This window comes from Lipophrys pholis (genome assembly GCF_963383615.2).
Source record: "Lipophrys pholis genome assembly, chromosome: 19".
Taxonomy (NCBI): Eukaryota; Metazoa; Chordata; class Actinopteri; order Blenniiformes; family Blenniidae; genus Lipophrys; species Lipophrys pholis.
The window spans coordinates 6338195-6482373 of record NC_137647.1 but is presented as its reverse complement, the minus strand read 5'-3'; the positions used below and the strand labels follow the sequence as shown (position 1 = coordinate 6482373).

At 42.9% G+C, this 144179-nt stretch overlaps 5 protein-coding genes across 5 annotated transcripts in view; 4 read left to right on the top strand and 1 right to left on the bottom strand.

Moving 5' to 3' along the window:
• The window catches only part of usp43b (ubiquitin specific peptidase 43b), a 72093-nt gene extending 25096 nt beyond the window's left edge, over positions 1–46997 (top strand). Inside the window, exons 3-16 of the mRNA XM_080488738.1 lie at positions 5727–5833; positions 13001–13093; positions 19411–19546; positions 19748–19892; positions 27103–27265; positions 30910–31021; positions 35854–35957; positions 38116–38193; positions 38270–38399; positions 42566–42896; positions 43522–43680; positions 44065–44238; positions 44406–45521; positions 46869–46997. Coding sequence (XP_080344864.1) covers positions 5727–5833; positions 13001–13093; positions 19411–19546; positions 19748–19892; positions 27103–27265; positions 30910–31021; positions 35854–35957; positions 38116–38193; positions 38270–38399; positions 42566–42896; positions 43522–43680; positions 44065–44238; positions 44406–45521; positions 46869–46879 — 2859 coding nt within the window. The 3' untranslated portion in view covers positions 46880–46997. The remainder of the gene's footprint in view (positions 1–5726; positions 5834–13000; positions 13094–19410; positions 19547–19747; positions 19893–27102; positions 27266–30909; positions 31022–35853; positions 35958–38115; positions 38194–38269; positions 38400–42565; positions 42897–43521; positions 43681–44064; positions 44239–44405; positions 45522–46868) is intronic.
• A 13293-nt stretch (positions 46998–60290) lies between these two features.
• On the bottom strand, positions 60291–61999 carry mchr1b (melanin-concentrating hormone receptor 1b). The gene is made up of 2 exons (XM_080488663.1): positions 61845–61999; positions 60291–61723 (listed from the first exon to the last, which is right to left on the bottom strand). The coding sequence occupies exons 1-2, from the start codon at positions 61897–61899 to the stop codon at positions 60654–60656; spliced, it is 1125 nt and encodes a 374-aa protein (XP_080344789.1). The 5' UTR covers positions 61900–61999; the 3' UTR covers positions 60291–60653.
• A 1908-nt stretch (positions 62000–63907) lies between these two features.
• On the top strand, positions 63908–98998 carry grb2b (growth factor receptor-bound protein 2b). The gene is made up of 6 exons (XM_080487589.1): positions 63908–64202; positions 67000–67263; positions 91180–91277; positions 95960–96082; positions 97018–97186; positions 98255–98998. The coding sequence occupies exons 2-6, from the start codon at positions 67186–67188 to the stop codon at positions 98438–98440; spliced, it is 654 nt and encodes a 217-aa protein (XP_080343715.1). The 5' UTR covers positions 63908–64202; positions 67000–67185; the 3' UTR covers positions 98441–98998.
• A 7785-nt stretch (positions 98999–106783) lies between these two features.
• On the top strand, positions 106784–136233 carry bptf (bromodomain PHD finger transcription factor). Its single transcript, XM_080487219.1, has 31 exons — positions 106784–107504; positions 108817–109639; positions 113472–113692; positions 116679–116891; positions 117037–117219; positions 118845–119042; positions 119144–119199; positions 119721–120073; positions 120163–120294; positions 121323–121452; positions 122461–122596; positions 122690–122974; positions 123062–124565; positions 124644–124768; positions 124914–125042; positions 125132–125282; positions 125374–125497; positions 126035–126275; positions 127521–127657; positions 127752–127863; positions 127956–128167; positions 128282–129395; positions 129484–130826; positions 130922–131004; positions 131315–131540; positions 131634–132184; positions 132252–132428; positions 132525–132717; positions 132841–132925; positions 133311–133497; positions 136162–136233. Exons 1-31 carry the CDS (start codon positions 107000–107002, stop codon positions 136199–136201), a joined length of 9969 nt encoding a protein of 3322 aa, XP_080343345.1. The 5' UTR covers positions 106784–106999; the 3' UTR covers positions 136202–136233.
• A 1871-nt stretch (positions 136234–138104) lies between these two features.
• Positions 138105–142122, top strand: kpna2 (karyopherin alpha 2 (RAG cohort 1, importin alpha 1)). The gene is made up of 11 exons (XM_080488867.1): positions 138105–138163; positions 138295–138412; positions 138496–138636; positions 139843–139931; positions 140031–140299; positions 140394–140488; positions 140578–140841; positions 140939–141172; positions 141251–141433; positions 141513–141662; positions 141749–142122. Exons 2-11 carry the CDS (start codon positions 138356–138358, stop codon positions 141836–141838), a joined length of 1572 nt encoding a protein of 523 aa, XP_080344993.1. The 5' UTR covers positions 138105–138163; positions 138295–138355; the 3' UTR covers positions 141839–142122.
• The last annotated feature ends 2057 nt before the right edge of the window (positions 142123–144179 follow it).

Sequence of the window (144179 nt, the reverse complement as noted above, 5' to 3'; positions counted from 1 at the left end):
CTGTGCTTTCGCTTCATCTGCATCTGAATACGTCGATAAATGCACGCGGGTTTTCGGCATCTCTGCGGCCGCCGCACTGCTTCGCGTCTCTTCCCCTCTCTAAGCCGCCCCGTTACCGTCACCCCAGGGATTCCGGTGTCGGTGGAGCTTGTTCTCAATCACTTCACTGTAGTGCCCTCTCAAACAGCAGCCCATGTCCATCCCTGTGTGTTTCCACGGCTTGTTTAAATTATTCACATCAGGGCCATTACTGAGAACAGCCACCCCCCCCCTTTCTCCCCCTCCCCTCCTCCCCTTTACGATCTACCTTCCCTCAACGTCCCTGAAAACCCATCAGGACGAGACAGGTGGTCTGTGAGGATGGCGACGGTGGGGAGTTGGGTGTGTATGTGTGTGTGTGTGCACGCACATTTCCTGGATTTTAACCACACTGGACTGCCTGAGTTCCTATATAGTGGATCTCGCCACAGAAATCACTCCCAGCAACATTTTTTGGGGTGAATAATTGAAAGCCTCCCCGATGGGACGGAGTGCACCGTTAATCTGTGCGATTTCAGACTTTCATGCTGAAGTACAGATGTCCAGGAGTCAACAGTCTTGGATTTGACGGCGGCTCGGTACTGCGCTAGTCGTCTGTGTGGCTACATCCCCACTGCTGAAAATGAATAACGAGCAAATGTCGTGCTGTTTCCAGGGCTGCCAAGATTCTTTTTTTTTTAATAAGACTGTGGAAAAGCCGCCAGCAAAGTAAATGTCTTGCTGTGTAATAGCATCAGCGTTTGTTGTCATCACTCTTATTGAGTCAATTTATTGTGCTTTTATTCAAGATAATGTGGATTTAATTACATTAAGAGTTGCATCCAAGTCTTTGGGTTGTCATCGTAAATATAACGGCGCTCCCCATTAGGAGACCAGTCAGCCCCAACATTAAAACCACCTGCATCACACAGTGTCGGCTCATCTGTTGCTGCCAAAACTGACTTAACATTTAGTGAAAGGGCACAATTCCTCTGACGGTGACACCAAGATGGGAGCAGCAGATCTTGGGCCTTCATGGATCCGTTTGTATCACACGAAGGTTTGATGGATCAATAGGAGGCCGTGTCAGCAATTCAAATTCATTCGTGTTTCCCTCAGAGATGACAAAGCCATCGAGAACATTTTCCTGATCATCCCTTGTCTTTGCACATCCACATCCTCATTGATGGCAGAACCCAAAGTTACCCAGGAGAACATTGGTAAAAATATCTCTTCCTCCTTTGCGTCCTTGAGTCGTATAAGTTGCGCACAGGGGAACCTGTGATTTCAAAGAATCCTTCAGACCGCTTTTACTGTGTATTCAGACACCTGTCGATCAGAATCGGTATTAACTTGTGCAGTTTGAGCGACGGTAGCTCTTCAGTAGGATTGCACCACACAAATCAACCTTCACTCCCAGCATGCATCAGTGAGCCTCGATCGCCCATGATCCTGTCGTTGATTCACCACTTTTCTGTCGTGGACCACTTTTGAACAACAAGAAAAAAAAAGAAAACGTCTGCATCCCACAGGAGTTGCAGGTTTTGAGAAGTTTTTCACCTGAAGTTGTGTCCAATATTGTTTCCAACTTTGAAAGAAACTCACATTTTATGTCCAATATTAAAGAATAGATAATCAGTCTGTTTCACAACCTGGCTGATGGGTGTCATTTAAAACAGTGTCCTCATTACTAACTCACCTGCAATGAAATCAGTTATTCTTGGTTGTTTGAGGAAAATGAACCTTTTAAGGAAACTGTCTGACTTGGAGAAGCCTCTCGACAACCTGATTATCACATCACACTCTCTCCATCACTCTGCCTGCTCTCTGTTCTGCTTTCAATCTGCTTGGGGAAAAAAAATAAAATAAAAAATCACACTTTGTGAACTCTGGCCTCCTGCTGATGCTGCTGAAGCAAGCAGTCGGCCTCCAGCCCACCGCTCAGCGGCATGCTGTATCTTTGTCATTTATCTAAATCCCAGAAATCAATTATGGCACTCTAAGGTGCCAGGGTGGGGGATTTTAAGTTTTAATTTTCTTCTTGCTCCTCGGTCGCTGGCATATTCGCCTCTGTTGGCATTGAGGCTTACAGATTAAGCCGAGGAAGACAATTCTCAGGCTTTACATGCCTTGTTGCACATTTTTTGTTTATATTTCTTTTTGTAGCCTTTGTAGATACGAGTGGGTTTGGATTTAAGTCTCTTGCTGTGGTATCGGCCCATCAGATGGCCAGTGTCGGCTCTTATCATCACCACCCCAAAGATATGTGGTGGTAGAGACCGTTTCCACCTCTTAACTGACATATTTAAACCCTGGAGACGACTGGTGCTGCTGATAGCCTTTATGTGAGCAGTGTTTTGTTATCGCTGTGGACTAAGCTAGTTGTTCATCAGTACATTTTAGGAAAACACATATCGTATAATGGTGACAATAATGAATCTGTTGGTGTGTTGCATGCATTATGTTACTTTATCTGTGGACATACGTCAAAACAACTTATTCACTTTTTGTTTTAGCGATAACGTGCTGATGCCTGAGGTGAAGGACCGGTCTTTAGTCACTTTGTGACAGCACGTGGACTGTCTGTATCTCTTTGTCTGACTTTGTTGCATGGTGGTTTTAAAAAGGAAATTAATGAGAAGTCTTGACAAGTCTCACAGCTACAGAGGTGCTCCAAGTTGTAAGTTGGCTCACAATAACTGACTACTTCTACCATTAGATCTGCGCTAAAACATTACCCCCACATTTGGACCCACTGGCAAAACAAACCCAACTACACTGAAAGGACAAAACTTTACAAAATGAACTTGTCAACTTTTCCCTTTCAAATGCTCCAGATCAGGCCATAAACAACAATTCATTCCACATGCTTCCAAGACGAGCCAAATCACAAGCCAGGTTGCCTGGACAAGAGGTAACAGCAATTAAGCCTCGCAGCCAGTGAAGAACTATCAAAACGACTGAATTCGGCCAGCAGACGTTCACGCCTGCAGAAGTGTTTTCAGCCACAACGAGCCCGTACTTGTTAGACATGGGCTCAAAGTATGTGATAATGACAGAGAAGACAAATTGAATTGCTTTATTTCAAAAAGTCATGAGTAACGTATACGCAGTTACTCAGCAATTACCGTGTGGTTAAATTTCACACTCTGTGCTTTTCTTTTTCTTACCGTCGGCCCTTCACTCTAAAAATAGTTCCCTCTCTCTGTTGCCTGCCTGTTTAGTAACATTTTTATCAGGTTGACGTTGGCATATTTTTCTGACAAGCAATTTCAAAGATAGCATCTCAATTTCAGACCAGCTCATGGCATCTGTTGAGAACCCCCCCCATCCCCCACCCCTTTCTTTCTTCTTCTGTTGTGCACCAGGGTCAGTTCAAAACCTGCGAAACAATTTCAGTCTCGGCTCACTCCGTAGAAACTGATATCTGGTCGCGATCACTCAGATAGCTCAAGTCTTCTTATCGGCGCCGTACGTCAGGGGCTGTGTGAGCTGCCCCACTTTCCCAGCGTGCGTAAAATGTCCACATGGTCTGCGGTGCCTGTTGACACACAGCTGACACCTTGCAGACTATTGACATGGCGTCGCTGGGCAGGGATTTGTGGGGAGCGATAAGGCGGACTGTGTCTGCACTCGGTGGCCTTAGTGTTGCTTCCTTATCTTCGTGTTGACATTGCAAGAGAACATGGGGAAGGAAAAAGGAGATGGTGAAAGGCTGTTTCTGTTCAGTTTGCTTGATTTCAAAGTTTAAAAAAAAAAAAAAAAAAGACATATGACTTGTGACCGCCATGACCTCTCGCGTAGTTCAGATCAGCTGAGTGGGAGCTGTTAGAACTGTTAGGTCGGAGGAGGGGAACGTGATGAAAAGCAGATCCTTCCTACCTCCGTGCAGACGGGGAAGGAGTGCGGGAGGAGATGGAGGTTTGTCATTGTGTGTGCCCGTCGGAGCAGAGTGCAGCACGGCGGTCAGGTTTCAGTCTCGAGACTCGTCTTTGCAAAGCTCAAATGCTTCCAGAAGAATAGAAAATGGTGGGGAAACTTGCAAAGGGCTCTCCCGTGTCTCTCTCTGCCTGTGTGCACTGATTTCTTATCCACACACACACACACACTCACACACACACACACACACCCCTCCTCTCCCTCCCCTTCGCCACTTTAGCAGCTCTAAACCTCTTTTCAGCTCGGTTTGTGAGCGGAGGTCATGCTCGAGCTGCCAGCCTGGGAACAGTGGCAGCCAGTACGGGACCGAACGGCTGGAAAAGCGAGGAACAGTAAACAGAACAAGGGCGAGTGTCAACACGGGAGGCTTGGAGAGTGCATTTCCGTTTGCCAGTGCCAGCCTGGCATGAAAGCACAGCTGAATTGATACGATGACTTAATGCGTTCTCAAGTACCTGACTTTCACACCGGGCTATTGTGGGATTGATAGCGGGCAAGCCGAGAAATACTAACAAGGTGCTTGTATTCCACCTTTTAAACAAAACCACCAGAAGGATTTTTTTTTGCTTGAAAAGCTGTGGAATGGTGTCGGGAAGGGAAAGCGAGAGACAGCTGAGTGCGTATATAGTGCCATTGCTGCAAACAACTTTTTGCGCCTTTTGATTTTAGTCTCCTGGGTTTTACAGATGAGAAGACTAAAAACTTTGGCAAAATACTGTAGCCAAATACAGGGTGGACCCTGAATATGGTGCCTGCTCATTGCAGGTCATGTCCCATGTTTTACAGAAAAGAGCCATAAGAGTAAAGATCCAACTTACCCATTATTCATTCGGTTAAAAGTGTTGGAAATTATTACAACAAGCATATTATTTAAATCCAAAGTGAAGTAGGAGTATTATAGTGTTGCCACGATAGAAAAGTGCAGGTTTCTCTGACTTTATAGTCACTTTGTTTGAAGGTGTTTGTAAACTGATTGTGGGATATAAAGGGGCAGATTACATTAATTCATTCTTCCTGCTGCTCTCTTCCATGCATAAGTTTGAAAACTTTTCCTTTGTATTGTATTGACTTGTTTGCCTCCTCTTTGTCAATGAATGAAAGAAAACTAACCTATTGAAGACGAGCTGTAGTGACTCGCCTTGACTTTGAATCATTAGTTTTATGTGAGATGGTTTACAGACGGTTGTTAGTGTCTGAAATGGAGCGCACGCTGTACTATTTTACACATTTTATATTATTTCTCTGAACAACAGCAACAGAGAAAACAGTATGACTAATCTAATTGTGTGTTAAGTAGACCCTAATCTCTTTGTGTCGTGTTGTTCATTGTTTCACACAGTTTTAGAATGTTTAAGTTGTGTGACGTTCCCCTTAAAGGAGCTCATTAGTCTGTGAAATGTGTTTATGGCTGCTGTGTCATTGCCTCGCTGCAGTGCTCAGGAGACACTCCCAGCGTGAGACATCCCACGCATTAGTGTTGTGTCCTTGCAAGTACTTCAGTGATTAGGATTTTTTATTTTTTATTTTTTATCTCCCTCTTTTATCTCCATCCAAGGCCATCGTCCCCTCTGTTGTGAGGTGAGTCGATAAAAGAATAAAGACGCGGGCTCTCTCAGGGAGTTACGTTTAGGTCAGTGCTTCCCCGCCAGTTTTCAATGAAGAAACACGTGCAGGAAGAAAATGAATTAAAAAAAAAAAAAAAAAAAGCACAAACTTTGTGACTGATAATCAGAACGCTGCGCTCACGGTCGGCCTTCTCTGTGCCCCAGGCCGCCGTCGGAGGAGCTGACGAGGCGCCGCCTCCCGACCCGGTGCCGTCCCAGCAGCCCAGAGTCCAGCACAGCTTCGTCCAGGAACACTTCCAGGCGCAGTACAAGTGAGTTCTCCAAACGCACCTCACACGCATCTGCTGGGAAATCAAATCCCCTGCTTAAGCAGCACACTAACAGCTCTCCACTCCCGGTGGCCTGTAAAGCCACAGTGATTTACTAGTACATGTATTTCCTTCATTCATTGTAAATATTTTATGCTTCTGTTCACTAAACCCACGATTTCGCCTAAAGATTTAATCGACATTATGAGGGGTTGCTTCTTTTTTTTTTTTTTTTGGGTCACCATTTGTCTGCATAATGTGAGAAGCATAAACAGTTTTAAAGTCTCCACAACATCAGCAATGCCGAACCACACACACACACACTCTCCCACACACAAACTAGTAATTACCAACCTGACAGGAGCAGTAATTCTGAAAAAAGCCTGATGAAAAACTGCACTGGCTCCCTACCCTCTGTGCCTGCGAGAGGAAGAGAAATCCCTTTAGTACAAGCACTTATTCAGAGTGTTTACCTATTGTACTGAAATAATTAGGGTTGTTAGCAGTGCCAACGGTCAAGTATTTTCTCCCTTCAGTTGTAATACCTTTATTTCCAATCATTGCGCGGGATTTTTTTCCCCTCCCAAACGGTTCGCGCTTGCTTCTTGATGAACCACTGGGAAGCCTCCGCCCTCTTTCACGTGCAGCTGGATGTCCTCATGACTCCCATCAGTCACTCATCCCAGAGATAAAGAGGCAGTTAATTTTCTTCATTATGTATACATCTGTCAGCTGTACCCGGCTGAGGAGCGAGCGTCGCTCAGAAGTCGAATTTGTCTGGCAGATACACTTCTGGTCTCGTCTAAGGAGATTTTAGTAGGTTTGGTAGCTTTAAAAAAGAAAATTTAAAAAAAGAAAATATCTAATGAGATGCGTCTTTCCCCTAATATACAAAATACTTTGCCACAAACAAAGTTTCTTTTTACAGTTTTCTGTGATGATGATGTTTTGTAGATGCCCTCAAGCTTAACTAAAGGTGGAAACATTGAAGTTGCCCTACTTACTACAGAGTAGAAAGAAATATCAAGAGGTTACGGTGTCACATTGGGCTGTGTCATGAATGAAGTGCTCACTGCTGTTACACACATATCAGGCACATTTGCTTGAAACTGGCATGAAGTAACCACAGATTAGAAGAAACTACCTTCTGCTGCTGGTTTTACTCTACTTAATCACCTGGTTTACTAAGATCCTGCATAAAGTGTGCTAGACTGCACACTACGTCATATGGCATATTGCTGTGTCGACCTCTTTGCAGGTGTTGAACTCCCCACATCATGAAAACATGCGTGTGTTTACAAGTGATCACTGAATGATGACAGTCAGATATTCACCAAACATATTATCCATCCCGTGCATCTCCTTAAAGCAGGAACACTTCTAATCTATACCCCCAAATCTTTGTGGGAAAAAAAACTGGAGTTCTTCGATCTCACATTTCTCCTGAGCTGCCGATATCTCCGTCGTCTGCACCTTCCCCCATCTGCTAATTCCTCGGAGAAACTGGCGGCTCGGTGTGACTTGCCAGTAATACATCTGTCAGAGCGCGTCTCCTAATTGCTAGCCTCTCTGTCAAATGTTTCAGCTGTGACACCCTGGGTGTGTCTACGAGGAAGCAGCCGCCTGCCAGGCCGTCTCCCACTCAAACACTGTCCCAGCCAGCCAGAGTGGCTGAGACTCTCTTTGCAGAGTACGTATATATATATATATATATATATATATATATATGTGTGTACTGGGTGGGCTTCACTCAAACCTTCACAGAGGAGCGGAAGCAAGAAGAAGAGTCTGGTTCACCAGTGGAGGAAAGGCAGCAAAGCTCAGACGCTTCAAATGGGAGCGATTGCTGAAGTTGGTTGGACAAACATTTCTTGACTGCCGTCTCTGAATCCCGAGGCCGAGGCCGCGTTTCCATGACGACGTTTTTAAGTCAAAACGATAAACTTTCGTCGTTGGAGAGTCTGTTTACACGACGACGCTCCGAGACACTGAAAACTGTTAGGAAACGGATCCCAACGTGTGTTAGTGGTGGTAGTAGTAGTAGCTGTAATGAGAGTAATACTACTAGTAGAAGTAGAAGTAGTAGAAGCAGTAGATAGCAGTAGTAGTAGCAGGAGTAGTGGTAGTGGTAGTAGTGGTAATAGTAGTAGTACTGTAGTAGTGGTAGTAATACGAGCAGTAGTCGGATGGTACTAGTAGTGATGGTAGCAGGAGTAGTATTAAAAGTAGTGGTAGAAACAGTAGATAGCAGTAGTAATAGCAGGAGTAGTGGTAATAGTAGTAGTGGTGGTAGCAGGAGAAGTAGTAAAAGTAGAAGTAATAGTAGAAGTAGTGGTCGTGGTTGCAGGAGTAGGAGTAAAAGTAGAATACTAGTAGTCGTCGCATAGTAGTAGTAGTAGTAGTAGCAGCAGAGGTGGTTCTATAGTAGTACTGGTAGCAGGAGTAGTGGTGGTAGTAGTAGTAGGATCAGCACACCTTAGAGAGGCTGTGAAAAAGATTGATTGATATTATGACAAAAAAGACAAAAATAGATATTGGTTGTTTGTTGCCAAAATCACCAGACGGTTCGGAGACGATCAAGTTCTTGAAAATCCAAATATGTGTACAAAGTTTAAACGGCGGGATTTTCTTTAGTTTTTTTTGCACGTGACCACGATGGCGTCACAGCGGTTGCAGGAGGCTGCAGTGAAAACGTCTGCGTTCGCTGCAGAGAAGTGACGGGCAGCCGAGCGTTTCAGATTACAAACACGGAGCAGTTTTGTGCCGGAGCGGCGAGCTCGTCTTACCACCTCTTTCTCTGGAACAACCTCTCCTGTCCTCTCCTCTCTGGATCAGCTGGACTGTGTGACTGTTGTTTTCATCTCGGCTCCTCATTTGCTGTGATTTGCAGAATAAAGATCGGCCACCCTGTTTACGACCCCTGTTTTTAACTGCTATTATATCCGCATCATAATCTCAATTAGAGATTATGAGATGCACATTAAGGTTTATGCCTTTTCAATTCCAGAACATTAACGGGGTTTTATAAAGTCCCCTTTATCCCCCCGCGGAGGACGGCTGCCAGGCCTTGTGAGGAGAGTTAGCCGCGGCTGATTTAATTTTAACCTGAGACATTTAGTTTTTTTTTTTTTTAATAGCTTCTGGAAAGGAAATGAATCAGATCAAGCTGCCTGACTGATGTGTTGTAGTGCAAAGCCTCAAGCCCAGACTCTTCAGCATGGCTGCGTCCCAGACGGAGAGGTGAATGGGTGGGGGGGGGGGATACAGAGCTCTCAACCTCTGCACGCTTCCTCCATTAGAGCATCACCAGAAAATCACCTCTTCCTCCTTTTTTTCTTTTTTTTTTTAAGTGTTTTAAAGCAACCCAGCGCTCCCGCATCTATGTTTTAGTGGAGGGCTGAGTGTGATTTGTATGCACGGAGTGCAGCTCCCCTCACTGTTTCCTGGCGAGAATAAGACATCCGTAGGGCAGCCATTCTACTCTGCCAAGAGGGAGAGAGCCACTAAGAGCCCGTGTCAGCTGGGTTTGCTTGAATAGAGCTTTATTCGCCCCCTCCTCCCCGCCCCCTCCTCCCTGCTCCCTCCTCCCCGCTCTCTGCTCCCCTGCTGAGTCTGTCAGGTGCCCTTCTGTAAGGAAAGCACATTGGAACGGCTCATCCACGCCCTCCTTTCCCATGGTCCCATGTCAAGGTCACAAAGTTTCCGTGATTTCGGGTGAAGAATCGGAAGATAGGTTTGAGTTTTGTTTCATTTTCTTATGTGTGAAAGTGCACAAATTGCTTCATAATGGAGGATTTTATCCATGAAGGAACAACCGATTTGTGATAATATAGAGGCCCCGTTATACACGGCAAGGTTTCATGTGGAAAATGCATCATTCTTGCGTTTTTGTTTCAGGAAGGTTTCATGTTTATACTGCAACATTTTGAAAACGACGTCCGTTTTCAGGGAAACGGCTGAAATTTTTAACAGTGTAGTTTTCAAGTTGGGCCACAAGTGGGCTCTGCTGTTCTTCCTTTGGTAATGAAACCACACACACAGGCTGCAGAGAACAATATGCGATAGAAATTAACAATGGCGGATCCACGGGCATTCATATGGACAGACGATGAAGTTGGATTGTAATTACGGTAAACGCTCAACTATAAAACTACCAAGTCACCAGGAGAATATGAACTGGGAGTCGTGACACTCTGGAAGCCGCCAAGATAGTAGTTAAATAACAAAGTTAAAAGATTGAAACGAAGAAAACAGATTGATGAAAAAAGACCGTTTCATTCGATTCAGTTTCATATGATGGAGTCTGCAGAACTCATAGAAAGATTCTGAAAGGTCCATTGCTTCATGGCATATTCAGGTTGTGCATCATGTTTTTGAAAAGTAACTAAAAAAGTAAACTAAATATTTACCTTTGAAAATAAGGCATCAGTAAAGTTACTGGATTACTTTCTCATAGAAGTAATGAAATTACTATTTCCAAGTGACTCGACCAGCAGTGGGTCTTTAAGTGGCTCTGAGCTCCATCGTCGTGTGAACGGACACTCAAAACACAACAAAGGTTTTGCGAAGTGTCGCGATAAATACAAGCGCTTAAGAAAATTACAGGATATTACTTCCTTTGTGCTTTGAGATTTTTTTTTCCCAAGTAACAGTGCTCTTTCGCTTGCCCCCTAATTTACACCAACTGTGACTGGACCCTGTCTTTCTCACTTGATGTATTCATTTTTTTGTCCCTGCAGGTCTATAAGTTCAGTATTTTTGTCACTTTTCCTTGTTTTTTTTTTTTGTTTTTTTTTTTGAGCTTTCAACTTCTGCACTGTGGCCACCAGGTTTTAACTTATTTAAGCTGTCAATCGATTCCTCTTTTTCTTATTCGTCAATTGCACAATTTTCATGAATTTATCAAATTTTACCTCATTTTTCTTTCTTATGGAAACAGAATTTATTGCAGTCAAGCCAGTGTCTTGTGATCTGTATACTGAACATTGTTCATATGATAAATTAATATTTATTTAATGAATATTGTGAAGCCTAATTTACATCACTGCTCTTTGGTTATGTTCGTGCAACAAATCATGTGGCTCCAATCATGAAAACATTATTTTTTGGTATAATTAATCCTGGCCTCCTTTGTAACTTTGTCATTGACATAAAACTTTTTCGTTTCATTTGTAATCTTTTTTTTGTTTTTTTCCCCAGTTATACTCAACCTTTCCACATTTCTTAGTCTGATTAAAAAAAACAAACACTAAGAAAAATTCATTCTGTTGGCCTGACTGCATTGTGCAGAAATGTAGCCTGAAATGTTTATTATGATGTACCACCCTGCACTTTATTGCTCCTGGGTTATGCTTCCCATAAGTCCATTATCAATTTATGTGCAGCGCGCTGCGTTTCTTACTGTTGCGGTCGAGGAGGTGAATCAAAGTGTCACTGGTAAAAAATGATTTCCTCTCACTTCGTTTCAGATTTATATCTGCCATGATGATAGTAAAAGAAATGAAGAGTTAAATCAGAGTAATGACTGTAACACCTCCGCCCTGGAGTTTTCCCCGGTGGATCTTCTGCCGTGTCACTGTATCCGGGGCGGTTGAAAGCAGAGACGCAGAATCGGTGGGAATATAGTCGTACCTGGATACGCTTTCCAGTCGCACATCCTTCACTTACTGGGGTCTCGCAAAGTCATGCCAGAGATCAGCAAAGTGAAACCACCGCGTTATAATGTGGACGCTCCGAAACTGCGCCCTAGACAATGGTTTTATTCCCTTTTTTCCCCACCCACTAGATAAATTTCCATCTGGCTTGGAAAATTAAACTTCAGAGTTTCCACTGTTGCCTACCTAAACCTCTTGCCTCGAGCTCGGCTCCCAGAATGCAAATTAAAAAGTGGTTATAGCTTCTAGATATACAGTAAATGTATGTATCTAGTGAAAATATCCGTTGAGGTTTTGGGATTGAGCCCGCCAGCGCAGCTCAGACGATTAACTGCTGGCATGTTCGGGATCGGAGCACGTCGGGTAGAACTTATCAGACCGTCCCCAGAAGAACGCTTTAGGTTCTTACACTTGCTTACTTGCTCATTTTCAGTGTTTATCCGAAAACTCTCGGCTGTTGATCGCATTTGTGCGTGCGTGTTGATGTTGATTTGGCGAATACATTTCAAGCATCACTTAATTCAATGGTAATTGAGGTTAAAAACAATGTGAAGTACGTCGTGGTCAGTTTGAGTCAATTAATGTCAAACTGAACTTTACACGGGTTAAAATACAGCTGGACTTCTTTGGTTGTGGTTTCTTTATGACGCACTCTGGCTCCCTGTTCTCCACGGCTGAAGAACTTTCTAGTTTTTTTTATAGAAATGAATAAGCACGAGATGAGGGAGGCAAACTTGCTACCACAACAACTGACACTAATTGAATGGACGTAGGCTGTGCTTTATTTTAATTTTAAACAAATACTTATTAAATTAGGCCCAGAAGTCTTATCTAGGAATTCTGCACATATTAACACAGTATACCGAACAAAAGATTTATTTGAGAGGCTAAACATTTCACAAAGTACCTTTCAGCAATCTGCCCATTTACCCCAGCTGGCGCTCAGCCAGCTCACTGCATTGACTTGTTTCTTCCAGTGGAATTGAGGAGGATTAATGGAAAGAATCGTGAACAAAAGGTGCTTATTGGAAAACAGTTGGAATATAAATCCCCTTCAGTTCACTCCTCCGCATTCACAAAGATCATCAGTCGGGAGCGTTCGCTAATTTTCGTCTGTTCGGGATCCTATAATGACGTCCCATGAGCATCGAAAGTGATGCAACAAGATGGAAACGGCTTCATCTGGTTAGAAAGGAGGGGAGGGGGGGGTGCTTCAGCTACCACCCCACCCCCATCCCGTGCCCCTCTCATTCACACCGGTTACATCATTCATCTCTTTTACTTTTTTTTCCCCCTCTCACAATCAGATCAAAACACCTGAACTGAACACGGTGTTCAGCTTTCACCCTGCTGTTCGCTTGTGTAACTAGATTAAACTTTCTCCTTCCCTGCCAGGATTAATCAGGAGGACTGTGAGATTAATTTGTGTCGAGTCAGCATAGCTGAGCGGTTCCGTCTCCTCCACAAATTTCACTTTTTCTCTCTCTTTGTTTTTTTTCTTTCTTTCTTTCCTCAGGTCTTCACTGACGTGCCCACACTGCCTGAAGCAGAGCAACACCTTCGACCCTTTCCTCTGCATCTCGCTCCCCATCCCGCTCCGCCAGACCAGGTGAGCGCCGCCGCGCCGCGTAACGGCGTCCGTGTGTCATCTGAGATCCGCTTCTGCAGCCTCAAGGCCCGTCGCACACACCTTCACGCACCAGCCTCCCGCCCGATCCCAACGGTGCGGCTTGCTCCTTGTGTCTCGACCAAGGATAATTTGGCACCGTGGAGCTGGGAATTCAACCACCAACCTTGGGATTTAGGACAAGACGAGCCAAAACGCGCCTCATTAGGCTAAACCTGCTCAAATAAATCATCATTTTCTGCCTCAGACAGGAAACTTTCAAGGACAAAGTTATCAGATAAACTACATAGCTTTGGTGGGGTTGTAGTTTCATTTTTTTTTAAATCAAAAATATTGAATAATAGTGTCCAACTTCTTTCTATCGGGTCAAGATGGTGGAATTTATGGTGACGACTCGCCGTCATAGTAATTCCAATTGAATCAAGAGCGAGACGTTCAGTTTCCTTTTACTTGATTCAGATCGTTTTTGTTTTTTGGTTTTGTAATGTCCTACTGAACATGTTAATCACATCCGACACATGTATGGTTCCATTTAAAGTTAGTGACAATAAAATAGTACTACTTTTTATTTGGAAAAAATGAATGAAATTGGCCAGCCACTCTATGGAAACAACAAAGTAAATTAAAAAAATGATGATTTAAATACAAGGAAAAGGAAATTGTATTGATTCTTTAAGCTTGATTTAGTACATTCAAAATAAGATTAGGAGGCTGGAAAGAAAAAACTGAGCTTTATTCATACGCCACACACAGAATAGGAGCAGGAGTCATTGTTGAGCAGAATGAGCTGGGATCAGAGAGGAAAGCTGATGGAAAACCCTCTCAGCCTGGACCAACAATGTCTTATTCAACTGTACATCACAGCTCGCTCTCAGCCTGCACCTCAGGTCAACGAGGGCCCGGCTGTTCAGGAAGTCCTCACATTTTCCAGAAGGGACACCCCATTGACTCTTTTGTATTTCTTTTTTTTTTACCTCAATCCTTTTCCTGTGCTGTTTTACACATCAATATGCACACATCGGGCTTGTTTGGGGAAAACGCTGGCTTTTCACTTTAATCCTCACTGTCATAATGTTGTGGCAATTAAGTCCAACAGTTTGACTTGTTCTTATGAAGTTGCCGGTGACGCTTCTGCACAAACACAAACTTGGACATAATTGTATAACTTGAGCGTCGATATTCAACTTTTTTTGAGCTTCAGCACTTATTTTGGTGCAGTATTACACGCCGAGGCATCCAACTAAAGACATAAACTATCAGTACGACCATTCTCAAGCCACTTTTTTAATATATAGCTGCAGTGACAGATGGATTATTACCCAGCATCCTCTGCACAACAGCCTGGAGTTATGTAACACACCTAAAAGAAGAATGCAAGGAAAACCATCATTAGCCTTCTGCAAGAAGATGAAAAGATTTGATTAACGGCAACTCTGTTTTGTATCCATAAGCGTCCAGGAGATGGAAAGAAATACAGATTATAGAGAAAGCTTCATCTGGATCTGTATGAATCTAACATGGAGGATATATAGGATAGAACACGATGGTTTCTTGCTCAAACTTTAAGTTTCGAGAGGAAATCATGATTAAAAAAAAAAACAAGCAATCGAAGTGCTGAACTTTTCAGTTTATTTTAGTAGATTGAAATGATCAAATAAGCTTTACATGTAATAACCTGATAAATATCAGTTATTTGTTATTATTGGTTTGTATATAAGTTTAATTCTACAGTTTGATTTTTTGGGAATAACTAAATAGTTAAATAAGTTACTTTACAATGAGATATCTCTTTCACCATTGAGTTAATTGTGTTAATTTAAAGGGGGAGTTACTTTATCAATTTAGTCATAAAGTTTTCTGATTATTATGAGCCAAACCTGGTCCTGTCAACTAGGTGCCTTTAAGAGTTCTGCTTCATTTTGTCATAGATCTCAGCAGTTAACATTCACAGTCTCCAGCCGGTCCTCGCTGGTTCAATGAGAAATTCTAAAATCAAATGAAAACTGGTGTATGGAAAAAATCAAATGAAAACACAACAGCTCTAACTTAATGATAAAGATATTAGGTTGATACTTCGGTGTACCAAGTTCATGACGTTCAACCGTAAATCACTACTTGATGTGAGAAATCAGGGTTGTACAGCTAAACTAGCCTCAAGGGGAAAAGGTTGGTAAGTTTAGTTTATCTGATCTCATTATAAAATCAAAATATGTGCATTTACCTCCTAGTACAAATATTCAGTAAACAAAATAAAGGCTCTGATTGGCAGAGCTTTGTGGTTTGGGTTATATTATCTATACAACACATCGCCTCACAGTGAAGTTGAATTCATGATTGACACTCGGAGGTGTGTTGATTACTTCTTTAAGGATTTGTATGAGTTCTTCCTCTTTCAGGTCTTACTCTGTAATATAGTTCAGCCAACAACCTTTCTAATTTGGGAAATGGTTTTTAAGAGCTTGGTTCTGAGAGAGTACCAAGATGAGAGTATTTGTTACCATCCTTTAAAGTTTGTGGCAGATCAGGTGAAAGAAAATGCTTTTGAAGGGATAAACAGAGGAGGAAGCAGATGGATTGTCTTTGAAAATGTTTTTGTTTTGTTGTTTTGTTTTGTTTTTAAGTATAATTCCTTGTGTGAAAGAATTGCGGTGGATCTCATCTGGATGACGTCCATAAGCCATAAACAAAGTGTTTGTCACCAAAGCAGCATTTGCCCTGGTTGGCAGTCCAAACATTGGCCTCTGTCCCTTGGCATGTCGTGTTGTGCTCTTCTTGTTTTGGGGGACTTTTGTTTACAGTACACACCCAGTCCCATGAAAGCAGTGGTTTTTGTTTCACCCAGCAAGTGAAGTTTCCGATTCAAAATGTAAATACATGTGATATGACAAAGCATTTATTGTCATTATCATAAATGAAATAAAACACAGGAAGTACGCTTTAATATTTTAGATTTTAGACCTCATATCCAAGTACTAAAGGTACACGCTACCATTGAGTCCGTGTATTGTGACCCAATTCCACATTTCTGCTCTTATGTGGCACAGATCAGATACGATTTTGGGCAGTGTAAGTAGGAAAAATGATGCAAGCGTTCAGATATTTTGACATCAGATACGAGCCTAATTCATAGGCGGAAATAAATCAGATATTTCGAGAATAGAATGGGTCACTTGATAAGATATGTGTAACTGCACGGTCAAAAAAACACATTTTGACAGCAAATCTGATCTGGCCATCAAGACTTGCATTGTTTCGATATGAAGACAGTTTGTGGATATCTTCAGAGAAAAAATCTCAATTTATTCCTAACATGTCTGACAATAAGGCCCAACATTCATTGGTTTACACAATAAAAACACTGAGAGTCAATGAAAATGGCATTTTGTGGGGAAAAAAAACAGCTTTCATGCTTCAAGATTTTCAAAACATTCCGGTGTCCACAGGGGAAATGTAACTTTTCTGAAACATTGAGTACTGCACATGTGTAGTATCATCGCAGTCGGTAGTTTTTATGCTCATACAAATACTGTAGATCAGCAACAATAACAAAGCTCACTCCTGTGAATTTAACAGCGCCTTTCCCTTTACTACATAATCATCGGGATCACATGCAGGGATACATTTCTTTCATACAGCAGATTCTGATTTGAGCAAAAAAAAGACAAAAAAAAAAACAAAACCCAACTGATGTTTTCTGACGTTTCCATTTCCATTTTGATCGTCCTCTGAACGTGAAACTTCTCTGAATTTTCTTCCACTATCAAGCGTCACGTCCAGATACTGGAGAATGTTTACATATAAAGATTAAGTCAAAGCTCGAGAACCGACTTCCAATATTAATGAAAATGTGCCCGACTGCTGTATATTTTACCCTGTTATCTGTACACGTACCAACACATGCCATCAGCAGGAAGTCGTCGGTTTGATTCCCAGCCAGCACGTTTGTGCTCCCCCACCTTTTCTAATAAAAGTAATGAGACCAGTGAAACCTGTCTTATTTAAAGCTCCTGCTCAAGGGCCTTTGAAGAATTGAAGAATGTGTTCTCATCATGCCAAAATCTAAAGAGCTCTCCAAAGTCCTCTGTAAAAGGTTGTGGGTGCCTACGAGTCTGGTGGGGGATTTAAAAGGATCTCCAAATTATGTGAAATAAATTATTCCACTGCAGGGGAAATGATCTACAAGTGGTGCGGATTTGAAAAGGCTGCCAATTTGTCCGGCGCTGACCGCCTCAGCGAGCTCGGCCCGAGAGCAGATTGTTTGATGAAGGGAAAAGGGCCTGAACGAAGAGCAAAAACCTCATCCTGGGATTTGCAGGTAGCGCTGCAGCAGTTTATGTCGAAGCCTGCGATCAGATTCCCCGAATTTGACTCTGCACGAGAGCCGTGCCAGGAAAAACCCTTTGTTTTCCAAAAAGGAACGTTTGAGCAAAAAATTGCAGCGCAGCAACAAATCCACAGGGGATGGACTGAGATCGAAGGCATATACGGGGTAATGGAATGGACCTGTCAAGGCCGAGATCTCAATCCTCCGGAAATGTAATGGAGGAGGCTCGAAACTCAAAGTTTATACCAGAAACAGCCTTCAGGTTTCCTGTGATTCCATAAAAAACTGCAGTGAAAAGGCTTGAGGACAATATTGCTGAACTCGTACATGTAAGTTGCTTCTAAGGGGCAACAATAGCTTCTGACCGTAAACTGAATTTTAATGTAATCTATATGCTGATGACGTTTCTTTTTATATCAATGACTGACTTTAAACAGGTAGACTGTTTCTATTTTTAAAAAAACAAATGTTTTCATACAACCGAATATGCTTCAGATGTTGATTCATTCCTGTTTGCTATATTATTATGAGTCAAGGTTGATAAAGCTCCGGGGCTCTATTGTCATGCTGCTTCTAACATACTTTCACAGAGCATTTCTATTCCCATTACATACTGCACCTCAGATGTGCTAGTTATAAATATGAATATTAATGCTTGATTTGAATATGAACAGAACAAAGGGAACCCACCAAACGGCAGATCTCAGATGGAAACACGAAGCTCACGACGTGGCATGAAAACTGTAGATATATCCAGGTTGAGATTGTTGCTCGTAACTTTATCCAAATCAGTTTATACTTCATCAACTTGTCTTCCAGCTTTTGCCTAATTCAATGAAGTAATCTTTTTGTCATTAAATATTGTTTAATGCAGTGTCTAGAAAAGGCTAATCCAGCTATCGAGGATTATAAAGTATGTTTAGTTCAGTTGGACGGAGAGCTTTTTGTCATAAATATGATTAAAATAACTTCATTGTTGCATGAATACAATATAAAAGCAGCAAGAAAATTCAATCTCTCACACTAGTGAAGAGCAAACTTGTGCAGGATAATACAGTTAAATAATAACAAAACTGTTAGTATCAGATAATCTGCAGTTTTCTATTATGGCAATATTTTAAGTAAATATTCGGATTTACAGGCAATTCTCAGTCATCAAACTCCCTCACATATTTGTTTTTGGACATGTTCGACCCGGAGAAAACATGCAAACTCACACAGAACAGCTCAAACTCACAACATTTGCCTCATTATTTATTTAAAAAAAATTTTTATATGAGAATGATCATGGTCACTCCACTGCCGCATTCATAAGAAACATTCTGGGTAGATTTTAATGTTTAAAAGGAAAGATGGGAAAAGTTTATCTCAAGTTCCTGTTTGCAGAAATATGTTGAAAACGCTGCTCCTGCACGTGCTCACAACAGCCAAAGTAAATAGTTCTTTTGCACACGCATGAGCACAATAACAACAATGTTTGTCATGACTTCCCAGCCGTTACCCATCTACCATTATCAATCCCATCCTTCTTTCACATCGAAATATAGTCAAATAAAACTTCTATAGCTACGCCTCTCACCATCTTCATCGCTCTGCATCAAAGTCTGCAGGCAATCAACACCCACCGGTACCCGAGCGAGTTCATGCGTCTCCTCTGTGTGCTCTTATTCAAAGAAGCCATTACGTCCCAGCACCCTACTCATGTCAGCGTTCGCCGCCAGAGAGGTCACAGCCGAGCGCTCCTCGTTTTTTAAAAATGCAATAGAGATTCCATTATTTCACACACATAAAAACTAAGTCCTAATGATCTATTATTAATGTTAAAGTGTATTGATTTATTCATGAAAGTCTTCTTTTGTCCCTCCTTGGCGGCGGCGGAGGCTGTGGTGGAAATGCCGCAGAAATCAAAGTGAAAATTTGCTTGGTTGGGGGTTTGTCTTCCTGACACTGATTGCGCGTCTTTGTCCCCGGGCAGGCCGTTGTGTGTGACGCTGGTGTTCAGCACCAAAGGACAGAGGTACCTGCGGGTCGGGATGACGGTGCCTCTGTTCGGCTCCGTGGCCTACCTGAGGAGGATCGTGGCCGACGAGGGGAAAATCTCCCCGGACCAGGTAACGTGAAAGCAGCGGCAAATACTCGCTTAAAACTTCCACATAAAAGTGGACTCGCTGTGTCCACGATACATTAAGCTCAGATCAGAGAGGAGTGGGGGTCAAAGTTCACCCCCGCTGTGTTATATAAGACTTGTAGTGGAGCCTGCAGTGAGGGACTAACTCCCGGTTGTGTGTGTGTGTCTCTCTCTTGACTTGCAGGTGATCCTGACTGAGGTTTACTCCACAGGCTTCCAGCGCTCCTTCTTTGATGAAGACGACCTAACTAGCATAGCGGAGAACGACGTCATCTACGCCTTCCAGGCCCCGCCGCTCTACATCAGAGGGGGCTCTGCGCGGATCTCAGGTACGATTTGGAGGGTGCTATTTTTAGACGCGACAAAACTCTTATTGTCTTGGAGAGTTAGGACTCCTCACATGGATATGTGTTTCCCTGCTTTAATGTGGGCGAACGTGCACAAATCTGTAAGCAAACAAACCCATTTTGTTAATTTACTTTGCCTAATGAAACCCTTTGGGGATGCACCTTCCTGCGGGGGGTCCTGGGGGAGCACATTAAGAGCTATATAGCTTTCACAAAGAGCTTTGTGAATTACGTCCCCCCTCTGTGCAGATCAGATTTATGTCTTCATTTCATCTGTTTCCCAGCCAGCGATGTAAAATGCGTAATGTGCGGTGGGAAGTACCTCGGTGCGTCGCGTCCCCTTGTTTCTTTGCTTTATGTCGTAAACAAATAGGCTCGGCTCTGTCGTCGTCTCTCGGAGGGCTCCTGAGTCTCAGCCATGCGTCAACACCGGTGAGCCTCGTGAAGAATGGGACTTTTAGTGCCTTAATTCATGTTGGTCAACGGCCGCAGTGAGAGAACAGAGCTGCTCCTCCTCCTCCTCCTCCTCCTCCTCCTCCTCCTCCTCGGTGACAGTACGTCTGGTCTGCATGCTGACACAGACTCAAATCCTCCGTTCCCTCTGGCTCAGTCTGCAGCGGTTGACTCAGACGCTCCATGTCACCACTTAACACTCTTGCACGTACGGCAGAGATTGTACTGTCACTCAAGATGATATGTTCTCGCCCCACGAGAGAAGATTTAAGACGTGATCATATTTTATCAGGGGTGGGGGGAAATGTGGGATATGAGCTTGTTTGCTTCCCAACTTACACAATGTCTACACAGGCTGCGGAGGGAAGGCGTTGCGTTCGCCGAGCAGCCGCCGCAGCTTTGGCCTTCCGTCTGTGCCTACGCGTGATGAACCCAGAAACCTGCAACAACAAAAAAACTTTAACTTTAAATATGTACAGTATATAATTATACCGATTCTGTGAGTTGCTAACCAGTCGTTCATCACAGCCCAAGCAACGTGTACCGTGCCTGTCAACAACAAACCATTGGGAGTAATAATGTCTGCAGAGTCCCGTCCCGTTAATTCCAAAGAAACAATTTACAGATTTTATTTTGGGTTTTTTCAAAGAAACACAAACTCAAGATACATCATGGAGTCGTTTGTCTGAAGCCACAAAACAGATTAATTATCTGAAATAATGAATAAAAAATTTTTTTAAAAGAGTTTGCGTTCCTGAAGTGTCACAGCTGCAATTTAGATATACTTCATTATTGTATATTTTTTTAGTTTGGCAGCCATTTTTAGAGATTTTTTTTTTTTTTCCTCTTGCATTCATGTTTTTTGTCCACTTTAGCCATTTCATGGCTTTTGTCTATTTTTGCTGCTTTGTTTGTTTCGCTGTTTGTAGCCTTTGTGTGTTTGTTTTTTGGGTGTGGAGCAGTTGTAGCCATACCAGGATTTTAGTCAATTTTCCCTGTTCTTTTCCTTTTCCCCGCCTCTTTTATGTTTTCCATTTTGTTTTTTCTTTTCCCAAAAAAAAAATCAACCGAACCTGCAAATTTGTTCATTTTAATTTGATCGTTTTTTCCCGGTATTTTCAAGTAGTTTTCGGCTTTTATATATTTTTTAGCAGTTCCACCTATCTTGGCTCTCGTCGTTTCACCTCAGTTGTTTTTAACCTCGAGATCTGAAAATCAGTTTGGCATGCAAACGAAATAAACATGAAGGCTCCAGGGGAGCTGAAGAACCACATGTGGCTCCAGAGCCGCAGGTCGCAGAACCCTGGTTTATACATTTCTGTCACGGAAAGTAAATTTTAGCCTGAACCCAGTGAATAGGTTATTATTTCACCAAAGCAATTGATTTCTACCACGACTGTCTCGTGACTTGTGTGTGTTGGAGGTGGCAGAGATCTCTGCTGCTTTGCTCGCCACTCATAGGACAGAAACATTTTTTGGAATGTGAAACAATCGACAAACATCCTCTTTCTATGTGATTGACAAGTTCGGCGTTAAAATAAGATCTTCGGATCCAATATGCACACTTTTTAACTCCATTCAAACACATTCTGACTCTTGTTTGGTCGCAAAGTCATTGTGACCTCAAAGAGACTCATTAATTCAATATATTTGGAACAGCGTGAAGGAATTTCGGACACACAGTCCTGCTTAAATTATTAGCCTCGGTGGCGAAAGGTTGAGGTTGTTTTCACCTTATAGCAGCCAATTTGTGTTCTTGCTGTATTTGCAGAAAAGCGTACGCTTATTACCTTTTGTAATGCGATTGTATCACGAGGTACCGGGAGTAGCGCCACCCCTCGACCTCATCGTTTCTTTTGAATGAGAGACAAAACACCTTCACCTTTCTCATAAAATACTTCATATTATGAACTAGAAGAGCGAGATTCTCCCAGTCGGACTTCTCACTGCTGAACGCTTAAGTCTGCGCAGACATTACAGGAGATCACGTCAAAAAGGTTTGCATAAAGGCACTGAATCTAATGCAGTGAGGAAAAACATTAGTTAATAAGTAAAGACAAATAAAACGGCAAAAGCAAAAAAAAAAATGTAACCACGTCACCTGAAAAACAAGTCTATAAAAGGGGTTCGTGGAAGTCATTTAACTTGATTCATGAGCTCGACCTCCTCGGGTAGGGCTCCGGTGGCAGCCTCAACTTTAGATTTAGAACTTCAGTGTGGAGCAGCCAGAGGGGCCCGACACAAGAATCTCACCTCTGTTAATGCAGTTTGGAGGCGGATCCAGGCCGCCACATTCATCTAAATGAATTGTAAACCAAATAGTGGGGGGGGGCTGGATTAAAGCCAAGATGTGGCTCATGTGACGCCGTCTGTTGATGCTAAATGATCTGTTAATCTACTTGCAGTAGTTTGATTTTATATCGCCCCGACAAAGATGAGGCATCTGCAAAAGATAAACATCAACTGTTGGGTTGTTAATGCAACGAAACTACAATTCAGCAGTAAAGTGAAAATATTGTACAGAAGAACGGGGTCATAAAATAGGATACCACAAATACAGTGCTGCATAAATGCAACTTTATTGCATTTCTTTCTCCCCGGCAATGATCTGTTATGCTTTCTGGTGCCATAGAAATGTGATCCTCATGCCCCCGGTAGCAATTACTGAATCTAAAAGGTCTGCTCTTTGAGCAACACTTAATCAATTATCCATAAATACTTAAATTAAAATAAAAACCGCTTCAGATGCTGCACAGAATAAATAACTCTCACCGGGGCTTTCGTTTAAGATCAAATATAAACAGTTTTATGAGCTCTCCTGTGAGTGTGGACGACGTCCTCGGGCAGTGAATTAAGCCACATGTTCAGTTTGGGGTCGGTCCTCCCAAATGCAGATGCAATACATCTTGTCTGCAATTAAAGCAGAAAATGTGACCGCAACCCTGTTTTATTACGTCCCGCCACGCTAATGTGCGGTCGGTCTCCTCGCTCACGCGAACGCACCAAAACTGATTGATTGAATTTCACTGATTTATCCGGCAGATTTCAAGGTAACGGTTACTCACGGCCGTAAGTTTAGATTTGAAACGTCCGCGTGGGCCAGAGGCTGCGTGAGCGGGGCTCGGCACAGAGCCATGAATGAGGAAGCGAGAGAAGACATACCGTTGGATTTAAACCGAAAGGCAAACCAATGACGGCGTGACCTTCCTACTCGTAACTCTCAAACTCCCCGCTGCAACTCCTGGATTAATCTCTTATGTCATCCTCCCACCGCTGCATGTTTCACCTTCACTCCCGGCACCGGCTTCTTGTTCTGAGCTCTTCAACCTCATAAAATTGCTTGGGTGCAGGAAAATATTGAGCAGCCACTATTACTGCCGTCTCCAACCAACACTTCTTTTAAACGCGACCTTGCAGAAATAAACGAGGGACACGGTTGATTTTGACGACCGGGTTAACCTAATATCACCGAGACGATCGGCCCTCTTTAGGAAACACTGTGCATATATTCTGTCTAAAGTATAAAGATTATTTTTATTACCAATTCAAATGTAAAATATTCCCGCACAAGCTAAAAAACACTAATAAAAAACAAGTCACGTCTGTTATTTGGCTGCAGCTCTTTTTCGTCATTTTAATCAAAGACCTTGAGTATGACAGTGCGGAGGGCTGAAGGAAATGAGACGAGTCGATGCCTTTAGAAGAGGAGCTGTTTAATTACGGGCTTTCACAGAGTCTGATTGTGTTTGGTGTGGCTCAGCTTGTGTGTCTGTTCCACAAAGGGAGAGTGTGCGACGGAGGAGCGACGAGTTCATAGAATTGGAAAACAAGATCGGGATCATCAGGTGTACAAAGTAAACAAAATGAGCTTTTACAGTGCGTTTCAATATTTCTCTTGCTTCTACTGACGGTTAAAATTGGCTTTTTGTTGACGTAGTTGTCATTTTTAGGTCCTAATTGGTTTTTGTGGAGAATATAGACATTTTCATCACGTATACTCTGTGCCACGAAAAACTTTAAAGTTTAGATCTAAAGGTTGTTATGGCAGTATTCTCCTCTCAAGGTGAACAGGTTCGACTGCATGTGAGCAGAAATGAGTTTGACATCCCTTATACGAACCCACAAAATGTTGTGAATAAAATTGCATTTATTACTGCAGTTACACCAGGATACAGCCAGTGAAACAGGCTGAATAAAGACCACCTGACCAGATGGTTGGAACACAGTTTTGTCACTTTACTTGCAAGTTAATTATAGAGAACACATCAAAAGGTTTCAAATACAAGTGGATCTGGTGTGTTTCACTTACTCACTTTGTCATATTCTCTCCTCCAGTCAGTGGAGCTAATTGATGCCTTTCACGAAAAAATAACTCATTATATTGTTGGACAGTTTTCCCAGTAGCTTTATACGATGTTGTAAGTTTCTGTAAGTTTTATAGAATTCAAGCCAAGAACTTAACATTTATAGCAACTTCCTGTTTTGAAACTTTTTCTTTTTTTAAGTGTTATAGGTTATTTCTCTCACACAATTAAAATGTTTTTGTTTGCTTTAGATCCGCTTTACATGAAAACAACCTGGTGGGGAAATGTTTAATTTCCGTGTTTATTTGCCTGAATTCTCCACGGAGTGATTGAAAGGAGCGCTAGCAAAAATGAAATGTGATATGATGGAGTCGGATGTGTTGGAGGAAGTTATCAAACACACCGGAGCGTTACTGCAAATAAATCTGAATTTGGCAGGAATAAGAAAAGAAAAATGGGAGCTGATCTGTGACAAATTGAGAATCTGAGGCACAAGACGGGGAAAACATTCACCGAATAAAGTCTGCAAACAGAGATTCCAAAGACGTTACTATAACAGCAGCATATCTGGGAACTCCTGAGCCGATTGCCACCATCTTTTCAAATTAATTCAGTATTAACAATGCAAATGATTTCAGATGAAGGGAATTGTTTTACGAGTATAAAGCCGTCCTCCTTGAGACACAGCAGATATTCCATATTCATGAAAGTAAATGGACACAATGTCAATAAAAGCAAAGTTCCCGTCTTCACTTGAAGTTGGACTCCTATTTCTTCTGGATTGCTGGACTGCGGCACCAGGTTTATTCATATTGATCAGTTAACTGCTGGAGAAATACATGCTTCCTGTGGCTGACACCTTTAAGGAGAATTTATCTTCCTTTTCAGGTTCGAAGCCAGGGGTGTCAAACTCGTTTCAGTTCAGGGGCCAAATTCATCTTGAGGAGGTAAAATAGTGGCATAATAACCATTTAAATTTAAACTTCAAAGTTTTTCTTTGCTGTGGCGCTGAGTTTGCGTGGTGAAAGTGTCAATATATTTTCCAAAAATCAAATGATTACAGCCAGAATAAACGCTAAAAATGAAGATAAATCAATAAAACATGTACTTTGCAAATGCAAATATGGAATATAATAATATAATTTGATGTGAGAGGACAATTATAGTAGTGAAAGTTGGCTCAGATTTGGAAAAAAGAAACTTTTTCAAAAAAAAGAAACCAGGAGAGCAGTGACAGGTGCCTTGGAGAAAATATATCTACAAGTGGTTGTATTTTTTGACAGCTACCATAAAAAAAAAAAAACTAAAAAAAACCTCCAACTTTGATTTAATGAGCGACGAGATGTAAGAGTTCCTCCGTGGCCTCCTTGTGTAAATCTCCGAGGGACGGGGCCGAGAGGTGACCTCTGCATTTCACTGCCGTTTCACCAACACGCTTCACAGGGAATTTAAAAAGAGATTTTCTCGCCCATAAATCATTCCCACAACTGTCAGAGGTCACCGCTTGTGTAAATTAAAGCACATGATTAAGCAAGTTTTATCACTTGCTTGATTAGAGTGACATTAATAAATGAAAAGCCCGGCGTACTTAAATTCATTCTCCGGAGGGGTCAAGACACTGCAATCAGAAGTTTAATGTGGAAGCTTTTGCCAGGTTTTTTATGGAGTCTGTGACTAGTTTTGAATAGGTCCCGCCCCTCGTGCGGCGCACGTCTTAATGCACTCGCGGCTCCGCCTGGGCCGGACCCCCCGTCAGGATGCTCGGCTCTGGCATTTGCTTTGTCAGTGATGAATCATGCGTCAGGTGTAAACAGCGGCGTTTAATGAAACGTCAGGGTCCGGGGGAAGGAACGGCCCGCAGTGGTCAATCAATACCTCCGCGTCTGCGGGTCTAATTTACGACGTGATTTATCACCGTGAACTTCTCGGGCGAGCGGCCCGGGCCTGCACGCCGAGCCCAGAGGCCAAGAGAGAGAGTGAGAGAGAGAGAGAGAGAGAGAGAGAGAGAGTGAGACGTCGCCATCTTATAATATCGGCTTTTCGCTCAGTCAGTCACACTCTTCTGTGCTGGCAGAAAGAAAGAAAGAAAAAAAAAAAAGAGAGAGAAGAAGAGCGGAGTGGTGCTGCTTGGCACCCCACCAGGACAGGATGTGGAGCAGAAGCTGCATCAGATAATACCTCCTGCTGAGAGTGCAGGCAGCCATTGGTCCATCTGTTCTCCCCTCTGAATCACTGTTCCCCAAATAGAAAGCTGCTGTCTCACCACTTTGAGCGTCTCAATTCTCCCTCGCAGTCCTTGTTAGAGGTGTTAAGTTCACTCGTGGCATTCTCGGCACATGCGATCAGTTCGTCTCGTGCTTCAAGGAGAACACGAAATGCCGCGCGTCGCCGCGACGTTTGCCCTCACGTGCATTTTCCTTGTTTCTCCTTCCCAGGGTACCATCACAGCCTGCCGTCGTCTCCATACTCCACCGGTCCCGAAGGACAGCGGCTGCCCCCGTCCGGGACGCTGTCGTCAGAGTTCCTCCATCAGGGCGTCCCCGTCAAGATCCTGCTGCTGGTGTGTGACGCCGCGGGAGCCGGCCAGCAGGCGGTTCGGTAATTACATCAATTGACTGTTCGCTGAACCCTGCACTCGCACAACGTTTCTGCCATAATAGCTTAGGAATCACCAGTAAGCACTGCAGGGCCGTCAAGCTCCGGCTCCTCGTCACGTATTACCAGCGCCGTGGTGCTGGAAGAGCGACACGCAGTATGTAGAAGGGTTTGGAGGATTTATTTTTTTATTTTTAGTAGTTTCCTCAAGTTGCTAGTGTTTTGCCAGTGGAGCAGAAATGACACGAATCTCTAATACAGTATGAGAATCTTAGGAAAAGACAACTTCTCATGTCCAAATTGTCAGAAGGTGTTCTAACTTTCAATCAGTCAATCAATCAAACTTTATTTATATTGCATTTTTAGTGCAAAAAAATGTGGCACAAAATTCTTTACAGGTTAAAAACTAAATAAAAACCGAGTGAAACCCACCCACTTACCCACCCACTGCCATTATAAATACATAAATAAATGAATGAATATTGCAAATATGTGGCAAAAACTTATTCCATTTAAAAAAAAAAAAAAAGCTAAACTTTTCAATTTAGTTTAATTGAGTTAAATGATTTTGTGTTTCCATTGGCTGGTGCAAAACAGTAAATGTAGAATATATTTGAACTAAAAATCAACTAAAAATGCAATAGTGTCTGGATAAAATATAAACTGTGTACAGTGAAAAAGTGTGTGTGTGTGTGTGTGTGTGTGTGTGTGTGTGTGTGTGTGTGTGTGTGTGTGTGTGTGTGTGTACATAAATCTATGGATAAAATATTAATCTGAAATGCACATCTGACGTAAAGTGGCTCATAAATTGAGTTTACAGTTACGGTATCACCGCTTTTCTGACGCACACCTCTGATACAAGTTTATTTATCTGTGAAAGATAATTTTTTGCATCTACACTGACAAACATAACGTGACAGTAACTGCAGTTATGACGTGTGCGCTTGTGCTTGCATGCACGTGTACAGGATACCGACACCGGGAAAAGGGTTTTAGGATGTTTTAAAACTATTTTATTTATGATCGTTTTTGCTTTTGAAGTTGAGTAAATTTTAATTTTAAACTTAAGAAGTTGAGTTGTTCTGCTTTTTTTTATTGTAATATCAAATCAATGAATCAGATCACCCTCCTCTTCCTCTTCCTCTTCCTCTCGCTCACACGTCTATCACATTTCCGTAATGGCAAATTTAAACATTACATTAAAGATTTCCTCTTATACATGTGCAACTGAAGCCCCCTTTGAACCATGCATCTAATTTTAGACTCAGATAATCTATTAAATCAGCAGTCGTGGGTTTGGCTGAGCAGTACTTTAACTTGCACTTTGCTCTTCCATCAATTGCTGCTCGTCTTTATAGATTGAAGAAATTACTTCTCAGCTGCTTATATTGCATCGACCAAAAAAAAAACTACGGACAGGTTTGCGTGCTTCTGTGCTAATCTTTAATTTCTGCAGTCAATACCACCTATTTGCTTCATTTGAGATAAAAAAAAAAAAACCTTTTCACAGTCTCCCGTTTTAAAACTTCTTTTCAACACAAACCTCACTCTAATGTAGCACATCAAGGTCATGTTGACTCCGAAAAAAAATGGCACATCTCCCTCTAATGTGCCTCAGCGAGACGTGCTTTAAATCAAAACGACTCAGGACCCTGACATCTGGCGCGATAAAGACATCCATCAGTCCTCCGTCGCCCCGACAGAGTCCAAAGAGATCAATATAGGTGAGCTCGCCAGAAAGTCCAATACCGTCTCGGTTTCTCCTTCAAACGACTCTCCGCCGCGGCTCGAACCGCCCGGCAGGACGACAGCTGGAGGGCCGCGGCGTGCCAGGAAGATGACATTGGGCTCGTTCGCGGCTCGCGGCTCTGTGTGGTTTCGGTGGTGGTTTGCCAGTCACAGGTACACCGGAGCAAACGGGTGCGAAAACTCTGTTTTCCTCGGTTTGTCTGAAAACTGTGAAACCGCATTCCGCGTGCGGCAGCGTCACTTGTTTTTGCATCACTTCTCTCCGTTCTGTGACATGTCCCATCTGTCACACTGTTTTGAAGCAGGTGAGGAATAAATAAGTCATTTCAGTGCTGGGAGGCCTTTTGTGAGTGGCGTTTGCATGTTCTCCCTGCTGTCGCTGCTCGGCGGCGATGCAGAGAGTAAAGAAGAAAAACCTTTAACTGAGAGATTCGAGCTTGTAAAATGACAGATTTTCTTCTAAATGTCTTTTAGAACATTTTTCTTTTCTTTTCTTGTTTTATCTCGTTTCTGCAGTCGTGTGTTATTGGAATGGTTTGGCCCACATCATAGTGAAGCAAAAAATAAAAGCAAAATTCAATAAATCTCAGTCTCGTTTCAATTAAAATGCTTTTATTTTTTATTATTATTTCTCTGTCAGAAAATATATTGAGCTTGTATTGAACCAGGGGGTGTCGTACACATTTCACTTCAGCGGCCACAAATTTCATCTTGAGTGGACTGGACCAGTAAAATATTACCATAATAACCTCTAATTTTAAACTTTTAAAGATTTTCTTTGTTGTGGCGCAGAATATACGTGACGCATATGTCCATACTTTTACAAACGCAAACAATTACTACCAAACATTACTCCAATCTCAACGCGAAGCCAATGTTTATTATGTTTCTGGTGCAAGATACAGTGGAAATGTCCCAAATGTCCCAAACTCTGCCGATAGCATGGCTTTGAGGCTCGTTCGTTCGCTTTCAATACTTACAATTTCCTTAGTTGTTTATCGGGCCGGATTGGAGCCTCCTTTGGGACAGTGTTGGTCACAGGCCTTATGTTTGACATCCCTGAATTAAATAGAAAAACTTAAGTCAATACGTCTTTGGGTTAAAAAATGCGTGGTGTCATATTTAATACTATAGATTAACAGGAAAAGTTTGTTTGTCACGTTTAAAGACTTTGAGTTCCTACTGTATACACATCACATCACATGACTTTGATCAAATGAAATGAATGATGAATTAAATTTGAATGAATTTGCTTACTGCCTTAAAAAAAAAAAAGCAGTTATTAAAATTATTTCAGAATTTTTACATAGAATTTTATCCAAATTTATTTGGGAACTGTAAAACATTTGTTAGGTTATAAACTGTTGTGCAAATAAATTACATAGAATTAGTCAAATCATCTATCTGTATCAAGTTTTAGTTGCTGTAATTCCTCAAACAATGTTTATGGCTCATGTAACAGTGATTTGTTGTTGGCTCTTAAAACAAATGAAATATTAACTTTACACTTGCAGCTGGGCTCGTTTTTTTATTCATTATTTTTTGTGGGCATCGCCGGCCAGTTTTATGTTATTATGCACCCTCGCGTGGCCTCACACCAATGAATCTCATCATACAATGGCAGGCTGCCCTCAATTAGGCCTTATTATAATAAACGTGACACGTGATGTAATATTTCTTCCCCCTCGCCCTTCTTCACTTCTCATTATCTGCTTCTGTCCGCCCATAGAAATGCTGTAATGAGGATTCTGCTCTCACTGATAATGATAATAAATAATTATTGGACTCACAATAGGACGAGGAGATGAGTTTGAACCGACCGGCGCTCGTGTGATGTTGCGAGGTGTCGGTTTGAACTCTTCCTGCTCTGACGCTGATCTCCTCTGTTACTGTTGAAGGTTTGGCCCTCCGTTCCTCATGAGGGAGGATCGGTCTATTTCCTGGGACCAGCTGCAGCAGAGCATCCTCAGCAAGCTTTATTACCTGATGATCAACGGAGCTCAGGCACAGGTATCGCATACTTTCTTCCTTTTAAATGAAATATCACAAAACACAGAGCCGGGATCTGACTCACTTTGTACTTGGTGCAGATGCTTGAACCCGCATCCTCTGGTTAAAGCCGCTCTGCCAGCGAGCCGAAGCACATCCAGTCGAGGGACAGGAATTAATATTAGACACAGCTCGGAGCATCTGCCGAGTGAAGCGGTGGGATTTCTGCCATGAGGACAGAAGTGTGATCGCTTTCAATCCGACGTGGGCAGCGAAACTGTAAATTCCGCGACAATGTGGGCCAGAGTGGGTAAAATATTACATGATTTCTTTTGTTCGCCGCGGCTATAAACAGAAAATCCCGGAGCCGGGGGTTTGCATCTTTGCGCGATGAATCAAAACAACTGCCAATGGAAATACGGGAAAACAAATAGAATAGGCGGCGATAAAACATCCGCAACGCTCGTGAAACATGCATTTAATTGCAGAGCGAGTGTGGGCGGGCGTGGCTTGAGCACCGGCTGGAGAGTGGACACGGCTCCCTCCCGCTGCGCCGCCTGGCGCACCTGTTCCTGTTCAGGTTTATTGGCCGGATCCACACGGTGACACTTTGTTTTTACAGGAGCGAGGTGGCGGAGCTGCTGTCCTCGCTGTGCACACTAAAACCGCCGCCGGGGGAGCTGGTTCAGGCCGGGACGTCGGCACACTGCAAGGACACGGCCACACGCGGCCGTCCTCTCCTTCATCAAGGCCGATAGTGGAAAATAAATAGATTGCAGGGAAAACAGCTTAGTGAGCCCCGATTGAGGCGCTTGTGCAGTCAACGTCACTTTTGGCCTTTTCTTCCCCCCCGAGGAGTAAAATGTTATTGGCCTTATCGCGGTTATTGTTCCTGAACACTCTCATTAACCCTTCACCAGCTTTAGTGTCAGTGTTGAGTCATTATCAGATTTTCTCACTCTGGCTCACTATAGAGTGAGTTCCTCCTTAAAATGTGACACGGTTGAGCTCTGGATTCATTTCTTTCAGAGACACGTGAGCTGATTAGTAACTGTGGAGAGACGTTACCTAACGTGGCTTTAAATGCATCACTTCCATCGTCATTTACTTTCTTCATACAACACAGTGGTGCTTGGGCTGCACGATATATTAGAAATGTATTCTGCAAATATTGCAAAAGACTGACTGAGCTTCAATAAATTGTGTTTCCATACATGGCAACATAATCAGCTGAAGCATTATGTCAAGATTCCACCTCACCTGGTAGCACCAGAGCAGCAGTCAGAAGCACAACAATGATGAACATTGACTGCACACATAGTTAAAGTCCAAATAAACAAACAGAAAGCAATGCACCTGAATCCAGTTAAAATTAGGTCCAAACAGAGAAAGAACACTGTTATGTGGAAATATAATGCACAAAGACATAAACTTCATGTACCTAAGTGTTTATTAATTGATCATAAAGCAGATAGTTATTATATCTGACAGTAACACCTGCTTATTCAGGTCTCAAGCAGCATTTAGTGTCGCAAATATTTCACATTAATATGTTTTTACAATATTTGCAGCTTGAAATTATCTTCAGGGTGAATCTACGTCAAAACACTCCGGATCGTCTAACCAAAGAAACCACTTTAGTCTCTTTCAGTCACCAAAACCAGAGAAAGTTTCAGCTATAAAGCAAATGCAGCAGGTTGTAATCAGGTGGCCGACTGCGGGACCGTCTGGATTTGAATTTCTATCAGCTGCTTCTGAACGGAGGAGACGATCTGAACACACCATCTCTCAAACAAATGGGATTCAAGTCAGAGCACGAGAAGTAAACACCCCTCTGTGATGGTGAAAACAATCGAAAGCAGTTCAAAATATCACATCGGCAGTTTATGATTGATGCTCGGATTTAAATAATCGTGGCTTCAGCCATGTTTGAGGGACGGATCCTGAACAGCTTTTCGTTTGTCGTGGTGTCAGTTGACTCACTCTGCTGGAAAATAAGTATTGGAAAAAGTCAAACCACTCGTGTCATTATTTTAAACCGCTGACAAAACCCACAGGGAAAGCGGAGGGTGGGATTCCACTTCGGATGTTAATTAACTCCTAATTCCTGTGGTCAAGCAATCGGAGTTCTATAAATGTAGATACGACTGATTTCATTATGAAAATATTTGCATACATATTGCTGTGACGGGTCAATGATGAAGCCGAGCGGCCCCCCCGTTTCTCGCTTGTTTTTGCCCGAGCTATATACGCAGTCCTGTGTTTGTACGTGACGGTGCGGCGAGCAGGTTTTAAACCGGCGCCTCTCCCTCCGCCATGGAGCCAGGTGACGCACAGCTGCTGCAAACTGTCGACTCTCGCCGCACGCCGCCCCGCTAGAAGTGTCGGGAGGGCGAGAGGAGCAGACGAGTCGGGTGCAACACTTTTCAGCGGCACCGCTGGAGATCCGCAGCCTCCTGTGTGCCCCCACGCTGTCAGCCGTTTAATTAAAACCGAGCTCCGACAGTATAATCACTTTGCTGGAGCCCACCTCTGCCAGGGAAGGCAGCGGCGCTCAGAGCAGATGTTTGCTCCGAGTCTCTCGTCTCGGCAGGATCTGTATTTTCATTGCATCGATGGATCGCGCCACACAAGTGGATTTCTCCGCTGCCCCATCTAATTTTAGCTCTGGCAATGGCGCAATCCAAAAAGCACGTCACTTCAACAGACGAAGGCATGAAACGGAGCAGAGACGATCTTCCAGCGTGAAAATCGGCAGCACTTTGGTGAATGTGGAACGTTTTGAAATTGAATTTAGTCTGAGTGATGTGCGGTGATCTCACACTGGGCGAAGGGGCGTCCGGGTCCAATATGACACGACTTAACTATTGTGCACCAGCAAACATGATCGTGTGTGACAAAAACAAACAACAGCAATCACTAGTGGCCCGACATACTAACTACATCGTTTTTAGTGTTTCTGTCGTTTAAACACGAAACTTCTTCTGAACTCTGCTCCACTGGGAGAACAAGATGAGAAACCAAGCTCAGTGGTGTTTAGTGAACTAAAATAATACTAGTCGGTCCATTGACAAGTGTGCTTTAATAAGAAATTAGATGTGTTTCATAATTAGTTTTTAAAAGTTTTAAAGAAATAATGAAAAGCGAGAAGTGACCCTATCTGGTTGCTTCCCCTGTGAACCGTGAACATTTGATCCAGTCTTGTGCTAAATGTTCGCCCAGTGTTTCACGCCCACATTTCAGCCTCATCCCGACTCCCTCTTGTCCATTTTTATATTTTGATTCAAAAGATCAGTTTTCAGGTCACATTTTACCGCTCTTGTTTGGCGCATTGTCCAATTTCTGGCCTGTGGATCGCAGCGGTTTGTTCAGCACACGTCAAAATCTAATAAGATTCGATTTACATTTGGTCAGAAATGATTGTATTTTACATGCTGCATGTGGGATTTTGCTCTGTGTTAGACATGTCGGTATCATCCTCGATGGTCCCCCCCCCCCCCCCCCCACACACACACACACACACACACACACACACACACTTTGCATGGTTTGTAACTGAAGATCTTTGGCTTTGTCAGGCACAAACAGTCCCGTCTTCTCACGCCTCTCACTCGACACAAGAAGTCATTAACCTTGTTCAAAAGCAGGACCCCGCTCTTATTTGTCCTTTTTATTCTCCTCCCTTGTGTTCGTTTCTTAGTGTTACTTCATCTACGTCTGCTGAGGGGGACGTTTAACATAAACACACAGAAAGAAGCTCAAAATACACGTTGGGTTTTTTTTTTGCCGTTGAAAGAATTTTGTTCCGATTGTAAACAAGTGCGGGCCTGCGTGTACGGATGGTGCTCAAATGTGTGTCATCAGATGCCGACGCATCTGTAATCGCGTTGCGAAGGAAGTGATCGAAACGAGAAGTCGAGAGGACGCCTTGTGTGGTCTCCACATGTACAAACAAAGGCCTTCGCCGGAGCCCGAGCAAGTCTGTAATGAGAAGAAAAGTAATTTGAGGTTTATTCTCGCCGTGCAGCATTCCGCTCGAGCCCTGCAGGGAGATGTGATGCCTGCAGTGTCCACCAAGCGATAACGTGGTCGTGGCTGCAGACACTTCAGCGGCTTCTGTGAGGCACTAATTTAAACGTATTGTTTGCATTCCCGCGAATGCAACGCAGGAATATTTTCCAGAGATGTGCAACGCCGCCGGCCTTGAACTCTCGCCGCAGGAGTCGGTGGGCGTTCGAGCTCAGCCACGCACCAGAATTCACTAGAACAAGAGGAAATCAGTTTAATTTCTGCAGAAGCGCCCCCCTTCGCTCCCAGAGCACCTGCAATCCAAGCGAATCTCGTTGTAATAACATGTGCGCTTTAGAGCAAGAGAAAGACATTAGAACTTTATTACTTCTTTCATTTTTCTTCACAGAACTGCACTTTTTGAAAGGATTAAAGGGGGATTTGAGAGTGAACTTTGATTATGTTAAAGTTTATTGTTGTTTTTGTCTTAAAATTGTGCATTAAAAACAAAAGAATATTACAAACTGTGTACAACTACTAGAAACAGAGTCACATGGCTTCTGTCAATCGTTGTGAATCCTCTTTCTTTGGAGCCAGGCAAGGCTCTTATCTCTGTTTCTCAAACATTAAAATGAAGCCAATCACTGTTAATTTGTATATTTATGTTCCATATAGTGCGAGTAACAACATAGTTATGTCAGAGTAGAGAGAAATAGGCCTCCTGCAGAGCAAGTCCATAAAGGCACTAATATTAAACCGTGGATGGAGGAGTGTGGGTCATATGCAAAAGCTAAAAAAAAAAAAAAAAAAAGTTTATACTTGCAAATGCGTCTCTCCTCTTTCAGAATACCAGAGTGCTGTTTAACATCCGCGTGGTGGGAGGATCTGCGTTTTACAGCTACCTGTCCCCTCAGGATGGCCGGCCCCTCTACCACCCTGCTGTCGACAGGTGAGGCCGTCGGTTCACGTCGGTGGAGGACAGGAAGTCTCTGGCACAGTCAAACAAGCTGTCAGACTCTGGCTGTGTTAATTGCTTTGTCCGCCCGTCGCTGTTGGAGACTTTCTAATATAAAACTGTCTTTTTTCTTTCTTTTTTTTTTTTGTTGTTGTGGATGTTGGGTGATAGCTTGATGAAAGATGAAAGATGTTGTTTTTGAAGACTTTTAACTTAATTTGTGCACAAAACTCTTTTTTTTTTTAACCCAGAGGATTATTAGATTATCCTGAATGCAGTTTCTACTGTCCAATTCCTTGTACTGGTATAATGTTTGCAATTCCAAACGCTGAATGTTCCCGAGGTTTGGCTAATTTAATCGGTATTGGAAGTTGAATTAAATTGTTTCTCGTGAGAGACGTTGGCTACTTTAAACCAAAACGTGTGTGTGAGACTGTAAGTCTGACATTTGTTAGAGGATAGACACTGTCAGCAGATGTTCAGAAGTCTGATTGGTTTTTTTTTTGTTGTTTCTTTTAAATATATCCTCAAGTACAGCCTCATAACCGTGGACGTGATTTTACAGGAGAAGCTAAAAAGTGTTGACGTCTTTCTCCATTATTGTAGAACTGCCCGTCTGATGGCTTTCAGTTGCAGAAGTGAATTGCTGTCTCAAATGGACTCTTTTTTTTTTCTTTTTTTTTTGCGAGATCTTGAAAAGACTTCCATTTGTGTAGCTGCTAAGAACAGTTCATTCATTGGCTGAATGCGGCTGATTCGGGCAAATGCTTTTTTCAGATCTTTTGAAATGCAAATTGTGCGGCGCACTGTATCCTAGAAACTCGTGTAATGATAGTGTTTGAACTCTAATGATTCAGAAATATGCTCTGTCCCCGACTCAACCGGCAAGAATGTACCGCAGCCACCGTCTGACTTTCAGTTTGTTCACCTCTGTCAACTGTGTGTGAGTAATGTCACACGCGTGTTGATATGTACACACACAGAAAAGGTCCCGTCAGCAGCTTTCTGGATTTGGATCATTTTAATTTCAGAAAAGAAAATGAAACGTGAACAAGTGAAACTACAGGAAAAAAAAAAAAGTAATGGGGGTAAAAGTGAAAGTTGCACCACACAGAATTTGAACGGCTTTTAACAATATACACCTACAAAAAACTGCATCTGTTTATGTTGCCTAAAACTCAGCATCCAAAAGAAACATTCATTTCACCTTAGAACACATGGCATCTTTTACGTACGGTTGGGACAAATGGGTTGAATCAAAGACGCTGAGCATGGAAACTAACTTTTGTTTTGTGTTGTAAACCATCGAAACCCCTCAAACTTTTCCACACAACCAGTCCTTTCAATGGAGTTCAGGAGTTTTGGAGTAGTCAAGTTTTGATGTTCTGAATTAATGTAAAATCATTGTGACCTGAAAGGACAGACAAGTCTAAGTATATCGACCAGAATTAGTCTTAATCTTGCAGTACGCATTTCCACCACTAGGAGGTGTATTGAGTCACTCAAAGTAGCAGCAGGGGAATAGCTTAAGCAACAATGACTGAAGCCCACAGTGCAGCCATCTATGTTATACACATGTATACACTGTATATGCTGTTTCTGAAGGACAAAACTCTGGAATCGACTCAGCGCTGCCACCCAGTGTGCAATAGAGGCATGACTTTACACACTGCCACTTTAAGTCATAGTATCTCTGCAATGATGGCTGTCAAAAACCCTTGAAGTATTCTTCATATATGATTAAATTAATGTAGATCTGTTAAACAGGTATTTCCCAACATGTGGGTCAGTGTTATTAAGCAAATAACAGTGGATGAGATTGTGATGCCTCACAACACACTTTACACTTGGAAACCAACAAAAATCAGCTATGTTGCTGAATAAAGGGTTGAATGAATCTATACAGTACATATGAGTGTATCTGGGCTCCTGCTTCTCAGCACTGCAACAAGGCTGACATCTAGTGGTTATAAAGCCTTAATACACACGTCGATAGGAGATTCATCCATCCATCCCCCATGAAGCTTTGCCTAACATGGAAACCTGATTGTACAAAACGCCAACAAGACAAGAATAAAATGTACTGTGTGACTCGTAAATGTCTCATAACTTAAGAGTTTTTCAACCTGAACTTCAATGTCGTGTTTCCCAGAGCTCTGAAGCTCTGCGGCTCGGGAGGGCCTCCTCACGTGAAGCTCATCATCGAGTGGGAACACCGAGTCAAAGACTGGTAGGTACATTGCCACCTCCCGTCCCTCTGTTTGTTCATCTTTTCACTCGCAGCCTCACTATTTCTCCGTCCGCAGCCTCTTCGGAAACATCCAGGAGGAGGTGGTGAAGGACGCGGAGAGCGTGAGGAACCAGCAGCAGCAGCACGTCCAGCAGTACAGCTGCACCCTGGACGAATGCTTCCAGCTCTACACCAAAGAAGAGCAGGTGGGTTTTCCCTCGCCGTCCTCCATGTTGAGTCTCCTGGATCGACTTCTGTGAGCCGCAGCTAGAAAAAAAACTGCGCAAAACCTCCAGGCTGAATCTGATACCGTCAAATTAAATTTCAGGTTATTTTTTTTATTAAATCCATTAAATCTAAATAACGGCACCAGCTTCAAATAGTATCAGTCTAACGAATCAACCATTTCCATAGATTAGAGGTTCAAGGGCCTATCTCGACCGAATACATTGGAACTTGAATGTTGGAGCTTTGTCGCCATGGTAACAAGAAACAATTGCCGTCTGATTTGGTTCAGGCAATCTGGTTAAGTTTTGAAAACTCAGACAGACACTAAGTAAGATAATAGTTGCTGTTTGATCAGGTTAAGCCATCAAATATAATTAGTTTTATAATGAAAAGCGTCATATCTTTGGTTATGATAAGTGATTATTAAATATATTGCTTAAAGTACTTCATCTGGACATTAGTTCTCACAAATCCTTTTTTACAAAGTCCTGCTTTCATGCCAAATGCTGAATGGATCTCATTTCAATTGGCATTTTTCCATTTGTCTCCAGTAGCCACACTTAGACCCTGTCGCTCCATAACTCAACCAACACTGACAGCAATTTCATTTATCTCATTCTTCAATCTCTCTGCCAATTTGTTTGGTTTTTTTTGGTTTTGTTTTTTACATCCTACAGATGCTACACATATAATAAGGTGTGCAGAGTGTCAATTATTTTTAAACGTGTGTGATGCCAATACGCAGTTGCTGTTGGCAGCAGCAGCAGGTACAAACTCCTGGGGATCAATGGCTTTTCATATAAAGTTATTATGAGCTATTACAGATGCCTGCAACCTGCGCGTCTTCAGCCCCTCTGTAGTGGCTCTCGGAAACGTTCAGAAGATTCCATGTAAATAAGCACATTTTCATTTTATGTGCATGCCACAGCAATAGAAGGCAACATGGCTAAAACAGCAGGAATTGAAAAAAAAAATAATAATTAAAAATTAAATAAAATAGCTTAAACTCCTCAGAAATAATGCAGGTAAAATAGCTAGAAAGGTAGAATCACTAAAAACGGTCAAAATTGCTTCTATAGCTGAAACTAGGCAATAAACAAGATTGCAGAAAATCTCTAAAATGGAAAAAATCCATGAAAAAAAGGAAACATTTCTAAAATTGGCTACAAAAGCAAAAAAATTTAAATAAAATAAAAGTCTGTAAATTGTAGCTATGAAACATCACAAATGCAAAATAGTTTTTAGGAGTGTTTTGTTCTATACATGTGGGAGGAGAAGAGGAAATGGGACAACTGTGAAAATGAACTGTGCGTGTGTGTGTGTGGGTCAGGTTTTGAGTAGGTTTTACCATCATGTAGAGTTGTGGAGTGTTATTGATTCGACATGTTATAACATCAAAGGTCAGCATGGTGCAAAAATACAGACATTTTACTTCTTTCTGATCAGGACGTTCAAGATTTCTTTCTATTACTGCATCAGTAAGTTTAACTAAAAACACGTCACCTATTACTTTTTTGCATGTCTTTGTCACACAAGTTATCATTCATCTCACCAATTGTGTATTAATAGTTTATTTTTTTTCCATATTTAGCTCACATTCCCACAACATTTCACACTGTGCCTGAAGCCAAAATACTCAAGATGTCCTGAACATCCCAGAGTTTTCAAAATGTATTGCGGGCCTCCTCTGGGGGGCGCCAGATAAGATGAGATACGATATTATACTTTTCTTGTCCCCATGGGGAATACTGGAGAAATGATATGATTGCAACAACAAATTCCATCATCAGTTGAATAAAACTAACCTGTTGCATATCAATTTAAACCCAGCTCTGTATTTTTATGTGCACACAATGTTTTGATTATTTTCTGGTATTTCTTTAAAATAATACAACAGTTTAATTTGTCACTATCAGAAAAATGAAGGAACACAGACACATTTGCCTCTTTGGCTGTGTCTCATCCACTGCAGCCTTAACATCCAAATATATTTAAAGTTCTGTGTATAAAAGTGTTGGAGACGGCTGTTTGTTTTTACTGCAGTTGCCTTGTTTTACTGCTGACATGATGAAGCACTGCTGAAATGCTGCCTCACATGAGATAACTCGTTGATAATTCACTATGCATATACATACAGAATAATAGAATATCAATTTTGTTCACGTACTAGACAGTTTCAAGCTTTTTGAAGTAATATATCAAACATTGTTTAAAAAATATTGATTCACATTATGAGATGCATCTGTTTATACTCTATATTACAGAATAATGTGATTTAAGTCACACATTATTGTCAAATCTCAGCTCATCTGCATGTGTTGCTTAAAGATTCTAAAAATACACATAATAAAGACTTTAAATCATAAAAAGCTAAAGCCACCAAAAGCATAGATGTGTGAAATAATTACTAACGTTATTATTTGGTGTCCACATAGTTAGGATCATAGGAGTCATCCCAGTGAATATGACATTATAAATCTGTCTCTAATAATTCCCGTAATTGAATATTCTGCATTGTTGTGCTGACGTATTCTCCTTGATATAATTGTGGGTTAATGCAGGTCTCAACTCTTGCTTTTATTCGCAATCGACATGGAGAAAAAATGGGAATGAAAGCACACAAAGACTGAAAAAGCCGGATAACCTCACAATTAATGAAGTTCAGAAGCAGAATGTGATGCAACTGTACAAAAAAAAAAAAAAAGAACATGTCAATTTCATCATTGACTGTCTCTGTACACGAGGAACTTCAAGAATGGTTGGTCAGTATCGGGCCCTCGGGCATCTCCGTATGGAAAAAATAACTACATGATTGTGGAGTAAAAATCACAGCATGACTCGGAAACACGTCTACAGATTAGATTAGATTGGATATTACTTTATAAATCCCACTGCAAAGAATTTCTAAGTGTTGCAACATGCAGAAAAGAACAGAGGCAAAGAAAAAAAGGATATGTACACAATATCTGGTAATAAGTACACCACATAAAATAGTTGATATAAAATGCATTGAGATTCAATCAAGAAATTACGTGATGTCAGATGAGATCAACAAAATATATTAAATCCAACAATTCATAAATACAGTATATTGTATAAGCAGCACAGAGTCACTGTATTATTAAGCTCCTAAATGCAGACCACACCCATTTTAAATGATTTTATCTAGAGGACGTTATTTATTTCCTGTCGATTTGATGTTTCATTATATGATTTCTATCTTATCTGGTTTTATGTTGCTCTACGGCTTGTATACGTAGGCTACTTATATTCTCCTGTCATGCCTCTGTCCCGTGCATAAAATGTTTCCTTGGCAGATTGATTAATTATTTATTTATGTTGTGACTGACTGTACTAATCACTGTACACTGGAAATCGTGGGATAAATAAAGTGTGAACTGAATCCTAGAATTTGACAAGAAATATTGTGAAGCTCCCCCAGAGCAAAAACAAAAGCATTTATAAGTAACGTGTTGGCGGATTAAAGTCGAGAAGTGAAGAAATAAGTGTCAATAAATCAGAATTTCATCCCCTTCCAGTAAATCATGGAGGCCGTGCCCTTGCACAGTCCAAAACCCCAAATCTGTTTTGATGGGATCCAGGTGCGTCAGAGCTCCGGGCCTCAGTGACCTGCACATCTGTGGCAGCTTCATTAACGCCGATCGAGCTTTGAAGCCCTTTTCTTTCACATTTCAAGCAATGTTTGGCCGTTTCTTCACACTTTTTCCTCACTCTGACTGCATGTTTGCGGTTCCTCTGCAGGCCAGAACCAATTTGTACGGTATGTGTTCAGCGATGCATGATAATTGTAAAAGTCCTTGAATAACTCGGACGTTACCGAACTTCACAGCCTTCACTTTACTGACATTTGAATCAATGCCTAATGGAGAAAAATGGAAGAAGACATCACGTTACTTTGTTTGACTGAAGCGGGTAATCAGAACCAAACTCGTAGCCACGGCAACCGCTTCAAGATGTGCTTCCTGTTGCACATCCTGTCGTCTCTTTCAGAGATAATGGAGATGTGATTTTCAGGTGGACGATTTTTTCCCCCTGGATTTATTGAAGAAGAAATAAGAAACATGAAATGTGGGATGTCACTGGGTAAAAAGCATCACTCTGTTTGTTTCGCCGCCGCCGCCAGCTCGCCCCGGATGACGCCTGGAAGTGCCCCCACTGCAAGCAGCTGCAGCAGGGCATGGTGAAGATGAGCCTGTGGACGCTGCCGGACATCCTCATCCTCCACCTGAAGCGCTTCAGGCAGGTGGGCGAGCAGAGGAACAAGCTCACCACCTTCGTGCACTTCCCCCTGGCGGGCCTGGACATGGCGCCGCACATGGTGAACCGAAACCACGCCGCGCACCAGCCGGGCTGGAAGCACGCCAGACGACCCGACGTGCCTCCGCCCGACTTCCTGTACGACCTGTACGCCGTGTGCAACCACCACGGAGGAATGCATGGCGGGCATTACACAGGTCTGATCCGTTTCCGGGAGGTCACCTGCATCTTTCATTCAGCTCAGGTTCTGGGAATGATGAACATAAATCCATCCTGAACATCTTCGTCACAGAGCAAACACAGAAACATAACACAACCACAGTGGAAGTCAGCAATATTTACACATACATGCATATTCTTTCTAGAAATATTGCAGTTTCCTGCATGAAATGCTTCCAGGGTTGCAGCATGATTTTAATCTGCAAAACAAACATTTTATTAAAAAATGCCACAAACAAAACGGTAAATGAATGTTTTGCATGTTAAGTAAATATTTTTGTTGTCAAAAAGGAGGATGAAGTAATAGAGTAGCAGAATATATAGCAAAATGTTTGCTGTAAGCCATCAATAATACTATAATTATCTTTGCAGTATTATGTATGTACTTACACTGAATCCATAGTCTTACATGTTAATCATTCCCATTCAGATAGCAGATCAAACTGCTAATACTGGATTAAAAGATCACAGTTTATGGTGATATTACTGTTTCATACTTAGTAGTAGTAGTGGTAGTGGTAGTGTTCCCTGTAATCCAAAACACGCATGCAGCTGAAACACTTCTCACACTTCCGAGTTTTCTTTCCATTGTCCGCGGTGCAGCCTTCTGCAGGAACTCCGTGGACGGTCAGTGGTACAGTTACGACGACAGCAGCGCCGAGCCGGTTCCAGACGCCGAGGTGTGCACGCGTGGCGCCTACATCCTCTTCTACCAGAGAAGAAACACCATCCCCCTCTGGTCCGCCGGCTCCTCGGGCACAGGTCAGACCTCTCGCTTCTCCACCCACGTAGAAATGATTGAGGTTGCTTAAGAGATCCCTTACAGCTCAGACCACCAGCTTGGACGGTAAAATCTATAGTCAGCAGCTTTTTCTCAGTAACAATGATTGTGGATCGAAAGCGGGTGACTGGGAAGATCTCCTTTAGCTGCAGACACAGAAGCCCTCTCAGACATGGCTTCATCGAAATGATAGCGTTTACAGATAAATGGAAGGAATGAGAACACCCTGTAAATCACACTTTTCACTCCACAGAGTGATTGCAGACTTCCTGTGCTCCCACTGTGACACGGTGGTCGAACACATCTTTGACTCCACATGGGGCCTTTAAATGAAACACAATAACTCCACTGACGGCTCTTCACAGGTTCCACCAGCTCGTCCACGTCCGACCACTGGCTGGTCCGGCTGGCGGGGGGCAGTGAGCGGGGCAGCGTGGTTTCCGGTGGACCCGTGCCTGGACATCTGGAGTCGTCGCCGGCCCCAGAGTCTCCTGAGCTGCCCGTGTTTAGAGACGAACTCCCCAAAACTGTGGAAACAAGTAGGTATTTAGAGTAGCGGTGGTTGGTTATGATGAAACACAGAAGATATTTCCTGGTTACAGATTTTTGTCTTAAGTTGTTATTGTATTCAAAATGGGAAGATCCATTCGCCTGTAGATCCTCTTTATCCAAACTGTTCCCAGCTAACCTTCTCTTTCCTCAATAGATGGGTCTGAAACCAATCAGTTTTTTCGTGGGAACCAAGGCCGGAGTGTCAGCATGAGATCACCAACCAAGTCCAAGGACAGTCTGAACAAAGTTCTCCCTCTGCGGTGGTCCTTTGCGTCCAGAGACCGCAGCAAGCACTCTGCTCAGGCCCAGTCGGGAGAGCTGGTGGAGTACCTGGAGTCTGGGCGCCGGCCGCGATGTACCAAAGATCCCATCATCACTCTGGTGGCCACCCCGCCGCTAAGGAGCGCCCACGGACGGGTGCTGGATGTGGGACAGGAGTGCAGTTCACCGAGCGGCAGCAGCCTCAGCTGCACGGACCGACTCAGCAACGACATGTGCTACTCCCCCAAAATACCCGAGGGACAGAGCCGGGCGTGCATGGAGAGAAACATCAGCCACGACGCCGGCAACGCTGTCAAAGCAAGAGACGACGAATGTCTCAGGCACCGGTCGTCCAAAAGGGCAAAGCCAGACCTGGGCAGGACCCTGGACCTGCAGAGAGGAGGCATTCTGGGAGGACACATCAGCCACAGTGCCCCTCCGAGCAGAGACTCCACACTGAGGAGGACCAAGGTGGCGGCAGGGCTTCCCTCCAGAGCACAGAAAGACTTTCTGCAGACGACAGAGGACAGGAGAGGTCAGAGTGGACATGAAGCTCGCAGCCAGGACAGCCTCTTGTCTTTCTTTAAGCCCGGTTTCATGAAGAAAGACATTCCTCGCTCTCCCAACAGGGGACCAGACAGACGGATGAATGGCTGTGGCCACCTGGGAAAGCTGGCCAGCAGCAACTTGGCCAAGCTTTCCCTCTCCAACGGCACGCTCACCGCGGTGGCGCTGGAGGAGAGGCGAGCCAGCGTCGCGCCCGGCTGCAACAGCCACAACTGCAAAGCGCAGCTGCTCAATGGACGAGCCGGACGCCACGAGCCCGTCGACATCAAGCGCGCCCACAGCTCCAGCAACATCCAGGCCAAGCTGGACCTGACGTTCCGCAGGTGTGCCTCGCTGCAGAGGAACGGAGAGGTCATGGTCCCTCCGGCCCACCGCGTCCTGGTGTCGGACAAACCCGGATACTCCACCCTGCAGCGGACGCGATACAGTACCACCTCCCTGGGTAGGTAGAGAGCGGACTGGGTCCTGAGCCGACACGTAGAGGGCGTCTGATCTGAAGCTTTGGAATTAAAGAGAAAACCAGTTTCTAAATCTGCTGTAAATCAGAGTGAGGCAATACTCCACAGTAACAAATACTTCGAGTAATTTCTCAGCGTGGATCAACATGTTACTGATTTTAGAGACACTGCGAGTTTAATGAGGGAGTCGAACAATAACTTCATTCTTATGACATCATTTAAGAGCTCCTAATTCAATCAGATGACCCGCACAGTTTCATTAGTCCCCAGGTCATGAGAACGAGACGTACTCTCCAGTCTTCTGATGAGATGATGTGAATATCAAAGGCTATTGTTCCACCAAACCCACATTACCGCAACGATCATGAACATTTTGAATCAGACGGCACACTGAGGTCAGCAGGCTCATAAAAATAACACAATCCATTTGGAAATCAATATTACTTTTTTCTTTTTCCAGTGACTATAACCATGTTGCTGTTTTGTTTGATAAACACCAACCAACTTAATCCCAATTAAAAATAGATTTATCTCCTAACATATACTTTATGTCAAACATTAAGGGCCGTGATCCAAACCCGGCCTGCTGTAGGATTCAATCCTTCACGCCAAACAAATTTTAAAGAAAATTCAAAGAAAACATTGTTTTGTTTAGTTTTGTCTTTCGTGTTTTGTTTTTTTTACAAATATCTTACGAGTCGCAGACACAACACTGAGACCCGGGCTGAGCTAGCAATAGCTTCAAAAAGTCATGCTGTTATGGTGAGTTGGTAAAAACACCCATAATGCAACAGTTTTATGGACATTTCACAGTATTTTGCACAGTGAGAATGAAATCGGGCCCTGAACTGAAATGTGTTTGACACCCCTGGTCTGATTTTTGAACATTCAACAAAAAGTGAACAAAACAAAAAGGTTGAGAAGCTTTTTGACCCAAAATATAAAATATCAAGGTCCAATAAAAGAAAATATCTATAGAAAAAAAACGTTTAGTTTCTGCCTATTTCATAACTTTTGATTAAATTGCGTTTTTTTTCAGTAAGATGTAAAACTGCTGCATGTGTCATGACTGTCACATGTGGTTGTGTCATGCCTCCTCCTCATGAGGCCACGCTGAAGCCGGGTCTCTTACGTGAACGAACGTGAAATATTTGCCTTCTTTTCATTCATTCTGGCCTCCTTTCCTGTCGGGTATAAATACACCCTGGCTTCTTCTCATGTCTTCCTGCGTTTGTTTAATCACTGTGATGGATGTGAATTGCCGTGCGGTTTTCCTCGCCAGGTTACCATTGAGCTAATGAGTTTATTCTTTTTGTTTTCCTTGTCACAAGTGCCTCTGTGACAGCTCCGAGTACCCGCTGAACACATGGACGTCTCATCCCGCCGGCCGCCGGGCGAAGCTCGCCGACCGCAGGAGGCGTCGCCTCAAACGACATCCCCCTTCTCTCTGCCCTCCCGTCATAGTACTGCTATAAGTTCCTACCTGTGTGTGTCTTAAACTGAATCTATGCAGAGTTTAATTACCGAGGGAAAAATACTGCTGTACTCCGTTTTGTTGTCACCCACGTTTTGTTTGTGTTTTTTTTCACACTGGTGTCTCTTTTTATATTTGAGCTTGACCGTTTATGAGGCGGAAGGTGTTGGGTGACGCTAGTTCAATTACGCATAGGTTTTTATGAAGCCAATATTTGTTTTGAAAAGGTTAAAACTTGGTGGTTTATATTCAGAAAGTGCGTGTGCGGTTTACATATATCGGGCTAAGACGTGTAAGATTGTTCTGAAACGCTGCAAAAAAGCACTAACGCCACTCTGTAAACGGGCTGCCGCAGACCAACAAGCATTTTTATTCACGTATCAGTTTCTTATTGTTTCACATCACAAGTGATTCTACAGAAACGCCCCCCCCCCCACCCCCCCACCCACCCCCAGTGATAGATTTAGAAGCATTGTTCTCCACTATTCACTCTGCAATGAGATGTAGATGCACCTGCACCTCAGAAACAAGAGGAACTCCAGCCAGTGGAACATCAAGGGTACATCCAAATAGTCCCTACTATCTCCTTTCCTATCTACTTTTCCTTCACTTAAAGGTGTTAGGAGGTTTCCTAAACGCGTTAGGGAAAGGCGGCGCAGGTTGGTTGACGTCAGCCGTGGTGAAAAAAACTACAAATTTCCGAAAATGGACCAAAGAAAGCGCATTTATAACACTTTCCACCGTGCCTCTAACGACTGATATAATCTCAAATATCACAAAGTTTGATTTGAAATCAAGGAAAAAGAGGCTTCCAGCTGAATAAATAACCAATCAAACTGATAATAGGCTGCACGACCAGTTTACTTCACGGTGTTCCTTTTACAACATCCGCCAACCATTCTCAGTTTGGATCTGGCCTTTAGATTATTTAAAGTTGTCCAAGCCAGATTATTGCTTTGGTAACTTAACATGATCTGCTTTGAGTCATCGTGAGTTTCCCTGAACGCTCGGATGAGCGGGTCCCTTTAAATGTTGTCGCCGCAAGGAATTGTGGGGCAGCATGAGCTCATCCCCTTTGATAAAGGGAAGTTCTAAAGGAAGCATTGAGAAAGGAGATAAGAGGGACTATTGGGACGCACCCCCGGTGTCAGCTACAGGAAAATGCTGCATCTCAAAGTGTTTGGAAGAAGATGGGAGGAGCAACAATAGCTCAAGTTTGACATGATTTTTATGAGCCACTATTCCTCTGAGGCACTTTTTCTTTCTCAATCCTTGTCTGGAAATCTTGATTACATTTTTCTAAATTTCTAATTCAGTAAATTAATGAATAAAACCTTATTTGTTTTCATTAACCATCTGTTTTTTCTACTGTGGAAAAAAAAAAATAGTGACGTAACAATTCATAGACACAACCACTAATGTAATAACAGCCAATAATGTGAAAACGGGACAATTGTAGACAATAATAACAGTAATTTTCATTCAATTTAGGATTTCCCAGAGACACCCTGAGAGTCAGTCAAGCAGAGTTAAAATAAATTCAACAGACTGAGACTGAAGACGAAAATAAGTAACCAGGAAACATCTGAGAAGTTCAGCAAGTTGCACTGTTATCCATTTATTATCAGTTTGTGCTTGTGGGGGTGTCCTGTTCCCGGTATTTAGAAGAGACAAAAACAGACATTGTTTTCATGATTTTATTATCTTCATTTTGCCAAACATGTTTTTCTAAATATGAGTCCAAAACCATGATAACGTGTCATTACGCCTTCATCATTGAACAATTTGGCCATTTATTTTAAATCAGCCATGTATCTTTTCAATATTGTCTCCCTAATAACAAAGGTTCAAAACATTGTATTCTACCATTTAAATCACAATAATATACAAATAAACATGTCATATATATAATGTTGAAGGCAAAACAGTAATAAAACATCTTCACTTGAAACAAAGACACTTTCATAATTGAAAATTATTTTCGGTAGTTAGATCTATAGTTGACTTCTCTCATTAGAACACAATAATAATTAAGGAAGTGGATGAAGCTGGAGTGCAGTTGGTGTATATTCAGCTGCTCTTTTTTTGCAGGACAGTACCAAATCCTTTTTTTAACCCGGGTCTCGATCCAGTTCCCCACATTCACGGTCGAGACTTTAACCCTTGAAGGTTTGGTGAGACACTGATCAACGTTTTGGCTCCTCTTCAGGGGGCGTTTCTGTAGAATGACCTTCGTACTTGCAGACGTTTCTTGGGCGTGGTTATGTCAGTTGTTTGTTGGGCTTTTTTTCGCAGTCGGGTTTGAGCAGTCAACTGTGGAATCAACGAATTGTAACCAACTTGCTTGTTGGACGTGTTTATGGATGTATAATAGTTGAAAAATGCTCAGTAAGAAAGGGCACGGCATTGTATTTTTAAAATAATTTCCTGTCATGTCCCTGCCACCGTTCAATGAGCCTTGTCATTAGTTCTGAAAAGTTCTGGCTGCAATTCAAAAATAAAAACACTTCAAAATCTCTCAACCGCCCTCGCAGAGCGCACAGAGGTGTAGGCGAGATTCAATATTCCCACCTCTGCTGGTCCTGTGAGAAATTGTAATTCTGTTGGTGTCTCTTCCTGTGGTTTAGAATTGTTTACTCATGAATGAGCATCAGAGACAAAAGCAAAGGTCTTTTTGACACGTTTCTCCTATTTTTCCAGATAGAAATGGGACATCAGTGGTTTGGGTATATTAGAAAATATTCACAGGAGAGCGCCAGAGGAGGAAACAATACTCTGAAAGTGAGATTAATAGAATTCACTAAAAAAAAATTAAGAAAGAAAAAAAAAAAAGGAATCTGAAATTAGTCACCAAGAAAGTTATATCTCAAATCAAAAATTTTTTATTAAAATTTCAAATTCGACAACAGCAAAAGAAAAAAAATCACATCCTGTAGAGTTTGATTTATGATTTATGAAAGATGAATTTGTGACCCAAAAAATCTAATATAATCTCTAAAAATTATGATTAAAAAAAATCACAAATTTTGAAGAATTAAAATGATAATAAAAAAAAATCACAAATTTAGAAGAATTAAAATGGTTAAAAACAAACTATTAAACTACTATGGGATAAAATAAATTTATTGAAGATGACAATAAATGATTTAATTAATATTTTATGATTGAAATCACAAATTTACTTCCCCAAAAATATTTGATGAGATTTCCTGACAAAAAAAAAAGAAAAGAAAAAAACCTGGATGCTCTTTTAGATTTAAAAGAAATAACCACCAGGATTCATATTGAGCTTTTTGGACGGCAGGACAGTATATTCCAGGTTTTGTCTTGTAAATGTTACTGGAGCACCTTTAAACGCCCTTCCTTCTTTCTCTGCAGCTGCCCTGACACAGTTTGTAATACTAGTGCGTCGTCACAGTCACTGAAACTATAAGAAAGTACCAGAGAGTCAGCAGCCGATGCTCCTTCTTCAGTTTTGCATCATAAATCTGTCTCCGATCATCGCTATTGATCGCTTTATCTACACCGTATCTGTCCTCACTTTTCATGTCGTGCCATTTATAACATTACTGTTTAGCAACACCAAAATTAAGTGAGGATATAAAGAAGGAAGAGTCTGAGACATTATAAGGGAAAAGAAGAAAAAACAAAAAGGCTAGATTATATTTTATTAACTTTTTTAAAAGTCTACATTTTGTACTTGTAACTATGTAATTTAAGTACCAGATGAAAACTGTATGTTCCAGGTTCCTGTATAAGGTTGGATGTAATACATGTGAGTGGATTGGAATTGAAGCACGATACACAAGAGTTCTTATAACGTCTGCTTAATGTACTGCGAGTTTTACGGATTGCAAATTAAACACAGCTTTTCTCACAAATGTGCCGAGTGCAGTCCAGTGATTTACGGAAGCCCGCGGCTTCTCGCCACTCCGTCTTCTGCGGCTTTGCCATTTCGTTAAGATTCATCACAGGTGTCCTTTTTTTTTTTTTTTTTTCTTAATTATAAATGATAACATTTAGAATTAAAAGTCAACCCTTTGCAGTAATGCCGCAGTCTAATTACAGCTTGATTCTGTGAAAAGCATTGAAGTGGGAGCCGAGTGCGTCAGAGATTCTCCGTATAGTTGAGTGCTTCTGCTTTATATGCAGCAGAGAAATCTGACGTGTGGGGACGATTTACCCGGGCTGACTCACACTTTAAGTGTACCGTGGTTGTTTTTCACCATCAGAATTGTCTTCATTCTTGGTTCCTATGATACTTTGGAGTCAATGGGAATCGAGATCTAGTCCATATTGGCATGAAGGCAACATACAATCGCTGCAGATTTGTCATTTGAACAATCAGGATGCGAGTCTCGTCTTCCACCACAACCCAGCGTTGCTATTTTGGACAGAAATCTGGAGAAACTGAGGAATGTTGAGTGAATTCATCACTGTCGTCTTCTTCTTTTCTTTGGTTTAACAGCAGTTTGCGTCCATAGAGTTGCATTACCGCCATCTGCTGGTTCTATCTGTCTACATTGTTTCCCACCGCTCGTCCCTGATGACTGTTTCCCCATCTCTGTTATCAGCAGCTTTTTCGTCCCTGATGACTGTTTCCCCTTCTTCTTCTTGGCAACCGTGAAATTGCACTACTGCCATCTGGTGGTTCCCGCTTAGTCCACATCATCCCCACCCCTCAAAAAAAAGAAAAACTAAATTCATCGTTATGTGTATAAAAAGAAGTTTGGAACTACTTTCATCTACTAATGGATGATTGTTCGTCAAAAGATGGACATGGTCAGTAGCAATACTCAAATGGCTTGTGGCATTAAGGCCTCGTTTACACGACAGCGTTTTTAAGAGAAAACAGAAGACTTTTGGTTTGTTTTGGGGTGTCTGTTTACATGACAACGATGCACGGAGCCACTAAAAATGCAACTTTTCAAAAACACTCTGACTCCATCTCTGTGAATGACGACTTGATGAATACCGAGTAGTGCTCAGGCCCTTACTTTGATTAAAAGCAGTGTGGAAAAGTAAATCCAGACACCACATGTTCTGCTCCGAGGCTACATTTATTGAGTTTGGGCAAAATAATCCCCCGATAGAACCGTTGCAGCCCCAGAAAGAACATGAAAACTCCACACATAAAGGAAAGCAGCTTCAAACCAGACGGCCGCCGCATCATCACGTCGCTTCTGTATTTAAATTCAGCAGAAACACTTTTTAACCTTTTGCCAAACCCTCAGCCATCACAACTTCACCTAATCTTAAACCTGAAGAAAGCTAAATGTGAAATGTCAGACCGATTAATCTGCAAACATTAAATCCTTCATGGGAAGAAAAAGCCAATGAGAAGTAATCACCTGTGAAGGACCGGTCTCGAGTCTCCACTAACTCGCGTCCTATATATTCAGGAGGATTAAGGAAAGAAATACAGCAGCTGTGCAAAGTATTTAAGTTGAAATTGAAATTAGTGTTGGGTACTATAGAGGCATCAAGTTTTAACCTGGCGTTAACCTTTAACCTGCGTTTATTGATTTATTTTTTGAGTGGTTTGTATGTATTTTACCAACTTTTCACAAAAACTACTCACCTGAATTGCATGACATTTTCCGGGATGATTTGTCATCACCGACGGACCAATCGATTCGATTTTGAGACGGTAACGACTCCCTGTTTCTTGAATAAATCCTAAAAAAAACTGCAAAAAAATATTTCCATGCAAAGTGGATGACAGAGGCACCTCACAGAGGAGATTTAAGGAAATCAGTGTCCGTTGCCATGGAGATGGAATAATCTTTACTTCTACTACAGTTTTTTTTCCTTGTTAGCAGTACAGCAGGCTGGCACAAGACTCCACGCTCACTCTCACCTTGGTCAATGTTTCTTGTGAAAGTTTTCTGAGTTCACGAAGCTGGGTTTTTTTTTTCCTCAACGTGGGCCGCTGACACCGAACTGAATAAACCATCTGTCCGCACTTTTTCACCTTTATTGTTAAATTGAAAACTCAGTTATGTTGAAATTGTATAAGAACATTTTGAAATGGATTTGGCTTTTTATATTTTTCTTTAAAAAAAAATAAATAAAAAGAAAGAAAATTATACTGCACTATTGGTATCTATTTTATTCTATGGCCTTGTCTTATCAGTTTGAAGTAATTATATAAAGTGAAAGAAAGACAAGTAGAAGTGTGTTCCCAAAAAGCTTTAATACTGAGAGAAGGCTGTGTTTGGTTTCTTTATTTATCCACCAAAAAGTTTTTTAAAATGATCAAGGTAACCTCCTACAAACACTTCCAAAAGTTGAATTTGGAACTAATTTGAGGACTAAACTGCTGCTTACCCTGATATATAAGCAGCAGTAGCTCCTGGCTCGTTAAAATAAAGATAGAGGACTGGAGATTAACTGAAGCAGGCAGGGATCAACTCTCACGTCTAAACAAACAAGAGCGAGTCGGTCGGTCTGGTTTACCTGCATACTCACTGATTTAACTCGAGACAAACTTGACTTGTCGGCGGATGCACTCTTTGTCACAACGCATGTTCTCTGTCTCTTCTGTTTCCTCTTTTATTTTGAAACTGTGATAGTTCAATGGGTTTGGGCCTTTTATTTACACCTTAACGAATCTACAATTCACCAAAAACGATTATTTCTGAAAACTTCGGGCAAAGTGGAGATTTTGGAAAAACTTTCCGTTTGTGTGTCGACAGGAGGGGGCGGAGTTTAATGTCACAGTGAGCAATTTGATGTGTGCGACAGCTTATTTCAAAAACAGTGCCAAGATGTCACTATGCTTTGATTGACACGATTCCTAGTCAATAGTCTCTTGTATTTTACTTGTTTTGTACTCTAGCGCCACGTTTAGGAGGAGCTCCACTTCATAAACGACCCTCGCAGCATCATCGCTGAAGGAACAGGAAGTAAATTTGTGCTGTCTGTGTTGTCTTTTTCCAGGGTTTTGATTGGCTGGCACGGCTTTTTTCCTTTACACTGTTGCCTGTAAGTTTGGATGCTCATGATTGTCTGCACCTGGTGGCTTTGGTTTATATTGGGCTTCAGCTCTTTGCCGTTTGGTCAGTTTGTCTGTACGTTGATCCAGTGCTTCTCTTCAAGCTCTGAGGTTCATGTTCCTGCCCTGTTACCGTCTGACTATGATTCCCCTGACCCGTATCTGATGACATTGAACTATGAGGCGAAGGTTCTCAACACTACACCAACGTGTGGCCTCCATAGAGTGAGCGGTTTGGAGACAAAGCTCCAGAGTCCAGGTTGAGATGGAGGAAACGGAAGAAGAGGAAGATCCACGCATGTAGCAGGAAGGAGAAGACGTCCTGGTTGTAAAGGGGGGCAGAGGACAGGAGGAGATGCCGAGAGACGATCCATTGAAGGGAGCAGCCGAAAGAAGGTTTGTTTTTAAAACAGTCCTGCTTCATTTACAGAAGATTTCTGTCCCCAATTTGACATTTACTTCATTTCCTTAGATTAATGATGTTAATCTGGACTTGGAGGGCCACGCTCCTGCATCTTATCATTGTCTCCCTGCTCCCACACATTTGATCATTAGGAAGATTTTACCATCAAACTCTGGAGAAAGACTGATAATGAGCCATTAAAGTCAATTCCGCATGTGTGGGACGGCGTGTCGGAAACATCAGAATTACTCAGGACTCTGATCATACAGATACAGGATCAAACACTACTTCCAAAGACACTGAAGGTTTATACTTGTCTGCAGTTTTACAACCGATCATGTTGACAATTAACCTCGACCTTTGTCAAACGGCTCCCGTAGGTGTTTAATCTATGTAGATATTTCTCACATGTTGCCTCACATGATGAGGCGTTTGAGGAGTCGGTAATCAAAGCCTTTAAATGGGTTAAAACATCCCAGCAGGACCATACAGCGGGGAAGTCACAAGCAAGTTTCTGCCAGCGTATCTGCTTTTACAGTTACTTCAGCTTCCTCCCACATTTTAATGACTGTGCTGCCGATATATTTCAGTGTGTGATTGTCTCCTGCGGTGCTCTGTAATGACGCATCTCGGTGGGATGAATCTGTCTCTGATGGTGGTCTTGCTGTGGACCGGGACTTCATAGATGGGGTGAGAGACGGAGCTCGGCATCCTCCTCTCTGAGATCGCCTGCACAGAGTCCATCTCCACGCCTACAGTGTCAACGGCCTTTGAATTTAAAATCACCAACTATCCTCAATTTCATGTTTTCTTGCACTGTGGCTCATGATCATTTGACAGATATAGATCAACATTTCCTGCAAGATTCAGATCGGGTCATTCCAGGAAATTACACCACCGATCCTGCTCAAAAAGCTCATCTGACTTATCTCCGGATGAGCTGGGACTGTTTAAATGTTTGCTTTGGTTGGTCGTAATGTGATTATTCAATGCAACCAAACTGAGCATTCCTATTTTTTACAGTGTATACACACACACACACAAAAAACATAAGTAAGGTAAAACATCCATCTGCCTAACAGATCAAAAGAAAATAGAAAATGGCTTCTATCGGTTGACATTTCCAGAGCAGCTGGAATGAGCGCAATGTTGATCACTACACTGGGCTTCTGGTGCTTTCTTTGAAGTTGGTGAAGAAACAAGCCGGTAGCTGGTCAGCTCCACACACACACACACACACACACACACACACACACACACACACACACACACACACACACACACACACACACACACACACACACACACACACACACACACACACACACACACACACACACACACACACACACACACACACACACACACACACACACACACACACACACACACACACACACACACACACACACACACACACACACACACACACACACACACACACACACACAGTGATTAAACGTAATAACACAAACAAAAAAGAACAAGACCTATTTAAATCCCGGCTGTAAATGCAAACATTAACATTCTGTCTTCAAAGTATACACACCATGTCCTTTTTGTTCTTAAAAGCACATTTCTCATTACTGCAGCCTTGCTCTGAGATTTTATTTTATTTTTTTAATGTTTTGCTTCTGCTGCTACTTAATAGACCAGTTCTGACAGAAAAATGTTTGGAAATTTTTATTAAATTAACACTGTATTGGGAATAGTTAGGGTCCTCTGCATGTTCTTCATATAATCTAAATATAACTGCGATGACTTGATTAAAGCCGGAGATTGCTGAGGTATTGGCTGATGCAGAATTGTAAGAATACATCTGCTCCACACGTCTCTTATTAGCCTGAACACCGTTATATTTCATTTTAAATGAATTCATGAAAAGATAATTCCAGGTCAAGCTGAAGGGGAATGTTTTAGACTTTCTTTTATTAGAAAATTATGTTTGGCAAGAAGAACAAATCAAAAATCCTTTTTGAGTTTGTTTTTATAAATAAACCCCAGTTTGTTTTCTGTAACTTTAAAAACAACATTTCAATCATTTGTTCAGAAATAAAAAGTGAATCTCTCTTCAAATGTCGCAACTTCATAAAACATTAAAAACATTTCCATTAGCACATGTACTGCATAAACACATAAATATATTAGTCTTAAATATTACTTCATATTTTATTTGTACAAAAATTGGTCTTAAGACTCAAATTAAAGAACTGAAATTTAACAGACCTAAAGAAGACATTAAAAGACGTAAATAAAATGTTTTCTGTATAGTTCCAGAATATTTAGAAGCAGAGAATGAACACGTCGTAGAGAGAAAGCCGACAGAATCATAATCGTTATCAATATGACTTTTCTGAGCAGGGATGTGCTGACGTGCAATCTTAATTACATTTTAATAAGGTACAAAGCTAAGACCTTGTTTTCACCTTCATCAAACGGCATCAGTATCAACATTCACAGGATGAGGAGGAGCCGTGCTCTTAATATTTCACTCTGGATCCTCAGAAGCACAGTTTGTATTCTTGAAGAGGATTATAACATTATGAAGAGACCAAAAAAGAACAACATTTTCCTTTTTTCTTCACATCATACTTTAATTCCTTATTTTGTTCTGCATGGATTAATCTTCAAAATGTGTTTAATAAGTTTATTTACATGGTAAAGTTGATGAAATACATGATCAAAATGTCTATATGTTTGTAAAAACTAAACAATTGATACTGAAAATCAAAGAACTGCCGCATTATCCATGAACATATAGAGATTCTGCAATGTTTTTTTTATATTAATTAATTCAGATATTTAATATTAAATGATTAAAATGAATCTACTGTGAGCTGATAATTGATTTATTGTAACCAATACACATTCCCTTTTTTTTTTCTCTTGAAAATTGACGTCATTACTTATCTCAAGCATTACAAGGACTATTGTACTGACCCCCATCTTTAGATAATGAACATTTTCCTGCACTTTTGAATCCTGCAGTGAAAATGTTCTCTGAATAAATTGAAGGCAGCTTCCATGGCAGCCTCGTTACATAAATGAACCGTGAAACAAAAAAAAGCTGCTCCCAAACTCGGGAGTGTGTTTTCTTATTACCGTCGCTTCACCTGGAATGTCTCATTTGATTCTCTTGCTTGCTTTACGCAGGTGTCATTTTCATTTTTGCCAAACGACACGTGTGCCTTCCAAGCAGTCGGCAAGAACGGAACAGATTGTGTCGACTAATAGTCACAAAGTGTGGGAGGATATTAACATCTGTTGTGACTGGGAATAGGAATACAATGGAAAATAAGAATCTTCTCACACAAGCGAGTCAAGAGTTGGAGCTCATCGAAATGGCATGTTCGGTGATGTATAAAGACTCACTGGATCAGGGGTGTCAAACATGAGGCCCGTGTGCCAAAACTGTCCCGCAAGAGGCTGCAATCCGGCCGAACCACCAAGCAAATTGGAAAAAGATTTTTCCAGAGTAGCAAACACAACAAAACTCTGAGACGTCAGCATGAAAGCTGCAAACCTCGATGCTCAACGCCATGCTGTCTAGGTTCTTATGTAGAAACATGCGTTATGCAGCAGCTATAGGAGACGTTTCTGGGACATTTCACTGCATTTTGCACCAGAAAGTTTCATTAAAATTGTCATGATGTTGATATTTTATGCATTTTCCTTAAGTAAGTGTTTGGTCTCTGCAAAATATGGACATTTTCATCACGTATACTCTGCAAAGAAAAACTTTTTAAGTTCTATTTTAAAGGTTATTATGGTGGGATGTGACTGGTCCGGTCTGCTCGAGGTGAAATTGGGCTGTAAGTGACCCCGGAACTAAAATATGCTTGACACCCCTGCACTAGATTCGGATATCATGTTTATAGACATAGTCTGCAACTTTTACACATCTATTGTTCCAATTTATCTCTATAACACTTGGAATGAATTAAATGTGTTTTAATAAAATAGTCATTAGTTTTTCCCTCCATTTCTATGTTTTTATGACGTTTTTACTGAAAAATTAAAAGGTTGCACAGTGATCTGGAGGCGTGGGCTTGGAAACCGCCCTGTGTGGAGTTTGCTTGTTCTGCCGCCCCCCAAAAAAATAAAAGAATAAAAGAAATGGATGAAAGAAAACCCGTCCCCGGACCCTTAGATTCTTCCTGCTGATGTTCCGTCCTGAAGCTTTCCGACCACAGCGGAGAGAGTCGGCTGATTGAATAGTGAAACGGAGTGGTGAAAGTCCGAACATGAAGGTCTGATCTTAAACTGAGATCCACCGACGGTGAATATGCTTCGTCTGCAGCCATTTAATTATCCCATTAGGATTTCCTTACACTCGCCACCAATGCAAGGGAAAATGTTTATACACTCAGTGTCTCTCTGAGCTGATCGCTGCTGTAATTTTCTTGACTGACCTTGTTAAAATCTTCCCCTGGATTCACATCTATATCTGTAAAATGATTGTGAAACATAAAAGCCGTCTTTTTTGCAGAAACCAGAAAATCACGAAGAACTCTGGTTAACGAGTCTCGACAGCGTTTCACAGGTTCCCTGTTGTTCTCCGTTTGAATTGTCACATGATCCATCTTTTTCTTGGTTGTTTTGCATCAAATAACCAACTAAATCTGTGTGCTCATTTTAGTCTCTCCTCTTTCTGTTGCAGGTTTTACATGTTGTGCATTTGCAGGTTGTTTCACATCTCCTTATCTTCACGTCTCTCAGATTTCCTTTGATTTCCTTCAACTCCTTTGTACTCATGTCTCTTCACTGTATCTAGTCACAATCACATGGTGTTGGCATCATGCAAGCCGTTTTCTCATTCCTTTGATGAGGCTTTTCTTCTCATTTTCAGCTCTTTTTCATTCACTGGCGATAATCTTACATCCTTTTGTGCCCATCTAATGGGTCGTCGTGATAACTTGTTTGGCTTTCATCTATATGAAAGCTCAACGCGGGAGAGTTTCCAACACGCTGCGTATTTCGACTCACAATGGTGGCGAGTGACGTGACTGACGGGACAAAATATCTCAAAACAAGAGTCCTTCCTCATAGGAGATCAAAACAGTTCTGTAATATAAAGTGCAGTGAAACTTTCCAAGTGTCTCTGTGAGGTTCAAACCCCCTATATGAAGCTTTTAAGGCCTGGAGGCAGCAGATGAGCACTTCTATGTGGCGGGCTGTTTGGCTTTAATGGTCTATAAGCAGTTGCTCCAAGGTAATCACTCAACCGTGGTGACAGTTATTCCCATATGTTGCCTGTTTCGTACAATAAAAAAAATACCATTTAAGTGTGATCAAATGTCATAAATCCTCAGTTGCTGCACTATGGCAACCCACTGCTTTCACTAGGTGTAGTGAAGGTTACCCATGAATTAGCTGGTTAAAATAAGGAGAAAGAATTTCAAATAGATCAGTGAAGTTTTTCCTTTAACCGACTCCTCTTTGCTACTCAAGATTCAGAAACACAGGGTCAATGTCTGTGGGACTATATCAATTTTTTTTTTTTTTAAAAAAACATTCTTTCGTTGCATTTTTTTTCTTTTAAATCTAACTTGTTAGTTTATTTTTCCCTGAAAACTTTTTCTTTTAAAATGCGACCTTACAAATAGTCCAGTGGAGGAAATTAAACTGGAGGAAGTTTGCAACCGTGAATAAAACTGGATCTGATCACTGTAATCTACAGAACTGACATTAGTCATCTCCCCCGACAGACAATAAAGATGAATGTACTATACAGTCTGTCCTCGGCATTGAAACACTCAGAGTACAGGAGGTTCAGAGAGCGGCGCATCCTCTGCAGATTACTCCTTGCATACAGTACCGTCTAATTACTGTGTGCACTTCCTGCTCTTTCAGAAATGGAGGATCTGCTGCTGAACGTAATCGTTCTTCTCTTTCAGAGTGCAAGCAAAAAGAGAGGGGATTTATTTTCTACCTGAAGTTAGATATATATTCAAAGATGTGTGCCTGCACTGGACAACAGATTAGCTGTCATAGAGTTGGACTTCTTCGTTTTGGCTATGAAACACATGAGCTCCATATTATGTCTTTGAAAAATGAATGTCGGTGGTATGTTGGTTTTTCTGCATTAAAAACGACCTCTGGTTTCTGAGAACAAAGTTTCTTCCGCCCACTTCATTCTCAGGGTCTGCAGCCTCACTTGGCGAACACACAGTTTGATAGAAACACCTTATGTTATTTACAATTGCTGAAATGTGTGTGAGACCAGTTTTCCATTGGAATATTTAAACAGTGACTCTGCCTTCGGATGGCTCTGAAACACAAAAGTTGTATACTTGTTTCTCCATTTGCATTCTGTTATTATCATTACATAACAGAGCTGATGAAGACTGATGGAAGCTGTCCGGTGCCATCCTCAGCACCATGCCTCCATCCCCCGGAGCCGGGGCCACCCTGAAGAGCTTGTTGGGGGGGCGGATGGCCACAATGAACTGCCTCTTGAATGTGTCACTCAGCACAATGTAGATAAAAGGGTTGATGCAGCTGTTGGCGTAGCCCATGCTGATCGCAATGTTGTAGACGAACAGGAAAGCGAAGCTGGGGCGCTGCACTCCGAGGTGGGCCAGCTGCAGGATGTAGTACGGAGCCCAGCAGGTGAAGAAAGCCAGGCAGATGGCCACCGCCATGCGGGTCACCTTCCGGGTGCGCACCCTCAGGCTGCGCTGGGGCAGTGGGGCCACCGTGGCCGACATGTTCTGGAGGATCTTGAAGAAGACACCGCAGATGATGACCAGAGGCAGAGCGAAGGCCAGGAAGAACTGGTAGAGGGTGAACCAGTAAGTGTCGGTGGCCGGGTCGGGGAGCAGCAGGGCGCAGCCCACCGACCCGTCTTTGAGAGGCATGAGCCCGGTGTACATCCACACCGGGGTGATGGAGAGCAGCGAGGACGCCCACACCAGAGCCACGGCGGCCGCGGCCACGCGCGGGGTGCGCACGTGCTTGAAGCGGATGGGGTGCACGGTGGCCAGGTAGCGGTCCAGGGTCATCACGGTCAGGATGTAGGTGCTGACGATCTGGCTGTTGGAGTCGAGCGCGGTGATCACGGTGCACATGGTGCCGCCGAAGCACCAGGAGCCGTTCCCCACCAGCTGGTGGATGAGGAAGGGCATGCCGAGCAGAAACAGGAGGTCCGCGACGGACAGGCTGAAGATGAAGATGTCCGGGACCGTCTGCTGGGAGCACAACTTGGTTTTCTTCACGATGGTGTAGATGACGATGCAGTTTGCGGTGATGCCCAAGAAACAGATGACCGCGAAGATGCTGGGCATGAGCGCACTGCTGTATTGCTCATGATCTACGAGAGACGCACAAACAGGACTAAGTCACCTAGATAAAACAAAAGTCTGCACAACTATTTTGCTTAAATAATTGAATGTATTGCGTGACAATAATAATAGAAATAATAGATAACTGACCTTCTTCTGGATCATCCAGCGAACTGGAGGATAAATTCAAACTATAAGTATCCATCACTGTTTTTCAAATTAACTGAAGCATTTAAAATGAGACGTGGTGTTGCCAGAAGCAGCCCATCTTACAATTCCTGGATGCAAAAGTGCAGCTCATGTCTGAGGTGCGCCGTGGTCCGCGCGCGCGTCTGCAAGAAAAACAACAGAGCGGCTCCAGCGCGCGCCTCCTAATAATCTGAAAACTAGCTGAGAAATGGTTGAGCGATCACTTTCCTCCAAAGACACGACCATAAAAATGTTAGACCACAGAAGAGGAGGTGAGTCCAACTAATCAAGAGCACAGAGAAGTCCGAACTGGGACCCGAACCCGTGACTTCTCAGATTCTAACCACAGAATCCCAAAGTGTATAAAAAAAAAAATCCACTTTACGCTCTTAAGTGACGTCACAAATCCTAATATTTAGGTCCATTTAATTTTGTTCTTATTCTTTAAATGATTTCTTCGCCCTATCTTTTCAGGCATATTTTGTTTATTGAATTGATTTTCATATATAGCTATTCAATAGAGCTTGAAGCGGAGGAACAGCCATGCATTAGGCCCTTGCTCCCAAGCAGTTGATATGAATAAATAAATAAATGTGCAAAGATGGTAAAACTAAATCAGACCTGAAATTGGATAAGAAAAAAAATTAAGTAAAGTAATAGCATAAGTGAAGTGTTGTTTCTGGAGCCTGAGATTAAATGCTTCTCTGTAGCAACTCAAACAATAACACAGTATGAGCCCTACAGGTGGTGCTCATAATGTGGTAACAGCAGTTCATAATGTAATAGTGACTCATATTCTGAGAAGTGTTTTATCATCATGTTTACCTCTCGAATAAAAGTGATCCATTTAAGTTTCAGAGCAGAAGTTAAATTAATTGTTAAATCAAAAGTGGAACCTGGTTTTATGGTACTGTAATTACTTTCTTACATTTGATGATGTAAGATGTCTAAAATGAGCCACTTAGTCACACTCTTGTTACTTGTTTTGGGAGTATGAGAACGATGGATGAATGGATGGATCGATGATGGATTGTTTATTTTGTTGTTTTTTTAATAGTGTTTTATTGCTGTTTTAAATATGCACATTTATTATGAGTGTTAATAAATAAATAAACTACCTGTGAGATATGTCCCTCCCTCTATGTTGTTTCATATTCTTATGTGTTCACTGTTTGTTTGTTTTTATGTATTGTTTGCATTTGATTTGTTTCGATTTTCAATTGTAAACATTTTTAAATTGCTCAAAAATTGCTTGCATCTCATAAAGAGTCGATTTGTCGATTCCCGGAATCCAGCGCTATTTATTATTCTATTTGCTCTTTTTTTGTAGTTTAACGATTGGGTCTATGTTTTTACAAACATTTCCCCAAATTTCTGAGCAATATAATACGTAGGGTAGCACTTTTTTCTTCGTTTCTTTCTTTCAAAATCTTTTTTTTTTCTTCCTTGCTCACATTAAAACCTTTTTAAAAAAATATGGCTTCCTGTTTACTTTTGGGAATAAAGGAAAGAGCAAACAGACACATCAATAAATGCATTTAATTTCCTTTTTATTTTCATTCAAGAGATTTCAAAGTTTTGACTTCATTGATAAAGTTTAATTTTAATACAAATAAATCCATGTAATGCCCATGCAGGTCAATAATTGACCGCTAGATGGCAGTATTGTCCCGGTGGTTTCTTGTTTTGCCTCGTCTCGGAGCGGAATTGAAAGCAGATGTTCAAAAACTGTAAAAAAGAGAAGACGAAAAAATATTTGAACAATTAACCAAACAATCTGAAAGTGTCGCATTTCACTGTGTTCAACCCGAAACTCTTCATCCTCATTACGGAGAAACTGAATAATACTATCAGATAAATTTTTTTTTAACAAAATCCCTTAATTCTTCACGAGGATGAATTTGTGGGTTTTCACCTTCGTTATTTGGCGTGAGTGGCACGTGTGTGTGTGTGTGTGTGTGTGTGTGTGAGTGAGAGACAGTGCATGGTGACAGATGTGCGAGTTTTGTGTAACGCTGACAGACAGATGTGTGTGATGTGGAAACCCGACAGGGCGGAGCTGCGCTTCTCGGCAGCCGCAGCTCGAGCAGCGCAGCCTCGCAGCGCGAGCTTCGGAGGAAGGAAGCGGAAACGCTCCGTATGCTAGCAGCTAGTTCCAGGCTCCTCGGACAGACTCTCTCACACACACATACACACACACACATATTCACTCTCTCTCTACACACACACAGTCCACACTCCTCTGTAGAGGAAGCTGGGAGCGGATAATTCGAGTTTTCTTCGTCAAGGTGGCAGTGGCGGAGCGGGACTTCTCGAGTGGTGAGGTTTTCCTTTTTCGTCGCTCCGTTAAAAAGTTGGATTTTCACGACGCAGGCTAGCCAAGTTCAGTTAGCCGCGTTAGCAACAACGGCTACGGGAGAAGAAGAAGAAAAAAAAGAGGTGTTTTCTTCCTTTTTCAACAACGTGAAGCTCGCGCCTAGGCCTCGGGCGTCAAGTGTTCACATCTGGCTGATTCCGGGACTTTCGTTTGTGTGCGTGTGGGCCACGTCTCGGCTCCTCGGAGGCTCGTTCCTGGTGATAACGGGGTGAAGTTTGACGATCGCGCCGCGGCGCAGTTATTGTTGTCCGACCCGTTAGCCCGGCATGCTAGCTGTAGCGTTTCTAGAACGGTGGGCGCAGTCTGTTAGCTGGAACGGAATCGATCAGCTTCCAGTTTAGATGAGAGGCGGGGGGAGACACACACGCACGCACAATCAGAGCCTTTAAAAACACCCACAAGCTTTAAAGCTTACTCAGTGTTGTCAGAAAGGTTCAGAAAAGACCAGAGTGAATATGCTAGCCTCGCTGCTGTACGTGTGTCTCTACACCCCAGCTTCCCCTTCCATGACTTTACAAACCCACTGCTGTCATCGATGGGCTCGTTCTGTGTTGTTTGCCTTCAGTAATCATTGCTTGACGTGTTTACAGTCCTGCATTGGCTGTAGTGTGGTGCGATCACGTCGTCCGCTCTCTTGTCTCTGCCTATCTAACTTGCTAGTTATCACCCATAACGAGTTTTTTTTCTCTTATTTTTGAATCCAGCAGCCAAACCTTAAACTTTGTGCAGAAAAAAAACTTGCGTGTGTGAAAGAAGCTGTAAGATTGCTTGTTTTTCTCTTTAATCACTTAATGCAAACGCCATTGTGAATCAGCAAAAGAGATCTGAGTATTTGGTGGGACCACCTTATGCTTTCAAAGATGCATCAGCTCTTCTCAGCAGTTTCTGCAGGAATTTGCACGGAGGTTGTTTTAAAGCACACATCTCGTGTGGCCTGGTGCAGATAATCCTGTCTCTTTATGTAAACCAGGGGATAAATGCCACATTATAAGATATAGAAAAGAAACTTGACCCCCAGTTGTTGTTTTTTTGTTCCCCTGTTGCAGCCCACCATGAAGCTCATTTGAGAACCATAATGTAAGCCCCCATCGACCTGATTATCAGGGGGTTCTGTGGGGGACACAGCATCACTCCAAGGATACCGTGGCCTTTTTTAGACTGAGAGTTATGATTGGGGCTTTTGTGTCTCAATTCCTTCTGGTGCTGCATGATAAATAAGTATCCTTACACTACACCACCCCCAAACTGTTGTCCTGTAATGTTCATCTTTTGTTGTCATCTGGTAGCCTGTCAGATTTAACATCCTTACCGGACTCAGGCGGGCATTAGCCTGAGCCCATCAGAGCAGCACGAGGAGCACAATAGTAAACAAGCTAATTGGATGATGTAGATTTATCTGTTTAACTCAACAACTGCAGGTTTAGCCAATGTATCACTGCCAGCTTGGCTCGGGTGGCCTCTGATTTCTCTTGGGTTGACCAGGTGGGGTGGCTGCAGAGGTCTGCTGGCATTGTCACTGAGTGTGGTTAACTTTGTATCAGCAGCCTCATTTCCTGTGTTGACGGGTGTCCAGAGTTGCAGCGACGGCACAAATTGTATGGCTCGCAAGTCTTTTCGGGTGACAAACCTTCCCTGAAATCTGCCACAAACTGGGTCGATCTGACTCTGTTTTTGATTTATTCCTAATCCCTTTGTTATTATCGGTTGTGGACATAAATGAGGTTGGGGAATGCTCTAGCTGTTACTGAGGCTCTTCGAATAGGTTTTTAACCTAGCACAAGGTTAAAGGGTACAGTGGATAGACGCCATCCGCAGCAATACAAGAGAAGCTTCCTCATTTTAGAATGACTTTCTGTTGCGATGGAGCAGACAGTCACCTGGCTGCTACAGCGTCTTCCATACAATGTTCCTCCACACCACTAAAACATGTTCCTAATGTGAGATTTTGTGAATTTTAGAATAGACTATAAATACTTTATTAATCTCTGTAGGAAATTCTAGCAAGATAGCACCACACAGAAAGAACACAGAGTAAATTGCATAGAAGTTAAAATCTCAATATGACAGTGTCGAACATTCTGCCTGGATCCTAAAATATTAAAAGTGGCAAAAGTTGAAGTCGTACACTATCGATTTAACTTTTCAGAATGTCCCTGAACTTTCTGACACAAAAAAACCCAAAAGGAAAACAGTTGGGAGTTTATTTATAGATTACTATGCTGCCATGTTACTAGCCCTTCCCACTGGAGATCACATGCGCCTGTATGTGGCCTCTGAACTGAAATGACTGCGAAGTAAATTGATTGTTTTTAAATCGCTCTCCTTTCCTTGACTGTGTGGTTTGTCATGTGACCACCGTTGTTGTTGTTGTTGTTGTTATGGCTTAGTGTCCATGTCACGTAGGCAGGGGTCTATTAAAATACTCACATAAATCAGATGGGCAATCTTCATTCTCAGATCAAACGATCATGTCATCCTATAAAAACAATCGCACTTTAAAGTGAAAAGCATTATCTTGGAGATTAAACAACAAAGCTGGTGTAGCAGGAGTGTATCTGTGAGATGTCATGACATTAAAGCATGTGATGTCAGATCATTAAATCACTTTCTTTTAAAAATAGTAGTAGTAGTAGTAGTAGCAACTATCATAAAAATGAAAAATCTGTCCAGCTGAACTGCTCTTCTACAGTATTTCCTTTAAGCACGCTGTCCTGAGTAACACGTCGTTCCTTATTTCAGGTTCCCTACTGTGACCTTTATGTGAGGTGGAAGCCCTAAAGGAGCGGGTCATCGACGGGAGGAGAGACTCGGAGGAACACGTTTTGACCGCAGGAGGGTTGGATCCCTGTTTTTATTTTTTGCTTTTGACTCTGTCATCAAAACGCGAGCCGCAGACGAGCCGCTTCCCAGCACGCTACCAGCACCATGGAAGCCATCGCCAAATACGATTTCAATGCCACTGCTGACGACGAGCTTAGTTTCAAGCGAGGAGACATCCTCAAGGTGAGTGACAGCTGCTTGACCACGAAGACAGTCGTCATCGCTCATGATTATGAAACTAAAAAGCAACACCTCGCTGTAGGTTTGTCTTGTTGAGTCTGTATGGCAGGCATTTTGTTAATGGATTCAGATAGTAAACATAATGAAACTGGGGCCCTGTTTACATGACATTTTCAAGTGAAAATGGACAACGTGACACATTTACACGAAAAACGCAACCTTTCTGAAACACTGCTACTGCGCATGTACACCATGGCCCCAATAAGTATTTCTTCTGCACATGTTTGAGTAGAAAGACAAGACATGAAGCGACATTACTAATCATTCGCACGGCACAATATTATTTTGTATTGCGATTAAGTAAACAGCTTTGCAGAAGTTGTTGGTGGTTCTGTGCTTTGAGGTATGTATTTCCAAATAATAGTGGTCGTTTTCTTCTTTGTTTTTCTTTGGTCACGTGTGCATCTGCAGATCTTACAAGCATAGCACTTTATTGACTTTGTGATTTCTGTTGAAATAACCACAATCCAGGGCAGAAAGGCTTCATCTGTGGCCTGTACTACGAACCATGATAAACATATACAGAATCTGTTTCTGTTTCCTGGGTTGACTTATTGAGACGTGCGCGATCCTGATAACCGTTACTACGAAGCAGGTTATCAACTCGCTAGTTCAACCCAGACCTACGTGAGCGCGTTCACATGAAAGGGGCGAAGTTTGCAGCGTCTGACCACTTGGAGAAACCCTGCAGCGCAGTTTACAGATTACTGAAGGAGCAGTTATTCTCTGAGAAAATGAAAAATGAAAACGTATCCATCAGGCTAAAAGCAACACTGCTGCCGCGTCCAAAGCCAGAACATTCCTGACTTGTTAATGCGTGACTTCGTGAGATTATACGATATTAATTTGTCTGCGATATAAACGGACGGCACGGCACTCTGATCACTAAATTTCACTTTATCACAGCAGAGATGTGTCGGGCTGAACTTCCCCACTGCTCTTCTTTGAGTTTAGATTCTCCATCCAGTTGTTTTGAGGCTGAATTTCTTTTGTGTGAGTGTTTTGTGTTTGAATATTAATTCATCACCGCGACGACACGAGTCGTTCTGCGTTCCATATATTCATGTTTGTACAGTACTGTCAGGTGTGATCATAACCTCATTGTTACAGATCAACCCTCGTGGAGCTAAACAGACTTGGAACAAGTCAAAAACAAAAACATCCTTCAAAACCTCAGTGACAATGATTAATTTTATTATGTCAAAAAGATCGCTCTAAATGAATTTCTTTTTAGTACGTAAAACCCAGGGTTAATCCTTGAAGTTATCTAGATATGGGAAAATCCAGCTTCATAGTACAGGCCTCTGGTTGGCCACATCTGTTGAAGCACAAAGCATAGTGCCCGGAAAAAATATATAACTGATAATAGTTCAGTCTTTCAGAATATGTGACTGTTGACATCATTATAATAACTTTGCAGTATATCATGCGGCCCACCTTACCACTGCACCACTGTGCCGCCTGTGCAAAGCGATGGTGCGCATAATTACACGTGGCAACACTTTCAGACCCAGGCGCTGTGGCTGATGGGAGCATAGCAAAGCGTTCGAAACAAACAATACAAAAGGCCCAGAGATTAAAGAGGCGAAAGCTGCGAGGTTTTCCATCATGAACTATTTAAAGAAAGACCGTGTCAGTTCGGATCCTCAGGCATGAGGAGCTTGTTCAAAGCCTGTTTCTACTTCTTGTTGCCTGTAAAGTGTTTGCCATTCTCTGACCTTGATGGAATGGGCACGATAGGAGTGAGTACACACTGCAATTTTCCCACATGATGATTCTGTTTGGATTCAAATGCAATCACTATAATCCTCCCTGGTTAGTGTCACGCTTGTGACGGGACGAGTGCAGGGAAAAGCGTCACGTTTTTGCAATTTGAAGCAGTGAGAACATCCTCTTGAGAGCGTCTGCTGTTATGATCGCCTTTCTTTGTCCTTCGGTTTCCGGGTTAGTCTTCATCTCACTGTGAAAAAATGTTACTTTGACTTGGGGTTATTCTCAGAAACGCTGCTTTAAACCTGTTGTCTGATCATGTTCGGGACATATTTGTAAAGGACCATTAAGCTCTGCATATATTCAGCGTCACCCCATCAGCTTGTTTTCATCATAACAGTAATTTGCTTTCACAGGCAACATTGGCGTCGTTTTCACATACAGGTAGCTGGAAAACCATTGCCATGACACAGAGCTGTCACATAAGTTTGCATTTACCGGCATAAGTAGTTTTTACTTTCAAATGTTCGGTCAGCTGCTGGGATGAGTTTGCCGTTATATCAGAGGATGAATGCCCAAATCTCTTTTTCAGGGAAAAACAGCAGAGAGGCTTGAAAAGACTTCTTATCTCAGCAGGGGGGCCTGGAGGGAGAGGGAGGGAGGAAGAGGAGGAGAAAGTCGGCTTAGGAAACACTGAGATAAACACTAGTTCTCTTAAATTTGCATATGAGAAGAGAAAGTACTGTACTTCTCTAATTTCAGCTGCCAGATGCCTCGTTAGAAAATCTCAAGCTTTTCACCAGATGTACGGAGCTCCGTCCTCAAAGTTAATGGGAATCACCACAATCTTCTTTTTTTGCCCTTCCTAATTGGTATCATTAGAGATGGCGTGTGGATACTGGTGACAGGATAGTTTAGATTTAGCTCGGCAGTATTCTGTGTGATGCATCTTTCAACATCGAATCGGCTCAAGTTTTAATCTTGGATTCCTAAGACCCCATGAAATGAGTGCGCGTTACCTGACATCCCCATTTTACATATTTATCATGAAACTGGAAGGATTGTGCACAACATTTGATGACCAATCTTTCTGAATGTGTGTTGCACATTGCTGCCAGTTTGTGGCTGTTGTTGTGGAGATGACACCTGCAAAGCTGAATATATATTTCCTCCAGACACAGAATTAGTGAACAAGCTTGAATGCACGCTGAGTCATCAGACAGCCAACATCATTTTACAGGAAGAGAAAAAGAGCGACTTTGATGTGGAAAAGTACTCCAATATTGATATTTTTGACAGTTATTTGGCTCAAATCAAGATATGAATGAAGGCTTTGCCCTAGACGCCACTTAAAAATGGCAAATGTAGTTTTCTTTTCCTTGGAAAATCTATAAAATCCCTCTTAATATCTATAGCGAGACAACATTTGAGTGGAGGATGTGTCACATGTCTGCGCGCCGCTCATCGTACCCAGTCTAAATGGCTGTTGGGCAACATACTGTAAGCGCACAACCTTTAAAGCAGCACAAAAAGGAACTGCATTACGGCGCGGGTTTGGGCGCAGATTGAGTCTGAAGCAGCATGAACGTCGCCTCCAGCAGTGGCCACTTTTCATTGGAATCGCTTATTGGCCAGTTTGCCCGCAGCACCGGTTAACTTTTGTGACGGAATGAATCGGCATGTTTTTTGTCAGATCCCACCCACCCGAGTTTTCTTTCATCATCGTCATGTTGCTCTCCCTCTTTTGTTGCTTTCCTCGGTACTCTTGCATTAGTCTAAAGCCTGTATGTTTCCGCCCTCCAGGTAGTTCATGAGAAAATGGTAAAGGGCAGTCACACGTTACACCCTATGTAGCATCTTTTTTATGTTCAGAAAAATCTATTTCAGTGAAAATTCATACCAAATAATAATGCACTTACTACTCCAAGTCTCTCAGATAAATTTTCCAACCTCCGAAAACTGAACTTTGCAAGCGTTCATTTTGATTAAGACACTGCTGGCAGTTTTCTCAGAAATTGTGACACAATCAGTGATGGTTGTCAGTAAGGAATTGACTTAAACCTAAAAAAAAAAGTACTTCCCAGTAACTGCAGCTGAAACTGTACAATTCCTCTTGCAGCATTTAGTCTGTGCTGAGCCCTGGATAGATCTTTAGTACTGCAACATTTTGTTCTCATGCACGCGTGAAGCTAATTCTTAATATCTTCAATTACCGTTTTCTAAATATGAATTCTGTGAGCCCATGTTATGATCGTTTACATTAATTGGAAGGTAGATTTAATCTATGTTCAGAATGGATTCACATTCTCAAAACTCACTGTTCAATTTCCAAAGCAATCTGCCGTCTCGCCAATGTGTTTAAAATGATCTGAGGTATTGATCAGCTCCGGGCGCATCAATGCATGTGCTTGACACACAGTAAATAGGTTATCAATTAAACATAAATGTAACACTGCTGCTGAAAGTTAATCTATTAGTATGTATTTCACAATTTCAAACTCGTGGGCATGGCTGACCTGGGTTGGCGCTATTGTTTCTAGTTCATGTTGTGGCGCAGGCTGTTATTATCAGCAGGTGTCATTCGCAGGATCGTTCATAAATACACAGCTAACACATCTGCGTGTTTCCAACCATTTTTGCATTAGCAAATAGTCGCAGCACTTTAGTCTCTCTATCTTACTGTGTGCTTTAGCTGGATACTTTGGTTACATAACTGTTGTTTAAGCGTCAAATACATTTAATCCTCCTCCATTAGAATGCTTTATCATTATTATAAGGACATGATAAGTTGAGCTGCAGTCATAAGCAGCCTTACAAGTCAGCGTTGTTTAAAATTCATGTAGCTTTTTTTCCCCCCATGTGTGCAGCGCTCCATGTAAAAAGCTTTCCGAGGTGGTCTGCATTCATTGTGGCTCCTTTGCTTCCATCGCCAGGCCTCGTCTGTCTGCTCATGCTAATACTAAGCAGCCCCGCTCGCAGCACAAAGCCTCCCTCTCATGAGAAGGCTGCCCTGTGTTAAGGCTCTGCTTGTACGTAGCATCCTTAACTTATCACCATTTTCGGTATCACTCAGAGATGGAGGTTGTGTTGCGCAAACTCCAGCCCTCACACTGGCAGGCACACACACCACACAAACACCACACACACCACACGCACTTTTAGCTTGGCCAGATTCTCTCCTTTCACAGCACATTTCACTCTACTTCACAGTATCTCTACCTGTCACCACACACTGCAGCGCCACGCTTTTGTTAATCTTTACTGTGTGTTAAATTGATGTCGATACAGTGGCGTCAAACAAGCTGCAAGCTGTTGCTATGCAGTTTTAATATTTCTGTACATTTTGTTCTTTTTATGTGCCACAAGCAAACAAAGTCTGTATGCCACTCAGATCGAAGTAATCATAACAGGTGTGTGCATGGACTGAAAAAAAAAATAATCCCCTGCTGAGAATCTTGTGTGTTTTAGTGTCATTGCGAGTGTTTGATAGCTCTGTTTTATCTACTCAAGGTGTTTTATCAATATTTACGAGCGTCACTCGTCTACATTTTAGAAAGCGTTAATGCTTATCAAACTGCATTGATGCATTGAGACTACAAAGCGAAAAAAAAACTTTAGGTGTTAACTGTGTCTTTTGCAATATCTTTGACTGTAGCTTAAAATCTATGGTCTGTCCACGCAGGCAAACCGTTCTAGTCTTCTTACAGACCCTTCACTACACTGCACAGTGTGACTACGGCCTGGAGCTACAGAATCAAAGAACTAATCGGAGATACAGGACATGACCAGGAAACTGGTTGCAGTGTTGCAAAAAAAATCTTAGTTTATAGATTCCCAACCAGCTAAAATGTTGGATCATGCCCACATTCTCAGGCCACCTTTACATATACCCAGGTATTTGAAAAAACTGTGATATTCCTCTGCGTTTGAGCCGCGCATTTACACGTAAACGTAGCTACGACTCACCACAAAAGATGATTCTTAAAAACTTCACCTACAGTGGAGAGCTGTATATTCTCTGTGTCTCCAGTTGCGTCTGAAGCGGGGGTAGGCGGATATTTACGTCATAATTCGTGACATGTTTTTTCCAGGATTCTGATTGGCTATCGTAGCTTCATGCTTCTTGCTACACTGCCCCCTACAGGTTTGGCTGCTCATAGCAGCTCTGAACCAGGTGTATATGTGGGTTTGTGTAAATGAAGATAGATTTTTTTGAAACGTAGAGGGGGAAATATACATTTTTTGATTCCTAATAAGTTATTCTCCTGGGGCTTGGTCGTTTTAAAATTGAGTCGCCTGTAATTGCATTCCAACGAGATCATCTATCCAAAAGAATGTCCATATCCACGCCATTGTTAATGTTTATAACGTATTGTTCTCTGCATGCCTGTGTGTGTGGTTTCATTACAAAAACAAGCAACAGCGCCAACTCGTGGCCTGGTTTGCCAACTAGATTTTCAGTATTTGTGACATTTTTGTGTTAATGGACATTGCTTTCAATGCAGTGTAAACACAAAACATTTCTCAAACAGAAATTCAAACATGTTGTGGGAAAACTAGAGACAGCTTTTATGCCATATCTGTAATGCAATATACAGACCATAATAAAACTCGTATCATACTATGTAGTATCTGTAGCCCACAGCTCTGTCATCCTGGATATTGTTTCAAGTATTGTGATATTTTTTGCTACCATATTGTGTCGGTTTTATCTTTTGACACTGAAGTAACGCACTCTTGCAAGGTAGATATGACATTATTATTATTATACTTATAGCTTTCTGCTCGATTATGGATACACTGCAGACAGCAATGTCAGGCATAACATTGAAAATATTTCAAGTTTGTTTCATATATATGACACAACATAGGTCAGTATGCTGATCTTCAAAGCTACTGCAGACCTCGAGTTCATTCTGTCTGCGCTCCTGTGACTGACATCAACAGCACAGTTTGTTGGAAACTGAAAAGAATCACTGCCAGTCCCTTTTTTTTTTTTTTTTTTTAAAGCTTGCATATTAGGCAGCTCTAGCTTTGGCTTAATGCCACAGAGCCGCGCAGCAGTTTTCCTCCTCATTTCAGTCACTTTTTAGAAAATGCTTTTTATGTAAGCGTCTGTCTGCCACCGCAGGGATGAAAAGGTTGTTTTGGGGACATGAAATCCTCTGTCAACGTATTCAGTCATTAGGAAATGTGTATGCGCGCAGTAAGTTGTGTCTCTAGTTGAAAGTGATGCTAAATGTCATGGGGCTTTCTCTCGGAGCCAAGATTTTTTTTATTTCTGGCTGTTGGTGCAGAATCTTTGAGGACACTTTAATCCTAGTCACTTTGTTCTTTCTTTTTTTTTTTCTTCTTCATTGCTTTACTTATGCATTGTTTTTTATTTACTTTCTTCACATATGTCACATGGAAACGAATCCATAATGTTCCTGTACCATCATATTATTTATTAATCAGATTTTACAACTGTCATAAAAGCACTTCTTAGCTTTGAGCCATATAACTATTAATTGTCTCATTTGTTAGTTACCGAGTAGTGAATCAAATACAACAAGGGTCTTCAGACCGCCGTGTTTCTCCAGATGACCACTGTTGAGCAGCAGTTTCTTTGTCGTATCAAAAATGGGGCTTCCTCAAACATCGGAGCAAATGACATGAGCCGTTGTGTCTCCTCATAATGCTTTCTTTGCTTTAGCTTCTCTTATTGCGTCGGCTTCTTATCAGAAAACGGCACAGAGAACTGTTGCAGCAACCTTCCTGTTTTATCTTCGCAGACAGTTTCAAGTTAAACTGTTCCACTTTCTACGTTTTTAATCTGAGCCTAAGGACAGATCTGTCGAATCGTCAGAAATTTGGCCCACAGCAGCAAGAGCTTTTTTTAAACAGCACTGAGGAGTGGGTTTATATGTAAAATATTTTTGCAGTGCTACAGCGGAGTGTGGGCTCATGACACATTTGCTTAATGCGGATTCGCTTCGTTTCACAGCGTGAATTCCCATCATGCATTGACAAAAAATAAAAAGAGGAAGGTGCAGTAGTGATGTACCAGTTCTTTATTTAAACTTAAGTGGTCAGTTATTGGAGGTAAAATGACTATATACACTTGCATGTTACAGGTGAGGATAGTTCGGGGGCTTAAACTAAAGCTTAAATTTACTCTAAAACAGAAATGGTAACAGGTCCTTAATCTAATCATGTTTTCAAAACCTGTAGTGAAGCCCAACCCTCGCCATGTCTTGCTTATTATCTGTGTCGAACGCAGTTCTAGAGGCAAATCAGCAGGCAAATAGAGACCATAGTTGAGCCTGGCCATTGCCCTGAGCACTGTGCACTTGTTCTCATTTCCTCTTTAAATAAATAAAGATTAACAGGCCTTCACGCTGACAGAATTAGCACCCATTAACAGATCTTTGAACCCTGCCCATGTAGCACAATCAAAGATCTGTGTCTCCATGAAGCCATTTCTGCAAACTGCTGTTTACAGCTGCAAAATATCTGTCACTGAAACTTCATTCAAGTAGTATTACTCCTTCAATATTACAATGCAACCAAGAATGAAATGGTAAACAATTATAGTCACACCAGAAATCAAATGCAACCTTTCAAATCGACCACCAATAGTGCTCAGAAAAAAACAGTTAATGAGGATGCTGGAAAATTAACAATCACTTCATGGGAAGCAAGCAATGAAAGATACATGTTTCACTGACAGGTTTGGGTTTGAAGTTCAGTTGTAACATCCAGAGAAAACATCTGAAAAGCAGAGCTGATGATTGGTATTTTGGTGTCGTTTCTAGAGAAATCTGAGGACCAGAGTTCGGGAGAGTCTTGATTTTATATTGCTTAAAAAGATCTTCTCTGTTTGGAAATACCCCGTTTTTCATCTGTATATATAATTTGTTTATTTATTTTATTTGTTTACATTGCAGATAGATGGTTTAGCAAATTACCCTAAATGTGAAATAACCAGGCAAAAAGTTTCTCCTTCAAAAGAAAAAAGAAAAAAAAGAGCCACGTTCTCACTTGTTCAGTGTCGTTTTAGCTTAGTCTGTGGTAAAGTTGTCTAGTCTGTCCCAATACAAGTGTGTCCTTCTATTTGTACATGGCTTATGTTAATGCTACGGCTTTAGCTGTTTCACATCCTGTTTGATGTGTCTTCAAACCCCCAGCAAATTCCTGTGTCTCCACACCGACTTCCAGCTCCTCCACAGTCTGAAGCACTGAAGTAACCCTGAGAAGCACTCCCAACTTGAAATGTCCCCACGTTTTCTGTATTCTCCAACAGTGCATCTCTTTTAAAATCTCCTGTGACTGATCACCTCCACCTCCACCCATTCCTTTATTATATTGATTTCCTCCTGACACATTGGTGCTCAGAGTATTGATCTCTACTCTTTATCCATTTGACCACTGAAGATTGAAGAACGTTTATCAGAGTTTTGTTTCCTTGCCCGATTGCCTTGCAAATCCCCCGAAAAATCCTTTTAAAGACTCCTAAGCCTTCATTAGAGTTTGAGCTCCAAAACCCATATTCAAACCCCACTATTTGATTCTCTGGCCCGTTCCGAACTCATTAAGTTGAAGTCAGTGGTGGTTTTCTGTGGACTTCTTGGCAGTCATTATGGAGCGGGAGGAAAGTAGACATTGTGAAGCTAAAGGGTCAATAAATCCCCCACTCGGTTGCTCATTGTGCAATTTTTGATACAGATACAGATGAGCGTGTTCTTACGTTGCCAAACAGTCTTGTACAGTCTTGCGGGAGTCTTCGGAGACTCTGTCTGCGTGCTGTTCACATTTGCATAGGAGCAGGCTATTTTTTAATTAAGCGTCCAATCTCTGGAGGGAAAGCTTAGGTAAGTACATTTCTCTGACTCATTGCTTTCCCCCCCTTTTTTCTTCCTTCATCTGGTTGTTCACACTGTGTGTGTGTATTAATATTTAAAAAAAACTGAGTCCTGTTCTTTTGGGATTTCTGCCTATTGTTACAGCTGAGCAGAAGCTTCACCATGAGTCATTCTTGTGAGTCTGTTGTGTTAGATCAGTGAGATTTCCACCACACGCAGGGCAGTCACTCAAACATAGTCGGTGTGTATTTAACATTAACTTTACACCAAAAATGACACCTGAAGCATTGACCTATTACAAAAAAAAACTAAAAGCCAGGGTATGTATAAGAGATTTTGAATTAGCGTTTGAATAGACATTTCTTTCTGAACTGTCACTTTGAGAATTGTCGATTTTGAAGTTTAAGGTCTTGAAGAACTGCCAGAAACTTTGAATTACACTTGACAAGTTTCAAATGAACCCTGGCGTCATTGTGACATTTGTGCGTTCCATTTGCGGATTCTGCTGTCTGAACCGTGGAGGTCACCCGACCAAGCTGACTGAGCCCCACTTTTCTAAAAAAAAAAAAAAAACTCCACGTGCACTTGTGTTGTTCAGTCGAAGTTTTAAGACTGAGTAAACACCACGGACAAAAAAGGGCCAAACACAGTGCGTGATGGACTTCAGAAGTGTTGTGACTTTGCGACAGATGTGCAAAACGAGTGAAGTCCTGCAGCCAATCTGATGTTTTAATACAATGGCTTAGAAGCTGAAGTAGCAAGCTTATAACTGGAAGTTCACTGCTTCCTTGTGCAGTGCTTTCAACCTCCAAATGCTTCAAAGTTCCCTTGGAATAGATATCTGGTGTGAATTTGGTTACTATCATGTGATCATGATATATTATTTGGCCCCTGTCAAAACACGAGATAAGTTTTTAAAAGCAGTTTGGGAGAAATGACTTAAGTTTATAATATTTATACCACAACAACCATATTTGTTTTTTCCTCGCCCTCAAACTTCGATCCTCATCAAACTGCTTCATAACACGAAAACATTTGCAAATCAATCGAAAAACTGTACCATAAGTAATCAAACTTTAAAACCTTTTGGATTCTATCTAAAACACAAAATGGAAGTGAAGGAAGTATAAAGACATTACAGGAAACCTTCACCAATGGCATTAAATTATTGATGAATCCTACCCAGAAGGGTTGTCATTGAATTGTGGTTAATTAATTTTTAACTGGAATGTCCTTGCAACAGAATGCTTCAGGTGCTGCATTAGATTTTCATGCCACCTGTACTGTGAATAGATTTTCATTAGGAAAACGACTGTAGTGGGTGGGGAAAAAAAAAGAAAAGATGAGCGCTAAGAAGAAGAATAGCAACCTTTTTCTCATTATGGCTCCAGCATGCTTCCGTTCACAGCACCCAGGCAAGGAGATGTGGAAAGCGCAAATATTGCCTTAGCTGCAGTAATGGAGGAAAGTGTGTTTGCGTGAACCTTTTTCCTGCCCTGCTACATTTTCCTGGTGTTTTTTTTTTTTTTTTTTTTTTCCTCCCTCCCTATATATATTTACGTGGCATCTGCTCAAAGTCAACATACAGCATCAGGTCTCAGACCTGACATGTGTTTGTCCCACACTCACGCCTGTCACATTGAAGTCTGCTCTCTTCTGGCTCAAAGCTCGTCGGAGCAATACATTGTGTAAAGGACCGATGTCCAGAGGTGGTGTCGAAGTGTTTAACAAAGCGTTGTGTTTGTACAGTCAACATAAAGCTGAAGCCACAATCGGTCCCCGATCCAGCCGTTCACCGCGGTACTGATAGAGGCACTACATTTCATTTAGATTCTGCTTCATTTTTTGTGTCATGGATGACAGCTTTTGAAATGAACCCTTCTCAGGAAACGCAATGGATTACTATGTTTTCAACAAAAAATTTGGATTTTTTTTTTTTTATTACAATTTTTACTTTAAAATGTTCAAAATCGGAAACCTTTCTTAATGTTTTTCTGTAAATCGTTGTCCACACTTTCAAATATGCAGACCACTCGGTGATTAGTTTCGCTCTACTACGTCATGGGGCATGTTAAGAATCTCCGCGTGATCCCGATGATCATAAAGTAAATGTGCACTTTATTGGAGAAGTGAAGTTAACTTCAGGAGTGAAGCGGCGCAAAAACTTCCGGTTGCTGCGCCGTCCACAGCGCTGTGCACTCCTCCGATAATATGGAAGACGCCACATAGGAAGCTAGCTCGTTGATCGCCACTACAGTCTTTCTGGCGTGCACCGGAAGATAAAAATTTGCAGCGTCACTGCCAATATTTGTGCCAAATTGCTCATTATGACCAGAAAGTAAACGTTACCAATGAGTTTCATGTGGTTTCGCAACCAATTCTTCTACGCCCCTAGTGTTATGGTGGTGAACTACTTTGTAGCACATACATCCTTGATGCATGACTTCCAGGAGTGAAGACACTGTGTAGACGCTACACACTGCCCTGTGCAAACCGTCGACGCAATAGTGTATATATCAGCTCTCAATGAATAAGTAGAAGCAATGATGTATCTTTGTAAAGCAACATGCTACAAAATGCAGCTAGTACAATGTGTATATTTGATGAAGAAAGTTACTAAATATGATCATTTGTCCTATAAAGTCTTAAACATCACTTGTTGTTATTGGTTATGTGCTTGTGGACGCAATTTTCTCTTCAATTCTGTCTATTTGTCATGTTTTTCAATCGCTTACTAAAGAAGCGCGTCAGAGGACTTGTGAGTTGGCGTGCAATTTATCAGCAGGAAGCCTTGTTGCACAATAAAAATGAACCGTTAACCCTTTCTAGGGCGCTTTCTAACACATATGTAACTACTTAATTGAAGGTGTTTTAAGGCATATAGAAAATATAATCTCACCCAAATTCAGAATTTCTAGTTAACAATTTGTCTAAAGTGTGTATAGTTCCATTTAAAGACTGCCTGTACGTTACTGAGAACTGCTGTCCAACAGTACAGTGTTTTGTTTTGATTTGTTTTATAACTGAAGTTCATGAAATTGGAATTATTGTAGTCCATGTGTATGTTTAAAATAGATTTTCCACAGTATTAGTTCAAGGATAGGCATATTTCAAGATGAATACATCATTTAGACTACACTTATGGGGATTACAGAAACACGATGCTATTATTAAAAAAGAAAATACAAACACTAATCCATATCTCAGTCATTGCCACAGCAATTCCTTTTCGTTATCCTTTATTTAACCAAGAAAGTAAAAAAAACCATTGAGATCGAGATCTCTTTTACATCTCTCTTTAATTTACCAGAGAAATACAGAAGTTACCAAATATGGTCACTTGACTCACAAGTGTTTAAGAACATTTGAAACTAGGTCAAGATTTGAGAACTTGATTGAACGCCTGCTATTTGTGATGATGATGATATTTCCCTTCAAAGTGAGCAATTCTGTTTCTGTTTCCACGTTGCTTTTGCGTCGACAGAATCATCCTTGATACAGATACAACACCTCCACTGTCCTTTCAAAGCTTTATTTGGGTGCCTCCTTGTAACTCTAAATAATCATTGAAAGGTGACGAGTGAACAGCACATGGCCCGAGGCTACAAGCACCACAGACACGGTGTGATTCAGTAATCTAGCGCAGCGAAGCGTGTGTCGCATTAAACCAGCCATTTAAAACAGGTGTTGGGATGACTCGGCGGTCCTGATCATAAATGTCCCGGTTGATGTCACCGTCTCTTTGTCATCTTTGTGTCATCTTTCACAAACCGTTTAAAAGCACAACTAATGGTTTCACGAGTTTTGTGCTGCAGTTGACTGTTTTTCTTTTCTTGTTGCTTTCTAATTTCTTAGAGGCATAAGAAGTGAAATGCAACAAGAAGGTTGGGTCTTGCGTCAGGTTCTTTAATTAAACATATTGAAAGAGAACGTTTCCCCTGTGTGGATTACATTTTGCATATCAGAAAAAAATCCAGGCGAGCTAACGCAGATGGAAGTCTGTGCTCCTGCAGAATAGAACATAGCTCGCCTGCTCTGAAAAAGAAATGCCCTCATTTTATGTAATTTGCCCTTGAGGAGTTTTCCTAAGCTGATCACAAGGAGCGTGATTCTTCAAAGTGGTCTTTCCCTCTCATTCTCTCTCTCTCTCTTCCACATTGTTTTTGCTCTGTTTTTGCGCCTTTGCTATGCACCCCCTCCCGAGTGTTGAGTCAGAGAGCTGTAATTAGGTTTCCCTTGCTCATCCCTGCATCACTCCCTACTGAGGTGCTATGAAGTCTCTGACAGTTGTATTTAAACCTACAGTCATAATCCTCCTCCCCTCTTCTGAACTTCAGTTCTCCCTGTATGTCAAAATTTATTTCATCGACTTGTGTCTTCTGTCACCTTTGTGTTTTTTGTAACTTGCCGTTCATCTTTTATACCCCTTTGTCGTTATCGGAGTCGCAGAGTGCTGGAGCCAATATAAATTGACTATTGGTGAAGGCAGGATACACAACGGACAAGTTACCTGTCCATCACAGCCTTTCGCTTAGAAATGCTGAAAATAAGAAACTGCGGACTGACGCAGTCTTAAAATGCTGAAAAGGTACCCACAAAAAACCCTTATGGTTTAGACACAGTCCACAAAAAGATGAAACCGTATCTGTTTACAAGAAGTATTCCATCCACACAATACCACATCAGGAAACCACTGAAAACAGTAAAGACGCTGTATTGTTTCTACGAAGCCTGACGTCTCGCTGTGATGCTACAGAAATAGAATTAAGACAGAGAATGAGACATGCTGGTTTGCAGGGTTATCCCACACGTGTTAAGGGAAAGATGGATTTCAGACGTCACTGCTTTCAGATTTATTTACCAATACTTTTTAGAAATGTAAGATCAAATTTTAAAGTTTATTCTACACCAAACTTAATATTTGGTGTCAAGTCTGTCTGTATCATATTAAAATATGTTAGTAAAGATAACGTAACCATTGTTGAATACCATCATGTCTTAGCGGTGGTACCTTTATTTGATGACATTTCTCAGGTTTGGGTTCACTAGACCTGGGCCTTGTTTTACACGACAACATTTTCAACAACAATGACAACGTTGCTCGAAGCCATCGAAAAACACAACCTTTCAAAAATGCTGGTACTGTGCATGCGCAACACGGCCGTAGTAAATAGTTCTTCTGTACATGTGTGATTAGCGCTACAATAACTCCAGAGTGTCATGACTTCCAGTCCATTTACTCCTGGGACTTGGCAGTTTTATATTTGAGTCACTGTAATAACGATCCTACTTGGTCGTTTGTCCGTATGCATGTCCGTGTACCCGCCATTGTTATTATTTGTAGTGTATTGTTCTCTGCGCAGGTGTGTGTGGGTTTATTACAAAAACAAACGGCACCCACTCGTGGCCTGGTGTACAGCATTTCTGCCGTTTCCATTTAAACTAACATCGTTTTCAAAACATTGCCGTATAAAAGCGATATTTTTCTGAAACGAAAACACAAAAATTGTGTTTTCACTTGAAGCGTTAAGTAAAAGGCGGTTTTATTTTATATTTTTTTGAAGACCATTAATTTGTAAGGTGTTTGTTTTTTTGTGTGCAGTGAGTGTAGTGTCAGCTTTTGTCATTCATGGGAGATAAGCTTCTCCACTGAGGATTAATAGAGCTGTCTCATCTTATCTGATCTAATAAATACACAATTGAAACCACCGTAGCGATCTGTGTTCCATAATGTCTCTGAAAATCCTGAGCGCTCATCCTCCGTCTGAATATTAAGACTTCAGGTCAGGGTTCCAGACATGTGAAGGTTCAACAGCAGTAAATGAAGCTCACCTTGGCGGCAACAACCCAATGAGGTGTTTCATAAAGGCAACAGATGATCATAAACACATACAGTTGCCTGAGCTGTCACATCTGTTTACTGCATAACAGATTTTGTCGCTTTTTTAAGCTTTAGTCATTAGAGGATAAAATAAACGGCAAAATAAACAGCACTGAGAGCTCAAGCTGTGATAAACAACATTGTGATGTAAGAGGGGCTCGCCCGCCCCCTCTTCTCCAGATGTTTCTTCCACATTGACAGAAAAAAATGGAACACTGGACCGAGGCTTAGGCCTCAAACAATCCCTCTCTATCACACCTACAGCTTTAAACACCAGTTGGCATGAATGTTGCCGTTTGTGAGAACGATCCACTGAAAACTGCATTGTTTCTACCCTTAAGTTCTATACAATTCTGTATCAATTTGATGATTTAATGCTGCTCGTACCAATGTGTTTTGTTTTGGGGGGTTTTGTGATGCAACAAAATGTGCAGAGACTGTAACACTGTAAGAAGTAGTAGTTAATATAAACTCTATTGACCTGTATAACTCAAGAGTAAACAGCACAAACAACACTCAGGAATCCACCAGTGTTATTGTTGTCTATCTGCTTTTACATAAGCAGAAAAACTATTGACCTGTGGTGTGCACAGGCAAGTGCTCTCCATTTAAAAAAGCTTGTGTTTTCCCTGTTCAGACACAGACAAGGTCTATTTGAAAACATTTGACAGTGAAAGCACTTTCAGGTACTGAATAAACAGCCAATATTGAAGAAAAGTGTTGCGTTAACGAGCCTTGGATAACTTCTTGGTTTTTCTCCATCACTGACATTTGCATCCTCAATTCAAAACACAAGGATGGTGAACTAGAAATTCTATTGGTGAATGTCTTTGATTTCTTTGGAAGTAAAACGTCGTCCCTATTCTGTGGTTGTTCAGATGAGTGCTATTACAGCCTGTCATCTGGCACCTCTAAACGTATGGACGAATGGCTGTAATGATCGAGCACATGGAGTTTGACGTACGGATATTCAAATGAGACCTCAATGGAATACATTCAGAGTATTTCAAGAGGCACAGACAGTGGTGTTGCTGTAACTTGACTCTGCAGTTAAAGAATGACTTGCGGTGTTGGAGCTGCGGCCATGCAGGCCTCGGTAGGGAGCCGTTTGGCTGGGTGTCCGGCATTAAGCTGATCCTCTGGTTTGGGGGTGTTACATGTGTTTTGAAGCCACACTTTCTGCCCCATTAGGGACCCTCCCCATGTGGTAATGGCCTCTAGCATTATTTTAATTACAGCACCGTTACGAGCCCAGTTTCCTAGAATCCAGTAATCTCTTCTTGTCTCTTTCTGCTTTGGGGGCGGCTGCTATGGCGCTCCTGGCTACGGCCCGGCCCCGTCTAATTCAGCCGCTTCCCTGCTGAGCGCAAAAGGGGGCCAAACTAATTTTTGACCAGGCTTTATTCTCCCCTAACTGCACCCCCAAATCCACTGGGATTTCAAATTCATCTCGCTTTATCCAACCGCGCAGTCTTCTGTCTTGGTGTGAACACATTCAGCTTATTTAAACTCGTGTCACCTGTGCTTTTTGAAGACTTCACCCTGAAGAATCTACTGCCTGTCCTAGATATTGTGCTGCTGAGGGGATAAATCAGTTTGTCCCCTTGGTAAGCTCTAATGCCACCACATATGGAAGTCGTACCGCTGCCAGCTTCTCAGAATACCAGGACTGAAGTTTCATTTTCTGCAGGACTTGGCATCGTTGAACACACACACACACTCACTGACAGCCTGTTACTATTTCAGCATAGAATCAATGCTTGAAGCTGAATGTAGGTGTGCACATCACTAGAAATTCTCCTATTCGTGGTTTAAAGCAAGACACATTGCAGTAGTTCCGATTTGTCTGCTACCGATCAGTATAATCGGCTCATTTACCTTTTTTAACATTAATCATGAAGTGATACAGCTTATTCTGTATAATTAAAAACTATTTATTTGGAGAGCTAAATGCAAATCTGTCTTTACGGTTATCCCTATGTCTCTCGGTATTTGTGCAGTCACACCTCTTATTTTCCTATTTTCACTGATTGATATTAATTGCCAGAGCTTATTGAGAGTGGATAATCTACCTAATCTGAAGTCATCAGATCTTCTTTACTGGCCCAAAGACGTCCGGCAATAATCATGGAATGACTGCAACCATTAAAATCCTTATTTTTTTTATTACTTTATGCACATTATGTGAGGGCAAATGTTTTGATGCCTGACAAATGGGAGTCTCTTCCTGTTACAAAGAGACACTTATTCATCTGGTCCTGAGATACCCATGGAACAGACACTCCACACTGTTCAAATGTGCAGTGTCTGTTTCATTTCAGTCATATACAGCATACTAAGAAAGAAAAAAAGTCTCCAGATAGCTGTGATTTGCTGTTTAAACTCTTCTGGTGTTAAGGTTCACTGACTTTGTCTTTGCATATTAAAACATGTTGTACCTGATAGATTTCTGCAGGTTTAATTGGATAACACTGCAAATGTTTGAAGCGTGTCAAGGTTGCCGTCTGGTGTGCAAAGAGACGGCAGACGGGCCTCGATCAGGTCCAATAAAACTGCTGATCAGATCCAAAAGGCTTTGGCCTGCGAGGTTCTGGTGACGCTTTAGTTGGTCCGTCTAGCTATCTGGCTGACGTGCAGCATGCTCAGATTAACTCACACTCCGGGGTAATCCGTGCCTCTGATTTATTGCAATCCTACGTGGACCGTGCAGACGTGCGTGTGTTATTTCTGGGTGGGTTTTTTTCACTGCCGCTGTTTGGCCATCTCACTTTCTATCAACATCGCGTATCAGGCCGCGGGTTAAGAAGTTGGTTAAATGTGCTTAACTGATGGAAATATCTGTATGAACCTTATTGATCATAATTTCCTTAGCATCAGATTCTATATGTCTTTTGCGGAGATGGCATAACAAGAAACCCAGACACCGTGTTCCTCACATGGATTTTCTTACTGTATTTTATAATTTCGTGGTTTATCACAGGCATGATGTGACAGTTATTCGTGTTTAGTGTCACACACAGCTCTGTGGGAGGAAGTGTAATGTATTATTTTAGAGGGTGATGATTGAGTGTAAGATAGGCAGGAGGAGGAGGAGGAGGAGAGAGACTGCAGTGGCAGCTGTGGAGGAGATAATCCCCGGGCCTGGACTTTAGCCTCTCAAATAGAAACTCCTACAACTATTGTGGCTCAATCAGATTAAGTACACCAAAAAAAACCATCTTCACATGGAGGTGGGGGTGTGCATCATCCACAGAAATGCACCAGCACAATGCTGGCTCAGCTCCGGACTCGGAGACAGAGCTCAGTCAGACTAAATGCTGCGGTTGTCTCCTCTGTATGGTTTGAAGAAAAAAGAAAAAAAAGAAAACTGCTTACCCGGCAAATATTTTATTTCTGCTTTTCCTCGTGGGCTGCCATTTTTTCTGTTCTACAGTCACTAGAAAGGCCCTTAAGCATTTGAATAGAAACCGTTTCCAGTGTGCATTTTACAGTTTTTTTGTGCGCGCTTCTATTCTGCCGGATCTGCTGGCTTTAAGGCTGGAGGGCTGATCTGTGGGACTAAGTGGAGACAAGCATGTGTCATGAACAAATACATAATAAATAAACAACTGAGAGGAACTTTGGTCTTATTAGAAACCAGGAGATAAATCAACGAAGTTAAGTTGATTTGTGACCTAAAAAGGTGCTTGCCAGTGTTATTTCATTCACTTGAATGGTAAATTACCTTACTTTCTACACTGCATTCCACCACTCACACCCTTGTGATACCCAAAGACATTCTGACACTACTAACAATAATACTGGATTATAAGCCAAGTCTACCAACTGAGCAGAACCATTCTTGTTTTTTTATCTTCTCTTTTCCATCTGTGTACATCCCCCACTATGACCAAATAGAACATCTTCCCATATTATAAAAATTGTCCATCATTTCTTGTTCAAAGAAATGAGTTTCAAATTGAAATTCATATAGTTAAATGCACTAACAATGTAATCGGTGTTCACAGTACTTAAAGTAATTATAAAACCGTTATAAAGTATATCAGTGTGTTTGGATACACTCGGGACAAACAAAGGCTCATTTTGAATCTGCTGGAAAATTCAGATAAGCATCTTAGCAATTTCTGCAGTATGAGCTTGAGCAGACGGCACATTACAGCACCCTCCGCGCTCTATTATTAACCTTAGTCATAGGCCAGATAATTATTGAAGGGTTACTTCAGTTCACAAGACCTTATAGCATGTTGTACTCTCGGACTGATGGACAGCCAACGTTTTCTGTTTCACAGCGAGAGAATATAGTAACGTGTGATTTATCTGTCAATGATTAGGCACAAATTGAAACTTTAATCTGGCTCTTTAAAGACTTTTACCCAGTTTGACACAAAAACATGCTTCTAAAATTTCTCAAACGCAAAATTTAGTAACGACATAGTCAACTAGGGCCTTATTTACGCCACAACATTTTCAAGTGAAAACAGAAAACCTTCATTGTGTTTAGGGTATCCCGTCTACACAACAACGGTGCCACTGAGAATGCAATGTTGTGGAAATGGCTCTCAAGGTGGAAGGTTTTGAAAATGCTCAGTCTCTGTGGAAAAGGGGAAGCGCAACTTTTTGAAAACGCTGCGACTGCATGGCCGTAGTAAACGGTTCTTCTGCACATGTATAAGTAGATGGATAATAACAATGGCGGCCACTAGAGTGTCATGACTCCCAGGCCATATTTTCCTCACACTTGGTAGTTTTATAGTCGATTCACTTGGACTAGCAATCCAACATGGTCGTCTATCCATGCCAATGTCGGTGTTCTCTCATTGTTCATGTTGTTGCATGTTTTTCTCTCGTGTGCATGCGTGTGTGCGGTTCCGTTGAGAAAAACAATCAACAGCACCAGCTCATGGCCTGGCATGCTAACCACATCGTTTTCAGCATTTCTGCCATTGCAGTGTAATCTTTAAACTTTTCTGGACCAAAAAAAACACAAAAACAATGAATTTTCACTCAAACTGTTGTGTAAACGAGGCCTTAGTGCTTAGTGAACATGCTTCTGAAGATTCTCAAACTCATATTATTGTAACAGCAAAACTAAAGCAATTGTAGTCAGTCTGCATACCGATAATTGATCGTGTTCAGCTATTTTCTTGTCGTTTACCCTTGTGGGAGGTCAGAGTGCAGCGTATGCGGTGGAGTTTGGGGGGAGGTTGAAGGGGTGCTTCAGCAGAGTGGATCCTTGCCAACAAGTGGGCTCGAGCCGGGGCCGTGTGGATGAATCACTGTCTTTCTCACTGCATGGCAACTCTTCCGACTACAGCAGTGTGCACAAACACATTTTCCACTCCTACAGAGTTTTTTGCTTTTAAGCTTGTCTTTGAATAAAGAAAGAATTTTGTTGCAGCATTCTTAGAAACTAACTTTACATTGCCACCCTCTCCCTTTCTCTCAAACAGCCGCCCCGGGGCAAACGCATTCTGCTGAGCCTGATTCCGTGCAACGGCTTCACTTCCAGTATACATAGATCAAGCAAATCAGTCACTGGCTCCATCACATGTTGCTCATGACTGTCCGCCCCGGGCGCTGTTCTCGTGTCTGAAAACGAGCTCTCCTGTGAGTCAGCTGTTGTTGATGCGACAACACATGCAGGACTTCATGAAATCAAACGCTCTATCTGACATAAATGTACATTACATGGAGTCAAACGGGGGTTCCTCCGGAGTTCACAGAATCTCCAAGATGTATCATTGACCGGACGTACAGTTCGGACATTCGATAGCCGAGCATTCATTTCAGCCAATAATCACAGCTACTATTTGGAACATCTATGTGCGGCATGTTGGCATTTCCCGTCTCGCCTTTCGAGTAGCACTTAGGCTGATTAAGCGTATTTAATATATAGAGACAGTCTGCGTGCGTGCGTGCGTGCGTGCATGCGCGCGTGCGTGCATGCGTGCGTGGGGGGAACTAGGTTCGAATTCAAATTAAAAACTAAAATTAGCCAAGCGAGTGTTAACACTACACGTCACAGTAACGGTCCGCTTTTCCACTCCACGATGTGTGCAAGTGTAACACAGGAAGTACGAACATGAATGCTGCTGTAGTAAATGAAACAATGATGAGTCACCTGATTTGGGCTTATTTTCCCAACTGTCTGCAGAGCAATTACTATGCAAACACAGATGCTTCCACATCTGAAACACATTCTATCTACAGCCAGAAGACTATGATTTCAAACATTGCTGGTTTTAGTGATTCTGCCCGGCTTTTGCTGCAGCACTAATCTCATGATCTTTTTGTCTTCTTGGCTTTTAGGACATTTGCTCCAAATACTCAAAGTACCAGCAAAACTTCTACTGACTTTGGTGGTGATCTTTCATTCATGAGTTTGAACTTATCATGGAAATGTGGAACATGATGACTCGCTATAGAGTTTAATACATTTTTAATCTTAATCCTTAACCCTCTTAGATTTATATTCAGACCACCTGAGACTATTTTGGATTTTATGGCTGTAAATTTGTAAAAATGTGAATTGGATGAGTACTTTCACCCCCTTTTTTTTTTTTCCTCAAGAAATATATGTTCTTGTGTGTTTTTTCCGGTTCACGTTTTTAGTATTTCCAAACTGTTTATTACACACATTAGTGGTGACAAACGGCAGATCTTTGCGTGCCAGCATGCCAAAGCCGTGCCGCCACTAAGCACGGCCTCACGAACTACTTCGGTCTCGACTCGTCTTGTCATCCCTCACAAGCAAGTCGCCCCTGGGCTGACAGCGTCGGCGCTTTCACAGAGCGCTGTCGGATGGCAGCGGGCCGGCTGTAAAGCCACACAGCACTGGATCGCTCTGCTTTTGTAGGCTCTTGTTCTTAAAGGTCCGTTTGGTGTGTCAACACAAAGCCCAGAGGCTGGGGCCCCTTTTGTTTGAGCCTTGGCTCAGACGGCACCACTTTTACCAGAGTACTCACGCTAAACCAGCCCACCCCCCCCCTCATCTGTGTGTTACTGTTTTCTCCACTAAATCCACTCTCACACGTGCATATATAAACACGGCAACCTCTCCACTCCTGATTACAGCCCACTTTTGTTTTTTGGGCCAAAGGCCACTCCCTCACTCAGTAATGCCGGTCTTGTGCCGGGTTAGCAGCTGGGGGAAGACGAGGGACAGCTGGCATTCTGCAGGCTCACTGGGGCGAAGAGTCCCAGGTCATTCACACAGCACATGGATCGATCGTGCAGCTGTCCTGGGGTGGGCTGGGGCTCAAATATAAATGTGATTGGAGAGGAAGAGGGAGGGGAAGTCAAGAAAACTGTAATTTTGATGATTTGGGAGGGTATTTCTTAGGGCTGTGCAAAAAATCGATTTAATCGATTTATCAAATTTGTAGCTAAAAACGATTTTTATTTAGCAAATTCAAATTCAAGGTTTTTTTTTTAACCCCCACAGTTTTATGACATTTTTCGCATTCCGTTCTACCATTCCCTGTGGGTTTCCATAGTTTCTGTCACACTTGAATTTATAGAATGAATTGCCCAGCCCTAGTATTTCTTGAGCTTTTGGGGAAAGAAATCATCAAAATTATGTGTCAGGAAAGTCCACTCATATATCAAAGTAATGCGTGCATTTGCCAAAACTCTGTTTTTATGCATATCTTGTAATGTCAATTTTGATTGGAGGTGGCGAAAGAACGTTTTGTCATTGGCAGTGATTGACTTTATGTTCATGGGAAGAGCTCAGAAGTGGGACTAGAAGAGGTCACCGCTTCACTTCAGTCTACTCAAGGAATCAATCCACCGCTTAGACATTTGACACGTGAATCACTTCCTGGTCTTTCTCTGGGATCTTTACCCCGCTGGCCGTCGCTCGGCTGTAAGTTGGACAGACATTATCATGCTGCACGAGATTTACGTACTTTTCCTGAGAAATTTGTACGCCCTCAGAAAAGACCAAAAAGGACAAGTTCTGTCGCAATAAAACTCTACTGATGGATATCGTGCACAGCGTTCCCCGCCTCGGTGAGATTTTCCTCCAAAATTCAATGAGCCGCTTGCTTCCAGTAACTTTTGTAATTTTGTACACATGATTCACCTCTTTCATTTGCACACACAAGTAAAGACACATGCTATTATTGACTTTGCACACATGGATGGACCTGCATGGCAGCGATATTTGTCAAACATTTTGTCTCTTACTCTTTGGCTTACGGGGAATTTAGTCTCTCGAGCGTGGCTGATGTTTACTGAGCTGTCCTCTTGACGTCCACGCACTGAGGTCACAGGAAATGAAACTTGTTAAACAAACTGCCACAAACCTGATTTTACAAGTTTGCTCAATGTTATTAACGTTATACTGTATGTGACACAAACCTGAGTAACACCTTTCTCCTTTTCTCCCCCTCCCCACCCCCCCCACCCCCGCAACATTAGGTATTAAATGAAGAGTGCGATCAGAACTGGTACAAGGCAGAGCTAAATGGAAAAGACGGCTTCATTCCCAAGAATTACATAGAGATGAAAGCCCATCCGTAAGTATTACCAACATGCTTTGTATCTTTAATGGTATTGTTTACACTGACCTGGCAACCTGTGAGCCCACAACCTGTTCAATGTGCATGGGGCGGAGGGTCAGGGGAGCTGCTTCGTTTTATATCAAATTTGTCAGATTACCTGTTTACCTTTCAGTGTGTTATAAATAGACTGACCATCCACAAGTCCAGCCTCCTTCCTTCATTTTCACAGCCCAGAACTCGAGAAGGTGCTGGGAACATTCCTCCCGAGATTTTTCTCCATATTAACACGATAACATCACATAGTTGCGGCAGATTTGCCCGCTGCACGTACGTGATTCAAATCTGCCGTTCCACCACATCCCGAAGCTGCTCTGTTGGATTAAGATCTGATGTCTGAGGAGGCAGTTTGAGCTTCGTGATGCGAGTTATCTTGATGGAAGCAGCCCTCAGAAGCTGGTGTGCTGAGTTAAAATGGTACTCAGTCGGTATCAACATATTCTGATAAAACATTCCCCACATCTTCATACCAAGAGCAGCCTCAAATAGTTGAGCTATGGCAAGATTGATTGGTGCTGGTATGTTGTTTACACTAAATTCTGACTTCCATTGCTCAGGGTTGGTGAGCCTCTTTGACAGTAGACACAGTCTGATGATCACGTTGGTCTTGTCCTCCCAAATTAACTTTGACATATTGTCGCACGATATCAGACATGAACAATCACTGCTATAGTTCTTCATAAGTGATACCTAATGTCTTTATCTCTTCTGTAGCTTTTACTGCTACTGTGTGAACCTCAATCTATTTACTGTCACTCTCAACCCCCCAAAAGCATTTAGTAGCAACTTCAATTATTTGAAAGATTTCTATCTCCCATAGATTCCATTTACTTTCTCTTAAATTTCTTAAGCTTATTTTAGAAATTTGTTCTGAGACAAAGAAATACAAAATTACTTTAATTCTTATTGAATTTATTCTCCTGATTCACTGTCATACCGTGTGTTGTTTTACACTGAAATGTCATCATTTCATCCCTCAATACCTTCATGAACTGAATCTGCTATCACGTATTCTCATTGGACTTTTCGCTGATAGTAGGTTCCAATAGTGCCAGGAATCATTTACAGTAACTCACCCCAGGAAGTAGCTCTAAGTCTTTAAACTCTGTAGAGAAGCTGGGTGTGGAGGTGTGTGCGCCTGCGAGTGAGAGCGCGTGCGTTAAACCACTTTAGATGACGCCTGCCAGAATCCTTGGAGGACATTACCTCCACAGCCGCGCGCTCGCTGCCAGATTAGCTCTCTGTTTATTAATGTGCTCCAGGCCTCTTACATTTAATTGAATATTGACCTCCCAGCATCATTGCTGTGCCACTATCAGATGCAGCTTTTTCAGCAGAGAGGTGACACTTCTGTTGAGCCTTTTTTTTTTTTCTTTTAATAATTTTTTTCTTTGTACTAGTGTAGCAATAGTACTTTTTTAAGCCTCCTATTCAGGCAGTTTTTACCACAAAGTATGACTTTTTTTTTGTCAGTAATCGCACATTCAGAGCAGAAACTCTAAGCGACGGATCAAAGTGAAACAGTGTTGAGTTTAAACAAAGTTAAGAGTTTGCAGCAGCTACCCGGTCTCCTCCGTAAACAAGGTTTTGCATCATGTGTTTGATCTCCTGCAAATGTAGAAGCACTTTATCTTTTGAGTTTTTCCACTGGAAGCGAGGAAACGTACCGGCGCGGCAGCCATCAGGCGCACTACAGCTATTTTCCATCAAGTGACATTGAATGTGTTTTTAAAGATGCACTGTCATGATCTTCAGAAATACACGTTTGAAAAGGTGAAATTCAGTTCTTAAAGAAACACACAAATGTTGTTAAAGGTTTAATAGAACTAATGAAACTAATTGCTGCAGCGTGTGCATGCGTCAACACATACTTGCTTCATTTATATTCTAATAATAAGATGATAATTCTATTGTGAACTACCATATCTGTCCCGGGTCATCGTTGTACTTCCTGTTTGGTTTCCAGTTATCTCTCAAGCTACGGTGCAGTTTTAGGGGAGAATCATACAGCAGGAGCGTCAAATACATACAGTCCAATTTCATCTTGAGTGGTAAAATAGTGCCTTGACAACCTTCGAATTTAAACTTGAATGAAAATCGCAACATAAAGGCAATGTTAATTAAAAAAATAAAATTTCTGTGCCACAACCAAAAGAAAACAAAAAACTTCCAAGTTTAAATTTAAAGGTTATTTTGTCACTGTTTTACCCGTCGGGCCGAGTGGAGATGTATGTGGCCGCTGAACTAAAATGTGTGTTGACAACCCCGATTAAACAGTCACGCAGCAGTTATGTGAGACAATCGAGTATTCCTGATCGTACCAATTTGTGGTCTCGCCATTCGTCGTTTTAGTCATCGAGTAAAACTGAGCTCATGGAAACTGAAGTGAGACATGCACAAAGACACGAGACTCTTTTACAAGCACACAACAAAAAAAATAATTGAGAGAGTGAAGCTCTGCAACTTTTTTCAAAAAGTTTAATGTTATTTTTGGAAACTCTGTCCCAGTGAGATGTGAGATCTTGGCTGTCGGGTCACCGGCCGACTGACACCGAGACGCAGCCCTGGACCACAGAATCGAGCTTGATAGAAGTGTATAATTACTACTCACTCAAACTGACTGTTGCCAAGTTGAAGTGGTGACGACGTGGCTGCAGTGTTTCCCTGCAGTGGTGACAACGAAGTGCCGAAGCACCAGGCACCCACACATCCCATCACTTACACACACACACACACACACACGCGCGCGCACACACACACAGCTGAGCCGTGCCGTGCAGCAGGACACAATAGCTGGTGGCTCGGCTCCAAGCGGCAGTGGCTTCTGTTTGTACACAGATCTGTTTCTCTCCACACAACAGTAATTGTGTTTTGCAGCTAATGCTTGGGTTTGTAACCGTCTCCGGGACGGAGTGGGAGAGGAGCGCCGAGCGCTTCAGCGCGTTCTCCTCTCACGCGGTGGACGTTCTCATTTACTTCGTCACTGTTCAGACGTGCTGTCCTGCCAGGCACCGATACAAAGAGTTGGCCATTTGATTATATATTTCCACCTAATGTGTAAAGGAGCCGAGATGACATCTTTTGGCTGACTGTAGTTTTTAATTATTTACACTCGTAAAAAGCTTTCGCTTGGTCTGAGCCTCCTCCTTCCGTCCATCTTCATAACCTTTCCCTTCCTCCTTCTCTCAGTGAGATCTTATGAGAATATAAAGAAATAAAAATAGACTCAGTTACAGCGTCCCTCACCATTTTTCTACGACGACTGTTGTGTTTCCATCCTGGTGTTTTCATGGAATATTGTTTGATGTGGTGGAAAATGACTCTTTGTGGTCCAAACATGCAAAATACTCACAGGTGACTATTGTGCTTTTAAACCCGTCGTGCCAATATGTGACACATGTCCAGTTCAAGGTTTGAATATGTTTGCATGGGCTTCATCCGCAGAAAACTGCTCGGCATTTGTAGATAACGGCACAGAGGAGGTGAGCCCCACAGTGCTCTCTTCTCTTATTTCAAGTTTTCTCAGAGTCACGGAGCCTAAAGCACTTTACGCCCCTGCTTTATCTGCAGATTAAGTCTTTTTCATGGCTTTCTTGCATGTTGAATTAAATGTTAATATTGCATTCCCACGTCTTTGGACAAACACAAAAAGGGAAACCTTTGAAGTTGTGATTGTTTTTAGATTATTCTGGTGTGATTTAACTGGTCTTAAAATCAAAATGGATTGTTATAGTTAAAAAAGAGTTGGAGTCCAGCTTCTATACCACTTTACCCATTTCAATGTAACAGAGCGCCTGATCCCATCCCACTCTTACCAGGGTCACCAGTTACATCAAACAAATAAAAACAAGCTCACAATTGTAAAAAAAAAAAAATTGTTTATAAAAACATGCATAATGCAGCAACTATAGGAGGTGTTTTTTAAACATCTCACTGTATTTTACACCAGAAGGTTTCATTAAAATTGCTTTTATGTTGAGATTGTTGTAGTTTTTTTTTGGTAGTTATTGTTTCGTTTTGTGAAAATATCAGCATTTTCATCACGTATTCTCTGCAGCACAGCACAGAAAAACTTCAACGTGTAAATTTAAAGGTTATTATGGAGCCGTTCTGCCAGTGCAGCTCACTCAAGATGAGACTGGCTTGTATGCGGCTCCTGAACGGCCCTGCTCTGATGCATGTGAGCAGGTGAACCCACAACCTTCTCACTCGGAGGCTAAAGTGCTAACCACTACACCACAGCGTCTTATGACCTGAATTCAGCCTCTTTTTTTTTTCTCACAGTATCGATGGTGTTGACTTATTAAAAAGACGTGTAAAGGTTTTAGATTACATGTAACCTAGATTTCTGTGTATTTTTAACCAACATGTGTATAATTAGCTCACCTGTATTTTTGATGTTTTCCGTCAGTACAGGATATCATAACACTGATGTTGAAAGTCGAGCTGTAATCACTGATCTTTTGATCACGGCTATTTATACTCCAGAAAAATGCCGTTTTGCCTCCTTTCCGTGACTTGGAACAGTGGGAGCAGTTTCCCTGGGTGTTGTGCGCTGATAAATGTTACCAGATGCACCAGTCGGCGGGGAGTCTCGGAGTCCCGCTCACACCGGTGTTGTGTGTTATTGCTCTTTGCAGGTGGTTCTTTGGGAAGATCCCCCGCGCCAAAGCAGAGGAGATGCTAAACAAACAGAGGCACGACGGGGCTTTCCTCATCAGAGAGAGCGAGAGTGCACCGGGGGACTTCTCCCTGTCTGTGAAGTGAGTGCTGCCACACCACGGATAACACACACCGGCGGGGGGGAAACTTGAGTCACAATCACGGTTGTTCTATAAACTCGGTTCAATATTCACCTCAGATCAGTGTACGGTTTCCTCATCACTGATAGGGTTCACAAATTTCCACACTTGGTATGTTTGAGTCATCATGCAAAGCCACTTCCTTGTTCCACTGAAGTTTCACTCAAGTCTCACTGATGCCCTCTAGTGGCCAGTGTGAGTCACTTCCAGTGGTTTGTGCTTTGTGCTGGACATCAGCCCTGTGAGCCATCACTGTTTTAGCTGACACACACACACACACACACACACACACACACACACACACACACAGCTCATTTCCTCTTATCTGCCTCCGTCCGCTCTGTCCTTCCCACAGGACACTTTAGGCAGAACTGCAGGATACATGTAAACTTGATGACAAGATATGGATCTTAATTAGTGTCTAGACTGTCCTGTTCCACTGATTCAGCTTGTATTCAAAGTCAGCCTGTTAGAAACCTGCTGATTGGACCAGTTGGTCCCCGACTTGTCAGACTTGCACCTGTTTGATCAGTTAGAGGTGCGTCATTTGTTTCCCATAATCAATCACTCAAATTTAACTCTTGTAAGCCCACCATCGGTCTCAGGCTAGTTCTAGAGTGATCTGAGACCGTATATTAGATGTTTTTCAATCCGTATAGTTACTGGTTTTAGTCTATTACACTGGTTTAAGACTGGTTTTAGACTATATTATACTGGTTTTAGAGTGATTTCAGACGATATCCTAGACCGATTTCAAATGGTATTTCAGACTGGTTGTGACTGTATATTAGACTGTTTTTAGAGTGATAGTTCAGGACTCATTTCAAGCCATACTTGCATTTCCACTTTACTATAACTGACGACGCCCTCCTCTCATCCTCTCTCTCTGCCTCCAGGTTTGGAAACGACGTCCAGCATTTCAAAGTCCTCCGCGATGGGGCTGGAAAGTATTTCCTATGGGTGGTGAAGTTTAACTCCCTCAACGAGCTGGTGGACTACCACCGCTCCACCTCAGTTTCCCGCAATCAGCAAATCTTTCTGCGAGACATCGAGCAGGTCCCGCAGGTAAGACGTCCACACTGCCATCGGGCACAAATGGGACCTAATATCGTGTCTTTGATGGAGATTTGTCTCTGGCTTTAATCTGGATCCTTCGTGAGGCAGGGTCCCATTACGCTGCTCAACCTGAAAGCTCTCGCTGGTTTTCAGCCTAACCACATGTAAACGGCTTCAGTGCTTTTAGCTGCAATGCCTGCTGGGAAATTAGTCTCTTTGTGGAGGAGGAGGAGGAGAAAAAAGAAGTCTTGGAGGCGGACAGTCGCTGATTTCTGATGGTTAGAAAGTAGAGATATGATCGGAGAGCACTACAGTAATAGCAGTAGTAGTGGCCTATTAAAAATAGAGACGAGCCTCCGAGGCGATTAGATTGAATGATCACATGAATCGAAACACCAGCAGTGTGACAATGTTAGATGGATGAATAAATTCTTTATTTAGATCATGAAAGTTGAAGCTATTTTGTAAAACTACTTTTGTTTGTACCCATAAAGTCAAAATAAATCTTATCAGCGCAGCAGTAGAAGAGTTACCGAGACCATTCCCCCCCTTGGTTTTAATTTAATTATGAAGACATTACTTTTATATTTGTACCATATTTATCCACATATATGATCCTACAGCCTCACAGCTGCACGGCGTTGAACCCCAAACCTTCTACAAGAAGTAACAAGGTGCTGAAAATATCAAATTTCTGGTATTTCTGAGCACTTTCAACCATTAAAAGGAGGCTGCTGGTGAGATGAGAGGACTTTGAGTGTTGAGGGTGGCGGGGGCGGACACATCGAGTGCCTGTTAGATCATTATCTCCTCTGGAAATAATCAGGTTGGTGATAGCAGAGAACAGGGTGGAGTCCCGGGTGGAGTCCCGGCTGTTTCTTTTAAAAATGAATGACTGAAAGTGACAAGAAGCAGCTAAAGGTTAGTGCTCGTCCTTTAAGGAGGCGGCGTCGGTGCGTCTGTTTTGAGTCGTGCTCTTTGTGCATTCTCGTCCCCCTCTCACGCCTCCCACTCGCCCCTCTCTCTCTCTCTCTCTCTCTCTCTCTCTCTCTCTCTCTCTCTCTCTCTCGTCCTCAGCATCCCACATATGTGCAGGCGCTCTTTGACTTCGACCCGCAGGAGGAAGGCGAGCTGGGCTTCCGACGCGGCGACTTCATCCAGGTCCTGGACAACTCCGACCCCAACTGGTGGAAAGGAGGCTGCCACGGCCAGACGGGCATGTTCCCGCGCAACTACGTCACGCCCGTCAATCGGAACATGTAAAACAGTCAGACCGTGTAACACAACAAACCGCCACCATCACCACCACCACCACCACCACCACCGTCATCGTTCTTGATCTCATCAGCCCTCATCCAAACCCCCCTGAATCCCCCCCCCCCCCCCCCCCCCTCCACCTCCGCCCATCCCACCAGAACAGGAGCAGACAGGAAGAACGCAAACAACTGAAAAAGAGAGAGAGAGAGGCGAAGCAGGAGTAGTGCTGTCGTAGGCGTCGCTGTGTGGGTGGCAGCCGAGCGAGAGCAACTTTTTACCGATGCCCAGAGCGCCCTCCTCCTCCTCCTCCTCCTCCTCCTCCTCCTCCTCCGAGCGAGAGAGCGAGCGCCCCGGGCCGGCATCGAACTGTCTTTGAGGGAAATCTGAAGCTAGAGCCGACCGTGAAGATACCCCAACGAATCTCCCACAGCCGCTTCTGTCCTCTCCCTAACTTCTTAACATTCTTGCCTTTCGTTTGTTTCTTTTCTTTCTTTCTTTGCCAGCATGTTGTTTTAATCACATAAATGAAATGCCTACCGATAGATCCTAACTGTGTTTTAAAGGAAAGAAGAAGAAAAAAAGGAGCATAAAAAAAAATTATTAAAAAAGAAAAAAATGTTTTAAAAAAAAAAAAAAAAAAAAAAAGGAGAGGGGAAAAAAAAAAAAAAGATGCCATCAACAATACAACAAGTTTCCATGTTTAAGATCATTGGCACGTGAGCATTGTACATCAGCCGCCGGCTGTATAAATAAATCAAGTATAGAGAGAATCCATTTTTTAAGAATATATATTATATATTTGTATGTGTTTGTCTGTTTTACCTCTCATCACAAATTGTGGTTGTTTTTTTTTTTTTTTCTCCCCCCATTTGTAAATTATGTTCAATCTTCTGTTAGTCTGGATAAGACCTAGTAGCTCTAGAATGTGCTCAATTGTTTTGTTTGTTTTTTGTTTTTTTGCTCTCTAAAATCAATCGGATGAAAGGTTTTTAAAGAGGTCCTAAGTTCCATTAAAAAAAAAAAAAAAAAAAGGAAAAAAAAAAGTTTCTCTTGGGAAAACTCCAAAGTTAGTTCTCTAGAGAGGCGAGAAGTTTAATGTCGACCAGCAAGTAGAGCCATGAAACGCTGCAGACGCTGTATTACAAAGCCCTGTGGAAACGTCAGCCACCTTTTTCTTTTCTTTCTTTTCTTTCTTTCTTTTTTTTTTTTTTTTTTTTTCAAAGCCAATATATTTATTGCAGCCATTTTTTTTTTACTTGGGCAGTGAATGTAGCTGACTGAGTCTACAGACATCAAAAAGAAGAAGAAGAAGAAGAAAAAAAAAAAACATGAGGGAAGCAAGGTCGGAGAACTGAACAACAAAACCACACGCAAGGGATTTTTAATTTTTTTTTTTTAATTATTAATCTTTTCTCTTTTTGAAGACGAACAGGCGACCTCGTGGATATTCATATCCGGGGGAGCGTGCACCACGGGGGTGGGGGAGGGGGAGGGGGGGGGGGCAGGTCGTTTATACGGTGCGTTTCATTTCTACACGCATGCATGCATCGGCTCGCCACGCGTGTTATACCTGCACGTAGCAGCGCGGCGGGCTTCGGATAATCACCGTGTGTAAACAAATAAACAAATAAATGAGAAAAAAAAGAAAATCAGCAGATCGGCAGCAGCAGCAGCAGCTGGAAACAGATCAGCAGCTCAGAAAACTTGAGAGATTGTCTTTTCTGATAAAAGTTGAGAGATCAGCTTCGATGTAAAAGATTTTTGTTTGTGGTTGTTTTTTTTTTCTCTCCTTTGTCCGATGTGGCGTGTGGTCAAGCACTTTTTTTTTATTTTTTTTTTTTTTTTGTGCGTTGTGTCTCAACTGTTTTCTGCTCTGGTCCCCTCGGTGTGTGTTTGTTTACCGTGTTTGTGTCTTTTGCTTTCTGTTTACTTGTTCTCTCTGGATAGTGCCTTTCTCTCTGGTGTTTCAGTGTCTCCGACCTGCTACTTTGAGCCCCCCCCCCCCCCCCCCCCCCCCCCAAACCTCTGCCCCTCCCCCGCTCCCTTTAACGGGGCCTGCCAGTTCCTGAAGTGAGAAAAACTGTACATAATCCGAGACGTCCCATCCGAACCCCCACCAGCCCCTCCCCCTCCCACATCCACCCACCTTCACCTTTGCCCTCACCAACATGGAACTCTTCTTATTTAAGTGTCTCTCGCCTTGTCTTACCTAATGATACTGTTTTGGTTTTGCTCTTCTTTTTTTATTTGCAATTTTTTTTGTTTTGTTTTTTTGTTTTGTTTTTTGTTTTCAATTAATAAAAATGCAATTATTAAAAAATTGAACAGTCTGTGGGTTGTTTTGTTTTTTTACAGACGTGGAGGATTTGGGGCGATTTTTCATGGCTGATAGTTTGACGCATGCTTTGCTGCTCATGCCACAAATGCAATGCCGCTTAAAGGGCGATTCATACTCCGTAAGAACAAGAAGAAAGTTCGGCGCTCCGGGATCCTCCCGAACAAAATGACGTCATTTTCTTCGACCAGCTCCGTCTGGCCGGAGTATGTCGGTGCCACACTGCTGCCGTGTGACTCTCAGTCATATTTCAATCATGTTTAATGTGTAACGTCGCTGCTGTATGAGCCCCCGCAGCTCCTTAGCATGTCGGAGGTCGGAGTTACGTGATGCCCCTGAACGCATCACTCAGGGCTGTCACCGAGACACAGACTCTCTCTTTTATTACTGAAACAGTTCAGCGAAATGTTTTTCTGAAAACGTTTGAAACGACAAATGAGCTGTGCAGTTGAAAGGTGTTGCCTGCTGTGAGGGGGCGTGGCCTACTGTTAGGGGGCGTGTCCTGTGAGTTCAACAGCTGTGTCTCGGGAGTGTGAATTCTGCTGAACATGCAGTATTTTTCTGCAGCAACCGAGCTTTTCTTGTTCTTATGGGTTCTTATGGGAGTATGCAGGGTTGGGACAGATTGTGTGTGTGTGTGTGTGTGTGTGTGTGTGTGTGTGTGTGTGTGTGTGTGTGTGTGTGTGTGTGTCCTGGACAAGAAATCTGTCCTGATCAGCTCTGTTTGTGATTATTAGTCCCGGGAAATCCCGGCTATGTCAAAAAAATGTCCATATTTCGGAAAAGTGTTGATGCTGTCTGTTTGCACTGGTCCAGTTCTGCTCCGGATGGATTTCTTAAGCTTAATGACCAATGGAAGAAGCTCACAAAATCACCTTTCAGCCACTTTCTGACCTGACAAACTGGCACCTCACAGGTTTCACTGGTCTGTAATTAATCCGCCATTAGTGATAAAAGAATCTTTTCTTTTGTCACATTTGTTGAGGGTTCTGAAAAGAATCCATAACGGTCCTCTCCTCTGTGTTTGTGGCAAACTGACTGCTGGACTGCTTTTTTTTTTTTTTTCTTACAGAATCCACTCAGAGCTACAATCTACACCAGATGTCAAATAAAATTGTAAAATAGTGCCTAAAAAAACCTTTAAAATTCAAAGTTTTTCTTTGTTGTGTCGCAGAGTATATGTGAGGAAAAAGACAACAATTTTGCAAAAAAACAAACGACTACTATAGAAAAAGACTACAAATTCAACACAAAGCCACAAACCCCCCCCAAACATGGAATATTCCCTCCAATACATTATACACTACAATTAAACCGTACTGTTTTTCTCCAGAGGGATTCTTTACATAGGCATTTTAAATCAAATATAGAGTATCTTAAAAAAAAAAGACAAAGCTGTTTTTGGCTTTGTCTTTCTAAAGCAACGAGATATTTGTTTAAAAAAAACAACTAATTTTAACATTTATTTCAGCTCTAATTGGATTAACGAAGCCTTTTCTAAAAAATACAAAAAACACTGCAACTACAGAGAGTTAATTAATTAATGATGTTTTCAATTTTAATACTTACATTTTTTGTAAAAGTGACAAAAAACCCAACTTATTTGTAAGAATAAATAGCAAATAAAAAACAATGCCGTGTGAATTTCCTCCTGGAGGACTGTGAAGGGTTAACGACTATCAATAGTTGTTTTTTTTGTTTTTTTAAAAAGATCTTTTGTAGTATCACACTGCAACTGGCTGAACATTTTGTGACATTTTTAAGTATTTTAAAGGAAGCGAGAGATAATCGGTCGAAGCAAAGCGGCTGAACACAATAGTGTTTGTGTCATAATGAGACATTTAAAGCAGGCGGTATTAAACCATCCACTGACTTCCATTAGTATAAAGTAACTGTTGTTAGTTTGAAAGAAATGTAAAGAAGCTATTTTCATCTGACAGAGAAAGACTTTTTTTTCTTGTTATGTGGAGCGTAAATAGACATGTAGGTAGGATATAGACTGGAGTGTCTGCTTCGCTGAATTGAATTGAATTGTGCCGAATTGGAAGTGAATTCTCGGCGTCTGTGCAGTGAGTCATCCCGTGAGCTTCGGCACAACGCCGACTCCAAGCATCAGGCCACATTTCATCCTGAACGCCGTCCAAGTGTCTCCGTGTCTGTGGAGGCGGAGACGGCGAGCATGTGTCAGTTGAATCTGAGGCAGCCGACGGGAGAGGAGACGCCCGCGGTGCTTCTTCTTCATCTTCTGATGCTGCATGCGGCAGCAGCGGCAGCCTGGCGCTCGCCTTCGCCCTTCGCCACGCTCCGCTGCACCGTCTGCTCCACATGCTGACTTTTAGCACTCGGAGCAGCACTTAAGCTCCTCTCCGCCGATCTGCCCAGTCTTTCTGGGGGGGGGGGGGGAGTTACATTCCACCTCTGGAGGGTGAGGAAAGTATACGGAGAAACTATCGAGGACAAACTTTTCTTTTTTTTCGGTTGACGTTGAAAGGCGCTGCTTTAAATGTTGTTGTTAAATATACATGGGCGAAGAAATGGCGATGCTGGGGAAAGAGTCTGATCTCTTTATGACAAACCAGCCCACATTTTAACCTCACATCATGGCTGTGGACTGAGAGAGGGAACAGCAGACATAGGACAGAAGTCATACCTTACATTACCTTACCTTACCTTACCTTACCTTATTTTCATGTGCTGTTTTAGGGGATAGGGGATTGAAAACTGAACACGGTGGCCTTGGTTTGACATCAATCGGATTAAAACTGGCCGCGTTGTGACAAAAATACTTGTTTGACCTTTCCGTGACCTCGACCTTGACCTTTGACCCAAACAAGATAATAGAAGGTGACAGAAAGAACATGGAAACTCCACACAGAAAGATAAGATACGTCTTTATCGTCATTGTGTCTCAACGGTGCTATAAAAGAAAAGGACATGTGCTCGTCAAAGATGGACATAATCAACATATCAAATACTTGAAATAAGCAAAAAGGAATAAGAATAAAGATTACGTGCATCATATATCAAAACAATATGTACTAATATATTCTAATACACTAATATTATATACATTGTTTGGATTCTTCCCAGAATGCTGTGTGTTTATCGGACGACGACGCTCCTATATGTCCCATCCTGCACTCTTGCCTTTAAAGCAGACTCAGTTACATCAGCGTCTCTGTTAACGTGGTTTATTCTGCCCCCTCAGATCTCCTGCTGCTCCACTGCGTTCTTTCATTCATCCTCTCAGTGATGTAAGCTGCTGCTGCTGCTGCTGAGGCCTCCGACCACCTTCCTCATCACGTACAATATAGAGCAATAGGCCATTCATACTGTAATTCTTGGAGGCTTTGGCACAGACTGCCCCCAGGGGGCGAAGGGAGGGGGGGGCGGGGGGTGGGGTTCGCCTCTCGAGCTTCACTACACTCTTCACCATATGGTGCTGCTGCTGCCGCCGGAGTGGTCGGCGCTCTGAAAGCCGGCGGCGTCCACTCTGTGAGGACGTTTTAAGGTGATTTGAGGATTTGCGAGTGAGGAGGACATTTCGTGTGTGTTTGAGAAGATTATGATCGGGATGTGAACCCGTGACCTGCTTGTGTCCGCCCCTCCGGCGACGTCAGCGCGGTCACTGGTACCTTCTCTCCAGTCTGGACCCCGACGCACACGGTAGATTAGATCAAGAGCATCTGGGTGGAAATAAGCCGCGGCTGAGGGAAGTGCCTGACGGGGAGATTTGCAGAGAAATGGAGGAATTAGAATAAATAGGCTTGTTGGTTTTTGGTTTATGAGACTTTATGTGGAGCTCCTGTTTGACCTGGTTTGCAGGAGGAGGGTGGGAGGTGGGGGTGGGGGGGGAGCTGGAGGCCACTGCCAAGACCCTGGGATGTGACAGGAAGCCCCCTGGTGTCCCTGCTGCTGCCTGCACCAGGTTTATTAACATGCTCAATGGAAGCGGGTCAAGCAGCCATGGGCCTCAGGGAAGGCAATATTTAAAGTCATCCCCGACATTTTAGCAGCTTTATTTTGACTGATTTCATTCAAATATTCGTCTCATGAAAAAACAAAATGTGATAAGCGCACAAAATCACTTTAAAAAGCAACAATGGGGAACAAATAATACACAAAATGATCCCGTAATGTCATACATTTCTACAAATAGCTGGGTTTTTATGTGAATATTTAAATTTCTGAGATTTAGGTTTTGTCATTTGGCGAAATATTATCACTCCAAACATGTCCATGAATGTATAGTAGCTGGGATTTGCCACTGTGTTGGTCTATTCCTCCTCATGTTTGCTGTTTACCGCTGATGATAAGACCCGAGTGGGAGTCGGGTTTTAAATCATCGACCTTTGGAAACAATAACTTTCACTGTGTAGGAGGCCGATAAAACTTATCAGATCCCTGTTTTCGAAGCTCCATGAACCATTTCATTTGTCTGGCATGCAAAGGTTGAGAGTTTCCACTTGGCTCCACTCAGGTAGACATCCAGCTCAACGCTCCTGCACAGGTATGGATATTTGTGGATAGAGATTCGTCAGATACGGTCAAAACATTGTGTTGTGCAAGTTTCTTACATTCATGTGTCTTGAAATACAGGTTTTCTTAATGTCTGTTGCTAAAATGTGCAAAGAAATATATCTAGTAAGTGAAATAGTTTGTGCAGTGAAATGAATTATTCGTTCTGTTGCTGCCACCTTCTGGCCGATATGTGCCAAATCGGTTATCGTGTTCATTACAGGAGGGAAAATTCAAAACTGAATCACAAAAAATAAGAGTATCACCTTCTGAAACCTTGATACTTTCATGCTATTGACTGTAATTATGGGTAAATATACCTTTTTTTAAATTTTATCTTAGGTTTGCTGAACAAAACAGTATTACAACTTCATTAATAAGATCAAATAAGCTGATTTTACAATAAATCAGATGCTAATAATACCAAGTGAATGTCTCAACACACAAAAGAAGACATTCGATGAATTTCAGGGATACAATTTTGAGCGATGGTTATCATAGCGAGATGGTTTGCATTTTTATGTTCCTCCTCAGTGTGCATACATTTTCCCTGACACCGCTCTAAAACATGCGTTTCAACTATATTTTTGTCTGTGACCAGAATAGATGGACAATTCTTTAATTTGTCTCAGTACAAAGTAGTTTGGGAACCCTGGGTTTTATTGCAAAACATCATTACTGGAATCTACCAGCAGAGTGCGCTGTTTGATTACGTTCGAGGGTGGGAGGTCACGCACTAGGGATAACGAACACGCTTTAAACTTGCAAAAGGTGACGTTTTGTGTAATTTTGGGTCGTTCGGTGGCAGATGGAGAAAATGTACAAAATTGATTTAGAAAAACAGAAAAGGTTATACGTTGTCGGCAGGATTCGAACCTGCGCGGGGAGACCCCAATGGATTTCTAGTCCATCGCCTTAACCACTCGGCCACGACAACTCATGACAGTGATGGTGGTAAGAGTAGATAAAATTGATTGCCAGGTGGAGCTGTTCTGACAACTTTAATGTGGAATCTGAAAAGATTTATAAATTTTTGATTTCAATGTATGTTTACAATAATACTATATTACAATTCCTGTTAATGAAAAATTTACACAAATGCGCTTAACCACGTTTTGAGAAAATCATATTTATGCATGAACTCGTCATTTTTGTGACAGCTCTTATTAAATTAATATCTATAGTCTTTGCGATCTAATGATAAAAATGATACATATTCCTTAGACCTATATTGAAGCAACTAACGCTGACGTCAAAATGCACCGTATTTTGGATGCAATGTTTGCGTTGTATTGTAACAGTATAAAAAAAAGGCAGCTTGTACTTTAGCAGAAAACATTTATTATTTTAACTTTTTTTTTAAATGGCATAAATTAATAAAAAATAAATATGTGTACAGTGTGGCGCTGGTGGTTCGGGTCATTGTTACAGCGGAGCGGACGGGAGGGACCACGTGACCGCTCGCGAGGGCCTGCTGTTTGTTCAGCCTCTGAGGAGCAGAAGAAAAATGGCGGCTCTAGGCGAACCCGAACGGGACGCCGGGCTAACGTTTTGAGCTTTCCCACCCGAGCAGACGCAGGGGCTTCGCGGCGTCGCACCACGCTCCGAACCCCTCGCCGCTTCGGCTTCGTGGCGGTACCACTCTCGCTCGCCTCCGTGTCGGCTACACCGCCGCAAACATTGGGATCGTAAAATAATAGATTTCGCCTATCATGAGAGGGAAAAGGGGCAGGCCGCCCAAACCGCTACAAACCGAGGAGTCGTCCCCAACCGCGGCCCGGGGCTTACGACCCAGGAGGACTCCCAAGCCCCGGCTGAGGGACAGCGGGGATGAGGAGGCGGACAGCCCCACTAGGGAGACCCCCAAGTCGGCCAAGAAGAGGAAAGCAGGCTCCGCGACGTCAACACGGGGCAGGGGACGAGGGAGAGGTGGCGGCGGCGGGAGAGGAGCCAGAGGCGGCCGCGGAGGAAGGAAGACGGCCGCCTCCAAGACGGTGGTCTACGATGACCACGAGAGCGAGGAGGACGACGACGCCGTGAGTCTGAGGTCTGAGGAGGACGAGTTTGTCGAGGAGGACCCCCAGTCGGAGGAGGAAGAGGCCCTGAAAGAGGACTCTGACTGCCTGGAAGATGATGTGCTAGACGGGGAGGAGGATGCTGCCAGCTGCTGCACGGAGAGCAGCTTTCGGAGCCAGAGCACACATGCCAGCACTCCAGGTAAATAAACACCGGCCATCACACCGGTGTCACACCGTGCACCTCGAGGGGAGGGATGGAGGTGGGAAAGCCCCCCGTTAGAGCTGCCCGATGGCTGTTTGTGATGAGTGCAGAAGCAGTAAGGTTATTGTTCAAAATGGAGAATGCACACTGTATGAACACAGGCCGCAGTCCTCTCATTAAAGCCGCTGCAGGTGGATTGGACCCGCGGTCTTGTCACCGGCCCACCTGGCTGCAGCTACACTCTCTCTTCAATATATTTAACGGTTTTATCGAATAGCAACCGGAAGCACGGAGCTCGAGACGCTCACTATCAACGTAGCTGCTAGCATGCTAACGTTAGCAGGCGAAATTAGCTGCCTGCTACTTGGAGTCCCAATTAGTTGGATGAAGTTAACTTTTTACGTCAAGTTACCCAGCGCTATATTGTCACAGTTATATAGACGATTTAGAAATGGACGCTTCTTATAAAAACACTTTAAAAAAAAAAAGTGATTCGGCTAATTGAATTAGCTTTATTAGCATGCCTGTCATTTTTGACACTTTCTCTTTGACAAAGCATCATTTCTCACTTTATTCACGATAGACAAGCGACAGCGGCTACACTTTGAGGTTTTGACTAATACCAAGTGTGTACAGTTGCAGAGCAGCTATTTTTTTTCCTGCAGGAGGATAAGACGGCCTCATTTGGATTTTAATGACAGCGACCATGTGTTGAACCGGCTCAGCCAATGTGGTGCAGTCTTAACTCGAGTGAGACATCACAAGTTATCCTTGTGTTTTTAAATTGAACGAAACTACATTCAAGACTCGACTTTATTGATATTGAGCTAAATACAACACAGGGCACATTTATTGTGAAAAGATAAAATTCCACATGAACAAGCAGAGAAGACAAATGCAAGGGAAAAAAAACAAACGAACCAGACCCTGAGGTGGAGACTTTATGCGCTTCCAGTTGGGGTTAGGGGATAGGAGCGAAAATAGTAGGACAGAAAGCAACAAGCATAGATAAATAAGTCCAATAGCTGCAGACTGATGGAGGCAGGAGGCTCAGACCATGAACTTACAGTTCCACTGCCAGAGTGAGAAAATAAAGAAGTTCAGTGTAGGTCTCCGAGCAGTCTTTACCTCGAACAGCTTCACTCCAGGGTGGCCTTAAGTTAAAATCGATTTTAGACATTTGCTGCCAACCTGTGGGTGGTTCATGTTGTAGTGAATTAAAAGCACTGGGTCATACCGATACAATCAAATATGACACTCTTGTTTTGGTGGCGCATTGTTACAACTGTTCATGTTGTGTGTCCCACAGGAAAGAAAAAGCTGAGGGCTCCTCGACCTCGTACCCCCACTCTGGAGGATAAGGAGATCCCCTCCCTGGAGCTTCCTGACTCTTCCGAGGATCTCCTTGTGACCAACGAGGAGCTACTTAATGCCACCTCTGTGTACGAGGTGGTGCGGAACTTCAGCACAGTGCTGCGTCTGTCCCCCTTCTCTTTCGAGGACTTCTGTGCGGCTTTGGTAGGGCAGGAGCAATGCACTTTAATAGCCGAGACCCACATTTCCCTGTTGAAGGCCATTCTGCGGGAAGAGGACTCCTCCAATACTACCTTTGGCCCAGCTGATCTCAAGGACAGCGTCAACTCCACTTTGTACTTTATTGATGGAATGACGTGGCCTGAGGTTTTGCGGGCGTATTGCGAAAGCGACCAGGAGTACCATCACGTTCTGCCATACCAGGAAGTGGACGAATACCCTTACGGTTCCCTCAAGGGGAAGGTCAAGGTGCTACAGTTTTTGGTGGACCAGTTCCTCACCACTAACATTGCCCGCGAGGAGCTCATGTCCGACGGCAGCATGCAGTACGATGACCACTGTCGCGTGTGTCACCGCCTGGGCGACCTGCTGTGCTGCGAGACCTGCTCGGCAGTGTACCACCTGGAGTGCGTGAAGCCGCCTCTGGAGGCTGTCCCAGAAGACGAGTGGCAGTGCGAGATTTGCGTGGCCCACAAAGTGCCCGGTGTCACAGACTGCGTGACGGAGGCACAGAAAAACAGACCCTACATCCGACAGGAGCCGATTGGGTACGACCGGCACCAGAGGAAATACTGGTTCCTAAACAGAAGGATTATTGTGTAAGTTGGGCCCACCGTTGCCTTTGTGTTGCATTTGAATTACCTTGGATTTTCTTGCCAGCTTGTTTGTTTAGTAGAGCATATCGCAGTCAGTGAATCGGGAATCTTTAAAGGCAGCAGATGAAAAGATATCAGAAAAGTAGACCTGGGTTTTCCAAATGTCACCAATTGATTTGAATCAAGGTGTTAAACAAATGTGCCTTTCATCCATCTCCTCTACCGCTTTGTCCAACGTAAGGTCATGGGATTGAGGGAGAGCTAATCCCAGCTGACTGTGCAAAGGACAGCTCATAGTGCAAATGCAGAGAAGCAAAATACCACTCACATTCACATTAAGAGTCTTAATTTATCCTCAAATGCATGGACATGTGAACACCACACATAGTCCCAAAATTGAACCTGGACTTGAACCCAGGACTCTTTTGCTACGAGACAAGAGTGTAAACCACTACACTACAGGCCACATTTTATCTAAAGAGTGCGCAGAGTAATTCTGCACATCACCGGAGTCCTGTTGTATTGTTATCATGCTGTTTGCTTTATACCCGATAAGATTGGTGTGATGCTTCACATCAACCTAAATGACAGTTTCATTTCATTGCTTGCAATTTTTCCTAGATATATTTAGATATTTATCATTTTAAGCATCATTCTTAGTAATGCATAAATGCCAAGTCCAGTGAAACTGCCTCGCCCCACAGGTCAATGAACACGAACTATAATATCATATCATTATTTTTTAGCCTTCAACTTGAACTCATGGCGTTTTCAGTAATTGCCTGTACTCAGTTTAACTGAACTGTTTTATGTAGGCTCTATTATGCAGCATGTGCTCAGAAAAGCTCGGATATGTGAAACCAAAGATTTATACCACCGTGAATTAGTGCAAAAAATTTCAGGCAGATCAAAATCATTCACTTGATTGAGTTTTGAGAGGCCGCGGACAGCAGAGAAGAGAACCAGTCATCAGTATCCTGTCTTACAAATAATAAAAACTGAAGATTGTTGCTTTTATTTGCCTCACATACCCTGTCTGTTGGGGTGAGGCACCGCGTGTTGTGAGAATCTCTATAACTGAGTCATTGTATCAGAATCCAATTTGTTGCAGAGTAATTTTCACCTTTGACGTTTTGCGGCGCGTTACAAAGTATTGATATCCACCTACAGCTGTCTACACAGGTTTTATCTCAGTTGTGGTCACAGGAAGCTGAGATAGAGAGACGGGTAATCACGGTTTATTTAGAGTCACCAGTTGGAGAGAATAGAGCACAGGAAGAGCATGCAAACGCTACACGTAGAGACCTGGAGTTGATTCTGTGTCTTCCAGCTGCGAGGCGAGAATGCTGAAAGTGCAATACTGATTTTCTCTGGTGGCGCGCTCAGTTAACTCTTGACTCAAAGTCTCATGGCGTTGGGTCAAATCCCGGTTATGACAGAGCAGCAACAAGTGTAAAAACTATCCAGTGCGGATCGAAATGACTTGTTGCAGCAGACTATGTTGATGTGGAACGATTACCTTGTTGGCGTTTTACTTGTTAGTGTGTGGGTTTGTCACCAAAGTGATCAATAGTGAAATCGCTGTGAAGCTGTTTGTATAATACAGCGAGCCCCTTGTTAAACTTCTCTGCGAAACAAACCCAGTGGATGCGGCTTCATTAAAAGATGTTCTCACGCTGGCTGATCTGGTTCAGTCTGAAATGTGAAACAGCTGCAGAGAGAAAATGAAAGTTTTTAGAGAAAATCATTTCGATGCAACAAGCTTCCACAAATTCACTCATTTGTTTGTTTTGAGATTACAGAAGATAACTGCAGTCCAGGCGCGTTATCTGTATTGATGGCTTTGCTTTTCCTCGATTCCTTCCCACCCAAGGATTATTTGTTTTTTTTAGTTTTGCCTTTGCAGACACAAGGTGATTTTCATTCGTCTCACAAATTGCATGTGATAGAGCTTTGTAATCTTTTTGATTCAAGGGGGGGAAATAGAAGTCAGGACTTGAGCCGGTGTGCAGCAGGAGAGAAGTAATGGGCGTAGGTGTTGTATAGCCTGTCCCTGACACTTTTATCTCCAAATGTCTTTACAAATAGCCCATATCATTCCACACAGGTCTCAGCAGCTGAAGTCTAAACTTTCAGCTTACTCGTGCAAGCGACTTAGTATCACATAGACAATTTTGTGTGTCACATTGGTGTGTATGCAGAGCACTGTTCACTCCCTCTTGTCGCATTTTTAATTTGAAGATCAATTAAATATTCTTAGAACCCTATGACAGAGTCCACATGTCCAGGAGTATTTTGAAAGTGGTGTCCTTCAGTATGAGAGTGCATGATCTGACTCCGTGACAATGGCAACGTCCTTCACGTGTGAAGGTTTTCTGATCATCTCGGTAGATGATGGGTTTTCACAGCAGTTGCACCAACAAGACGTCCAACTGCGTCTTGCCAAACCTGGCAACATTGGCGCAGGAGGAGAGAGTCTGCATGTCATCGGAGTGTGAAACTCCTGCAGACTGATGTCTCACTTTCTCCTTGTAGTGGATTTGGAACTGTAGTTTATTATGTAAACACAACATGACCTTTTTAGCTATGAGAAGAAAATGTGATTTTGTGATACATAAACGAAGAAATGAATGCTACATTTCCAGATGTAAAATCACTGTTTATCTGTACATGGAAACGCTCTGTCTTTCTTTGTCCATCACATGACAACAGAGAGAGAGAGAGAGACGGACAACCAAATCCATTCACAATAGACAATTTAGAGTCACCAGTTAACCTCCAACACAGGGTTTTCTACAACCCAGAGAAAACTCACGCATTTCGTATTGCGCGCGGCTTATTAGATTTTAGATTGTTTGCGATATTTTCAATGGAAATGACGTTTTTAGCACAAGATTAAAATTCACTAAGTTCACTGGGAATGGCTCCAATGAAAAGTCACAATGAGGGTTAAAATTGGGAGAAAGATTGATGAGACCAGCGAGACAGTGCCTCCATAATCTGACTGTTCAGCAGATAACAGAAAAGTAGATTTTCACTAAATATGTGATATTTATTCTAGATCTTCTGTTCTTGTGCAAATAGCTGTAATGATTTTTAAATGGGTAGAAATGGCTTCAAATGGCTCCCAAGACCAGCAGAAGTTTCAGCTGAAATCCCTTTTTTTTTTCTGTTGCCATCCTTGAACTTCACCCAGCAGAATCATGAGTTTAACTATTTATCGAGAAATTAATCGTAACGTTTCTGTTTAGGTTTTTTTTTCTTCTTCTTCCCCCCAAACCCTCACAGAGGAATTCATGACAGCCACATTATACAGGAGGAAAATAAATGTTTTAAACCCTGAGAATCTGTTAGCATTCTACAATTTCTTGAAAATGCCCTAAAACAAAACCCTGGGTTCAAATCTTTGAAGATTACAAATGTCAATAGACTAAATAGAGAGCTGCTGATGATCAGCAGAATTCTTACTTAAAACATTTGAGTGCTGTTCAGTTTGCAGAGATTGGCCTCGTTTCAGCCGCTGCGAACGCTTCCTTTCAGTAAGAAGTTCCTGACACTTTATACCAGTTGCACCAAACAACAGAGCTGTTGCAGGGTCAGATTGGAGCTCGGTGAGTCACAGGTTCGAGCTCACTGTGGTCACACACCATTCTCTGTGTCGTTGCTGCACTTGCGTGTATGTTATTCAGTTTTATTCCTCCAATTACTTTAAGTAATCGATGTACCATGGTGACAGTGGCTGGAAGCAGTGATGAGGATGTTTGGTCAAATAGGTCAAATCTAATAAGGACTTCGTGTGGCTCACTTCCTTTCTTGTCCTGTTGTCACTCCACAGCGAGGAGGATGGGGAGCATGAGAGGAAAAAGATCTGGTACTACAGCACCAAGGTGCAGCTGGAGGAACTGGTCCGGCGCCTCGATAAGGAGTACTGGGAGACGGACCTGCACACCACCCTAGAAGAGATGAAGGAGGAGGTTCAAGCTCACATGGATGTCACGGAGGACCTCACCAACAAAGCCCGTGGAACCAATAAAGCCTACCTCACTGCTGTTAACGGTACAGATCTGATGTAAAGTGTGATGTGCAAGCTTCTGAAAAGATAGTAATTGAATCTGATCTATTTTCATATTAACAGTCGGTTACTTGTTAAGCCGTTCGCTGAAGAGTTCTGATGTTTTGACGTCGATTGGACTGATGTTCCACACAATGATCACACGGTTAATGATTAGAGCACTCGTGTCCTGCAGGGTGCCTTTCTGACAGTCTCTGTGAGCTCCACATAGGAGCTTCTTCCCACCTCAGGTCACTGGTGCTGTTGTATTGATGACGGTTGGCGCTGTGCAGCGAGGTGCTGCTTGTTTTTTATTTTTTCTCTCCTTCCTGTCTCACATTCTGTCAGCAACAGTTTCCCCCCTCCTCAGCCTTCCTCTGAGGAGTCAGTGGTTGGAAGGCTTTTGATTACTTTGCCAGCAGCTTCCGTTTCGGTTTGACAGGCTTCCATTTGCCGTATCTGTTGTGTTTTTTTTTTGTAACAGTTTTTTCCTGCGCTTGTCACCAAACTGCCTGATTCCAGTTCTCAGAGAGACGGCGAGGTACCGTGTTTTATTAGGGCTGTGCCTCTGGCACCGTGTCAAAAGCTGGATCTTTGAATAGGTATTCTCTTGCCTGAAGTGGAAGAAAATATGTTTTTTGTGAAGCCACTGCAGTGAAATGATTTATGCGTGTTGCTGACATTTTTCATCATTGGTTAAAGGCCCACTGCTGCTGCTCCGTTGTGCTCCTGCACTGTGCTGTTAGTGGTGAGAGCTGCTGGGGACATGGCTGTTGCTGTCTCAGTGAGAAATATATTTATGGAACAAGGTTCTCTGGAGAGTTTGGACTTCTTAGGAACGAGTTGCTGTCTTATCTAAGATCTTTGTAGGGGAATAACTTAATTTAGCAGAGTTGGCAGAGGTAAAAAAAAAGAAAAGTTTAGGACCGAAACAAACATCTTTCGACAAATTCATACCGGGTTTTTTTTGCATGTGCAAATGGGTAGTCTGGTGCACCCATCTATAGAACATCTATGCCAAGAGCTTAGCTCTTATCTCCGTTTACACCTGGATACAATATGATCAACCAGACGCATTTGAATTGTGTCAGGAATATGAACAACCTGCAGATAACAAAACGATCTGTGTGCACACACACACACACACGCTTTTATATTTGTAGCTGAATCCACCTAAAGAAACTAGTGTTCAAGTTGTAGGAGGAAGCTACAGACACAGGGAAAACATGCAGATTTCACTCAGGGCCAATGAGGACTCAAGTTCAGACCATGAAATGTCTGGTTGTGAAGTGATGGTTTTGTCACTCGGCTTAAATGAAGAAATCATTGAACTGTGTAAAAAAACAAACAAAAAAAAAACAGCAGTGAGCTTTAAGCTGCACTGGGTGAGGTTTCCTGCACATCTTCAGTTTGGAGAAACATGCAGCTGCACAAAACCAAAGCTGTTGTCTGCTGGAGACGCTGCAATCCGCTAAAACAAGTCTCACATGCTGAAATAAGCTATTATCGTCACAATGTACACCACTTCTCACTGGACACTGAAGCACATGTGTACGTTGTGGTCTTTTCTCCTTACATCCATCAATCTGATCACCGAGGCCGCATCACGACACATCTGTCACTCGACACTGCAGTCACACAACACCACAGAGTAACTGATCGAGGCTGCAGCAGCACAGAATCTCCTGTATCCTGCAGGTCTGATCGGTGACGTTTGACACTTGTAGTTTCCCTTCCTGAAGTCTGTCTGAAAGCAAAGCTGTGAAGCTGTATTACATCTCAAGTACTCGTTCCATTCTGTGGCTTTCAATTGACTATAATGCATGGTATCACTGTCATGTTGAAACTGTTCTCCAAACTGAGAATGCGCTGACTAAGTAGTGTTTTGTTTTTTTTCTGACAAAGCCATCAACTTGTTCTTCTAATCTGCAGTTTCTTTTGACACACAACAAAAAAAACCAACCTGCAGTTTACTGAAGCACTGCCGCGATGTTGACAATTGTAGTGTAACCTGCTCTGTAGCTCCGACTAGTGGCGGGAGGCTGCATGTTAAGCACCTCGTCCAGCGCTGTGACGTTGTGGGCTGTCATGTCTGATGTGGGGTCGAGCAAGTCATCAAATTCCTAATTTTGAAATATTGAAAACATCTGCAGTTATCAGTTTCCTCCATCCATTTCTCCAATTCTTCATCATCCAAAGGCGTTGTGTTTAACAGACTCCAAATAATATTTTTGGTCTCTTTAACAGTGGCCATATTTGTTGTTGGCAACATCTTTGCTACTCTGTTGCCTTAAAAGTTGTTGCCTGGGGCTTTTGATTCCCCCTAGTGGAGGTATAGTGTAACATCCATGCCAACTTTAAATTACATATAAATGTATGAGTGAACAAAGAAAATAGTTTGAAAGCATCGCATTCATTTTTGTGTGTATATGGAGTATAAATGAGCTTGAACGCTCCATTTTCTCACATATATTGTCGTAACTTGGAGCTTTCTTCATGTTGTGTACTGCACTGCACATGTTGTTTAATGAAGTGCTCCCACACTACTAAAGTTTCCTTTAAAAACTATTTTAGACGGCCAACGCACTTTTAATAATCAATTTTATCAGTTTGTTGTTGCAGCTCTAATCAAACATCCACTATATACGGTGTATGGAAGTGCACTTGAGCAAAATTTACAAATAAGAAACAATGAATGCTCAAGCAAACAGTATTTAGGCAATGCAAAAAATTGCAGGATTATTAAATACTCTCCTAACTTGTTTACTTTAAGATGCACTGAATTTTGATCCGACATTTTTATTTTTGTGCGGTTTTGACTGAGGCAATTATCATAAATATAATCTCCGCTCCATCCTGTAAAGTATCTTTATCCAGACAGTAAATTTACTTTATTATAACCTCTGTTTGAAATTGCCATCGCCTTTAGACGCCGACGCTTTGCAGCTGGTTTTGCAGATTCATCACAGTTTCCTTTCATCTCTCTAAAAGTGAGCGCTTCCTCTTGTTGGTCAGACGTGGTCACGGAGCGTCTGAGGGTCAAGCGGGAGGCGCAGGAAGCTCGGAGTAGAGCGGAGGACCTGAAGCCGGAAGCCGAATGCGGCTTCGTGGAGCCGAATCAGAAAGCTGCTGAAGTCGTCGCCTCGCAACAGGACAGCATGGAGCCCGAAGCCGCTGAGCCGAAGGAAGATGCGAGTTCAGAAGGTAAAAATGAAACGTGTTAAGTTTTGCCAACCAGCTGCAACTCTCAGTGAGTTCCTTCGAAGTGTGAATTTCCTCGGTTATCTCATGTATAAATCTTCTAAAACCGCTGGTGCTCTTTGCCCTTCATACGTATGTCGTACCACAGCAGCGAGCATTCCCCCCGCCGCGGAGGGAAGCTCTGTGTCAGAACCCGACCCCGGCTCTGCCACCCAGGACTCAGCCGTGCCTGAAACCGAGTCCCGGAACTCGGACAAGGAAACTCCGCCTGCTCAGTGTGGGAGCCTGCCGAGCGGGGATTCCCTTCCGGAGGAAAAGCAGGAGAGGACAGGTGCTCAGATCTGTAGATCTGTGGTCCGGCTGCCATCTCCACACTGCATCTTCATCCTGCTGCTGGGCTGCGCATCCATCGTCATCTGTCTGCTCATAACCATACCTGCACCCCCACCTCATTCTCTACACTAGAGTTTGCATCAGCAGAATAACTGATTTTATTATTATTTATTTTTCATATCAATAATAACCTTTGAATTGAAACTTTAAAGTTTTTCTTCATTGTGGTGCAGAGTGATGTGATGAAAATGTCTATTTTATCAAAACCAAACAATTATTACTGAAAATGACTACGATCTCAACATGGAGGCAATTTTATTGAAAACTTCTGCTGCTAAATACAGTGAAATGTATAAAAAAAAAACTTCTCCTATAGCTGTTGCATTATGCATGTTTTTACACACTCACCCTGACAGCATAACTTTGAGGCTAGTTTGATATCTGTGATGGCAGCTCAGCTCGGGTCTCTGTTGTCTCCACTACTTTTAAGTAATTGGTTTTTTAAATATATATTTATTTTGAAATTTGTTACAATTTTCTGGGTGGTTTGGCCAAATTTGGGCCTCTTGCGGGCTGATTTACGTTTCACACCCCTGTTCTAAACCATCAATCCTAAGTTGAAGTAAAAACTAAAATACTGGGGGGGGAATTTGCTGAAGCAAAACATCACCAGTTGATTGACTTCATTGAGGAATTTATCTTTAAATTGTGAAAGATTGTGTTTGTAAATCAGCATGGTGCACAGAAAACTAGTGCAATTGTCTAGTAACTTTTAATCGTACCCTCTATGGGTCTACTAGTTAGTCACTAAAACAAGTGCACCAATAATGACTAAAAACATGAGATTGTCGGAAATTTTGCCTCGATAATCTATAGGAATAGTAAAGGATTGATTAAGCCCATTTAAAGGCTGTTTGAATTAGAAATTCAATTGATGCCCTGAGACTAAATCTGTTGCATTCAGCTTTGCCTCCAAACTCTTCCAGACTTCCCATCAAATGTGGTGCATTTATTTCTTCTGTGCTTTTTTTTTTCTTTTTTTCCCTTCTTTTAATTGTCTCACGGTCTTGAAAAGCGGGTTTTTGGCACTGCTGTAGACGGCGTCCCTGGCAGCGAATGCCGCGCCACGTCTGTCTCGGAGCAGCGCCTTTTTCTCATTCCAATTTATGGGCATTTGGGTGTGTTCCTGCTCGCCGGGACAAAAGGCCCCTCTGCCGGCGAGCCCCACCTGCCACCTCGTCAACAAAGAGCTGCAGACACATGCAGGACAGTTTCCCGTCGCACGGCTCGGAGGCAGAACTGCTGGTTTTAATTTGGCTTTGCAGCAGGTGGACAGCTTGTCCTGGATGTGCAGGGGCTTTTTAGGCCCAGCTGAGCTGCTCCACTGCACGTTTTTATGTTCTTATGGGGTTTCTTTAAACGTGCTAATGCATGAGTTTAAAGCAAATGATAATAATAATCCAATGATAGTTACAGAAGCGACAATGGCATGTTTTGGGTTTTTTTTCATGTTTTGGGCAGCCGCCATCTTTGCTTCAAGCTTGTTGCTTCACCAGCTTTCAGTTAAACATCCCCCTTTCTCTCAGAGCTGTGTTTAACTCTTTCGACCCTGCTTTTCCCCAGATGAGGACGTTAAAGCAGATTCCAGCAGTGAAGTGGCTCCATCCGATGAGCCCCAGCAGCAGTCATCTCAGCCTGAAGTGAGCAGCAGCAGCAGCAGCAGCAGCCAGCCTTCTGCACCTTCAAGCCTGAAGAAACCGGAGCCGCCTGAACTGGCCGACAGGTCGTCCCAGTCCTCCTTCACCAGTCAGGACGGCACAGGTAAACTTTAAAATGCAAACATTAATTATGCACTGACTTTCAAACCAGTTTGTTTGTGTTAAATTGCTGACCCGTGGTTCCGTTTGCTTTCTGATGAACAGACGAGTACAATGAGAGGGTGAAGACGAATGACCAACAACCAACAGACAGCAAAGAGGTGAGGCAGAATAACTTGGGTCAAGATTACAAAACTGGTAAAAGTGTATCTTAATAACCTTTAAATTTTAACTTTAAAGTTTTTCTTTGTTGTGGTGCAGAGTATACGTGATGAAAATGTTTTCACTAAACTAAACAATTGCTACAGAAAAACCAGTTTTATTGATTCTCTCTGGTGTAAAATACAATGAAATGTCCAAAATGTTTTGGCCCACAGGCCTTATGTTTGACACCCATGTTATAGAGGCACCATCTATATTTTCAAAAAAGAAAATATCTCCTTTTCTCAAAGTTGAGAACACTATGGTATTTTTACAGGAAGTGTAACCTACATCATCTCTTACAGCCTGATTTGATTTGATTTGTTACCGTAATCACAAACCATAGTCTCACATGGTGGATGGACTGGTCTGTGGTGTGCAGGACAAAGGTCTCATGTTAATGTGGACCCGGCTTAACTGACATCAGAACACTTTTTTTTTCAGCAAACCTGTAAAATCACAGTTTTCTCTCGCGTTTCAGTCGTCTCCCATCTGCTCCGACGGCGAGTCCTCTCGTCTCAGCACCTTCAAGAAGGACCTGACGTTGAATGTGAACAACCTGTTCAAGCTGGGTCAGGAGGGTAAATACAGGGTCTACCACAACCAGTACAGCACCAACGTCCTGGCGCTCAACAAGCATCAGCACCGCGAGGACCACGACAAGCGGCGCCACCTCTCCCACAAGTTCAGCCTGACCTCCGCATCCGAGTTCAAGTGGAACGGCTCCATCCACGGCTCGAGGAGTCTGACCGTCACCACCCTGCGTCTCACCATCATCCAGCTGGAGACCAACGTCCCCGGACCATTTATGCATCCCAACTGGGCGTCGCACAGGTTAGATCTCAGGAATACAACAGTCAGTCATTTCTTTAAAAAAAAAAAAAATTTATTTATTTTTTTACAATTTTTCTTTGGCTTTCCAGGACAAACTGGAACAAAGCTGTGCAGATGTGCAGCAAAGCGAGGGAGTTTGCTCTGGCCTTGGCTATCCTGGAGTGTGCCATCAAGCCGGTGGTCATGCTGCCTGTGTGGAAAGACTCTCTGGGACACACGAGGTAAAAGGAAGATTTATGAAACACTGTGCGGGGCAGACAATATTTGTTCTTCTATTAATTGTAACTGTTGATAATTTCAGTTCATTCTGTATCCGGTCCATTGTGTTGTTTGTTCAGCAGATAAGTGAATGAAACATTCACTTTGTGATACGTGCACCAAGATTCAACATAAAGTTTTCAGTTTTGTGCACCTTTTTCAAACTGGGTATTGGTATGTTGGAGATTTAAATTATGTCAGCATAGAAATGTATGTTTTGGACGATGAGGATGTTGCACTTTTTCTGCTGTCGTGAACAATAAAAGGAACCAGCAAAACTTGATACGGACTAACGAGAACTTGCAGATCCAGATAGTGGGAGTTGAGTAGAAGCTATTAAAAAAAAAATAAAATCAATACAATAATATCATATAATAGTTTAAACAGTGCTTGCAAATTTCCAACAAGTGCTTCTGTCCCATTTTCCAAAATAATGAATTCTAAATACTTGGCAGTTTGATATAATTTAGTGTTTCCGATGATACTGAAAAGCACATCTCACAAATGTGCGACACACTGGTAACTGTCTGTGATTTAACAGACTTACTGCAGAAGCCCCAGTGTCCACTCTCATCACTCGTATATGAGCATAAAGTTCCTTCTCTTTTATTTCTGGTACTTTCTAGACTTTCTTAGAAACAGTCTGGCAGTTACAGTTGTGAGAAGTACACGAGCCAAATCCTGTTCGCAGTGACATGAAAAGACCAAAAAGGTTAAAGATGAAACATGTTTGCAAACTTGGACGCTTTTATCACAATCTGAAAGATGGATTGTTTGATGGATCACGTGTTCAGCTGCACTACGTCAGAGTATTAATAATATTATTTATTAATCATTTGATATTGCAGGATGGGTTTCCTGTACTTCAATAGAGTACAAGTGTTCATATCATGGAGGCTTGTAGCTGTTTGGACTCGACCAGGCAGTGGTACAGCGATAACGTCTCCAGTGTTGCTCCTGTTCCTCACATCTTTGTGCTGTTTTGCCTCAGGCTACATCGCATGACCTCCATGGAGCGGGAGGACAAAGAGAAGGTGAAAAAGCGCGAGAAGAAGCTGGAGGACGAGGAGACTTTGCAGCAGGCCACGTGGGTGAAGTACACAATCCCCATCAAACATCAGGTAAAGATCCCGTGTCTTTTCATGTGTCCTATCGGCTCCGCATGGTTTCTCACAGAAGACTTTGTGCTCTGCATGCTGATTCTTCACACTTTGTTTCTAGAATTTACTTCCAAGCCAAAGAATTAACGGCTCAGTTTTTCTGCTTCAGCATCACCATCCATAGTCTCATTCTTTTAAAGAGTTTTTTTTTTTTTTTTTCCTGCTGATCTCAGTAACGGTGCAACAGAAAATGAGAAAAGATAATGTTTTCAAAGATGCTGTTACATTTTGCACCAACTCAACCTTCAAAATACTTTGTCTGCTTACTTAAAAATCATTATTTCCAACCCTGTATTCTGCACTTTGAGCACTTATAGTGGATTTCCTGTTTGAAACATAATTGCTATTATGCAATAGTTTAACAAAATCTCCATAGACCTTCCAGGGTGTAAATATTGATAATAAAACCTCTAGCCAAGTGCACTAAAAACACAAAGAGTATTTGTTTCAGTGCTGTGTTGATTTATTAAATTTTTTAACTTTTATTCATGCAACCAATTCAAACAAAATAACTCCATAATTTTTAAAGTATGTGGAGAAGTGTCATTCTTTTTTCCTTCATTGTTTGTCTCAGAAATACATTTTAAATGTGGATATTTCATACACTTAAACTGAATCCAATAATCAAATGTAGTTTAGAAGTAATTGGCACTTTGAGTAATGTTTGCTTTGTAGTTTCTCAAGAGCATTGTAGAATTCACGCCATGTAATATACGTTGGCAAAATCATAAGTAACTGCTGAGGTTGCCAAATGCCTTGCAGTTTCATCAGGCTGATGTCTCTTAGGGTGACTGTGTTGATAGTTTTAAGCAGTATAAATTTTGTGTGAGATTTGATCTTCATACTGGTGCTTTTGATAAAGTTGTTTCTCAGTTTAACGAAGCATAGATGTTCAGCATATTGTTCTGGTTTGTTTTCATGCAGAGACTAATTGTCTTGATGTGTCTCCCTCTTGTTTTGTTCATGTAGGTGTGGAAGCAGAAGGGGGAGGAGTACCGCGTGACCGGGTACGGCGGCTGGAACTGGGTCAGTAAGACTCGCGTGCCGCGTTTCGTTCCGAAGCTGCCGGGTAACACAAATGTGAACTACCGCAAAGAACTGGAGGGTAAAAGCTCAATCAGCACAATATCTAAATCTGTTAGTTCTCCAGCTGCAGATATTTTGTGTCAATATGCTTGTTTTGTTGTCTTTGGTGCAGCTAAAATGAAAAAAGAAAAAGTAGCAGCTTACAAAAATAAGCAGAAAAAGTCAGCGGATACTGAAAAGCTGGAGACTTCAAACACAGCAGCAGAGGGAAAGGAGCAGGGTTCCATCACTGGGTCGACACAGAGCGCCTCCTCAGAGGACAACAAACCTCAGGCCTCACAAGAGAAAGAACAACCTGCAGAGGAGGAGCAGGGTGAGGGTGTAGATGAGAAGAAGGAAGAGGAACAAATGGATGTCGACCCGTGCCCCAAAACTGCTGAAATGGCTGAGAAGAAAGGTAAATGTTTAAGATCAATTTATCACCGCGATTTTTCTGCCACTTTGAATTCCCATCATTTACCTTCCTCTTTGATTCTTGTCCCAGATGAAGCTGAAGATAAAGGCCCTTCCTCACCTACTGTGCACCCTGCAGAGGAAGAACCAGCCAAGATTCATGAACAACCCAAGAAGGAGGAGACGGCGGCATCGAAAACCTACTACGATGTAGTGAATGTGAGCGAAGGCTTCCAGCTGCGGACGGCTTATAAGAAAAAGGTTAAGCCCTCGAAGTTGGATGGGCTCCTGGAGCGCCGGGTCAAGCAGTTCACCTTGGAAGAGAAGCAGAGACTGGAGCGGCTGAGGCATACGACTTTGTCCAAAATGATCGCCACGAAGCCCGGCGCCGGGGTCAAGACTGAGGGAACGGCACTGAGCAAGCAGCAACCTGCTGTGACTCCGTCTGTAAAAGTAGAGGAGAGTGATGGCCTTCAAATTAAAGACCATGTGGTTAAAAAACTTGACTTTGAGGAGGCGAACACGCCAGCAAAGACTGAAAGTTTAGAAATCCAACCGGACTCTGCAGCTCCCAGCCAGAGCAAACAAACGGAGGCAAACGCTGTGCATGGGAACGGCGGGGAGGCCCATAAAGAAGTGAACGGGGGACCTTTAGTCGGCACTGAGCTCAGTAAAATCAAATGTGTATCAGAGACGGCTGAAGATAAAAAGCAGGAGGTGAATCGAGTGCCAGAGAATCCAAAGAAGCGTGGCTATGAGGAAGTGGACCAGGGAGACGGGCAGAACGTCACAAACAAGAACTGCCCTTTACAGGTGAATGGTAAAACCCTGGTCTCGGACCCAAACAGCATCTCAGACCCAGCAAGTCTTCTTCAAGATGAAATCAAAGAGCCTGGGAAGTCTCTTATGAACGGCAACCTCTCTCAAAACGACGTGGCCGGCACCGTTCACCCGCCTCCCCTGAAAGTCCCAAAATTAGAAAACCATGTAGGAGAGAGAGGCGACTCTCTGACTAAAAGTGAGGACAGTGAAGGACAGAATCACACTAAGCTCCAAGCCTCTAACCCTTCTTCCCAGATGAGTAATAACACAGAAAATTGCACTAGCAGTGAAGATTTGAAGACTTCGGTCACTGCAAATATCTCCACATCGGAGCCTCCAAACACCCCAACGTCTGACTCATCCAGCAGTAACCCTGCGGTCACTTCTCAACCTGCGGCTTCCACAGTTTCTTCCGTCTCCACCACCGGAGCGACTCTCTCCCAGAAGGCGAAACCTCCAGTGTCGGACACTAAAGTGAACACCGGGACCAGCGCCATGACAATTAGTAAAGAGTATTCCACCAAAGACCGAGTCAGCCTCCTCCGGTTCTCGAGAGCCAGGAAGCTGCGCTCGGGCACGGCCTTGCCGTCCTACCGCAAGTTTGTCACCAAGAGCAGCAAGAAGAGCATCTTCGTGCTGCCGAACGACGACCTGAAGAGGCTGGCGAGGAAGGGGGGCATCAGGGAGGTGCCCATCTTCAACTACAATGCTAAGCCCGCCCTGGATATATGGCCTTACCCTTCACCTCGGCCCACCTTTGGGATCACGTGGAGGTTAGATATTAGATATGAATGCACCTACTGGCTGCGTGTTGTTGGGATTAGTGGCTCATGTCTCCCATTACTCTTCAGGTACCGTCTCCAGACTGTGAGGTCGCTGGCAGGGGTCAGTCTGATGCTGAGGCTGTTGTGGGCCTGCTTGAGGTGGGACGACATGGCCGTGAAGCCCTCCGCTGCAGTCGGTACAACTCGGAAAGGTGAGAGGGAATCTGCTCTTCTGTGGATATTTTTTCTTATGATGTCTTTTGAAGAAATCTTCGTCTGTGCACAAAACATTGTGTGTCGATAATTTGCTGCATTGCAAAAAGTTAATTGAACCCGCACATCTGATTTTCCCCCAAGAAACCACGGACACCGACATCATCACGACGGAGATCATAAAGCGAAGAGACACTGGGCCCTATGGCATCCGGTCAGAGTACTGCATCAGGAAGATCATCTGTCCAATTGGGAACAGAGAAACTCCCAAAGGTAACCCATCTGAAAAATGTAGAAAACAAGAGATTTTAACATTTTGTAGATGTAGTTTTCACTTTTCTTTTTACTTTTTCTCTGGACAGAAACCCCGACTCCGCAGAGGAAAGGCTTGCGTTCAAGCGCATTGAGGCCTAAAAAGCAGGAACCGACTAAGCTGACGGGGCCCATCGCCGTGGAGACGTGGATACCTGAAGAGGAAATGGAGTTGTGGGAGATCAGAGCCTTTTCAGAGCGGTGAGACAAACAGAGTGGCTTTCCTAAGGACTTTTCGTCCTAACATTATTTGAGGTAGTTTCAACGTGTCAACTCCTTTTCCTTTGTACAGTCTGGAAAGGGAAAAGTCGCAGGGTGTGGATTCCTCAAAGAGCGGGGCGACTCTGAAGACGGCAGAGGACGTCAAGGCTCATTTAGAGAACCAGCTGAAACAGGCCAGACTGGCTGCGCAGCAGGTGGCAGCACAAGCACACACACAATCACATGCATTGACTTCCATTCATTTAATGCTAATTCACTATAAACTCAACGACAACTACTACTTGCTTAACCATCACCTCATCCTAATGCCTTTGTCTGAATTCAAAATGTCGTCTTTGCATAAAGAAATATTAGGATGTTCTACCTGGTAACATTTAAGTTTTTTCCCCAAAGGGGGAAAAGAAATGGTTTAAAAAATATATAAATATAACATATGTATTGTTTATATAGAGGGAATTTGCATAAATAGTGACCACGAGAGCAAAAATCAATGTATGTTTCTTTAATAAAGGCTGATTTCACTTTATTTTTAATATATTCAGCATTTATATTAATACCAATGGTGTCCTGCCTGTTGGCACATCATGTTGTATTGACAGTTTGGACAAGTTTATGTACAAATTTCAGTAGTTCACTGTTGCAGCTCCTGTAAAAAGCGAGTAGCTGAATTGACTCTTATCAATACTGATACCTCTCCATCTGTTGACATCTCTCTCAACATTGTATTTCAGAAGCGTCTGGAGCAGCAGAAGCCGGGTACGACCACTACCATGTCCACGACCACCTCCACGTCCTCAGCGAACTCCCCCAGCGCCCCAGCGTCCAGCAGCCTGAGAGGGGGTCAAGTGACGCCCGGAACCAAGATGGTCCTGGCCTCCAAACTGGGCTCTCCGGTCTCATTCCAGCAGGACAAGAACTTCCATCAGTCCTTTGCTTCCTGGGTCAAACAGGGTCAGACCAGCAACAGCTCAGGTGAGCAGGTGGAAGGGCTAACAGTGGGTTTCCTCGTGCATCATCATCTGGTGGAAAAGGGACAAAAAAAATGAGTTCTTTATTCTGTGTGCCTGCCTCTTTAAGAGGTGAGGCCCAAAGATTACTATCCTAGGCGAGCGTTTCTTTTTAATCTTTTTCTTCAGGGAGCACAGACACAAAAAGCACATCAAAATGTGCGGAAAATTTGGGAATTGTGTGCCAAGACTTCTGCTAATGATTCTTCAAACCGTTTCCACAAATAACCTGCAAAGACATTCCCATTTAAAGCAGATGGGATTTATACTCAACTTTTATGACTTTGTCAGCAACGAGCGGCAGGCACACACAACATTTCATGTGAAATTGTCTTCTTTTTTTCTTTTTTCCATTCTCTTTTTCATTTAACGTTTAACGTTTTGAATCATCGGCATGACTTGTCACAATTTTTTCATTTTTTTATTTTGGGTCTCAGTTTTCCATTTTCACCAAAATGATACCGTGGCCAGTGGTGTCCACTTTTACCTCAACGAGAAAAATCTTTATAGTGTGGTCTGTAAAAAGATACAGGTAAACCGCTTTTATCAGGATTAAAAAACATTAAGTCCTAAAGTTTTTGAAGAATCGGTCACTTTGCTGACTGGGATCTTGCAGTGGACACCACAGCCGCGCACTGGTTGCTGTGGTGGCCCTTGCGGGTACGCGTGACGCCAGGTGGCATGGTGTGTCTTGCAGCGGTGGCCACGGTGGCTAGCAGCATCGCCACCTCAGAGCAAACCTTCCAGATCGCTGGCAGCCCAGTCACTGTGGCTGGCCAAGTCCTCGCCGCCAAACTCCCGCTGCCCGCTAACAGCAAGATTGTCACGCTCAGCATGCCCACTACTCAAGGAGGTAGGGAGCATGAGTGTCATCCATTTCACCCGGTTTGGGCTTGCCGGAATGGATGGAAGAGATGGCAGGGACGCGCTTTGTCGTGACGTGTTGGCACTGAGCTTGAAAAAAGCCACTAGTGTCTTTCTTTTTTTTTTTTTTTTTTAAAAAACACTTTAGAGTCTCTTTTTCTTTTTGTTAACATTTTTACAGCCATTTTAATAGGATCTCGACATTTACCCCAAACTATACCGTCTTAATCAAAAGACTCATATACACACACCAATGCATGCTTCACCAATATTGTACATTGTTGACCTGCTTGATTCTCTCAGTGCTTATTTGCTCTCCTCCTTACGTAATTCCTCTCATCAACAGGTGTCGTCCAGCAGAAAGTTCTGGGCATTTTCCCTTCCGGGCCTCCTGCAAACCTTCGGACATACAGCACACTACATCCCAAAACTGGCAACATCAACCTCAGAGCCACGACTTCCACCTCAGCTTCTCCACAGCAGGTTTGTACTGTCTCACACTATTGTCCTTTTATATATCGGACCTGAAGGTAATGATCATTTTCAACGATTACTGTTAATTTTTGTTTTTTCACAGATCACTCCAGCGGGAGGCCAAACACAGCCAGGTACCACAATGAACCAATCTCTCACCCCGTCTACCTCTGTGGGCTCAGCAATGGTCAAAGGTCCAGGATTGGCTCAACCAGGTGCTCATGAGTTTTCCTTTTCAATTACAAGCCATCATCCCTTTGTGCCACATGCTTTTTTTTTTTAAATACTAAATCTCTATTATGTCCAGGTCAAGTTCAGCAGGCTGTCGGCCAGATGGGACGTGGCCAGTCTGTAGCTCCCGGTTCCAGCCCTGTGCAGAGAGCAGTGGGTCCAGGGACACCACCATGTGCAAGCGCTACACCTCCAGGACAAGCCCCTGGAGCTGCGCCTCAGAGACCCCAGCAGGGTCAAGTCAAACTCACCATGGCACAGCTCATGCAACTAACACAGAGTGCACAGGTAAGGAATGCTTTTAAACTGTGTATTCTTCAAGTCGATTTACTATCCTTGTTTTCAGATAGTTGACTCTGCATAAGAAAACATTGACACATGTTTTTGCCTGATGCACTGCAGGGAGGAAACCCTGGCCTGACGGTGGTGATCCAGGGTCAAGGGCAGACACAGGGCCAGCTGCAAATCATCCCCCAGGGTGTGACTGTCATCCCCGGCCCTGGTCAGCAACTGATGCAAGCAGCCATGCCCAATGGCCAGGTCCAGCGCTTCCTCTTCACTCCCGTTGTCCCGTCGCCAACAGTTCCAGCTACCACAGCCCCCATTAAGCCCCCCGCCATGTCCCCCCAAACCCAAATATCCACTCTAGCGAGAGCCCCCGCACCAGTCCAGACCACTCCCTCAACCTTCGCCCAAACACAGATGACAGCACCCCTGCCTGCACCACAGCACGCGACGGGTCCAGTGCAAATGCCAAGTTTGGCTCCCGCCCCGGCTTCTGTTCCCATGCAGACCCATGTGGCAGCCCACATGGCTGCACCGCTGCAGGCTGGAGCCCAGACATCACTGCAAACACAGGTCTCGCCTGCTGCTCCGTCATGCGTACCCCAACAGCAACAATTGTCCGCTCCCATGCCTGCTTTGCCACAAGTTGTAACCCAGGCCTCCGCCCCTGCTTCAGTCGCTATGCAGTCCCATGGTGCAATATCCACGCCTTCCCCAGCACCGAGTGCAGGTCCAGCTCTGAGTCAGCATATTTTCACTTCAGCACCGACACGAAATCTCGTTGAAACCCAAATGATGCCTCAGAACCAGCTGTCCCCCCTCACACCAGGCTTGCTCCCCATGCAAAGCCACACCACTGCTTCACCCCTGGTCCCAGGGCAAGCTGCCCCACAATCTCAAGCCCCAGGTTTGCCCTCGCCCCCAAGGCAGCAGATGCATGTTGCCCCTCCTTCTGTTATGTCCCCAGTCAAGGCTGGTACCCAAGCAGCCACAATACCAGTCCAAATGCCCGGTTCTGCCTCTCTTCCCTCACCGGTCCAAGTTCCCACCCCTGCTCTCGCCCCAGTTTCTGCTCCTGTCATCGCTGTCGTGTCGGCCCAGGTCGCTGTCCCATCCCCAGCCAAAGCTCTAACCCAAGTCCAAGCCTCGGCTCCTGTTCCACTTCATGCTGCTGTAGCAAACGCTGTGGTCACACCCGTCACAGCCACCTCTACAACACCTTCAGTGCCAGGTAAGAAACCCCAACATGGTGCCAACAAACCATTAACCATTCACCATCCAATTTGAGAAATTTATTTTCCTTGTGTGTTTTGTTGCAGCCCTGACTGAGCAGGGGGTCGTGCAGCCCCAGGCCTGGGCTCCAGCATCATCTCAACTGCAGACCTTAGTGCAGCCAGTGCAACAGGCTGCTGCTCCACCAATTCCCGCCTCCAGTCCCTCATCCAGCTCCACACATTCCCCCATCACCCCTCTGCCTCAGGCGTCACTAACTCCTCACACTCAAGCACAAGTCCAGCACCCTGCTGTTGTCTCCATGCAGCAAGTGACCCAAATTCCAGTTTCAGCAGTGCAGGTTCACATGAAGGGATTACCAGTTTCCTCTGTGGTCACCACTATAAGACCCCCGCAGCCTCAAGCCTCAGTCTGTACACAGGTTCAGGTCCAGCCCGGCGGCCAAGTCCAACAAATGCCACTCGTTCAGGCTCAAGCGCAGCTCCAAGCACAAGCTCAACTCCACCCCCAGGTCCGAGTTCAGTTTCAGCCACGGACACAGATTCAGCCGCAACTGCCCCAAGCCCAATCGCAGCCCGTCACTCCCATTCAACCTCAGGTGCAGTTTCAGTCCCCAACTAAAACCTTGCCCCAGGTCCAGGCCCCAGGTCAAGCCCAGTTCCAAGCCAGGGTCCAGCCTCAGTACCAGTTTCAAACACATGCGCAAACCCAACCCCAGGCTCAGCCGCAGCTCCAGGTTCAGTCTCAGCCTCAGCCTCAGGTTCAGTCTCAGGCCCAAACTCAGCTTCAGCCACAAACTCAGATCCAAACCCAGCTCCACCCCCAGGTTCAGGTCCAGTTCCAGCAACAAAGCCAGATTCAAGCTCAGGCCCAGCAGCAACCACAGGTACACGCTCAAGTTCCAGCCCAGGCGCAATTTCAAGTCCAGTCCACGCAGCAGAACCAAGTCCCGCAGCAACTCCAGGTCCAAACCCAAGCGAAGCTCCAAGTCCAGTTCCAACCTCAAAACCAAACTCAAACACAGCCACAGCTTCAGGTCCAGTCCCCCATCAGGCATCAACTCATCACCGTTCCAGGCCTGCAGCAGCCCGTCCAGCTGCTCTCGGCTCTGCCGCCACACGTTGCGGCCCAGATCCAAGCCCAAATCCAGGCGCAGGCACAGCAGCAGGGTGGCGCTGTTCCCCAGCAGATCAAACTACAACTACCTATCCAGATCCAACAGGCCGGCGGACAAATCCAAGCCCACCAGATACAGAATATGGTGACGATACAGGCACCAGCAAGTGTCCAGGAGCAGCTTCAGAGGATGCAACAACAACAACAACAACAGCAGCAGCTACAACAACAACCAAAGAAAAAGAAACATCACGAGACGAAAAGGGAACAGAAAGAGCAGGCGGTTAGCTCCACAGATGGCATCCAAAAGCAGGTGTGACTCCAATGAAGTCAAACTGAATGTTTTCCAACAGCAGTTAAAATCAGGGGTCCAGATATTGTTTCCATTAACATGCATTTGATTGGCAGGTGCCGGTGAAGCAGAATGCAACAGCAGAGCAGCTGAAGCAGAGAAAGTCCTTGGCTGCGGCGGAGCGGGAGGAGAACCAGAGGTTTGAACTCAATATCTCATGATGGGAAATGTTACTGAACATCTTCCAACAAACTGCACACCTTCAGGGAGTAACAAGCAGCGTGGTGGGGGGGGGGGATTCTGACAGGAGGGCAAGGGCAGCAATCTATCAAACATATATAATGCATACCTATACGTACATACATGGCATACAACATGAAGTCTGAGAGTGAATTCATAGTTAATCGTGTGCGTTGGATGTGTTGGAGTTGGTCGCCCTGCCTGACGGGGTTAAAATCTGAGCGGTTTATTCAGACAGGATCTTAACCCCATCGGTTCTCCGTCTGCAGGATGATCGTGTGCAACCAGGTGATGAAGTTCATCCTTGACAAGATCGAGAAGGACGAGAAGCAGGCAGCTAAGAAGAGGAAGAAGGAGGAGGTGGTGGAGCAGAAGCGCTCCAAGCAGAACGCCACCAAGCTGACGGCGCTGCTCTACAAGCACAAAGAGCAGCTGAAGGCGGAGATCTTGAAGAAGAGGGCGCTGCTGGACAAGGAGCTGCAGCTGCAAGTCCAGGTTATTACACATTCAGCAACATGGAAAATTGAGTATATAGGACTGCTTATTTAATCAGGCTTCATCTTCTCTTTTTTTTTTTTTTTGTCTCAGGAGGAGCTCAGGCGAGACATCGCCAGGCTACAGAGAGAAAAGGAGAAAGCCCGAGCCGCGATCGCGCAGGCCGCCGCCGCAACAGTGAAGGCCTCTTCACATTCGCCCCACTCCTCCGCCGCCTCCTCGCATCTCTCACACTCGACACATTCCTCGCACAGCGGCCACGCAGCGACCTCACCCGTCCCCCCCTCCTCCTCCTCTTCCTCCTCTTCTTCTCATAAACGCAAGAGGGAGGAAGACAAAGACAAAGACAGGAACTGGGACCGGGACAGGCATCACGACAAGGACAAGAAGCGGGACAAGGACAGAGACCGACACAGAGACAGAGAGAAAGACAGAGACCGCGATCGACCACGAGACAGAGACCGAGAGCGAGACAGACATCGGGACAGGGAGCGGGACAAGGACCGAGACCGGGAGCGGGAGAAAGAGAGAGACCCCAGCTTGCTGAAACACAAGAAGAAGAAGAAGCTCTCTTCTACCTCAAAGGATCACAAGAAGGACACCAAACTGTACTGTATCTGCAAAACGCCCTACGACGAGTCCAAGTAAGAATCAACCTCCTTTTTTACATTAAAATCTCAACAGGAATCACTGAATGGACTTTCCTCTCAGGTTCTACATCGGATGCGACCTGTGCTCCAACTGGTTCCATGGAGCCTGCGTCGGCATCACTGAGAAGGAGGCCAAGAAGTTGGAGGATTTCGTGTGTAACGACTGTAAACGTGGACAAGAGGGAGGAAGCAACGAGGAGCTGTATTGCATCTGCCGGACGCCATATGACGAATCACAGTAATCTGCCGTCTATTCGATTCCTCAAAATGTCCTGGTGTGTCTCTTGACGATGCATTTCCTGACCAGCGTGTGTCCACGTCCGCCACCTCGCAGGTTCTACATCGGCTGCGATCGCTGTCAGAACTGGTACCACGGGCGCTGTGTGGGAATCCTGCAGAGCGAAGCCAACCACATCGACGTGTACGTGTGTCCGCAGTGCCAGTCGACGGAAGACGCCATGACGGTCCTCACGCCGCTCACCGACAAAGACTACGAGGGCTTGAAAAGAATATTACGCTCGTTACAGGTACGAAGCTCAACTTAAACGGGTTTAGTTTAGGCCTTAAGGCATTCTTTAAAGATTTAGTCACGTTTACCTGGTTTCCGCACCGATGGCAAAAGATTTAAAGTTGTCGTTTTGTATTTTCAGACTCACAAGATGGCGTGGCCTTTCCTCGAACCCGTGGAACCCCACGACGCGCCGGATTACTATCGCGTGATCAAGGAGCCGATGGGTAAGAACAAGCAGGAAGTGATTGGAACTGTTGAACCTGCAGCACTCTGATTAGATTCATTGGAGCCTCACAGACATTTTGTTAGCTGCTCGCCCTCTTGCCTGGCTGGTGTGAGTGCGCATGAATGAAGATGTTAAATGGAGCTCTGTCCTACTTTATTATTTGATTCTGGCTTTTCAGGATTCACCATCCAATTATGCAAACCGGACCTAAGTGGTCTGATTTGTTCTTCAATGTTCTTCAGCTGTGTACAATATGCAGTGTGTCTCCCGCTGTGGAAACTTCCAATCATTAATTTGCTTCAGTTGATTACATGATTAAAACCTGCTTTCCAAGCTGGGGATTTCAGAGCGATACTAACACGTGATGCGTCCTGTGCACCCAGACTTTTCCACAATGGAAACCCGCTTGCAGAAGCGACATTACCACAAGCTCACGGAGTTCGTGGCAGACGTGACCAAAATCTTCGACAACTGCCGCTATTACAACCCCAACGACACGCCCTTCTTTCAGTGTGCCGAGGTGCTCGAAGCCTTCTTTGTACAGAAGCTGAAAGGATTCAAAGCGAGCAGGTGAGTCGAAGCAACAGATTCGACGTCCGCGTGCTTCAAGGCATCAGCTCTCCTCACGTCACTCACGCCGTTCACTTTGTTTCCCTCCTTTTGAACCACTGGCATGTGTGTAGTATTTGTGTTGTTGTAGAAGTGGCTTCACTTGTAGATTCTCGTTGGCCTTCAGTTTATTTTAAAGGTATAATGTGTAAATCAACTTAAAGCCCCATTTACACAACATTTTCAAGTGAAAACGTAAAAGTTTCGTTGGGTTTTGGGTCTCAGTTTACACACGACAACGGTGCTTGGAGTCGCTGAAAATGTAACTTTATGAAAACGGCTCCCAAGATGGAACTTTTTGGCGTCCCGCCTCTATCTCTATGGTCTGTCCCCGTGGGACCGGCAGGAATGCAACTTTTTGAAAATGCACCGTCTCCATGGAAACGGGTTAAACACAACGTTTTGATAATGCTCCGACACGGTCTCCATGTAAACAGGGTGGAAAATGCAACTTTTCTCAAACGCTGCTATTGTGCCTGCGCACCACGGCTGTAGTAAATAGTTCTTCTGCACATGCTCAGTAGATGGACAGTAACGACAATGGCGGCCTCCAGAGTAGCATGACTGCAAATCAATCCTCTCCTGGGACTTGATAGTTTTACAGCTGACACCTTAGTGACCATCTTTATTCATCGTCCAGGTACTCGCCACCATTAAACAGCACCCACTAGTGACCCAACATGAAAACTACCATCGTCTTCAGCATTTTTGACGTTTACATGTAATTGGGCATCGTTAATGTGAAACTTTTCCGAAAAACAAACTTTTCACTTGAAAGATTGTCGTACAAACGGGGGCCAAATTTCAGCACACATTTGTAATACCACTCATCACCACAAGGTGATGCAGTGAGTCACTGATTGCGGCAGTGACTCTCTATTGCCCCCCCCAGTGGACTAAAGACTCGTGGACGTTTCACACGTTGCACCTTTAAATGTTTCTCTGTGGGCCTTTAAAAACAACTGCAGGTGGTAGAAGTCTTTAACGCATCGTTACCGTGCGTCATCTTGCATTTGTGTCTGTTCACCTTTTTTGCTGCATGCCATTTGATTTATGCCATCCCATTTTCTTCTTTCTTGCAGATTGTCAAATTCTTAAGTGGGCCAGTCTAGCTGGAGTCTGGACTGGAGGCTGGGGGTTTCTAGTAAAATTAACACACACAAAAAAAAATTAATAAATAAAAAAATCCTTGAGCTTCCAAAAGTTAGAGAAAAAAAAAACAACCACCACCAAACACACACACACACACACCCCCAGTTCAAAGTTTTTGAAAATAAATTGCAGCCATGTTGAGAAGCGTTGTAATGTAATTGAGGGAGATACTTTGTTCTCGTCCAAAAACCAACAATCTGACATCTTTCCAGCGTGGAGTCTCTTCAGTCGGATTTTAAACGCACTTCAGTTCCAGCTTGTATTTATTTCTGTTCTCCGTTGATGATGTTGTCGACTAAACTTTATAAAGCTGCATATTTTATTATAGAGAGATATTTATGACAACTTTTGTATGTTACTTTTCTCTTAGAGTCGGACGGAGCTGTTGGTTGTTCTGAATGTTTTATCATGTACAGACGTCGTGTGATATATTTGACTGTTTTAACACGAGTGAAGCGACTAATTTTAGATAGTATTATTTGATCGGGAGCGAGGAATCTGGCCTCCGTTTCCTTCGGTTCAGAGTCGTGGGCGGCTTCCTCTGCTCATTAAGGCATTCCCCGTCGATCACAGCAACATGGCTGCAGGATTCCCACGCTTTCGTTCTCCGTCTGATTGTTGTTTCAGGAAGAAGCCCGGCGACACAGAGTCTTCTCCCTTGGTGTGCCAAAGTCGTCGCTCTCATACCAAAATACAATAATATATGTGTAAAATACTATTTATGGACTCCAGGTGATGCGGTCACATCCCACTGTGAGACAATCAGGTTCAAGCAGCTCCAGGTGAACTTATCACCAGAAACGATATCGGGAAGCAATTTGTAGTCGGAAGTCAGCATAGGGGAGTGTTTTCTACTCGTATCACGGTCAGAAAAATAGAAAGTTAAGCTTCAGTTAGTGGTGAATAAAACAAGATGTCTAATCTTGGCCTCCCGTCTTCTGACCCTGAAAATCTGGAATGAGTCAGAAGTGTCAAGAAACAGAACGTGGTTCTGTGCTTTCATGGTTCTATTCCACTTGTTCAGTTCATCTGTACAAAGCAAGTCTGGGTTTCCGGGGGTCCGCCGCCTCTGGCGAACCTGGAAGCAAAACAAGCGGAAACTGTATATTTACTGAGATTTGACTATTCTCAGTGCTTTTTAACTGGGCTGATCCGTGTGTTAGTTCACTTTACTATTAATGTCTGAAAACAAATCACTCCCCTTGTTGACTTCTGGCAACCAGTGATCATCTTTTGTCCAATAAAAACTGTTTCCACTGAAGAAGAATAACTTCATTATTAGATTATGGACTGCTTGCTTTTAAGGAATCTATCACTTAAAAAAAAAAAAAAAAAGCTGTTTTAACAGTGTATGTTTGTGTGAGAGGACATCATTTGCACATTAAGGTGAATCGGTCTGTAGTCGTGGGTTTGTTTTTTCAATAATGAAGTTGCAAAGGGCTCTCAACTCTCCCCTCTCTCCACATCCTGTAGGTCTCATAACAACAAGCTTCAGTCTTCTTCAGCCTCTTAGAAACCATCGCACATCGCGCAAACAAAATGCACTTGCCAAGAATATGGCTTTTTTTTTTTTTTTTTTTGGAACTGTATCTCTGTGGCGGACTCTGCCTCCACCTGAGTTTTTTGGGGGGGGATTTGCTCCCCTCGACCTTGTCGCCGGGGGAGGGGTGACCAGCACACTTGCTGCTTTTACCTGGACAGAGCAGAGCGCCCGACCCCTCCTCCTCTGCCCGTTTCAGCCGTTATGGGACCCTCTCGGACCTTCTCTTCGTCTGTGGGACTGAACACAGGAGCGAGAACAACTGAGGCATTTCAGAAGAAAGTTTACCTCGGAGAAAAGACTCTTATCGAGCACTCATATTTCCATGTACTTTTCTTTTTTTTTTTTTTATCTTTTTTCTTTCTTTCTTTCTTACATGGTAAAGATGAAAAATAAACCCCTCAGGCCATCCTCGTGGTCATCACGTCTATTGAAATAGGAAACCGGATCATACAAAGGCTGAGTTTCACTGAGCATCGTCTAAAAGTTGTCTAAATTCAGATGTCACAGTGGAACAATGTTACAACTCCCATTTCATTAAAGTCCAAAGTGTCACAAGTAGACGGTTGAAATATCTGGACATTAGTCGTCTGCTTGGTTCACGTTTCTGTAACCTAGTGCAGGAATAAGCTAAATGAACGGCTCTGACTGAGAAGGATGGAACCGAGGATCTGAAGGTTGTTGCCTGTTTGTAAAAATTCATTGGATTTTCACTTTTTTTTTTTTTTTTTTTTTTTGTATTACAGCTGAAGAAATATTGATGTATATGGAACTTAATAAAATTTAAAAGACTGACTTGTTTTTATTTATTGCATTTCCACTGTTTTTCATTACTCAACATAACGCACGATTAAATATATTACAATTTATTGTAAATGTACAAGTAATTTCCATGAATTAAAACAAATGTCATTCATAGACATTTTAAGTTTAATTTCTTCTTTTTTTTTTTCTTTATTTAAATAGTTTTAAAAAAAAAAAAATTCTGTAAAAAAAAAAATTGAATATCGTAAGGTTTTCATAAACATATTTTATACGATGGTAAAGTGTTTCCGAGCATTTGTTTGTGCAAAACATACACTACTAACAAGGTTTGGGATATTCAAATTTCAGGATGAATCTAAAATGCTCTTTAACCATTACAGGTGAACAAATCACAACAGGTGTTTGATCCATGAATCCACCGATAAATGTCCTGGTTCCATTAGAATTGGCGTTTAAACGGTCAATGCTGTTCACATTTTGACGTCATGAGACCAAGACGACGCCTTATTGATCAGCATTATGAACCTTTGGTGGTGGTAATGGTGTTGCAGTAGCATGTGAGTCTAGTCAAGACAGAACTGTCCTACACTTTTGTGAATGCAGTACAGTGTTGTTGGGTTTTGTTTCAATAAATTGTTTGAGACGAGGAAATCACCCTTGTATCCTTCAGGTTCAATCCCCCGTGATATAATCTCACTGTGGCATGAGCTTTTAGCCTTTTCCTTAAATTTCACCAAAAAGCACAATATCCAGGTTTTTGTGAGTGGTGTGTATTCTATAATAGAGGTAGAAGACTGTATTTTCTGAGTTGTCCAAACTGATTCTCAAGAAAACAAATGTTAAAATTCACGTTTGCATATCAGAAATTGTACAATAATCTTAATTTACAAATACATATGACCTGAAAGTGCCCTTATACTGTTTATTAGCTTAATTCCAATGATTTATTCATCGATAGATGTTTATAGTGTCGTTTAAAAAATAGCATCCGCCGGAAATCTCGCGATGTTTTGAAAATACTACGCCACTTCCAGTTTCTTTCGAAATGGCCAATCAGCGGAGGCGTGCGGACGCGTTCGCTTGAACCGACCAATCAGAAGGCTCCGTCCGCGTATTTTAAAGGTCTGTGCGGCACGCGCTGGACGCCACATTCTTTTTCTCCTGGACGAGGTGAGTTTCATTCCGTTGGTTCTCACCTTTTTATTCGACATTTCCTCCTTTTCTCGGAAGTAATTCTGTCCGCTACTTCTTCCAGTAGTAGTAAAGTGACTTTGTTGTGTTTTGTTGTCTTTTTAACGCAGAAACCAGACTTTAAACGCCTTCCTGTCACTGCTGCTGAGCCGCTTGTCATTTCGGGGAAACATGTCCGAGAACGCTGCTCGTCTGAACCAGTTCAAGAACAAAGGCAGAGATGCCAATGTCAGTTTATTATTATTTTAGCTGTCAAATCAAACGTCGCGTCTTCTGTCGTTTTTCCTGACTTTGTCCGGATTCGATTGCAGGAGCTCCGCCGCAGGAGGGTGGAGGTGAACGTGGAGCTGCGTAAGGCCAAGAAAGATGACCAGATATTCAAGAGGAGAAACGTGACCTCGGACCATGATGAAGCCACGTCTCCTCTGCAGGAAAGAAGCCAAAACGGCCAGGTAAAACCTTCTCATCTCCCCCAATCCACGGTAATAAAGCACTGTGGAAATGAAGCAAGTGCTCGATTTAAATGTCCACATTGCACTGACTGTGTCATCAGGTCCTGTTGTTAAAACCTGCAAATTAACTTTATATCTCTAGCTCACATTGTGAACAAGGCAGGGTAGGGTGTTCAGCATGTGGCCCTTTGGCCTTTTTATACTGGCTCCAATAGCCTTTTGTAAAATTACACCTGAATAACAAAAATTCTTTTCATTATATTTATGCACACAGTCATTTTCACATACAAAAGCTTTCAAATGGGCGATAAAAATGGAGAAAAAAGCTAAAACCACAAGAAATGTGTGGGGTGGAACTGACAAATAACCTTTTGAAGAAACAAAACAAAAAAATCCTAAACTGATTCGGACTTCTACAAGGAAAAAAAAGCTTAATGGGAGTGAAAAAGCCCAGTAATCAAGGTTTCGCTGTACCCATCATACCTTAAGTTTACCTGTGTACTTCCTGCACTCAATCACCAGAAAATAGAAAGTCTTTGCTTTAATTTAATGTTTTGCACAAGGTGGTGAGCTCTGCCGACGATGAGCTTTGGCATTTGGGTATGGATGATTGCACGAACTCAACTCAAAATAGATAGTCCTTAAGAAGTGACAAAATCACCTGAAAGACTGCTGTTCTTCAAAATTCTAAAAATTAGGTATGAAATGTTTACCGTCATAAACTATAGATCGCTATAGCTCTATTGTCATTCACAGACACACCATAGGCGTATACAAGAACAGAATGTTTGTGCAGAAGGCTCAACTTGGGCTTTTTAAAGTGATCGAGAAAAATAAGAACAGTAAAACATGTAAAAACACATCTTAAATGTTGGTAAGGTGCCAACGATGGATCACAAAAATTGAAGTTGCACTGAGAAATTATTGCTTTATGGTTTATGATGAATACATTTAAATATTATCACTATAATGGAAACTTCATAAATGCAACAAGTCATGAGTTTTCTGGATTTATTAGTGAATTTATTTGATAGAACCTGGTAATATGTTTTATATTTGATTATGAAAGTGCAATGGAAATCCCCGTTTTGTCGTGTGACTTCCCAACGCTTGTCATTCCAGCCTGTATGATTAAAAAATAAACCTTGTAGTTTACGTTCTCCCCCTCATGTTTCTCTTGCTATACTAATCATGGACTACCTGCAGGCCGCCAGGCAGTGGACGGTGGAGGAGATCGTTGCGGGAGTGAACGGTGCTAACATCGAGTCGCAGCTCCAAGCCACTCAGGCTGCACGGTAAGAGTTTGAAGGATGAGTGACACTAAATCGTACGGCCGCAGATGGTGCATAAATTTGGAAAAAAATAACTTTTTTTTTTTACTTTTCTGAATGCAGAAAGCTCCTGTCTCGCGACAAGAACCCTCCCATTGACCAGTTGATCAGCGCCGGGCTCATTCCCAAGTTCGTTGGCTTCCTGGCCCTGTCGGACTGCGCGCCCATCCAGTTCGAGGCGTCCTGGGCTCTGACCAACATCGCCTCCGGAACAAGTGATCAGACTGCTGCTGTGGTGCAAGGAGGGGCGATTCCTGCTTTCACCAACCTGATCACTTCCCACCACCAGCACATCAGTGAGCAGGCTGTCTGGGCCCTGGGAAATATTGCAGGTAACTAAGACTTTTTTTTTGTTGTTTTGAGATGCTATCTTTGGTAGCAGGAAGATTTATTTATTTTATTTTAATGCTTGCACTTGTGTTTAAGGTGATGGATCAGCTCTCAGGGATATCGTCATCAAACATGGAGCTGTGCCGCTTCTGCTGAGTCTGCTGTCCGTCCCTGAACTCACTGTGTTTACTGTGAGTTTTATTTGAATGGAAAGTTTCCTTTGCTTCTGAGCCACAAGGCGACGCCCAGTCTAATACATGCCACTCTCTTCCACTTGCAGCCTGGCTACCTGAGAAATGTGACGTGGACTCTGTCCAACCTCTGCCGCAACAAGAACCCCTCCCCTCCGATGGCCGCCATCCGACAGATCTTGCCGGTTCTCATCCGCCTGCTCCATCACGAGGACCTGGAGGTGTTGGCGGATGCCTGTTGGGCTGTTTCCTACCTGACGGACGGCGCCAACGACCGCATCGAGGTGGTGGTCCAGACTGGTGTGATTCCACGGCTGGTGAAGCTGCTGGGCTTTGATGATCTGTCTGTAGTTGTACGTATCGGTCCGACTCTTTACTGACCCTGATGTTCACTGAAGACTCGGCTCTCTTGAGATTCTCATAGATTTTATCCCGTCTCCCCATTTTCAGACTCCCGCTCTGCGCGCCATCGGCAACATTGTGACTGGTACCGATGAACAGACCCAGTCCGTCTTGAACGCGGGGCTCCTCAACATGTTCCCCCAGCTGCTGCGCCACAGGAAGCCCAACATCCAGAAAGAGGCGGCCTGGACACTGTCCAACATCACGGCAGGGAAGGACACCCAAATCCAGGAGGTCATCGACGCCGGCCTCGTCCCATACATGGTCGACATGCTTGTGCGGGTACGTGTCCTTTTGACTTTCCCCAGTACAGGCGAGAAGCTTTTCCCCGCTCCTGACCGACTTGTTTTGCCTCCACAGGGCGACTACAAAACGCAGAAAGAGGCCGTGTGGGCAATGACGAACTTCACCAGCGGGGGCTCTGTTGAGCAGGTGGTGTACCTTGTTCAGGCCCACGCGATCGAGCCTCTTCTGAGTCTGCTGTCCTCCAAGGACAGCAAAACGGTCCTGGTCATCCTGGATGCCATCACCAATATCTTCACCGTGAGTTAGAAATGTGCCTGCATATTCTGCCAAAGGCGGCTGGGAACTCTTGTACTGACGTGTGGGTTTGTTTTCCTAGGCTGGGGATAAAATCGGCCAATCGGACAAGCTGTGCCTGATGATCGAGGAATGTGGTGGACTGGACAAGATCGAAGCTCTGCAGTCTCACGAGAACGAGCTGGTCTACAAAGCCGCTCTTAACCTGATTGAGAAGTACTTCTCTGACGAGGTACGTCTGACACAAACCAGTCCATCCCAGGTATTTTACTGCCCAAGCAGGCTCTCATTTTGCTTCAATTTCTTTTATTTTTAAAGGAGGAGGTGGTGGAATCTGTGGTTCCAGAAGCAACCGACGATGGTTATGCATTCCAGATCAATGAAAACCAGAGCACTTTCAATTTTTGAAATACCTCGAAGAAGCCTGTACTGTAACCACTGTCCGTCTCTTGTTCATATTCCTGTGGAGTCTGTCTTTTCTGTGTTGTGTACGGTTTTACCATGACAAATATGTAAATAAAGATTTATGCACATAAAAAGGTGTCTTTCCTTCAAATAATAGAATTTTTATTGATCGCCAAATGGATGTTATAAAGTCTTTTATTTGTCACAAACAATTCTACAGTGAAATATTTTTAGTACTTGTCCCACGCCGAAATTAAAATGAGAATAAAATGTAGTTTTCGTACCTTTCTGGTGTTTGGTTTGCTCTTCGACACAAGCGGGGACTCCTGGCGTTTCGCTAATGGAACACGTGACCGAAGCAGACTGGAGTTGGTCATAAATATAACCATTGTTGTTGTTGCTAAGGTCAACACAGCTGAGTTTCGATCCCAAATTTGACAGAATTTCCAGAAATAATGCCTCTTCATGCACATTTCCTTCCATACTGATGGATGGAAAATATTAGTAGTTCACAGAGTTGAACAGCTGGTGGTGCTAAATCTTAAGTTAGGCGTCCTTTTTAGGATTGTTACATCATCCAATGTAGTCGATGACAGAGTAGTTTGAATTCACCAAATGAGATTAAGGATCAGGCTGAGCTCTAACTTGACAGTTTGTACTGTTTTGTTTTATGATTTCTTCTAAAGATTGGGGTAGTTTATTACAGAGTACTAGAGTGACATAGAAAGTCTATGCAAGAGATCCTGAACAGCCACAACAGGAGAGAAACTGACCACAGTGAGCCACTGAATCACTACATCAATGAATAAACTGAATATAAACGACCACAACATGCAGGTTAATGCAAAAGTAACGAGCGTACAATCCCAAAACAAGACCAATCACTTAAATCCAACAAAGGAATGAGCAAAGATGCAAAATATTAAAATTGGAGCCGTAGAAACGATGTGAAAATGTAACCGAAGGTGTGACACAAGAGCGCCACAAACGTCTGCATGGTGTGTGGATGTTGTGTGTCTTCGGGGTGGGGGGGGGGTCGTTGGTGTCAGGATCTGCCCGTGGTTACAGCGCAGTGTTTATTCCACCGACATTTTTGTTTTCGTCTGCAGACAGTGTTGACTAAGACTGTTCCGAGGACACCGTCACATTTAGCTCTTGTCGATATAACTTTTCCACTTTGGACAAATATAAAAAGAAAGAAGGAAAAAAAAAAAACTGCAAGCTTTTTCCAGATTTCGGGTTTTTCCCCTTCCTGGGTTTTTTTTTAGGTTTTTGTTTTTGAAGTGGGAGATGACAGGGTGGAGGTACGCAAACCGACAGACCCCAGGTGGTGCTCAAGCACCTGCTTCATCAGAGCCCTGCACAATTTATCTTCTGATGTTTGTGTATTTAAATCTAAATACTTTTGGTTTGGTTGACATTGGAGTCCAGGCAATTATGTTCAAATAACAGATATTAGAACATCATATTGTTTTTAAAATCTTAATTGGTGGATCAGTTTTTGGAGGAATTACCACTTCTTTAATAGGTAAACAATGATTTTGATCATTTCCCATTATTTGAAAGAGGACTACATTTCATAATGGTTCTTAACTAGTTTTAAAAGCACAAATAAAGCTTGTAAACATTCTCTAGATTGTAATTATGGTTTAATTTAATAGACATATAATATGTCAATATCGTGTCAACTGTCAAATCAAAAATTGCATTTATATACATTTTTCAAAGGCATACAAATAGAAGACTTTTACGTCTGATAGGTAAAGTTTTATGGCTTTTCGTTATGCATAAGTAACTGGCACAACTGCTCAAAGTTTTTATATAAACCATAGTGCTCTTCTGAAGTCCAGCAACCCGGAGGAAACATGGAATCGCCACAGAGAAAGGAGACCAAAACGCAACCGGTAATCAAACCATGGATCTGCTGGGATGTGACAGAGCGAAACACTTCACTGGTTTGCAGCCTCAATAAACAGGAGAAATGCTATTTCACATCATCCATCCATAACCAGATGTCTAAATGGGGCAGATTGATGGGCAAAGATACCATAACACCCTGGACAGGCCACCAGATTATCACACACAATCACACCAACTGGAAATTTAGTCCAGATAACTTAATAATTTGTTTTTTTGTTTTTTCTGACAGTGGAAGAAAACCAGATTACATAGAGATAACATGCAAAAACACACGGAAAAGTTCTTAATCAGGCTTGGACCGCTTCAGATAACCTTAGTGCAAAGGTGCATCCATCTGCATTTGTCTCTTTCTGTTGGTAGAAAAATGCTTTTTACATGTGCACAAAGAGGCAAACATTAATCCACCCATGTTTGAAGATGGTTT

Excerpts from the sequence above, each read along its gene's own strand:
- mchr1b (XM_080488663.1), bottom strand. The coding sequence starts at position 61,899 with ATGGATACTTATAGTTTGAATTTATCCTCCAGTTCGCTGGATGATCCA. Across the intron at positions 61,724-61,844 it reads GCTGGATGATCCAGAAGAAG|ATCATGAGCAATACAGCAGT; the intron begins GTCAGTTATCTA and ends CGTCTCTCGTAG.
- grb2b (XM_080487589.1), top strand. The coding sequence starts at position 67,186 with ATGGAAGCCATCGCCAAATACGATTTCAATGCCACTGCTGACGACGAG. Across the intron at positions 91,278-95,959 it reads ATAGAGATGAAAGCCCATCC|GTGGTTCTTTGGGAAGATCC; the intron begins GTAAGTATTACC and ends TGCTCTTTGCAG. Across the intron at positions 97,187-98,254 it reads ACATCGAGCAGGTCCCGCAG|CATCCCACATATGTGCAGGC; the intron begins GTAAGACGTCCA and ends TCTCGTCCTCAG.
- bptf (XM_080487219.1), top strand. The coding sequence starts at position 107,000 with ATGAGAGGGAAAAGGGGCAGGCCGCCCAAACCGCTACAAACCGAGGAG. Across the intron at positions 119,043-119,143 it reads CACCAGTCAGGACGGCACAG|ACGAGTACAATGAGAGGGTG; the intron begins GTAAACTTTAAA and ends TCTGATGAACAG. Across the intron at positions 125,283-125,373 it reads ATCAGAGCCTTTTCAGAGCG|TCTGGAAAGGGAAAAGTCGC; the intron begins GTGAGACAAACA and ends TCCTTTGTACAG.
- kpna2 (XM_080488867.1), top strand. The coding sequence starts at position 138,356 with ATGTCCGAGAACGCTGCTCGTCTGAACCAGTTCAAGAACAAAGGCAGA. Across the intron at positions 138,637-139,842 it reads AAAGAAGCCAAAACGGCCAG|GCCGCCAGGCAGTGGACGGT; the intron begins GTAAAACCTTCT and ends GACTACCTGCAG. Across the intron at positions 140,842-140,938 it reads TTGATGATCTGTCTGTAGTT|ACTCCCGCTCTGCGCGCCAT; the intron begins GTACGTATCGGT and ends CCCCATTTTCAG.